Source organism: Oryzias latipes, chromosome 17 (genome assembly GCF_002234675.1).
Source record: "Oryzias latipes chromosome 17, ASM223467v1".
Classification (NCBI taxonomy): domain Eukaryota; kingdom Metazoa; phylum Chordata; class Actinopteri; order Beloniformes; family Adrianichthyidae; genus Oryzias; species Oryzias latipes.
The window spans coordinates 30,483,275-30,620,913 of NC_019875.2; the positions used below are offsets into that span (position 1 = coordinate 30,483,275).

General features: G+C 47.9%; 13 protein-coding genes and 1 long non-coding RNA gene across 47 annotated transcripts in view; 6 read left to right on the forward strand and 8 right to left on the reverse strand.

Annotated features, from left to right (window-relative positions):
• Positions 1-1,113: 1,113 nt before the first annotated feature.
• On the reverse strand, positions 1,114-11,813 carry ap1m1 (adaptor related protein complex 1 mu 1 subunit). The gene is made up of 12 exons (XM_023965471.1): positions 11,458-11,813; positions 10,323-10,479; positions 10,178-10,245; positions 9,971-10,101; positions 8,306-8,453; positions 8,072-8,198; positions 7,794-7,936; positions 6,500-6,571; positions 6,230-6,388; positions 6,038-6,163; positions 1,993-2,068; positions 1,114-1,680 (listed from the first exon to the last, which is right to left on the reverse strand). Exons 1-12 carry the CDS (start codon positions 11,497-11,499, stop codon positions 1,658-1,660), a joined length of 1,272 nt encoding a protein of 423 aa, XP_023821239.1. The 5' UTR covers positions 11,500-11,813; the 3' UTR covers positions 1,114-1,657.
• Positions 11,814-16,366: 4,553 nt separating this feature from the next.
• LOC101167740 (tropomyosin alpha-4 chain) lies at positions 16,367-28,252 on the forward strand. 3 transcript variants are annotated; one of them, XM_023965472.1, is made up of 9 exons: positions 16,367-16,526; positions 17,644-17,769; positions 25,576-25,709; positions 26,706-26,823; positions 26,903-26,973; positions 27,045-27,120; positions 27,282-27,344; positions 27,424-27,493; positions 27,912-28,252. In XM_023965472.1, exons 1-9 carry the CDS (start codon positions 16,413-16,415, stop codon positions 27,992-27,994), a joined length of 855 nt encoding a protein of 284 aa, XP_023821240.1. In that variant the 5' UTR covers positions 16,367-16,412; the 3' UTR covers positions 27,995-28,252. The 3 variants fall into 3 exon arrangements, with proteins under 3 accessions (XP_023821240.1, XP_023821242.1, XP_023821241.1); XM_023965474.1 differs by lacking the exon at positions 27,912-28,252 and adding an exon at positions 27,651-27,872; XM_023965473.1 differs by lacking the exons at positions 16,367-16,526; positions 17,644-17,769 and adding an exon at positions 23,677-24,062.
• A 1,349-nt stretch (positions 28,253-29,601) lies between these two features.
• LOC101170877 (ras-related protein Rab-8A) lies at positions 29,602-32,953 on the forward strand. Its single transcript, XM_004079469.4, has 8 exons — positions 29,602-29,777; positions 30,262-30,322; positions 30,569-30,629; positions 30,844-30,921; positions 31,003-31,092; positions 31,205-31,270; positions 31,367-31,417; positions 31,514-32,953. Exons 1-8 carry the CDS (start codon positions 29,645-29,647, stop codon positions 31,601-31,603), a joined length of 630 nt encoding a protein of 209 aa, XP_004079517.1. The 5' UTR covers positions 29,602-29,644; the 3' UTR covers positions 31,604-32,953.
• cib3 (calcium and integrin binding family member 3) lies at positions 32,681-35,534 on the reverse strand. The gene is made up of 5 exons (XM_023965475.1): positions 35,143-35,534; positions 34,616-34,650; positions 34,327-34,438; positions 33,878-34,025; positions 32,681-33,551 (listed from the first exon to the last, which is right to left on the reverse strand). The coding sequence occupies exons 1-5, from the start codon at positions 35,191-35,193 to the stop codon at positions 33,352-33,354; spliced, it is 546 nt and encodes a 181-aa protein (XP_023821243.1). The 5' UTR covers positions 35,194-35,534; the 3' UTR covers positions 32,681-33,351.
• A 109-nt stretch (positions 35,535-35,643) lies between these two features.
• Positions 35,644-39,184, reverse strand: LOC101170375 (bone morphogenetic protein 2-like). Its single transcript, XM_004079467.4, has 5 exons — positions 37,858-39,184; positions 37,651-37,787; positions 37,444-37,566; positions 37,188-37,377; positions 35,644-36,700 (listed from the first exon to the last, which is right to left on the reverse strand). Exons 1-5 carry the CDS (start codon positions 38,150-38,152, stop codon positions 36,282-36,284), a joined length of 1,164 nt encoding a protein of 387 aa, XP_004079515.1. The 5' UTR covers positions 38,153-39,184; the 3' UTR covers positions 35,644-36,281.
• A 1,813-nt stretch (positions 39,185-40,997) lies between these two features.
• Positions 40,998-45,103, reverse strand: LOC105356300. Of its 2 annotated transcripts, XM_023965493.1 has the most exons (7): positions 44,373-45,103; positions 44,096-44,191; positions 43,756-43,889; positions 43,359-43,635; positions 43,103-43,284; positions 42,130-42,188; positions 40,998-41,304 (listed from the first exon to the last, which is right to left on the reverse strand). In XM_023965493.1, exons 1-7 carry the CDS (start codon positions 44,407-44,409, stop codon positions 41,154-41,156), a joined length of 936 nt encoding a protein of 311 aa, XP_023821261.1. In that variant the 5' UTR covers positions 44,410-45,103; the 3' UTR covers positions 40,998-41,153. The 2 variants fall into 2 exon arrangements, with proteins under 2 accessions (XP_023821261.1, XP_023821260.1); XM_023965492.1 differs by lacking the exons at positions 40,998-41,304; positions 42,130-42,188 and having other exon boundaries at positions 42,647-43,284.
• Positions 45,102-50,451, forward strand: LOC101168244 (serine/threonine-protein kinase NIM1-like). Its single transcript, XM_004079536.4, has 4 exons — positions 45,102-46,550; positions 46,626-46,889; positions 47,905-48,173; positions 49,084-50,451. The coding sequence occupies exons 1-4, from the start codon at positions 46,487-46,489 to the stop codon at positions 49,834-49,836; spliced, it is 1,350 nt and encodes a 449-aa protein (XP_004079584.1). The 5' UTR covers positions 45,102-46,486; the 3' UTR covers positions 49,837-50,451.
• A 1,033-nt stretch (positions 50,452-51,484) lies between these two features.
• LOC101171112 (C-C motif chemokine 20) lies at positions 51,485-53,601 on the reverse strand. Of its 2 annotated transcripts, none has more exons than XM_020711263.1 (5): positions 53,504-53,601; positions 52,693-52,764; positions 52,370-52,487; positions 52,034-52,151; positions 51,485-51,954 (listed from the first exon to the last, which is right to left on the reverse strand). In XM_020711263.1, exons 2-5 carry the CDS (start codon positions 52,754-52,756, stop codon positions 51,928-51,930), a joined length of 327 nt encoding a protein of 108 aa, XP_020566922.1. In that variant the 5' UTR covers positions 52,757-52,764; positions 53,504-53,601; the 3' UTR covers positions 51,485-51,927. The 2 variants fall into 2 exon arrangements, with proteins under 2 accessions (XP_020566922.1, XP_004079518.1); XM_004079470.4 differs by lacking the exon at positions 53,504-53,601 and adding an exon at positions 53,388-53,496.
• Positions 53,602-59,851: 6,250 nt separating this feature from the next.
• Positions 59,852-73,944, forward strand: ranbp3 (RAN binding protein 3). 11 transcript variants are annotated; one of them, XM_011487108.3, is made up of 17 exons: positions 59,855-60,023; positions 61,593-61,648; positions 61,919-61,955; positions 62,043-62,120; positions 62,218-62,289; positions 64,550-64,615; positions 64,766-64,858; positions 65,578-65,687; positions 67,421-67,537; positions 67,705-67,805; positions 67,879-67,954; positions 68,030-68,126; positions 68,949-69,103; positions 69,182-69,302; positions 70,102-70,244; positions 70,494-70,683; positions 72,971-73,944. In XM_011487108.3, the coding sequence occupies exons 1-17, from the start codon at positions 60,002-60,004 to the stop codon at positions 73,012-73,014; spliced, it is 1,578 nt and encodes a 525-aa protein (XP_011485410.1). In that variant the 5' UTR covers positions 59,855-60,001; the 3' UTR covers positions 73,015-73,944. The 11 variants fall into 11 exon arrangements, with proteins under 11 accessions (XP_011485414.1, XP_011485416.1, XP_011485410.1 ...); XM_011487110.3 differs by having other exon boundaries at positions 61,635-61,648; XM_004079472.4 differs by having other exon boundaries at positions 59,858-60,023; positions 68,979-69,103.
• Positions 73,945-85,880: 11,936 nt separating this feature from the next.
• On the forward strand, positions 85,881-103,654 carry LOC110016937. The gene is made up of 4 exons (XR_002292260.2): positions 85,881-86,224; positions 89,147-89,251; positions 90,301-90,470; positions 103,567-103,654. It is a non-coding gene; the product is annotated as an uncharacterized LOC110016937 (long non-coding RNA).
• On the reverse strand, positions 90,827-97,187 carry LOC105356296 (neurturin). The gene is made up of 4 exons (XM_011487115.3): positions 97,075-97,187; positions 96,622-96,952; positions 92,268-92,502; positions 90,827-92,097 (listed from the first exon to the last, which is right to left on the reverse strand). The coding sequence occupies exons 3-4, from the start codon at positions 92,473-92,475 to the stop codon at positions 91,661-91,663; spliced, it is 645 nt and encodes a 214-aa protein (XP_011485417.1). The 5' UTR covers positions 92,476-92,502; positions 96,622-96,952; positions 97,075-97,187; the 3' UTR covers positions 90,827-91,660.
• Positions 98,821-100,989, reverse strand: LOC101168493 (la-related protein 6). Its single transcript, XM_020711267.2, has 4 exons — positions 100,313-100,989; positions 100,100-100,221; positions 99,841-100,024; positions 98,821-99,759 (listed from the first exon to the last, which is right to left on the reverse strand). Exons 1-4 carry the CDS (start codon positions 100,514-100,516, stop codon positions 98,872-98,874), a joined length of 1,398 nt encoding a protein of 465 aa, XP_020566926.1. The 5' UTR covers positions 100,517-100,989; the 3' UTR covers positions 98,821-98,871.
• The window catches only part of LOC101168742 (receptor-type tyrosine-protein phosphatase F), a 145,491-nt gene continuing 109,314 nt past the window's right edge, over positions 101,463-137,639 (reverse strand). For 11 of the 20 annotated variants that reach the window (XM_023965255.1, XM_023965268.1, XM_023965267.1 and 8 more), the window contains 21 exons: positions 136,199-136,771; positions 135,430-135,530; positions 135,007-135,254; positions 134,339-134,417; positions 133,712-133,936; positions 128,498-128,652; positions 127,479-127,490; positions 123,275-123,387; positions 120,614-120,646; positions 118,646-118,743; positions 114,556-114,679; positions 114,306-114,481; positions 111,466-111,585; positions 111,210-111,364; positions 110,261-110,546; positions 109,757-109,935; positions 106,855-106,981; positions 105,424-105,549; positions 103,602-103,756; positions 103,202-103,337; positions 101,463-103,051 (listed from right to left, as the gene is read on the reverse strand). In XM_023965255.1, the coding sequence (XP_023821023.1) occupies positions 102,983-103,051; positions 103,202-103,337; positions 103,602-103,756; positions 105,424-105,549; positions 106,855-106,981; positions 109,757-109,935; positions 110,261-110,546; positions 111,210-111,364; positions 111,466-111,585; positions 114,306-114,481; positions 114,556-114,679; positions 118,646-118,743; positions 120,614-120,646; positions 123,275-123,387; positions 127,479-127,490; positions 128,498-128,652; positions 133,712-133,936; positions 134,339-134,417; positions 135,007-135,254; positions 135,430-135,530; positions 136,199-136,771 (3,290 nt within the window). In that variant the 3' untranslated portion in view covers positions 101,463-102,982. The remainder of the gene's footprint in view (positions 103,052-103,201; positions 103,338-103,601; positions 103,757-105,423; positions 105,550-106,854; positions 106,982-109,756; positions 109,936-110,260; positions 110,547-111,209; positions 111,365-111,465; positions 111,586-114,305; positions 114,482-114,555; positions 114,680-118,645; positions 118,744-120,613; positions 120,647-123,274; positions 123,388-127,478; positions 127,491-128,497; positions 128,653-133,711; positions 133,937-134,338; positions 134,418-135,006; positions 135,255-135,429; positions 135,531-136,198; positions 136,772-137,639) is intronic. The other 9 variants (XM_023965273.1, XM_023965269.1, XM_023965270.1 and 6 more) reach the window with 3 other exon arrangements.
• LOC110016990 (cell wall protein RTB1-like) lies at positions 129,991-130,677 on the forward strand. The gene has a single exon (XM_020711380.2). The coding sequence runs from the start codon at positions 130,043-130,045 to the stop codon at positions 130,574-130,576; it is 534 nt and encodes a 177-aa protein (XP_020567039.1). The 5' UTR covers positions 129,991-130,042; the 3' UTR covers positions 130,577-130,677.

Genomic DNA, 137,639 nt, shown 5'->3' on the forward strand with positions numbered 1-137,639 from the left:
GAGAAATGAACAGCAGTTATTCAGTCATTGTATTGGTCAGAAGAACCGTTCTGGATCTGATACCTTTTTATTTTTAATCTTAATTTTTTTAGGACATTTTTTTCTGTAGTTCAAGTTACTGAAGTTAAATGGCGTATACTTATATGCGCTCTACAGTCACACACACATTCACACACTGATGGCGGCTCCGCTGCTGAACACTGGCACCAACCTCCCACCAGAGGCAAGGTGGGGTTCAGTGTCCCGCCCAAGAAAACTTTGACACATGGTTGTGCAAGGCGGGAATTGAACCTGCAATCTTACGATCACGGGTCGACCGCTTTACCGCTGCACCACGGCTGCCCAAGTTATAGACTGATCAGTAGGTGGAGCCTGCTGGCCCCCCATGCCTGACATTCAAAACGTCTGTCAGATTTGGTGTAGCCCGCTTTCAAGGGGTGTGGCCTTCCACAGGCTTCTGATGGTTGCCATAGAAACTCAGAGCAACTCGGAACCATCACTGCTTACTGACGACGTCTGCCTCCATGGCGGCGGACGTATCGTGAAAAAGTGGCGACTTGACTTCATTTGGTTGGAGCTGGAATAAACCATTTTGTGTGGAAACTCGGTTCTGTGATGCAGACGGTGGTCCAGGCAGAACATCAGACCTGAAGTCTGCATCGTAGAGTAAAAAGTTCAGTTAAATGCAGACGTTAATCCGGGTAAACGTCACCCCAAAGTCTATAGATTCCTTTAACCAGACAGAGTCATTGGCTGTAAGGTTCCAGGTTCCACTGAGGTTCACCTTCAGCAATGAGATGAGCAGGACGTCCCTTCATCTGAAGAACACCTTCATTCTGAGGAAACTCGACACAAATCCAGACCGGGATCTGATCGAGATCAATCAGATCATTGGACGTTTGTGTGACACACTCCCCTGCCCCCCCTGACTGGGTCCTTGGGAGGACAAACCTCAGCAGTGACCTGATGAACGGTTCCTGCTCTGTCCCGCCGTCCACCAGGACCCCGTCAGACCCCGCCGACCGCGGCGGGACTCATTTCCCTCTTTGGGTGAGAGAGTGACGACCGAGCACAGCTCCTTCTGGTGACACGACGACCACGCAGACAACGCCAGTGTTTTCACTGATTTAATGATTGGAAAGTTTGGGATTACAATGGGAGAAGGGCAATGCGGGGGCCGGGGGGGTTCCTTTGATCATCCGGGAATCAAACAGAATAAAATGCAGGAAAAACGACGACAAAAATCATACAAAAGAGTTTCTGCTCATTTACAGTTTTGTAAGCAATAACACTGAGCTTTGTACAGGTCCAACGGTGGCAGAACCAGAACACTGAGGAGCTGTGAGCACAGCGAAGGGTAACATGGACCTCCCAAACGACCTGCTGTGAGATTGTGTAACGACTGCTTCCTGTAACCTAAACATCACTCCTGCTCTCCTCCAGACCGGGAGGAGCTGAAGCCTCCTCCTCCTCCTCCTCCTCCTCCTCTTCCTCCTCTTCCTCCTCCTCCTGTTAGCACGAATCCAGAATGAAGAACAAACAGAACTAAACGACAAAAGTTGATACAGTCTTCTGCTGTTAGGGGCCGCCACCAGCCACGACGGCGCATTAGCTGTTAGCTCCGCCCCGTCATGATTTCCACCTGCCGAGGAGCCGCCTACTGCGTCCGGAGCTGGTAATCTGTGGAGGAAATGAACAAACCTAATCAGAGGGACGAAGAAAAGAGCAAAACGAAGAGAAATCAGCCAGCATGAATGGAAGTGACAGGAAATGAGGGGAGGATGTTTGGTCATTAGCGGTGGCATTAGCAGAACACCAACATGTGCAACCTCCTCACCAGAAAGTTCACTTTCTCACATGGGGCAGGACGTTGCCTCACCCTCTGCTGTGCATCCCCATCACCCCCCCCCCCTCCCCCCAGGCCCGGCCTTACCCAACTGTTACCCAACACCTGTACATATGGACTCAACCAGCGGCGAACTCTTGACCTACCGCCATTCTGGGTGATGTAGCGCACCCACGGCAGAGCCTGGTATCCACTCTTCTCAATGATCTTCAGGTAACGCACCTGTCGGGGGAAGGGGGGGGGGACATCTTTGATATAACTGGTGCTTCAAACATAACAGGCTGACATTTTGAGACTGTTTCCTTCCTTTGGTTAACAAAAATGGGTCCTTGTCATTTATTCACTGCTTCCTTTTAGCCAGGACTCCTTTCAAAAAGAGCTTCTTAATCTCAATGGGACATTTCCTGAGTAAATAAAGGTTAAATAAAAACATTTAATAATTCAGGGATTGCTTGAAATGCGGTGAATAAAGTCTAATGAACACAACGCACATCCCTGCCGCGCTTCACCTGCAGTCTGTTGTAATCCACTGATTAGAAGCGAGCTTGTGATTGGACGCCCATCATCTGTATCAAAGAACTGGACTGAGTGACGTCATCCACAGAAAATGGTTCATTCCAACTCCGACCAAATCAAATCACTTCAGACAATTTTTTCGTGAAACGGACGCCGCCATGTTGGAGCCAGACGTTGTCAGAGAGCAGTGATTGGTCTGAGTTGGTCTGAACCATCTTTTCTATGGCAACCACTCTCACCAATCAGGAGTGAGCTTGTAGAAGGCCACACCCCTCCCGCTTGAAAGCGGGCTAAACAAAATCTGTAACGTTTTGAACGTTGGACCTGGAGCCAGCAGGCTCCACCTACTTTTACTGAGGCATCTGATTGGTCTGTTTATAACTTGAATGACTTGAACTACAGAAAAAAAAACAGGATTATCCAGAAGATGTTAAAAGAGGTATCAGATCCAGAAAGGTTCTTCTGACCAATAGAATGACTGACAAAGACGTCTACAGGATTTTAACGTCTTGGAGCCACTTCCTGTTTGGAACGCCAGGGGGGAGGAGTCACTCAGTCCAGTTCTCAGATACAGTTAAAGTTTGCATCACATGTACACAAAAAGGTTAAAACAGTAGAGACAACAGGAAGCCAACAAACCGATTATTTCCTTCCTGAATAATTTGCTACCTTTATACCAACATCATCTTCACTTCTGTGGTTCTGACCGGATTCTGTCAGTTCTAGACCCGTTTTTTAGATGCATCTGTTATTCTCTACATCCGTAGTGTTTTAAACCCACATGATTGAAGAAAATGTTGGTGAGAAGTCGGTTTTCAGAGAGTAAGTCGGTAGGAAAACAACCAAACGGTGGTGGCGTGGTGGGGAGGGTTATGAGTCACTCTGAGAAAAAGGAAGAAACCAAAGAGCCGCTTTCAAGGGACGCGCTTTCACATAACCGCGTTCTTCAAGGTCACGGCGGAAAAACGAAGCGCATCAGCACAATCAGTCACTTTCACAACATTCCAGCTGCTTACCGTCAGCCGCGGCTCAGTGTCGAGAACCGCCTCTAAAAATACCCGTCCTGCTCTACACTTTCAACATGTTCTTCAGGCAGGTGGGGGGCTCCACGAAATGTTACTGAGAACGCCGTTTTGTCTGTGAGAACTCGCACTGATCCCACAGAGAAACATTTTCCCACTAAAGTCAGACTGGCAGCGTGAGAAGCGGCGGGCGGCCTGCGAGGAGGCAGCAGCCTGCACGGGTCAGGGTTCTGCCGAGGCCTGAGCGCCGACCGCCTTGTCATTACCCCCCCATTGCCCGGTGAGGTCAGAGCGCCGTGGTCGCCACAGACGTGACGACAGACAAGCAGACGCGGGATCGCCGATGTCTGCAGGCGCAGCACTTCTCCAACCCTGCAGCAAAAAACACGCAGTCTGCGCGGCTGCGGCTACGCAGTCAGCAAAACGGCATCAAAGGCCGCCAAATATCATTATGGGCTGTAAGATGAGAAGGGAAGCGGAGGATGTTTGTAGTATCTCCATGGCTAAGTACAGACTGCATGTGTGGTCTGGATCCTCAGGCTCCTGGGAGACCCCGTCTGTTACCTGCAGAGGCGGGGTTTGGATCCAGCTGGGGGGGTGGGGGGGCTCGTGCCACATTCTACTTAACTTTACAAGGTGGACTTCCGTGCATCACGCACGCTTCACACATGCGCTGCCCTGCACTTAGTGGTGGAGTTAGGAGGAACTTTCTCATGCTTTGATATTTACATGTGTCTAATTAAGCTTCACAGGCTCTTCTCGTGCGTAGAGCGCGGCGCTGCTGGTCGCTGTAGTCCGACACCCAGCCGCTGGGGCCCGTAAAAAGGGAGGGGGGGTTTGATGGGAACGGCGGTCTGGATCTGAGATGCAGAAATGTGTCCAGAAAAAGAAGGGGACTAAATTATCCAACTGTTAATTGACTTTGGAACACGGCAGGAGTGTCGTCCATCTGAGTGAACTCCGGGTTGAGGCGTTTCTGGGCTGCATTATGTCCTTCAACTTCATAAGGTTTTATTGCCTCACTGGGAAAATGTGACCTATTTTAATGAGTCTGGCAAAAAACAGCATTAAAAGTTCAGCTTTAAGCTTTACGAAGGCGTGGGGGGGGGGGCGTCAGGACAACGCCACACTTCCTTTATGATGAAGCATCACTTTATCCAGAGAAAACTTTATGATGTTTTTATGATTACAGAAATGAAATGTTCTGCTTTCAAGGCTGAAATGTCCTTTCAGAACCCAGACTGGACTCTTCTGTCCCAGATGAAAACTGGACTGACTAGTCCGTTTATTCCCATCCCCACTAAAAGACAGATTGTGAGGATTTATGAACAGTTTGTGTTCTTCCAGACCTGCGCATGATAGACTTTGACCCTGAGTAGCATGTATACAGATCAGATAGGATTGTGCATGCACGGGGTCAGAGGTCAAGGCCTCATGGAACGCCAAACATGGCGGCCGCTGAGCCAAAACGTAGCCGTTCTGATACAAATTCACAGGCTAAATGACGGGACCCCCTGTGGGTCAGTTAAGGGCTTATGGGAGCAGATGTGATCCGGTACTCTGATCCCGACCTCAGAGAACAGAACCGGAGGTTTGGATGTGACGGATCTAGGACTGAACTGCAGAATTCATGCTGATGAGTCGGGATTTAACTCAGTGATGTTTGTCTTTTTCAGCATTAGGCCTACATAGGATCTGTTACTTTATTAGATTACAGATTTATAGTACTAGTAGAACACGGCTACAATACGCCACATGGACTATCTTTGATTTATATATTAAATACAAACAATATTCTTCTAGTTTTTACCAGCTATAGGAAACTTCTCTGCATTGATGGAAACAATTGCCGGATCCTCTCAGATGTAGAAGACGGTCGGGTTAGTGAGGCTGACGGCCCCCCACCATGATGACGGACGTATGGCTCTGATACGGAGTAGAGTACTGTCGTATACAGCCTCAGAATTCACCCAGACTGATACAAACATGTACAAATGTTTGCAGTCCTTCCTCATTGGTTGTACAAGTCGGCGGCCGTTGTGGCGTCTAAAAACAGCCGTCTGTGTGAACAGCTCTCTTCTGTCCGGCAGGAAAGAGCGTCAGATGTTTCTGAGACCCAATGATCTTCAGCCTCGTGGAGATGTGGGAAAACCGGAATGTGTGTTACGCTGCCAAAAACACAATCACTACACCACTGTAATTATGCACACTTATGTATGTGTGTGTGTGTGTGTGTGTGTGTATGTGTGTGTGAGTGAGTGAGTGAGTGAGTGAGTGAGTGAGTGAGTGAGTGAGTGAGTGAGTGAGTGAGTGAGTGAGTGAGTGAGTGAGTGAGTGAGTGAGTGAGTGAGTGAGTGAGTGAGTGAGTCTGGGGGGGAACTTTTCTGTCTCTGGAGAACAAACTGATATCAGAAGTGAGAGAGCAGGAGGGGCGTACGAACAGGTGAGACTTTATAGCAGCATGGGGGGGGGTTAGCCCCTCTCTAGGTGATCAGCCCCCACTACTGTCCCCACTGGTTAAAAACAGCCCCTCTTTAAAAAGAGGACAGATGTGGACCACAAAGCTTTATCTGGATTGGGGGGGGTCTCCCGGTTGATGTTCAGACTCTGCAGCACAGGTAATGAGTGTGGGCGGGGCTCCAGCAGGACCTACCTGGATCCCTGAGGTGGTGAAGTACGGGATCTCAAACTTGACACTGATGGGCGGCTTCCCCTCCTTGTCTTCTGCCTCCACGCTCGGCAGACCGAAGTGCGCTCGCATCAAGTACTCCTTCCCCCCCTGAGACACAAACGGCGGTCAGATCACAGCTGAAGCTCAGCTTCCTCATCCTCACTTTGTGCTCACAGGGAAGGACTTGATGGACCAGACGATCTCGCTGTTCTCTGGGACCCACTTCACGCTGCCCACCGTGGTCTTGAACTTGGGGGAGTCGGCGTCCGTCGGCACTGGAATGTGGATCTCCACGTTGTTGGCTGTGGAGCGCCTCTTGAACTGACTCTTCGCCTACGGAACGAGAAAAACGAGTTTAGCTGAATCCTGGGCTTTAAGGAGGTCTTTGTTGTCATGGAGACTCTGCCTGACAGCAGGTGACGGACAGGCGTCAGAGCCACCTGCCTTGATCATGTACTCGATCCGGCTGTGCGAGTGCTTCTCGATGACGGACTCGATCCAGATCAGAGGCTTCACCTGCAACACAAAACACACCGAGTCAGCGCTCAGGCCAGCCGCTCCACCTCAGGTCCGCTCAAATGCTGTGAGTCGCTGACGCCACGTAGTGGGGAAATGAAAACCCCTCCAACAGTTCATCAAAACGAAACATTTAACAAAGATGATTCTGTTCAACTGAACACAAAGAAAATGAGTCCAGCATAAGATCCAACACAGACAATGAGGACGCCACACGTCATGAAGGAGTTACGCCCACAAAGGTCATCATCCGGGACAGGCAGCGTTTATGGAATGGTCCAAAAATCTCAAGATTCTGATTTGGTGTCACAACAGAAATGAGATCTATACGGAAATGTCGATCGTGTACAGATCTGGGTCGGTTCCTACAGAGAAAACGTTTCCATTACAGTGTGAGATGCTGTCATTAGCAGGAACGGGATGATGGAGAAACCTCTGCATGTAAGCCTTTCTACCAATAGAAAGCTTTGGTACTATGTAATCGTGGATTGTGGCGCCCTCTAGTGGAACCTTGGCTCTATGATGTAGCTGATGTTCTTCAAACGGGTTCTGTGGAATAGCAGAACCCAGACGGACCCCCACTCCCCCATCCTTAAACGCAGCACTCGGACGTTTGCTCAAATGTTCGCCTGTAGATTCTTTTCCATCATTTGATTGATCTTAGCTCAAACCGCTTCATGTCTTCTCTGATCTACAAAAGTTGGTTTGGTAAAAATAAATAAAAAATGTCAATAAAATATGAATCCCCACCATTTTAAACTGCAGCTGTTATTAGAAAACTCAAATGATGATAGAAAAACAAAAATAACAAAATCATGCCATATTCCCCTCTAGCAGGATTTTTCTATGTCCATTTGTTTTTTACAACATTCTTCAGATGTTCTATGAGGAACGACTGAACACTGAAAGAATCAGCAAAGGGCAGAAACACTGACTGCTGTGAACACGGTAGTCATGGTAACACACCCACTTTTCATGTGGGATTTCCAAAATGTAGATAGGAATGTCGTTCTGGGATGATGGACATGAGGGTTTGGACAGAGACGGACCGTCACCGATAAATGTTCAGGTTAGGATTTTCATTCAGAGAGAAACATCTTAAAGTAGGTGTGAACTTTAAGCTCTTTGTCTAACTGCAGAATTTTCCCATGATCCTCTCTGTCATGCAGGAGCACAGACGACCACAGTCTGAACCAGAACCGGAGGAAAGCAGACGACTCACGTGCGTGTTGAGGCGGTACGACATGAGCTCGAACTCGCCGTCGGGGGGAATGAAGGAGATGGTGCGGTCGTTCTCAAAGCGGGACAAACGGACGCACTGGTGAAACTTCACGTCCTCCAGCTCCACTGATTTACTCTTTCCTCCTGTTGGAGACAAAAGTCAGCATCTAAACGTCCCGCTGATCTCCCAGAATCTGCCCTCAAACGAGGGGAATCGGAACCAAAGACGAGCCGACATGACCACACACGTCAACCCCTCGGATCCCAGGGGGAACTCACGTCCGGTGTTCTCAAACAGAACCTTGTCGTTGAGCCCCAGCCGTAACTCGGGCATCCCAGACAGGAAAACGCGCATCTTTATGGAGCCGACGATCTCACTGCGCAGGACGTTCCCGTTGGCACTGACCTGGAAGACAAGCAGACAGCCATGAAAGGAGCTCGGCTGACGGCGTCCGACACACGGCGGGAGGTTAGAGCGAGCCGCCGCTGGTCATTGGAACCAGAAGCTCCTACCAGGAGGTTGACTGACTCAATGACGTCCAGGAAGACCTCATTCTTCCTGTACTTGATGCCTTCTGACCTCCAGGAGACGGCGTTGGTGACGGTGGCGGGGGGCCGCGGGGCACCGGTGTCCAGCTTGTGCCCCTCCTGGGTGATGTACCTGCGAGACGACACGGGAGAAGCTGAGAGGAAGCAGCGTTTTAGTGAAAACCCTCTGAAACACCAAAACCACCAAACCCTGACGATCACGTGTAACAGCAGCTCATTCCAGGGAATTCTGGGAAATAAGTTTGCTGGAATGCACTTTGCTTTCTGAACTAGAAAACCGTTGTGTCTGAATTCCTTCCCTACTCACTATCTAGAGCGTTCTCCATGTTCTAGTTCTGTCTGAATCCACAGTTCCAAAATCCAGAGCTCTAGAAATTTCCCAGAAGTCTCTGTGAAAAACCAGTGTGCATCCATGCTCACTACATCAGTGAATACAGACCACAATGCATTGTGTCGGAACAATTTTTGCCAAAAAAATGTATCTAAATGTATTTTTTAACAAACCATCAACGTTTTTATCTTTAGCAGACAGTGGATCATAAATAATCGTCCCAAAAAGCTCATATCACTGTTACGCCGACGACACACAGTTATATGTAAAAATGGATTCCACTCCCACCCTAACTTCCTCTGCCCTCCAGGCATGTCTGGAGGAGATAGAGGCGTGGATGGATGAAAACTCTCTCCAATTCAACAGCAACAAGACTGAAGCCATATTAATCTGTACCCCTCACCAGATCAAAACATCCTCCACCCAAAGCATTCTGGTTTCTTCATCTGTGATAGATCTAACATTTGATCATCATGTACGTCACCTCTCCAAAGTCTCTTTTTTCCATCTGAAAAACATTTCAAAGCTCCGCCCCTCACTCACCCAGTCTGATGCAGAAAAACTGATCCATGCTTTTATCTCCTCCAGACTAGATTACTGCAATGCTCTCCTTGTTGGGATTCCTGGCAGGAGCCTGGAAAAGCTCCAGCACATCCAAAACTGCACTGCTAAGGTCCTGACAAGGATTTGACCACATCACTCCTGTCCTTCAGTCACTTCACTGGTTACCCATCCGTTCCAGAATTCAATACAAACTCTGTCTCCTCACCTACCAATGCGTCCATGGAACTGCCCCTGCCTACCTCAGTGAGCTCCTTTCCCCGCACGCCACTTCACGACTCCTCCTCTCAAATTTCACACATTACCTTCATCAGCCAAGGACCAGGCTAACCGCTATGGGAGACAGAGCCTTTCAGGCTGCTGCCCCTCCATTCTGGAACAATCTTCCACAATCCCTCAGAGCCCCACAAAGCCTTGGCACATTTAAAAAAGGCCTAAAAACTTTCCTTTTTAATAATGCTTTTTAGTACTTTTATTGTTGTTGTTTTTTTGTCTTACTTTGTTCTTATCTTAAACCATTGTAATTCCTGCCTTCATTGAAGCGCTTTGAGAATTTTACCTAAAATATAAAGCGCGTTCTAAATAAAATTTATAATTATTATATCAATCAGATTTTAACTTCCTGAAATTGATGACGTCATATCCGCCATAAAAAAACTTTTTTAAATAGTTAGCGTGGTGTCCTATAGCTTTATAGCTGCTATAGCTCTGGTGTCCTCAGAGGAGGAGGTACTCACTCCTGCAGGATCTTGCTGTCAGTGGTCTGAGGGTAACCGAAGTCCATCAGCTCGTCCATCAGCTCGTAGATGATAACAAAGTTATCTCTGATGCTCTCCTCCTCCAACTCTTTGAAATACTCAGAGAAGACCTGAACACATCAATGACAGATGTCAATCATGTATCTGCAGTGACAACTCCGAGGTTTGCCTTGAACTTTTCTTCACCTGGACAATTTTGTACAGGAAAGAGAAAACCAGAGAGACGCTGGCGTTCTTCTTGGACGTGGCGACCACTGTTGAGGCTCAGTTAAGGTTTTCTGCTGGGGATGGAGAGGAGAACCGACCATGCTGGCAGTGAGAAAGAGGATACGGTAGAGGTTGTTGTGTTTGATCCACATGAAGCGCACTCCTCCGTGAGCGAGGATCGGCGACAGAGTGCCCTCCTCCTCTTTGTCCATCAGAAGGGTCATGAAGTGCTCGATCTCCGACATGTCCACATCACCGCGGTAATTCCGACACACCAGGACCTGAAGGAGAAGACGTACGGACGCAGCTGTCAGCGCTAAGGACGGATGTACAGCAGGTGTGGAGAACGGTGATGCAAACACTCAAGACTAAAGGTAACAGACGGGAACCACAACTAGTGATGGGCCGATATCATTTTTACCCATAACCAATATTTGCCGATACTTGCGTGTCTATAGTAACAAAAAGTTTAGATTTCCTTTTTGTTTCTTTGTTAGAAATGCACAACTATTCTTTAACTGGACAATCACATCGGACTTAAGCAGCTTTCTAACAGACTTTTCTTTTAGGACGCATCACATTCAGATGGTGGAACAACCCTCAGCCTTAGGGCACAGAAATGACCATCTGGAAAAAAAATCTTCATTTAAAAGTGAGAAAGCATAAAGATTTTACGCCTATACTAGCATCAATCAATCAATCAATCAATCAGGCTGTAACAGAGAACAGGATTTCACACTGAGCGGAAGAGTTTGAATTCACTATCAGGTTAGACGGTAAACAGCTAAAAGACTGAAAACAGCTGTTCAGTGATTGAGCATGCGCAGACCACGGAGCCGTTTGATCCATAAATGTCTCGCGGTCTCTCAGCTGTAAACCGATTTTATTGGTGGTAAATGAGCGGTAACACACGCGTTACTAAAGCGTTACTTGTGTAGCGCGTTACTCCCTCGTGCAGAAGCATTAGGGAGGCAGACCGTCGCGGTGAGACGTGGAACCGCTGCGGGTCACCTGATGATGATGATGATGGTTGTTTAGTCAGATTAAAATTCATATCCTTGTCGGACATTAAATCATTAATGGCAGTACGTGGCTGTCACGTGACTCCACGACAATTGGGAAAATATCGACTTAAAGTCAAATTAAACCACAAAAACATCATTTCAACGCTTCGTTTCAGACTGAGCGACATAATCCGTCAACGGAAACCGTACAGCTAGCCCGGTTAGCTTAGCACAGACAGAGGCGCTTAATCTCACTTTTCCTTTCAGGTCCAGGACGTAGACGGCGCTCGCAGACATCTTTAACGGTAACACCGAGCTTCGCACAGCTCGCTATAACAATTTACGGATTATATTTAACAATCATGCGATCAGGAAAACATCAAACCACAGACTTTTTTCATTCATAATACTGAAAGGGCTCGACCCTTCCGTTTCACATGCAAAGAGCGCCACCTGTGGACGGGGAGGAATAACGACAGGAGAAAGTTATTAATCCATTTAAATCCACCAACAAAACGTTTAAATTCTGTTAACACGAAACGACTCAACGTAAATTGGTTTTGTCATGTCCACTAAAAATTGTTGTCTTTATGTATTCCTGAAATCAGGTTATGCTAGTTACCACGGTAAGTTTGAGGCTAAGGAAGCGGATAACTTCAGCTTTCGGTTCCAAAAATGGAGGTATGTTTCAGGGTAAGATAAGATAAGATATTCCTTTATTAGTCCCACCATGGGGAAATTTCCTTGTTGCGGCAGTAGTACAGGTACAATATACACACATACATTAAAAAAAAAGGCAAGTTGCCATAGCAACTGATGCTCTGAACATAACCTGGTCAGGAGCAGGTTTAGTTGAAGGTTAGTTTGTTTTCAGAGAGGTGAAGCAGCATGGCGTGTCCATTTGAAGATGATTTAGTGGATGAAGAAGCTCAGATAATACTTTTTCATCCATGAGAGGGTGATAAGACCACATTTGGATGTTGGAAAGATAAACCTTTTACTTTGATCTAACTTCATTATTTGCTTCAGTTAAGATAAATCATTTTTTTAGTTAAGTCAGCTTAAAAATAACACATAGTTTTCAGATAGTTATTTTACTTTCATTCAAATTAATTCAATTAAGTAGGTATAACTTTGGTGCTGCTGTTAGGTTGGCACCGCAAGGGATTGTGGGATACCATTCCCTTTGCCTGTCTGGACGGATTTGGGTTTAAGTGTGGGTTTGTGACCAAATGTGTTTAGTTGTTCAGCTGTTTTACTGTGTTCTGTCTAGTTATTTGTCCTACTGTGCTTAAGTCTCTGCACCATGAGTGAGAGGGAGGGAGAGGATCGTTAGTTTATTTAGCATCACAATTGCCTCACAGTGTAATGTTATAGTCGGAGACATGGTACATGACTTATTACTGCAAATCCATATTGTTTCAATCATATTGTTGTTACAAAAATGAGAATATCTGCAGGCTCAAATTTAGACATGAGAGTTCAAGAAGTACAATAAATTAAGATGGAAAAACATTTAATTGAATTGGAGTAAAATGACATTTTGTTAGATAAATATGTAAATTTGAGTTGTATTAAAATATTGAGTTGGATAGACGTAAGAAATTACGTTGAATAAATTCAACTCAATTACTTGTTACCAGCTGGAGTAATTAATTTAAGTTGGATAATTTATATAAACATGCATCACAATGAAAATAGAAATGAGATCAGAAACTCGTGCGTTTACTTTGTCTGTTCTTTTTCTCCAAGCAGAAACTCTTTCTTTTGCCGATGATGCAGCCGTGTTATTTTTTTGATGGACGTATAATCTTCATTAGCCGACATTAAAATCTCAGACTCCGTCTCACTGAAGTATAGCGCTCTCTTTTTTTCTCCACGCGTTTCCATGGTGACTCCAGAAATCGTTGATCCATTGAGAATGTCTTTATGTACCTGCTGTGCACGTGCATTAACCCAGGGTTACCAAGTCTAGCGTAATTACGCTAACTCATATCCGGTCTTTTGGAACCGACATACCCAAAGTAAGCAAGTTCAGGCAGATTTTGAGCCAGAGTTCAGGCTTAAAGTCAGGCTAGTTTAAACATGCTTCCTGAAATGGCCCCCAGCCTCGTTCAAGGACATGGAAAGTATATATATATATCAGAATCAGAATCAGAGATACTTTATTGATCCCACATGTGGGAAATGTGTTTGTCACCATAGCAACTGACAGCAGAGGGGAAAAAAGACTTAGAATTAAGTAAAAAAAAAACAACAAGAAAATGTAGCATAAATACAGACATCAAGGTATAATTTAAAAAAAGCTATTTACAGAACAGTGCAAGTAGAAAGATGTGCAAAAGAAATGTGCAAAATAGAAAACAACTAAATAAATAGGTAATAAAAGATGTGCAAAGGTTATCTTTTGCATTGTGTGTTGTTGTACAGGGTTATTGCATTGGGTATGAATGACTTTTGGTACCGGGCAGTTTTGGAGCGGAGCTGTCTGAGCCTCCTGGAGAAGGAGCTCCGCTGTTTGTTCATAAGAGGGTGGAGAGGATGCTCTGGGTTGTCCATGATTGAAAGGAGTCTGTTCAGGGACCTCCTCTCCATCACTGCTTCAAATGTGTTGAAGCCTGTTTGCAGCCAATGACAGAACCCACCTTCCTGATCAGCTTGTTCAGTCTGTTGGTGTCACTGACTGCAATGCTGCTTCCCCAGCAGACCACGGAGGAGAACAGGGTGCTGGCTACCACAGACTGGTAGAAGATCCCCAGCATCTTGCTGCACACATTAAAGGACCTCAGCTTCCTAAGGAAGTAGAGTCCGCTGCAGGCCCTCTTGTACACAGCGGTGCTGTGGCTCCTCCAGCTCAGTCTGCTGTCAATAGTCACACCCAGATATTTATACTCCTCGACCGCTTCTACATCCTTGCCCAGGATGCAGAGGGGTTGTAAGACAGTCCTTTTCCTCCGGAAGTCGATCACCATCTCCCTGGTCTTGTCCACATTGAGCAGCAGGTGATTCTCTCCAGCCCACTCCACAAATCCGTCCACCAGCCTCCTGTACTACTGTGTATATATATATATATATATATATATGTATGTATGTACACAAAAAATTAATGCAGAAACAAATAAATGCCTTACTATGACAAAAAACATGTGAAATAACAATACAAATTTAAATGTATCTTGACGTGTAATTATTAGATATGTGAAAGTCATAATCTTTTAATAATTTTAGATGTGCCTAACATCAAAATGTCTTTTCGCCATGTTACTGCAATAGCGCCCCCTGCTGGATTAACGTACATTCATTAATTCTGTCAGTGCGAACCACACTTGTTGTGTAATAAATAAAACTACCACCAGATGGCACTGTTACATCGGTGAAAATATGTGTTAACGTCTACGTTAGGAAAAATTGTGTAATTTAATAAATTAGGAAAAGGCACAAAAAACAACAACTTTATTTTATTTTAAGTGATCTTATCAAAAAAACATTCATATTATTTTAAATGATCTTATCAGAAAAACCTTCAGAAGATGTTTTTCCCCCCGCAGAAGCTGTTAAAACTGTTTGCCTCAGGGAGAGGATCTGAAAATGCTTCACACGCATCGCACATGTCTGACGCATGATCAGCACATGCAGGTATTTCTGCAGTGAACAGGTTGGCCCTGTGTCGTTCATGCGTGTGAAGCGAATCCTCAGGGTGGTGCAAACGTTGAAGACGGATCTGAGCTAGTCTGCATTCTTAAAGCTTGCACTCATATTAAGTCTGCGCAGTTCTTCCCTTCACATAGCTTAGTGATTTATCCTCAGCAAGACTGAACTCCCAAGGCGATCCTGTGGCGTTTGAGGCAGTTTTTACCATACAAGGAGAAGAGGAGTCCGGCTTGGTTTCCTGTGGGAGGGTTCTGATTTCACTCTCTTTTTCTGATTCACACTGTTTCTATTTCTCTGCCCTCCAGCTTCCATGTCCCAAACACTTCACCCGAGCCGGTTTCACAAACCAAATCACTGTTTTGACTCGTCTGTAACCTCAACTGTAATCCTCACAGCCATTCTTTTGACAGACGCAGGAATGCATCCTTATCTTTGAACAGCATTTAGTTCATTTTGGTTAACAGCAGGATTTCAGAGCCTTCAAAGAGCCGCCGCCCTGTGAACGTCTGCCAAAAACAGGTTCCTTTTTTTGTGACAGGGATTCCCATAAACATCCACAGTTTCAGCTGGTCTGGATGAAAAACAAAGTTACCGACGTTCCTGAAGATCATAAAAAGCAACAACAAAGACAAACTCTCAAACGCTCCTGTTCTCAGCCTTTGTGTCTCATTTTTTAAACGTTACCCGTCCTGTACGGACGCAAAACGGAGTGAGGATGGTTCCAAGAACCGCAGGGACTGTGGGACACATTCAAACAGGGAAATCCATCTTCAGACGGGACCTGATGGCGTCAGGGCGGCTTGACCTGGGATCTGTGTTTTTAGCTTGGGCAGCTGGTAAGGATGAACTGAAGACGAGACAAGTCCATCCCCGAATCCACCTTCTGCTCTTAGTCACATCGGTTCTTCCATCCCAGGTTCTGGTTTCACGAGAACCACAGCTCGAGCGGCGGAATCACACATGCCGACGCCGTCGTTTCCTTTAGATGTTTGTGCGACTTTAGAAATGTTTTTCCTGGAAATTGGTGGCGTTTGCTCCTTGAAGGTGTGTCAGCCCAGCAGCAGAACCTGAGATGGACCTGAGGGTTTCTGCAGCTCCCCCAGGATCAGTGTAGACCACATGGAGGCCAAACCGTCTTTGGTGGGATCATTTCCATGCAGCCCTTTTGTCCTTGCTGACGTTAGCATCAATTTGAACAATCCTCAGTTCCAGCCTGTGTCCACAGAGAGGAAAACAGCAGATGAGTTCTGGAGGGTCTCCCGCTTTCATCTGTAAATCCATCAAAACAGAAAACTCAAAGAGGCGACGGCGTCCTGAAACCACAGAGATCCTAGGAGACGAGTTTTACTGGGAAAAGGGGGGGCCCTAAGGCCTTGAGGAGGTGAACGGGTGGAAAACTCCAGTTTAGACGACGCTCCCACTCTGCATCCTCCTGCCCTCTCCTGTGCTTCCCCCTCGTCCTCACCCCGCCCCCCAGTCCCCCCCCCCCCCCCCCCTCAGCCTAGTGAGGGCTCCTGCAAGCCAGAAGAACCTGCAGACGCGAAGAGCCGACCGGCACCATGGAGGCCCTCAAGAAGAAGATGCAGATGCTGAAACTGGACAAGGAGAGCGCCTGCGACCGGGCCCAGCAGGCGGAGACCGACAAGAAGACGGCGGAAGATGAATGCAAGCAGGTGAGATGGAGCCGCTGAGGCCGACCGGGGGGGGTCTTCAACCGGCAGGGCAACGTGCTCGGGGGGGAGGCACCAGAAGAATAAGAGAGACGGATTCTAGAGGAAAAATATATGCAAACACTAAAGTGACAAAAAAGGCAAAAGATGTAAATAAAGCAGCTCAGCAGCAGATTTTATAGATTGTTTTGATGAAATGAACCTTCAGGCATTTGAGGAAACTGAACGTTTGGTGAGACAGACGGCAGAGTTGTTCTGGATCGATTCTGTCAGAACAACTGAGACCCAGAGAAAGCAGAGGATTCAGAGAAAAACATCTCCTGCTTGTTTTATTTGCCAAACATGAGTTCAAACTCAAATGGAAATGAATTCATAATGATTTGGAGCAGAGAGGAAGATGCTCATCAAAGTGGTGGACAGAACAAGCAGGATCTACGGGGGATGAAGCTGAGCTGAGAGGCTCCAACACGCCCTCCCCAGCAGTCGGTGCCTTTTCCAGGCACGGTGGTGGGTCCTCCTCGTCTGGACTCTGTTCGGCGCTGCGTCGCTCCAGCCGGACTTAATGACGGCAAACTTCTCCCTGCTAATGAAGCTGAATCCAGAGATGTGATGAGGGTTTGGGGATGCCTGCAGCACCAGAGGGGGGGGGGGCGTCCCTGGGGTTGGATTGTAGGAATGCTACAGATGAACCAAACAGAATCCTGACGCCGCGGTCAGACTGTGACGGTTGTCTTCACGCCGCACACATCAGCAGGTTGTGAGCAGTCAGCATGAAATCCTAGAAGATCATTCAAAGCTCCTCCGTTTGTTGGGAGAGTGGGGGTGCACGCAGCAGAGGGGGGGGGTTTCTTGGGGAGCAGAACAGCCGAGTGCAGCCGGGCCGACACAAGGTCCAAACGATGTCAGCATCTCTGAGACAGAAGATCAGAAACAGACTCCTGCAGCCATGAGAAAAACCCCAAATATTCTCCCTGAGCGAGGAACCCGGTTCTGATGACCCACCTGGCTCTTTGGTTCCACCAGAGAACATTCCTGCCTTTACAGAACGAGTCCTGCCCATGTCTCAACTACAGCAACGGGTTTCAAATCCTCACCTTTCATGTTTCTGTTGGCCTCACAGCTGGAAGAGGAACTTCTCGCTCTGCAGCGGAAGCTGAAGGGAACAGAAGACGAGTTGGACCAGAACTCTGAGGCGCTGAAGGACGCTCAGGACAAACTGGACCGGTCCGAGAAGAAGGCCGCAGATGTGAGTTCAGTGCAGCTTTCCTCCTGTTCGCTGATGCATGATCCGAGCACGAAGGTGAAATGAGGGTGACACCGTCAGATGGTTGAGTGACCTTCACAGGTCAAAGCGCTCTTAGTACCGCCTTTTCAGCCCGTTTTTCATTCAAAACAGAGAAAACAGAGGATGTGTTTTCATTTCCAGACAGCCATGTCTGAAGAACTCCTTCAGCTGAGGGACAGACTGCCCCAAAAAAGGCTAAAACTGTCTTTTCTGAAGCTTTGGATCCTTTCTGGGTTCAGTCTGCGGCTCACAGGAGCCAGAAGAGCCACGTCTGACGCTGCCTCAGAGTCTGACTGTGTGCAAACAACCGGAAACCGTTCAGTCAACACACGTTTACTGCCGTGACTGACTGCTGAGGAAAAGAGCCTTTCCTGCATCTCATCTGGATCTGACCAAATCCGCTCATGAACCACGGAGGGTCTGCTGCCTCCAGAGCCGTTTCTGCCGCTCACACGGCTTCCCCTCAAGCAGAGACAAAACCCGGGAGCCTGCAGCCGCGCAGGAATGCCAGGAATGCAGCTTAGGCAAACACTGAAGCCCCCAGCGCGGGGTTCCATGAGATCAGCGCGCTGGCCTTTTTAGGAGAGGACGGCCTCACGGCACACATCCCACAGGCAGCACCACGCCACTCTGAGACGGCCATGCAGAGCGCCGGCAACAAGAGGGACGTCACACAGTATCGGTCTGAAGGAGCGTTCATCTTCATCACCAACAAACTCCAACAGTTAGATCTGGATTATGCTCAAAGTGGAACAATAGAAATTCATTTCTAATTCTATTTGACAGTCATTTCATGGACTAAATTGGGCGGCTGTGGTGCAGCGGCAGGGCGGTCAACCCATGATCGTAACATTGCAGGTTCAATTCCTGCCTTGCACGCCCATGAGTCGAAGTGTCCTTGGGCCAGACACTGAACCCCACCTTGCCTCTGGTGGGAGGTTGGTGCCAGTGTTCGGCAGCGGAGCCGCCATCAGTGTGTGAATGTGTGTGTGAACGTAAAGCGCTTTGTAGGTAGAAAAGCGCCATACAAGTATATTAATATACACCATTTACACCACTTGAATGTATAAATGCAAATATATACATTTATGATTAGGAGCAAATAGAATGTTAGGACGATAGCATCATCTATTTTTATTTTATAAATTGATATCTTAAATAGATTCGGTATGCAGTTTCTATGTATTTTTATTGTTGTTTTCTTTGTTTTTTATTGCTGCAAATGTTTTAAAATAAATCAAGTTAATCGGTGGATTTAATGCATCAAATCACAACATTTCTCTAAACATTTTACTGGGATATTTGGAAGAAACTTCTGGAAAAATGTTGCTGCTGTTTTGTTGTAACGATGTTGCTGACTCAGCTTTTTCTATAAACAAAGAACAAAAATAAAGACGGTCTTTCAACATAACTTTATTGTTCTGAAAGGAAGAAACAGACGAGGGGAAAGTTTCACAAAATAACTTTTAAAAATACACAAGTCTGAGAAGTTTAAAACAGAAATCAAATGTCTGCCTCAATTTTACAGATGATACACATGTATGACATGACGTTATACACATGTATGACATGATGTTATACACATGTATGACATGATGTTATACACATGTATGACATGACGTTATTCATGTGTATGACATGACGTTATACACATGTATGACATGACGTTATACACATGTATGACATGACGTTATTCATGTGTATGACATGATGTTATACACATGTATGACATGACGTTATTCATGTGTATGACATGACGTTATACACATGTATGACATGACGTTATACACATGTATGACATGACGTTATACACATGTATGACATGACGTTATTCATGTGTATGACATGACGTTATATACATGTATGACATGACGTTATTCATGTGTATGACATGACATTATACACATGTATGACATGACGTTATACACATGTGTGACATGACATTATACACATGTATGACATGACGTTAAAAACATGTATGACATGACGTTATACACATGTATGACATGACGTTATACACATGTATGACATGACGTTATACACATGTATGACATGACGTTATTCATGTGTATGACATGACGTTATACACATGTATGACATGACGTTATACACATGTATGACATGACGTTATTCAAGGGTATGACATGACGTTATACACATGTATGACATGACGTTATACACATGTATGACATGACGTTATACACATGTATGACATGATGTTATACACGTGTATGACATGACGTTATTCATGTGTATGACATGACGTTATACACAGGTATGACATGACGTTATACACATGTATGACATGACGTTATACACATGTATGACATGACGTTATACACATGTATGACATGACGTTATTCATGTGTATGACATGACGTTATATACATGTATGACATGACGTTATTCATGTGTATGACATGACGTTATACACATGTATGACATGACGTTATACACATGTATGACATGATGTTATACACGTGTATGACATGACGTTATTCATGTGTATGACATGACGTTATACACATGTATGACATGACGTTATACACATGTATGACATGACGTTATACACATGTATGACATGATTTTATACACATGTATGACATGACGTTATTCATGTGTATGACATGACCTTATACACATGTATGACATGACGTTATACACATGTATGACATGACGTTAAACACATGTATGACATGACGTTATACACATGTATGACATGACGTTATACACATGTATGACATGACGTTATACACATGTATGACATGACATTATACACATGTATGACATGACGTTATTCATGTGTATGACATGACGTTATACACATGTATGACATGACGTTAAACACATGTATGACATGACGTTATACACATGTATGACATGACGTTATACACATGTATGACATGACGTTAAACACATGTATGACATGACGTTATACACATGTATGACATGACGTTATACACATGTATGACATGACATTATACACATGTATGACATTACGTTATTCATGTGTATGACATGACGTTATACACATGTATGACATGACGTTAAACACATGTATGACATGACGTTATACACATGTATGACATGACGTTATACACATGTATGACATGACGTTAAACACATGTATGACATGACGTTATACACATGTATGACATGACGTTATACACATGTATGACATGACGTTATTCATGTGTATGACATGACGTTATACACATGTATGACATGACGTTATTCATGTGTATGACATGACGTTATACACATGTATGACATGACGTTATACACATGTATGACATGACGTTATACACATGTATGACATGACGTTATACACATGTATGACATGACGTTATACACATGTATGACATGACGTTATACACATGTATGACATGAAATTATACACATGTATGACATGACGTTATTCATGTGTATGACATGACGTTATACACATGTATGACATGACGTTAAACACATGTATGACATGACGTTATACACATATATGACATGATGTTATACACATGTATGACATGATGTTATACACATGTATGACATGACGTTATACACATGTATGACATGATGTTATACACATGTATGACATGACGTTATACACATGTATGACATGACATTATACACATGTATGACATGACGTTATTCATGTGTATGACATGACGTTATACACATGTATGACATGACGTTATACACATGTATGACATGACGTTATACACATATATGACATGACCTTATACACATGTATGACATGATGTTATACACATGTATGACATGGCATTATACACATGTATGACATGACGTTATACACATGTATGACATGACGTTATACACATGTATGACATGACATTATACACATATATGACATGACGTTATACACATGTATGACATGACGTTAAACACATGTATGACATGACGTTATACACATATATGACATGACGTTATACACATGTATGACATGATGTTATACACATGTATGACATGTCGTTAAACACATGTATGACATGACGTTATACACATGTATGACATGACGTTATACACATGTATGACATGACGTTATACACATGTATGACATGACCTTATACACATGTATGACATGACGTTATACACATGTATGACATGACGTTATACACATGTATGACATGACGTTATACACATGTATGACATGATGTTATACACATGTATGACATGACGTTATACACATGTATGACATGACGTTATACACATGTATGACATGACCTTATACACATGTATGACATGACGTTATACACATGTATGACATGACGTTATACACATGTATGACATGATGTTATACACATGTATGACATGACGTTATACACATGTATGACATGATGTTATACACATGTATGACATGACGTTATACACATGTATGACATGACGTTATACACATGTATGACATGATGTTATACACATGTATGACATGACGTTATTCATGTGTATGACATGACGTTATACACATGTATGACATGACATTATACACATATATGACATGATGTTATACACATGTATGACATGATGTTATACACATGTATGACATGACGTTATACACATGTATGACATGACGTTATACACATGTATGACATGACGTTATACACATGTATGACATGACGTTATACACATGTATGACATGACGTTATACACATGTATGACATGATGTTATACACATGTATGACATGACGTTATACACATGTATGACATGACGTTATACACATGTATGACATGACCTTATACACATGTATGACATGACGTTATACACATGTATGACATGACGTTATACACATGTATGACATGATGTTATACACATGTATGACATGACGTTATACACATGTATGACATGATGTTATACACATGTATGACATGACGTTATACACATGTATGACATGACGTTATACACATGTATGACATGACGTTATACACATGTATGACATGACGTTAAACACATGTATGACATGACGTTATACACATATATGACATGACGTTATACACATGTATGACATGATGTTATACACATGTATGACATGTCGTTAAACACATGTATGACATGACGTTATACACATGTATGACATGACGTTATACACATGTATGACATGACGTTATACACATGTATGACATGACGTTATACACATGTATGACATGACATTATACACATGTATGACATGACGTTATTCATGTGTATGACATGACGTTATACACATGTATGACATGACGTTATACACATATATGACATGATGTTATACACATGTATGACATGATGTTATACACATGTATGACATGATGTTATTCATGTGTATGACATGACGTTATACACATGTATGACATGATGTTATACACATGTATGACATGATGTTATACACATGTATGACATGATGTTATTCATGTGTATGACATGACGTGTAAGATGTGATACACATGTATGATGTGTATCACATGTGTTACTGCAAGTCTCAGAAACAGATATTAGTTTGTTTTTTAACTTTGTTTTTTCTGGTTAAATCAAAAGAAACCATGAAGACGGATGGTTGCCAGGTTGTGAGTCCAGGTGAGGCCTGAAAGTTCAGAGGGGGCAGACAGGTGACGTCAGTGAGGAGGACTCGTGCGTGAGTGTGTGCGTGCGTGCGTGAGTGTGCGGATCAGAGAGAATAGAACAGCTGGGGCAGAAATGAATGAATCGTGTAACTGCATTTCTGTCTGCACATGAACTCACATGTGCAGCCGGGTCAGAACCCCCGAACCGGTTCAACCCCTCCTTCAGAAACTACACGTTTATTTTTATTTTCGTCCCGCTGACGGTCTCCCGCCGGTAACCAGCCGGTCTCCCTCCATCAAAGTGGGACACGGCCGAACCGAACCGGGTCAGAGAGACGACAGGCGGCGTCCGTCCGCCCCGATGATGACAGCTCAGACTCGTCGGGATTGGATGACCTCCCCGTAAATTTCCTGAGTCCTCCCAGCCCTTTTTTTTCCTTCATTCCGCCCCGCACGTCCCTGATTTCCTGCCGAAGGGAGACGGACTGGGAAGAAGTTTCCTGGGAATCTGCGGCACAGCTCGGCTCGGCACAGCACGGCTCCCGGCCATTGTTCGTGTTTGCTCTGAGGAGAACAAAGATCCGGGAATCATGGAGATGGTGAAGAAGAAGATCCAGAGCCTGCAGCTGCAAGTGGATGAGGCGGAAGACCGGGCGCTGGCGGTGCAGCGGGAGCTGGACTTCGAGAAGGAACTTCGGGAGAAAGTGAGAAACTTTTACGGTGACCGTTCGAGCGCCTGGTTCACGACCGGACCTTTCCTGTTCATCACCTTAATGTGACGTCATCTAGCTGTTTTTTTTCCTTTACTTTTTGCTGGATTTTTTTGTTTTATTGAACTGTAACTGAGATTGATTGTTACGTTAGTGGAGTCTGTGTTTTCCCACACTTTTCAACCATCCGTGAAGTGTTTTTTGCAGAACTCTTTGTTCCACCGAGAAGCCTTTTCAATGCGGGTGTGTTCAGGCCCGTCGGGAAAACGAAGTAGCGGTTCCCTTTCTGTTTCTGTGGGGACAAAAGAAACGGCGCCGTTATCTGATTTCTGCCCCACCGGAAACAGCGGGGGGTTGGAGTGGGGGGTGGAAGGTTTTCAGGGTTGAGCGTGACTCCTGTCCGGTGTTAGCGTGTTTTCAAACCCGCTCCGACCGCAGAGTCCAGAAGTCAATAAAGGAGGAGAAAGTCCGAACAGGTTAACGGAGATCAGCAGGAAACTCGTTTCTGTGACGTTAAACCCGTTCCACGCGGAAATGCAGCTCAGATCTGAAGTTACGGCGGCGTCTCATCTGTAAATGAGAAACAGGGAGGAACCTTTACTACAGACAGCCACCAGGGGGCGCTCGATTGTAGGCGTTCTTGGCCCCTGTGTGTGGGATGGGTCAATCCCTGCCCCGGAGGACTGAGAAGAAGAAGAAATTCAAAAATCAGGACAGTTATGACTGTTTACTGGATGATGTAAAAGTCTGATAATTAATAACAATATCACTTTGAAAGTTTCTTAGTGTCTGTAAAGACATGTAAGTCGTGGAATTAAACTCCAACTTGAACTTAGAGAGTTTAAGTCCCCCTCCTTTCACCTGCTGGTCTTTTTTCAAAGCAGCCAGTGGTCTTTAATTATGAATTATGTCCTCTTTAGACATGATTAAAAAAGAAACAGAATTATGGTTACTAAAGAAAATGGCATCACTTTCTGGGGCAGTTTCTGCAGAGCAGCAGGAGTTCATTAGGAATTAACCTCTGAGTTGGGGGGGGGGCTGTCAACGTGCAGTAACTAGTGCCGTACTTTATGACACAGGTGTAGAGTATCCATCACCTCTCTACACACCTGAGCCGAGGCAAAGGGGGGGGGCTTGTGGCCCCGCCCAGTGTGTTCTCTACGTCACAAATACGATTGTTTTCAGCTGGAATTTTTTCATCTGCTCCTGATTTACAACCATTTGAATCAAGAAATGCTCAGAAACGCAATTTTGAGCTGAATTGTGTTTTTATGTCCATCATCAGAAACGATCGTGTTAGTGAACCCAACAGTCTTTTACTGTCAACTCGTTGATTCTGCTCCGCCGTTCCTCAAAAGAGCTGCAGATGTGTGCAGTGTGACTCAGTCGCCATGGAAACACGACTCAAAGAGAATCCCGTGATTCCAGCAGGTCTCCTTTGGCGGTCCTCTGGAGGAAATTAATGTTTCTAAAGTTTGTTTCCGTCACCTAACCTCTGTTTTTCAAGGCGGAGGGGGAGGTGGCGTCTCTGAACCGCCGCATCCAGCTGGTGGAGGAAGAGTTGGACCGCGCTCAGGAGAGACTGGCCACGGCCCTGCAGAAGCTGGAGGAGGCTGAGAAGGCTGCTGACGAGAGCGAAAGGTCAAACAACCGCACTACAATACCCACAGTGCATTGCTATCACATCCTAGATCAGGGGTGGCAAACTACGGCCCGGCGGCCATATGCGGCCCGTTAAATGATTTAATCTGGCCCGCCAAACTGGAATAAATTATATTGATATTTCCCCTGTAATTCTGGAGTCCACTCTGCCAATACAGTGACCTTTGACCTTTGGTTAGATGTAGAGAGTTATTCAGCAACCATGTGGTGCTGGAAGATGAGTTGTTTCTCCGATGTTTCTGATAATTCCAACCTCTCATGAACGCAGCATTTCACCAATTGTTCGTCCTCCCCCAGGGGCATCGATCCATCGGTCCAATTGGCTCCAAAATGAGAACAAAATCCAAAAAGTTCCGTTTTAAAATATATACAACAATTTTTAATCAGTTCAAGAATGCTTTCAGCAAGATTCCATGTTATTTCTTTCTCTGATGAGGCGGGCGACCAGAACGCTCCACAGATCTGCCCGTCTGTCGGATTTGAGAACCGTCTGTGGCCCACGAGTCCAAGCGTTTGCCCAGCCCTGTCCTAGATGCTCACATGTTAGCAGTTAGTTTCTGAGTGGTTACAGTCAAACCGAGGGGGGGGCAGTTGCAGGACTAAACAGCAAAAATAATCAAATGAAAAGAGATCTGAGCAAAGTGAGGGAAGTAATGTTTTCACATCACTACAAATGCAAAAGGTTTCAGTCAAAAGTTAGCAGATATTTGTTTAGCTTAAGGTAGAAAATACATTTAAAAAATCCAGGTTTTTTTGGAAAAAAACCAAAAACATTTATGCCTGGAGACTTACGTGACTCTGAGCTGCTTTTAGTATCGTTTCAAATTTCTGACATCAGTTTAAGATCCTCCCCATCAACATACATAACTAAAATATTGAACAGGAAGTCATTTCCACCAATTTTGTGACAAATAAAGAAACGTATGTTTGTCCTTTCCATTTTGATCTCACGCTGACGGCTCATCGTGTCCTCAGGGGCATGAAGGTGATCGAGAACAGAGCCATGAAAGACGAGGAGAAGATGGAGATCCAGGAAATGCAGCTCAAAGAGGCCAAACACATCGCTGAGGAGGCCGACCGTAAATACGAGGAGGTGCAGACGCGGCGCTCTCTTCCACCAGGTCCCAGCCTTTCAGTTCTGTTCTTAAGACGGTCCTTCCGCTTGGTGACAGGTGGCGCGTAAGCTGGTGATCCTGGAGACGGAGCTGGAGCGGGCCGAAGAACGGGCAGAAATATCAGAGCTGTACGTACAAAGACCGTGAGAAGCTGCATTCGGGCGCCGCTGGTTTGTGACTGCGTTTGTGTGTCTGTCAGGAAGTGCAGCGAACTGGAGGACGAGCTGAAGAACGTGACCAACAACCTGAAGTCTCTGGAGGCTCAGTCGGACAAAGTAAGTGTCTGTGGTCGGTCGGCATGGTCTGGGCTTCAGCGCTTGTCTAAACCACATCAGAAAGGTTCTTTCTGTTTCACTATAATGTCCCCATCAGTTCTACGAGCTCCTTTTCAGAATTCAGATCAACATCATGAAGCAAATTTTCTTTTTCTGTGCAGTACTCTGACAAAGAAGACAAATACGAGGAGGAGATCAAAGTCCTGAATGACAGACTGAAGGAGGTAATTTCGCGTCCGTCTGAGTGTTTTGTGATCTGAGCTGAACCGTGAACGGAGGTCTGATGTTTGTTGTTGTGCCAAGGCGGAAACCCGAGCGGAATTTGCAGAAAGAACCGTGGCGAAGCTGGAAAAGGCCGTAGATGACTTGGAAGGTGCGCCTCATTTCTGTCCTTCCACAGCAAACTCCAGCTGACCGTGTCTAACTCAAAAACCTCAGACTGGACTAACCGCTGTCACCAAAGCCTCCAACTCCTGCTCCACCCTTTCTTTTTCCTCCCTCCTTGGGCTCTCTCTGCCTTTCCCCTGCAGACGAGCTCTTCACCCAGAAGCTGAAATGCAAGGCCACCAGCGAGGAGCTGGAGCAAGCCCTCAATGACACGAGCATCCTGTGACCCCTGACCTGTGACCCCTGACCTGTCTTTGGATCTGTTCTCACACTGAACTGAAGATCGATGAATCCTTTTCCTCTTTTCCTCCTTTCTCTGCTTCAGCTTCACTTTGCTCTAAAGTCATCATCATTTCTGATCATTCTTGACATGTATTTGTTTTTCCCACCACTCTGCGTTGCAGAATGCCTATCACACGCAAAGGACGAGAACATGGAAATGCAACAAGTCCTGGACCAAACGCTGCAGGAACTCAACTGCTTGTGAAGCACCGAGAGAAGCGATTGACAGCAAAGAAAAACAAAAAAAAAACGGCTCTCTTTTTGTAAAAGACTTTTTTACTTCTTGATCATTTCTCCTTTACCTGGTAAACACAAATAGCCCCTTTTATACCCATTTGTTTCCTTTTGTTTCTCTTCTTTTTGATGAAAATGGTTTGGGGTCCGTGCCGTTTCCATTTCTGTGTTGGAAACGGTTGTAGACCAAACTGAGCACAAATAAAGCTGCTGATGATGTCGGCCTTAACTCTGCTGCTGCTAGTGGGGACGATGAGGAGCGAGGTGTGCTCTTCATCTTCTGTGCACCATGGGTGCAGCGTTGAGCCTCCATGAAAGAGCTCTGCATGCAGGAACCCGCGGCTTCCTCCAACACACACCACAGTTTCTCCAGATTCAGGCTTTGAGGGGACTTATTGATGAGTTAAGGCCTAAAACTGATCATGTTAGAGGTCCCAAAAGAAAAGGAACCCATACCAATGCTTAAAGATTAACCTACATTTCCTTTTGTTTTGATTAAAGATAAGCAGTCTGCCCATCAAAATGACCAAGTTAGAAGCTCCCATCATGCTAAAGACCTGCAGTGTTGAAGCATTCAGACAGTCTGCTCACATGACTGACATCTGGGTTTACTCTGCTGTCTACGTTCTTCATCATAGTCAGTCATTGTTTCAGACACGGATCCGCATCAAATATAGAAAAGTCAACAACATGGCAAGAATTAAAAACAAAAAAACCTCTTGGATTGAAGTAAAAAACGCCGGTAGCTGTCATCTGAACCCATCCTGCTTGTTCGGCTGTTTCAACCTGAATCATTGCATTTTTATACTGTATCATCAACATAACGCCTTCTATGGGACCACTGCATCTCCCAACATTAAAGTTATGCCTTTCCAAGTTACAGAGCTTCTATTTCAATAATTAAGTTTGTATATATCATAAATTGTATAAAATGCAATGGACAGACCATTTGGAATGATTGTATTCATGGTCCAAATATAATTAACAAATGATCCAGAAATATTGTTAGGCCTTTAGAGAAGACCTGACGGCCCACTACTGGATAAATGACTGTGTGGCCTTTTACAAGAGTAACTCACAGGTATTATTACTGTTGTCTGTAGAGGTAATCCTTTAATAGAAAAGGGATTAATGAACTAAAATAAATGTACTTTTTTAGGACATAACTACAGTTTGATGAAATAATTTATATTTGGACCTATTTATTTCTAAAAATGTGTGCATCAGGACTCCCTCTGCTTCATAGACAAAGTTTATTATATTTAGATAACAAATTTCAATTAAAGTGTTTTTCTCACATTATCTTGCAATGAAGAATATAAAAAAATATAGATTGAAAATAACTTATTTTATTTAGAAGTGACCAAATGAAAAGAGCAAGATAATGGTTTTCAGAGCTGCTAATTAGTCTTCTGAATATGAATTTCAATTTTTTACCGTATTTACTGGAAACGTGTTTCATTTTATGAGATGTAATGGTTTAAATGTATAGTAATGCATCGTTTGGGCACCGGCGCCTGTAGAAGCGGCTGGCGGCGCTGCAGGTGAATTCCGGGCCAGCAGGGGGCGCTGTCTCCGCGTTTAACACCTTCCGTCATTACCGGGCGGGATTTCCGCATCTATGTCAAGTATGGCGAAAACATACGACTATTTGTTTAAATTACTGCTAATCGGAGACTCTGGAGTTGGAAAGACCTGTATCCTGTTCAGGTTTTCAGAGGATGCGTTTAATTCTACGTTTATATCAACAATAGGTATGTTTTGTCCCCGGAATCATACATTATTTTCGGTTTGTATATTTTCACGGGCATCCTATCCGGTTGCGACTACTTGCTGGAATTTGAGTCAGACTATATTGAAGAGAGTGTTAAAAAATCTCAGTAAAAGTGCGTTCAAATTTTACATGTATAGTTACGTATTTTCCTTATAATGGTATTTGGAAGCCATGCGTTTATATCTTCTGAGATGTCAATGCGCTGAAAGCGATAAGATCGTTTTAGACTCATGCCGGGTGGAAACTCTGAGAGGTTAGCTAGTATTAGCCGGGGGACCCGTCTACTCTCTGGAAACTGACCGGAAAAGCCGCTTTGTGGCCCATTAAAAAGACACAAACCAGTCTGAAACTCTGGCCGTTTAGGGTTTTTCTATAAAGGTCTCGTGTCTTGTGCTAATGTATGAGTTTTTTTCCGTCAGTTAGTCAGCTTTTGTTTAACAGTTCCGGTCCTTCTGTCCCTGCAGGTATTGATTTCAAGATTAGGACGATAGAGCTCGACGGCAAAAAGATAAAGTTACAAATATGGTGAGAGCACTTTTGATTGTTTGACATCCTAAAACAAAGGAAGAGTTTGTGCCTGAATTGTTGAGATCTAAACAGATGCCACAGATTTTGACCCTCAGCTGATTTAGTGAAAGTGTTTGTGTGTAAACTCTGCTGGACATCATGGCTACATCCAGATGTTTTGGCTCCTTTTACTCTGAAGACAGTTATTTCTCTGGAATCAAACTGGATGCAGACGTTTGTGAATCTGTGCTTGTTCTCCATCAGGGACACGGCCGGTCAGGAGCGTTTCCGGACCATCACCACTGCTTACTACAGAGGAGCCATGGTGGGTTTCCCGCTGTCCTGCGCTTTCTTTGACCGCTGTGCTCAAACCTGCGGCTGCATCCAAGCGTTTGACCTCATGGCCTTCAGAAATGATGGCGATGCGCTCTAAACGTGACGGGCTTCCTCCATCAGCCCCAGAGTTTGAGCACAGCAGAATTGGATTTCCTTTTTATCTGTCATGTGAACTTTATCATGTTTTGTGTTTTCCCCCACAGGGCATCATGCTTGTCTACGACATCACAAACGAGAAGTCTTTTGATAACATTAAGAACTGGATAAGGAACATTGAAGAAGTTAGTACCAGCAGGTTACGTCTTTAGCACCTGGGAAGGTCAGCGTAGCGTTTTAACGTCCGTTTAACGTGTTCACCGCAGCACGCCTCATCCGACGTGGAGAAGATGGTTCTGGGCAACAAATGTGACATCAACGACAAGAGGCAGGTGACCAAAATGGGAGGAGAAAAGGTGAGGAGAATCAAGACTATGCAGATATGTTTTTAGTTATGGGATGTAATGGATGCTGAAGCTTTCAGGTGGCAGATAAAGGGTTAACTTTGTGTTTTCTCTCGTCTCATAGCTTGCATTGGAGTATGGGATCAAGTTTATGGAAACGAGTGCAAAATCCAACATTAATGTTGAAAACGTAAGCAGGCCCACCTCCCAAGAGGACCAGAAATCAAGTATTCAATGAAATCCAAAGAATTGACGTGTATTTTTGTATGTTTGTGTGGAACTGCAGGCGTTTTTGACGCTAGCCAGAGACATCAAAACAAAAATGGACTCTAAACTGGTAAGAAAATGAACTTTATTGTCAAATCTTCTCTTCTTCAGTCATTTTAGTGGGTTGAAAGCCATGAAAACAGAAGATTGTGTTGTTTTGTTGCAGGAGGGCAACGCGCCACAGGGAAGCAGTCACGGTGTGAAAATATCGGAGCCTCAGAAGAAGACCAGCTTCTTCCGCTGCAGTCTGCTCTGAGGAGCAGAGCTCTGGTTCTGGGCGTCTACAGACTCTTCCTTCCTCTTTCCTCCTCTTCCATGGCCTTTTCCTCAGACAGCACGGACCACTATGGTCAGGCGGGGAGGACACCTGGTCTCCAGAGCTTCCACGAGTCTTTCTTCCACTCAGGAGTTTGGATGTCTTCATGGATCAGAGCTGGTGAAACTGGGACCTTTGACTTCACGCAGAGTTAAGTTTGCACAACTGAGGATGAGGATCTGTAAATTATTGTAACTGTTTTCAATACAAATGAACATTTACTTACATTTCAAGAGTTTTTTCTTCCTCTTTCATACGAGCACTGTAGCCACATTTCATTTTCACTTCTCAGAGTCATATCAGCCGTCAGCGACCGTAGAAAAGCTTGGTGTTTGCTCGTCCCCGGCCCGCCGCTGGACTACCTTTCAGATCCAGAGAGCAGTTCTGCTACAGGACGGTGACCGTCCTGTAGCAGAACTCTAGCTAACGTCGTTTAACCTGTGCTCTTATTGTGCGGCTGTTCTGGAAAATCGCTGATGGCGGTTTTTCAAGCCTCGTCATGAAAACCGTTTCCCGTGTTTGTGGGAAAGTTCAGGTCCGAGGAGCGCCTCGCGTCTGCGCCGTCTGACGGGACGACGTCCGGCCTGACCTCCACGTCTGTGGTGTGACAGGCTCCTCCCTCCACGCAGCTTCCTGTGCACTTTAGCAGTAAAAGCCTTTGACGTGTGTGTAGTTTGGTCCTTTAATAGACGTTTGTCTGACTCTAAATGACCTGCTCTGTTCCACCATCAGTTCCTGTGATGACTCACATGTTCAAACATGTTTCCCTGTAATCACGTATGTTGATGCAGTATGTAAGCATGAAGGACATCTCTCAAAGTGACGGTTGACCGACGTTCAGCTTCATGTCTGTGAAATGTCATGTTTTCCCTCCTCTTTCAGAACAAAAAGTCACCTTTCATTTAAATTGTGTGTCTTAACTTTCACGTGTTGCTGGTTTGTGTTGTGTGATTGCTGAGGAGTGTGTATGTTAATGTTCCTCCAGATGAATGTCTGTCTGTTTTTGGGGTCATCCTGAGGGCGTCGTGTTCTCCGGTCAGAGTCGAGCCGCAGCTTTAGGACGCGGCACGTTTCCAACATCCATGCGTCCCCATTGTGAACATATCTCCACACGCGTGTCATTGCTTCATAGACTGAACATGATCATCTGCTTTGCTTCTGTGTAACACGAGGAGAGTTTGGGTCAGAGACTGTAAATATGTCCCAACACACCATGTTCTGTCTCAACCCGTCTAGAATGGATCTACGCTCTGTACAGACGTGTACTTTTGCTTTATTAAAAGAAGAAGATGAAAGCTGTGAGCGTTGTTTTCATTGAATGGACGTCGGCCCTCGTTTGCCCCCCAGGAGCTGCTCCGATGACCAGCGGCCCTCCCCTCGGCGCTGCATTGTGCGCTGCTGCTTCTTTATATTTGTGTAACCAAACCCCTTCAGATATGAAAGGAATCTGCTGCCGATCGTCATAATTAATGAGCCGGGTCCTGGTGGGACGGCCGATGGACCGCGGCTCCGTCCGGCGGCGGGTCAGGGTTTGGGACGACTACTTTCTACAGACCAGATGGTGAAAAACAGTTTTCAGACAAACGTTCTGGCTCCTCAGATCCGAATGTGGAAGGTGCTGTGGAGAGACCAGAACCGGATCAGAACAGGCTTTAATGGAGCAGCGTCGATCCACACGACGCCTGAGCTCACCTGAGGAAGTCTGGAGCCCTGACGATCATGTGCTGGAAGTCCTCCAACGAGAGGCGGCCGTCGTTGTCCAGGTCCGCCTCGTCCATCACCTTCTCGCACACCATCTTCACCTCGTCCTCGCCCAGCTCGCCGCGGGTCAGCTTGGTCAGCGTCTTCTCCAGGTCCGACTTGCAGAGGAAGTCGTCGTTGTTGAAGTCTTTGGGGAAGAATCAAACGTTTGTTTCATAGCTTTGGGGTCAGAAACGAGCCGCTAAAACATTCAGATATGTTCTGGACATACCTGATCCAGGTGATCAGCTGCCAGTGGGGCATTAATGCAGACCCCCGAGGCCTCGGGGGTCTGCATTAATGCCCCACTGGCAGCTGATCACCTGGACACACCTGATCCGGCTTTAGGGGCCGTACTTGGTGGTTTTCAGGTCTGAATCCGTTAAATTTGCCCCTAATGTTCAACTGAAAACCAAAAGAATCTGGAAGAGGTTTGAAGGGACGTCTCCAGACGAGCGTCAGAAAAGTCTTTACCGTAGATCTTGAAAGCGTAGTAGGCCTTCAGGTCCCGAGGCGCCATCTCGCTGAGAACGGAGAACATGTCCAGGAAGTCGTCCAGCGACATGTTTCCTTCTCCATCCTCAGAGAAAACCTCCGCAATCCTCTGACGAAACGGGTTGTCCTGGACCGAACCGACACCAGAGACGGTCTGGTTAACAAAGCGTTTCACAGGTCGAAGGACGGAAAGGCTCGGATGGAGGTTGGGTCTCTGGACTCTGAGCGGCCACACCTGTTCACCTGACTTTACCTGAGAGCTGCACAACTGACCTGCCCTCTGGAACCCACCGGCATTCTTCAAGTTTAAGGGAGTCATGTAACGGATAACCTTTCAAAGAATTCTGTCGATTAGCTGCTCGTGCATTATGGATGGGGATGGGGACGGGGGCGGGCGGGGGGTGGCAGAGCGGCGGCGGCGGCTCTACCTTCAGCTCGGGCATGCTGCCAATCAGCTCATATGGTAGCTTCACATCTGGCTCCTTGGTGTAGTCGAGAGGAACGAGCTGTGGGGCCAGATCCCGGTACCGGTAGAACAATCTAGAGAGAACATAGAAAGAATTTCAAAATAAATGTTTCCAGACTTGTATTTTGAAAGGACAGCCAGTGAAGCTGATTTGAAGACAAAAAACAGTCTCAATAGCAGGATGGTGTTTAAAAGTTACAGCATTCAAGACAAAACCAACAGAAATAAGATGCAGACATGTGAAGGCTCACCTGAGAATCTCTTTCCTGGTGAAATATGTGCAGTCCTGCTGAGAGACCAGGACAGGTTAGCAGACCCCACAGACCCTGCAGCCCTGAACGTCTTCATCAAACATTTATTTCTCATCATCTTCAACCTTCCTGCTGCTAAAGTTAGGTTGGAGTCATCAGCAGCACAGTTCAGATTTGTTTTTGTGGTGGTTTACCTTCCTAAGGTGTTCAGCGTTTGAGACGCCGGGACACGCCCACATGTACGCATATGTATACTGGCTTTAATCTGCTTCTATTGTTGTTTTTATTCTGATGATGCTAACGCACCATTGAATGTACTCTATTCTATTCTGTCGGGTCCTGTTGTCAAACAGTCTGGAATGAAACAGGAGCAGAATAATTCCTGATGAGTCAAATCTGATGTTCAGAGAACCTGCAGGATCCAGAATCCAGAACTTCTATGTCCTGAATGTCCTGAAGTTGTTTAATGACAACGCTGAGGAGGTCTTCAAAGACACGAGGAAGTCTTCAGGAGGTGTTCCACCCACCTGGTAGGCATCCAGCTGCTGTGCCGTGAAGATGCTCTGCTTACTTCCCATCCTGGAGCAGCAGGTCCATGGCTGCAGCCTGGAGGGCTTTTTATGGAGGGCAGTTCAGATATGAAATCCTGGCACAAAAGGAGGCCGGAGCCAAAGAGGAGATCGGGTGTCGGGTCGCAGCCGGGCCCTTTGGTTGCCACTATAATGGCAGCAGTTTATGGTTCTGTGTGCTGAATAGGAGCCCGTGTGGCAGTGAATGAGGGCTGTCGTCGAGCACCGTGCCAAGTGGTTTCAACCCTTTAGTGCCACGGCACGGCCAACGCCTCGCTCCCCGATCAGGTTACCATCCTCTCTGACGGCCTGCTGGGACGACTTTTTGCAGAGAAACGGTTTATTGCATCTGATCAATGCAAACGGCGAATGTTTGAGGGACGCGGAGACCTGACCTGAACCCCCCCACACACACACACAGAGGGAAACTCAATGAGCGTCCTAAGTGTGTTTGTCTGATGGGTGTGCTTGTGAATCAAGAACGCGGTTCTGCTGAAGTTCGGCTGACAAGAGGTCAAAAGTCACCGAGACGACGGTTCAGATTCACTTTCTATTCAACTTTATTGCAAAGAAAAACTTTTAGTCAAAGTAAATTTAAAAAATGTCTTTAAACTTTTTATTCAGACAGCTTCACCTGCCCCTCTGAAGGTAACTTTGACCTCCTCACCTGCACCAGGTGACTGACTGGCTCTGTCCTCTCAGAGCACAGCGGCGCCCTCTGCTGGGGGAACCTGGCAACAGCAGGCTCCCAACAATTATTCACCTGAATGAATAATACTTTTGTACATGGTATGAATCATAATTCAGTTTACTAATGCATTTTTTAAATTGTTTAAAGTTTATCATGTTTATCATTTGAGCGGATTTTTTAAAATAACAAAAAAAACATTCTGTCATTTGACCTTTATTCAAACTACAATCCCACTCAGCAGAAAACACAATATACACATTTACATTTGTGTAAATAACACATCTGTCATAAACATATATTAATATTTATGAATATTTACATATTTTACAATCTTTGCTCAGGTTTGCCTGTTAGTGCGGCCTCAGAGTGATGCTGGCTGTGTGCGTGTGCACGTGCGCGCTCATGGTCAGTGGCAGCCGCAGCTCCCAGCCACCATGTCGTTGTACTGCTTCAGCACCACGTTCTCGTCATCATCAAAGTACAGCAGGTTGATGGAGTGCAGTTTGTCCGGCACACAGCACGGCGTCTCGATGCCTCGGACCAGCTTCAGGGCGTTGATGATGGACTGGACGGTGGCGTGGTTGGTGGGCCTCATGTTCTGACCCAGAGGGAACGGGCAGGAGCCTTTGCAGTGGTAGGCGTTGTAGCCCCTCGGCGACACAATCCAGCCCGACCAGCCGATCTCCTCGAAGTCCACGTAGAGGGGCAAGCGCTGGCAGGGCTTGGGCACGCCGTGGTCCTCGCTGTAGTCCACCGAGCGGGCGGAGCGAGAAGACGGAGAGGACATGGGGAACTGGGGGAGGGTGGAGGTGGACTCCCCAGAGTCTGAGGGAGGAACCGAGACGTCAAACGTGTTAATCTCTACAGGAGGACGGTGTGAGCAGGCATCATGACCGTAAATCAGAACTTATTGGTTTTAGGTTCCGTTGGAATCACTGCACCCTTAACCCATGGGCCATCTTGTGGGGTCCAGATGACCCCACTCCCAACGTTAACGTGCCTTGGATAGCACAAGGGTTAAAACACTCGGGTTATTCCTTCACCCCAGTCTTTGGGTTAACCTTTATATTGTGTTCGGGTCAAAATTGGTCCATTTTCACACCATCAACACAATATAAGGTGTCGGGATATATTGTTGGGTTATAGTAGTTTCATTTTAACCAAGTTTATGGCTTTTCTGAGTTAAAATAAGCCAGGAAGAAATGTGATCCTTTTTGACCTCAGAGTTGGGGTAAAAACAGCCCACCTGGGGTTGTTTGGGGAGTTTTTAGTGAGAGGGAAAGCCCTGGATGAATGTGGAGCTGAAACTCACCTGAGCTCTCCAGGGTGGCGGACTGACGGCCATCATCAGTGAAGAGGACCAACATGGGCTGCTTGCTCGGGTGGTGGTGGCGTCCTGAAGCGAAGCGGATCAGCTTCAGGTCCACCTGACTTCCCCCCAGAGTCTGAACCACCACATGGAGCCTCAGGTTACTGCCCTCCTCTGTCATCCAGGACCGGACCTTCAGCAGAGCCGCTGTTAACACATGTTCACAGGCTCCAACGAGTAAAGATGAGGAGATGCTTACAGCTGGAGTGATGGTGAAGACCTCCCAGCCAGAGGAGTGAACTGGGAGGAGTCTGGCGGACAGCAGCTTCTTCTCCTGCGTGCTGTTGCTCCTGCTGCTCTCCATCAGCTGGTAGATGCTGACCTGAAGGACACAAACACGCAGCATGAGCAGAAACAGTGACGCAGCCCTGCAGCTCTGACCCGGCCTGAACTTAGCTGTCCGGACCTGGCAGAAGTGGTGCCGGTTGAACGTCTGCGTGGCCTGAGGTCTGAGCTTGAACAGATGAAGCTCCGCCGTGAGGATCTTCTCGGTTTTTGCGACACTCGACAGGTTGAAGCGGAACTCCACCTGCTCACTGCGCACTGCAAAGACAAAGGTGTCGTTAGAACCCGCAGGAGCACCGGGACGCAGCGTTTGGCTCTCCGAGCTTACGTCTGTCATAGAAGCTGCGCACAGTGTTCCCCTCCAGGAGGGAGGGGTCTCTGGTCACGCCGTCCACATCCGCCACAGTGTTGTACAGATCCAGCATGTACTGGGGCGGCTGCTTGTGTCCGTGGACGGCGGGGGGGTCCTCCATGCCAAAAACCTCCAAAAGTCTCTTGATGGCTGCAGAGCGAACTTCCTCTGACTCGGCATCGGCGGGAAAATCGTTGAAAGGATGCCGAGGAGAAGGGCGCGCGGCGGCGACGCACAGGAGCGCGCACAGGCTGATCAGGAAGGGCCGCATCTGTGCGCTTGGAGGAGCAGATTCCCGGACGGCTGGAGGACGCAGCTCAGAGTCGGAGAGTTTGACCAGTCCTGAAGGCTACAGACTTTATATGAGAGCCCCCCTCAGTCCCCTCCAGTGCCCCCATACCCTCAGTAAACAGCAGTAAAGATGCTATTTGGCCGCTAATGTAAATCAGCAATCAGCCAATGTAAAGGAACACTAATGGCGACGTTAACAAGTCCATTGTCTCCGCGTCTGGCAATAAAAGCTCAAATCCAGGAGAATCAACGTTTCTGCAGATGCTTTTCTGTGGAGCAGCTGTGGTGTAACGTGCTTCCAGCACCTTGAGAAATCCTTTAAACAAGGGAAATGTCGATTTGAAGACAGAAATTGAGCTGGGGTTGACTTCCCGGAGGCCGAAGCTCTTGGTGGGAGGTGGCTTACTCTCAAAGGAATCCATTAATCTACAATAATGGATTCATTGTTTAAGGTGGAAACCAATTACGCACTGATGCCAGCTGCACTTAGAGATATTTACATAACCGCTTCACGCCTCGCGGCTTTTCAAGTCATGGAGCTTTGGCACAAAGATGCGGATCTTTTTCTCGGTTCCGGCGCGTATTTACGCATCAGATGTGTCCAGGAGGCCTGAACTTAATTGAAATATAGCCTCCAGAAACTTTATTTCCTGTTTTCATTTCAAATTTCTTTTTACTTTTCTTTCTTTCTTTGTAAGGAACCTGCGTTTTCTCATCTCTGCGCACTGTTACGCATGCGCCAAAGACCTGCTACCTGAGGCAGTTTCCTCTCTTTAACATACTTTTTGGAGATCAAAGCTTTATTTCGCCGCGATACTTCGCGGGAAATCAAAACAAAAAACAAACAAACTCGGGATTAAACAGAAAACTGACATGAAATTGTTGCTTCACACATCTGCCCCAACACGAGGAGCTGAGCACCTGCGCGCGCGCTCTGCACGTGCTTCCCCTGCTTGTTTTCCCCTGTTCTTTTAAACATTCTCTCTAAGCTGAGCATGTGCAGATTAACCTTTGAGGGCTTGTTATCCATCAGACATTTTGGATAAAAACACAACGGTTTATACAAAAACAACAACCTAATTGTATTTCTGACGTCAAAAGAGTAAAGGTAAAGAATCACATTTACTTAATTATCTTCAGATATTCTACTTCAGAGTACTGGGGTGTGCCACAACATCGATATGGTGATATATCTCGATATTTAGTCCCATGATTGATTCTCGATGCGTCTTCATCAAGTATCAACCTTTTATTTATGAGATTGGCTGTCGCGGGCGGACGAAGAAGAATACACATTTAAACAAAAATGGCGGAGGGGAAAAACAAGGAAAATAGTGAGAGCAGAGGCAACAACAAACGGGATTACTGTTTAAATGTACAAGGGGCTCCGTCCCTGCAGCGAGGTGGAGAACGAGGGGTTTGGGTTTTTATTGAATGCATTAGAGCCACGCTTTGACATTCCCTCCCAGAAATAAGATGAAGAAATGATCCCTGCGCTGGACGCCCAGACCAGAGCTATGGTTGAGACGGAAACAGCAGAAAGAGGGGGGCTCATGTGTGACATGGAGTCCTACGTGACATTCACGGTGCATTTTATTAATAAAGGCTGGGAAATGTTGTATGTCCTACAAACCTGAGCAATGCAGGATCCCAATTCAATTCAATTTTATTATATAGCCCAAAATCACAACAATAGTCGTCTCAATGGGCTTTTCAATAAACATGAAATCATGAAGAGCATGAAGTCATATAATTCAATAGGTTAATAACTAAACTAAACGGAACGAAACAGACTAAACTACCGGTAAGCATCCCTGACCTTAGACCCCCCCCCCTCCTCCTGTCTTAACGCTAAAAAGCCTGTGGTTCTCCAGAAAAACATGAACATTTAAACATCACATGCAGATTTTCCCCCAAACGTTTTGTTCACAAAGATGTTTACTTTTAGATGCTCTTTAAGTTCTTCATAGATTTTATTCCTGGTCATTTATTTTGAGAACAGTTTAAGTCTTAAATAACTTAAAGGAAAGTTTCTAGCTACTTAATTTTTGTTTTCTGAGAGAATTATATTTTTGTTTCCACCACATTTGCACTAAATGGTGTCATTTATTTTTAACAAAGACACTAGAATTTGTTCACAGAATTAATATCTGATTTACAGCTATTATTTTAAATAATGCTTTAGCTATGGTTTTGTTTTTCAAAAGTTAATACCAATGTGCCTGGCAGCTACTTGACTTATTCATTTTTGATCCTGTTTACAGCAATTCTGTACTAAATAATGGCTGCTGTTCATGTTCACTATTGTTTAAACCGACTTTTGCAGATATTTCCAAATGAAAATTGTCATTGTTTGTCAAAGACAGAGTATTACTGATTACAGAAATGTTACACAAAAGTCTGTTATTATTACACAAAATAGGACACAAGTTGTTTATTATTATATTGTGTTTAAAAACGAAAAAAATAAATGGGGAAATATTTTCCAAAAAGTAGTTTTTAAGTTCTTCTTTCTTAAAGTTTGATAAATGGTGAGTTGTTAGAGACAACATATCGATTATCACAATATCGTCATATCGTGATATCGTGAGCAACGTATCCCAAATCGCATCGTATCGTGAGGTACCCTGTGATTCCCAGCCATACTAAGCAGTACTTTTTACTTCCATGTTGGTAGAATTTAAGTTGTTGTGTGTAGTCTAATAATAAAATAGTACTTTTTGAATTTTGTGTGTGTGATTTGAGGAAATGATGTGGATTATGTTTACACGTTCTCAGCTGCTGTGACGACCACTACGATCCAGCACAGATCATAAAACAAACAATAGTTTTCTTATGTTTATATACAAAAGTATGATTTCTACATATATTACAAATAATACAATAATATTTTAAGGTAGAACGTTGTTGACATGCTATGGGGGGGGGGTCTGTTTGCCAGTCTTTGGAGCAGTTGAGGGTGTCCAGCAGAGGGCGCTGTCCTAGGACTGGCAGAGGCAGGAGGTGATGGACAGGACGGTGCGCGGCTGCACGTGATGGTCGACTAAGCTGTGGATCTCGTAACCTTCAGGGACGCAGGAGGTGGACTGACGTTCCGACCACAGATAGCAGCTTTCAGGATCCGATGAGCCTCTGCAGCACAGAAATGAACCAAAGTCATTCGAAGAACAACCCGTCCCTCAGCAAACAACTAGTCTATTTCAGTTAACTATGGCTGTGTCTGAATTCCTTCCCTTCACTACATAGGGCGTTTACCATTTTCAAGTGTCTGAATCCACAATTCCAAAATCCAGAGCCCTAGAAATTTCCCAGAAGTCTCTGTGAAACACCAGTGTGCTTCCATGCTCACTAGATCAGTGAATATAGACCACAATGCATTTTTTTTACCAAAGCAAAATGTATTTAAATGTATTTTTTTAATAAACCATCAAAAACAGTGGACTCATAAATAATCGTCCCAAAACGCTCATATCAATGAGATTTTAACTTCCTGAAATCAATGATGTCATATCCGCCGTTTAAAAAAGTAGTGAGCGTGGCGTCTGAATTGCTTTTCACATCCAGGGTTCTAGATAGTACAGCACTGTATAGTTTTTTAGGGGTTAGGGCCTACAAGTATTCTTAGTCTTTACTAAAGGTGTTACTTTTTATATACTACCAAACCACGTAAACTTGGAATGTTCCAATTCTGTTCATGTACTCCCTATACACTCACATGGTCTCTGTAGTACTCAAGTAAACTTCATAAAAAGTGTAGTACTTTCAGCTACAGGCGTTTGTGTTGCTGCAGAGATCTTTTATTCTGAGTTTCACAGGTTTAGTGCAGTGAAGTCAGAGCACAGCGATCTCTGAAGCTCTGAGAGGAGCATTTGGTCAGGAACATCAGACGAGGACGAGGGTGAAGGTGTCAGAGCTCACAGGCTGTTGTCATGGGGGGGTGGGGGGGTTCGTACTTACCTGAGAAGGCATCGGTTTCCTGTGGAGCAGCCTCCCAAACATCTGCCCACGTCTATTTCCTGACAAGAATTAGCAGAACAGAGAGGAGGATCAGCCTCAGCTGCTAACAAATATTGACCCAGTTGAGTCTGAGAGCAGCTTCACGTGTTGGGGGCTTTGGTTCAGCGGCTGACACCATTTGTGTTTACCGCTGTTCCTCTCTGACTTGTGCTCCACAAACATGGAAGACGAGCAGCAGAAGGAACCGTTCGCAGCTCTGAATGGATGGAAACGGTGAAGTTACAACCCAAATCTGTCTTTGGTTCACAGCTAGACGTAGCTACAAGTAACTAAAGAAACAAAAACGATAAAAGAACAAAAACCATCAACAACAAATAGATCAAAGACAAAAAGCATATAGATGCACAAACAGTCTCCTGCATGCGCCCGTCCAAAGCCCGGTAAATGCAGAGACACTATGGGACAGATGAACTAATAATGGCTGTCTATACAGTTTAGGGGCTCGGGGGGGGGGGGGGGGGGGGGGGGGGACACCCCAAACTCTCAGCATACCCAGACTTGAACCCCCCAAATAGTCTCCCTGCACCCTCTAGTGGCGCTGGCTCAGTCCAGGCCTGCTTTGCTCCTTCAGTCTAATGAAAACTGACGGATTTGTGTCTGAAAGCAGAAAAACAAAAATCTGTTTTTTTTCCACTAAACGGCCTGAAGGTTCGGTTCAGGAGCGATCAGATCCGGCTTTTCACAGCCAGGATGTCATCAGGAGGAAGACGACGTGCTGTCTGATGAATAACCCCCCCATTGCAGTCTGACACCCGGCTGAAAAGCCCCTTCCTGTCTGCTGGATCACAAAGGGGTGTGAAGTGGGTGCCGTTCCTCTGGGGTCAGATCTTCTGATCCAGCAGGAATAATTCATGAAGCTCCGTTTGGAGGCGGATGAGGCGGAGCGGCTGTGTTTGGGAACGTTTTCACTCACTCTCAGCTTCTCCTCTTTGACTCCGTTCTCATGGTGGACTATTTCGTAATAATATTCCACATGGGGGACCCTGTAGCAGGTCTCCTTCAGCTCACAGTCCACCACAGTCTGGACCTGCTCCACCCTGTTGGGGGTTTCCACCAAAACCGAGTCAAACCTGGTGGGGAGGCAGGAGAAGCCCTCTGTGGATGGAGACGGAAACAGCCTGAGATGAAGCAGCCTTCATGAACACCTGCTGGCTCTCCTGATAACACACCTGGGGAGCCCTTGGAGCGAGAGCACCCCCCCACGTCCAGAACAGCCTCGTGGGGGGTCTCAGAGTAGTAGGTCTTGAGCGCGGGCACGCGCATGCACTGGCTGAGCCGGACCTCGCAGTGGCACTCCTGGATGACCTCCACCTCCCGCGGCCCCTCGAACAGGAGCACGCGCTCCACGCGCACGCCTGCCGGCGCGCACACCTGGCTCATCCCGCAGGAGGGCAGCTGGTTGTGCGGCGGCGTGCTCTCCGGGGGAGGGGGGCCACGCGCCCTCCTCTGCATTCAGACAGCAGAAAGAGTTTTAGTCCAAAAAGGTGTGGATGAAAGGCAGGAGACGCTGAAGTCACAGCGCCCCCTGCGGGGGGCTGCGGGGGGAGCAGTCAGAGGTTAACCCACCTTCTTGCTCCTCAGGAAGTCCAGGATGGACCAGGACTGCTCCTGCAGGCCTCGTGCTTGTGAAGATCCTCCCGCTGCTCCGCAGTGAGACCTGCACAGGCCGACATCCACGCTGACAGGACCCCCGGAGATGTCTGAGGGGGAGACGAGAGGTGAAGAACCTGGAGAACCCAGACCGGCTCCACCCGACAGCAGAACCAGCTGGGTGCAGAAAATGAAGCCCCCCTCCATGATGAGGATTCTCTACATGCTGTCTCCAAATCAAAATATCCATTTCAAGATCAAGATCCCAGAGATGTGGACTGAAGGTTCTGGACTGGAGCGGTCCGGTCCGTCTCACCTTGTCCGATGAACACAACATGGCTCTGCCTCCTGCAGCACGCTCGCTGCGTGAAGAGGTTTCTGTGGTCGCTGGGTCTGCTCAGCACGCCGCTCACTGACAAACACACAAAAAGAAGTTCACTTCAGACGAGCTTCAGTCGGTTTTTCTGAGCAACTTCACTTCATTTATGTGCAAAATAATTCCTTTTGTGTTAAGAAAGTGGCCTCATTTGGCATCACTGCAGGATGACCTGAAGCAGACGGATGGAGTCCACAGCAGGAAAGAACAGACTTACAGGTCAGGAGGAGGAGGAGATGTTGAGGTGCATCCATGACTTTTGGCTGAAGGCTTCTCCTGCTGCCTGCTCCGGACTACGCCTCTGCTGACTGATGCCCCAAAGCTTATATAGCACGCAGCTTTTGCCCCAAACGTCACCCAAAGCCAAGCTAATCACATTTCCATGCTGAAAGCCTCAGAGGCCGCCAGCACTTCAAAGGATGCGTCCCAGCGTCTCCCTTTCTGCTCCAGAAGAACCCCGGCCGGCGTCTCCAGAGGACCTGAGCTCCCACTAATGAGGAGCTTAAGTATCCTGGAGCCACGAGGACTCGCTCGTTCAAAGGCTTTCGTCATCTTTATCTCAGGGGGAAGGCGTTTAGCACCTCGGACTTAAAACAAAACCGACCCAAACACACAAACAGGATCAGCATGGGGGGGCCTCACCTTCACAGAGCTGCAGCACCTCCGTGTTTATTCAGCCTCACACCAAATGGCCGGGCCTCCTCCCTCAAATCCCACCTCCTCTTTCTCCTCGCAAAAGGAGGAGCAACAGAGCAACAAATGATCCAGAAACTTCAAAAACAAGTTTGTCTTCAGTCTTAAAGTTATTTTCAGTAAATATTTGCTTTATGATCTTAGTATTTATGGTGTAGCAGTCACGCCTGAATCAAGGCCTTTCCTTTGATGTGCTGATTTTATCTCCTCATTTCACTCAGATTAATGGATCAGAGACCCCCCCCCCCCCCCCCCCCATCCTGCAGCACTTTCTGGTAGAGATCATTATCAGAAGATCCAACAAATGTCACAGAGATTTATGGAGATCCTGCAGAAATGTTGGTTTCCTTTCCACAGACATGAGGTTTCCTTCTGCCAGTGTTTGGTTGTGATTCCTGAGAGGCGTCTTTGTTTCTGTGACCGGACCGTCCTGAGACGTGTCACAGTGTCACCAGTCCAGTTCGCAGAAAAAGACAAGAAGTAGGAAAAAAGACGCCACATATCAGTTCTTTAATGACTTTTAGACCTGATTTTTACATCTAAAACAGAAGCAACAAATAATTATTTGTTTGGTCATAATTCTCAAATATTCACAGAAAACTTATTTCTGTTTTTAGGTCACCTTTTCTGAGGTCCACTGACTTTTTAAAATGTCATTAGTATTTTGTCCATACGTTTTCATTCATGAAACCTCATTCTTTCCCTTTTTCCTTGCTGCATGTCGCTGGACGCAGCCTTCCTCATCACATGAACGCCATCTTTACCTTTCCTCCTCCATCCGTCCTGGCTGAAGACTGTCCCGGGACTCCGCACATGCTCAGATGTTGGCTCTCAATCGGATTATATCGTGCCTCTCATAACACGAGAAGCTGATTATGACTGTCAGACGGACTCATGTCCAGTCTGGAGATGGTTGTTGAGCCTGACAGGAGCTCATCCTTGTGTTATTGCGGGCCGTCTGTGGCGAGGCTCGCCGTCTGGGTCAGCCAATCCTGGCGGGTCCCGGGACACCCGGTCACACCGGGGGCCAGCACGTAACCATATCTGGAACTGAAGCACATCTGCTAAAATATACCTTCCTATTAGCAGCACAGCCAACAACTTTGATTGAAATCTTCATCCTTGAAGCCAAAGTGCTGCTGATGTTTGTCAAAACCTTCATCGTGGATGTTTTTGAGGACGAGTTTGCATTTCCGGGCCCAGATGCAGGTATTTTCTTGTGACCTTCTTGACCTCTACAGTGGTTCTGCTGTCTGCGAAGGTAATCCCCTCAATGCTCCGTCGCAGGAGCTGCATTTGTGTCTAGAGGGGCTAAAGTCACGTCCAGAGACGTTCTGTCTGCATGGGAGGAGTCCAGCAGCCAGGGATTACAGGGCGTTGTGCAGAGGTTGTGGATTACATTCCAGGAGAGACAGAGCCGGTGAGAAGGAGCAGCTGCACGACGCCAACATCGACCGGACATTTCTTCACTGAAAACTTTGAACACTTTCTTTCTGATGCTCACAGATGGTTTGAGCTGAAATTATGTTCAGACGTTCTGAAGGATCTACTTTTACTGAGATTTCTGGTTCGCCTTTTTTTCCTGTGATTTTGTCGCATTTGTGAGAAAATTTACGTCTGGCGCGTCGGACGGGAAGGATGTACTGCAGCAACAGAAACATCAACGCAGAGAAGAGCAAGAGGAACATCACCAAGAAATCATGTGAGTGGAAATGCATCTCTGCAGGTTCTAGCTTCAGTCTGAACGTGTCTTCATCCTCAACCTTCTGCGTCTCAGGGGCTCGTCTCAAGACGTCCCCATGGCCTGAAAAGAGCGTCGCTTTGGAAAACCAAAACGAAAACAGAAAGATGGAGACAAAGCTGTCGGAGGATGAGGTGCAGGGCACAGTCTTTGGGAAGGCCTTGTACAATCTGACCCACTCGGACAGGGTGATGGACGACCTGATATTTGGACGGCGGGTGGGCTTTTACGAGCTGAGGGGGGAGATCGGCTCCGGCAACTTTTCCCAGGTTAGATTGGGAATTCATGACCTGACGAAAGGTGAGACTTTCCTTCCCGCTTTTTCCTTCTTTTTTAATCTTCTGGAGTCGCAGCTTCACGGATCGGGTGGAACACGCGGACGGTCCGTGTTCACGGGGTCAAAGGGTCACGGGGTCAAAGACGGACGGGTAGTGTTCGAATTCCCTCATTACTCTCTAACCGCCAATAGACTGCAGGACAATCCAGTGACACGGATTTTAATCTGTCCCATGATCACTACTTTTTTTTAATCGGCAAATCGATTTGCTGCAGTAAAAACCTGATAAATATGAACATTTTGCAAAGACTTTTTCACGAATCCACCGTGTTCTGACGAGGAAAACTTGGAGGATTCATGAAATATACATTTAAATACCTTTTTTCCAACAACGCTATGCATTGTAGTCTATAATCACCAATGAAGTGAGCATCGATGCACGCTGGTTTTCTACAGAGACTCCCCCAAAAACATAGCGAACGCCCTAAAAAGGGCACTAATGATTGAATTTGGACACAGCCCGTCTGTCAGTTAAAGCCTGTTGCTTTAATATGAGGTCGGCAGTTCTTGTGAGGAGAAAAGTCTTTCAAACTGCCCTGTAGCCACACAAACAACGCCTGTGTGTTATTGGAATATGGCAGTTCTGCAGTTAAGGAACGTCCACAGAAACATGTTTTGAAGCCGCTGGGCTCGCAGAAGGATGCTTTTATTTGTGTCTCCTGACGGTCAGAGTCACATGTCTGATGTCAAATCCAGGCTTGAGATGAATGCGCAGAGATGCTGACATAAACCCTTGTCAGTCTGGGTCGTTCCATATGTCAGAAGACGTGGTTAATCTCATCAACCAGCAACCCAGTAATCCATAACATTTCCCGCCATCTCAGCTTGTGTGTAGCGCCTGAGCCACGCCGGTAAGCCGCTCTGCTGCTGTAATTCAGAGGCTTACATCTGCATGGACAGGAAGTCGATGCCGACCATGTCTGATCAGAGGTAGAAGAAGAAATGACCTGACGGCTTGTCTGTGTCTGCACCCAATAGAGAGAGTGGCGGTGAAGGTCCTGGATAAGGAGCGCCTGGGCAAACCGCTGCACGCCTTCTGTGCGTCGGAAATCACCTGCATGGTGAGGCTTTCCCACCCCAACATAGTCCGCCTGTATGAGGTGGTGGAAACCTTCAAGAGGCTCTACCTGGTGATGGAGTACGCCAGCGGGGGGGAGCTGTTCACCCGCGTCAGCACCAAGGGACGCCTGTCAAACCTGGAGAGCAAGCTGGTGTTTTCTCAGGTCCTGTCTGCGGTGAAGCACATGGTGAGCCCACAGCACACATTACTTCACTGACCGATAACCGTGCACACGCATGTCTGTACATGGACGTCCCTCCACCCAAGCTGCTTCCACAGCAGGTTGTCGGTTTGTCCGCCTGCCGGACAGAGAAACCAAAGCCTGGAGGGGGCGGAGCTGCTCTGAGCTGCAGAAGCTCAGAAGATGCGGTTCTCATCTGTGAGTAAAGACACGAAGGCTCGGTTCTGCAGTTGAAGTTCTGGTCTGCAGCAGCAGCCTGAACACTCGGACTGTAGCTCAGATCTTTCTGTTGTCTGCTGCTCCAGTCCAGCTGTTGAGCTACGTTCACACTGGACAAGTAGGGAGGGGCTTCCTTTTCTTTTTCCACTGTTTACTCTCCGTCTCCTGCAGCTGTTGTGAAATGTCAAAGAGGTGTAGATCTGGACTTTTTCTGTCACAGATCTATTTCGATAAAAGAAAGACTTGGTGTCCCAGAATTCCACAAGCCGTTATTATTCATTTCTCCTCCATGATCACTTTTCAAAGGGTTAATGCTTCCATCAGTGGTAAAAGACGCCCTCCATGCGTCAAAATCCAAGTCCTGGATTAGTCAAAGTTGAACTGGTTGAACTTTCTTTGCTGCACGTTTTGTACGAAGAGCCCAAAATTGGACATAAAAACTGGCATATTGAGAGTTTTGAATGCGGAAGCCCAAAATGCATGTGAACACGACTTTTCATTGAATGTGTGAACGTAGCATGAAGCTGATCTTTGTGCAAAGACACTAAGGAACGGTTCTGCTGCTGACATTCTGGTCTGCAGTGAGCTCTGCAGCAGCAGCCTGAACACTCAGAATCCAGCTCAGATCTGTTTTATTCTGACTTCTCATAAAAGTTCCAGCTGTTTTCTAAACTCTCTTTCTTTTCTCTGCTTCCAGCATGATAACAACATCGTCCACAGGGACCTGAAGGCGGAGAACGTCTTCTACACCAGCACCTTCTGCATAAAAGTCGGGGACTTTGGTTTTAGCGCATCCTGCTACTCCACCGACGTCCTCCACACCTTCTGCGGCTCTCCGCCTTACGCCGCTCCGGAGCTCTTCAAAGACAGAGGTTACATCGGGCAGTATGCGGACATGTGGGCTCTGGGGGTTCTGCTGTACTTCATGGTGACGGCCGCCACGCCCTTCAAAGGTTCCAACACCAACAGGCTGAAGTGCTGCATCCTGCAGGGCTCCTACTCCATCCCAGAGTACGTTCCTCAGCCCTGCCAGGAGATCATTAAGGGCCTCCTGAGGCCGGTTCCCATCGACCGCTACACCACAGCACAGCTCATGAAAAGCGAATGGTTGAAAGGCATCGAGTATCCCCAGGCCTACCCTCCCCACAGGCCCACGCCCTCTGACCTGGTTGACCCCAACCGCATCCTCACCTCAGAGGAGTTGAGTGTGAAGGCAGTCCTGGAGGACATTGGAATCACGGATGCCCATCTTCTCAACAACCTGGATGTGAGGAGCCCCATCACGGGGACCTACAGGATTTTACTCCACCGCATCCAGAGGAGGAGCTCGGTGGAGGCTGCTGGCTACAGCCAGGCCTTCCTCAGGGGGTCCCAGACCAGATTCAGGCGGAGAGCGGGCTCGGACGGTCTGCTGATGAAGCGCCACTCTGTGGTCTGTGTCCTCATGTAGTTCCTGTTCAGGAAGCTTCTGTGAGCGCCGGAAACAAGCCCAACTTCAGTGGAAACGTCACGTGAAGGGCGTTTGCTGCTCTGGCGCTGAACGTGGAGGGAGTCTGTCTGCGTGGTCACCTGAGCTGAAGACGAAGAGATGAAGGTTTCACACACCGTGCGGATTCCTGTGGGTCCATGACGACGCTTGGCGTGACGCTCCAACACAACGTTGGCGTGTGAGCCGCTCACAAACCCACTGAGCGTGGCAGAAGTTTCCAGCTTTTATCTGTTCATCACAAGATGGAAAAATCTAGGTCACATGAATGTTTTGATTATCAATCAGTGAATTGTTAGCAGGAATGGAAAAAAGGGGGGGGGGGTTGTCCAAAAATGTGAAGTAAATAAAAAAATCAGACGTGTTAGAAATCTGAAGACATTTAAATGAAGGAGCGTAGTCAGTGAAACTGTAGAGCTGCGTCATCATGATGGAGAATGTAAATGTGTCACTTCTCAGCTCAACGTGTTTGATTAACAACATTTGATGTTCAGGGCGACAGACCATGCGCTGCCAGCTGTAAAAACATGTTATCCATCCAATAAAGCGTTTTTCTGAGCAGCTTTATGGCGGGAAATATTCTGATGTTCCAATTTCATGACTTCCTTAAAGGTTATTGATTGATATCAGCTGTGGAGACAATATATTCATTATTATAAGTCCTGCTGCCACACAAACACATGTGACTTCCTTCAGAGCCCCAAAAAAGCCCCTTTAGGTTTAACTTTGCCTCAAAGCTGCTGTTGCCCCCGGTTGAGCCCACTCCTCACCTGCAGAACGCCCATCCGCCCCAACCAGACGCAGTGGGAAAGGGACAGTATTCATGGATGTTAAGGTATTGATATTAAGCATTACTAAAGCTCAGTTCTGCCTTTGTAAAAAATAGATCCAAACGTTTCATTAGTGATGTTTGGATTGAAAACAACAGGAGAGTAATCGTTGGCACAAGAATCTATTTAAATGCATTTATCAGTCATTTTAGGTGTCAATCAATTTCCTTTGCAGGTGATGTCTTGGTTATTATCTTGTATTTGTCGAGCCATCTATCACTGTTGCCCTTGAGCAAGTTGGCCGCGTGTTGAAACACTTCACGGGTGGATAAAAGATTCTTTGCTTGGTTCACGTGTTCACATCTGCAGAGAGAGGATGGCAGATCTTCCAGAAGAAGGTGCCAAAACTTTTCCTTTAATCAACAAACAGAGGAGTCATCCATCTCTCCACTGAGACACTCTCCTCGCTCTGCCTCGCTGCAAAAAGAAGCGTTTGCACAGATTTGGTCTCCTGCACGCCCGAAAAGCCTTCCCTTCCCCGAGAAGAACATGCAAACGAATGAGCAGAGATGAAGGTTTCCTGAAAGTCTCTGATCAACATCCAAACCAATCTGTGGGAGCTGCAGAAACATTTCTGCATCAAAAGCAGTGAGTCAGCAAAACCACACAGCCCTCCTTTCGTTACTGCCGGGTCTCTTAAGGTGGAACTAATTACACACCAGCCACGCTTTATCATTGTGCTTTTATTTATTGTTTGGATTGATGTTCAAAAGCTAAAAACTTGTCCTTGAAACATTTATTAGTTTTCACAAAGTTAGAACAAACACCAAAAGAAACACAGATAATGTAAAAAGACACTTTATTGATCTTGTTACATTTTCATACCGTAATAACAAAAATATGGGATAAGCTGGACAAAAAAAGACAAATGAAGAGAAAACATCTTCATTTCTGTGGCACACATGTCAGAAGGAACAGCTGAAGAGGTCAGATCACCAAGAGTTCAACAAACAGATGATCATCAGAAAGCTCTGTCCTCATCGGATCCTGGTTGTGACACACGGAAGCAGCCATGTGGTTATGAGAGCTTCAAAAGTCCGGAACAAAGTTCTGCTGGACTCTGGACCCGCTTCTGACCTCTTTTATTACAGAGTGAAAGCAAAAGCGGCCTCCCCACCCGCCTTCCAGAAAGACGCCATAAAACAAGAACAAACGGCCTGTTGCTCAATCATCAGATAGTGAGGGTTGATGGATGAACAGCGGCGGCTGCAGTAAACCTTCACCCTCAGCCTTTTCTTGAAAGTGGGCGGAGCTGTAAAAACAAAGAACATCAGCCCACGTTTTTGTAGTTGTTTGTCCAGTCATCTGACCAAAGAACGCGTGGCGGTTACCTTCCTGGAGTCTCTGGGGATCTGTTTGGCGCTCTTGGCATCAAGGTTCTCCTTCAGCGTCACGGCCCACGTCTCATTGGGGTTGGCACAGATCATCCGACCCCTCTTCATGATGAAGCTATGCAACCAAACGTTCTACTTTAGCAACAATGTCCTGCTGTCTAATTTTCCAAAGTTTAATACGTCTTTGCATGAACGTATGGCTGCTGATTGTATTGTTTCTTGCATCATTCTTGCTTTGATTGCTTAAAACAAAACGTTTCAAATCAAATCAAATCAAATAAGGGAAGAGTTGGGAGTCTGAGGAAACGGACATGGTGGTGTTTGAGCACTCACACGAGGGCAGAGATGTTGCAGCCTCCATCTGCCTTCTGGATCTTGTAAGCTATGGCGTGTTTTTGAGTGCCGCGGCTCAGTTTTCTGACATACTTCAGACAGCAGTCATCGTAGGACACTGCAAGAGCAGGCGGTCAACCAAACCGCATCAACAAACTCAAAACAATCAAAGCCGTTAGTGACGGAGACGAGAACAGAGCATGAAGTCCCAAGCATCCAAACAACCATAAACCCCCCCACCAGCCCTGGTTTTATCGTTTTCTCTTTATTGCATTGAGATATGCCAGACGCTGCGCTGCTCTGCAGTTGTTTTCACGCCTTACCTTGTGTCGCTGCGAGACAGACACAGCAGAGGATGAGCAGAAGGGACAGGGCGTGGAACCTCATGGTTAAATCTGCAGGAAGACATGACGACTTTCAAAACATGAGAGTGGTTCCCCTCTCCTGCCCCCCACCTGCAGGTCCCACCTGAGACGCCGCAGTCGTGGTGATTCCACACAAAGGAAAACCTCACTGGAAGATTTTCTTTAAAGAACCAAAAAAAAAAAGCTCTTTCCAAGAACTTAGGAAAACAATTCCTGTCAGTAAAACATGTTTTCTCAAACTAAGATTATTTTGCTGTTGAAAACTTTCTTGATAAGATTTTTGTTGCATTTTTTCTCTGTAAGTTTTTGTAAATATTGCAATATATTCACTCTTTATTTTATCTGTACTTCATTATTTCTGTCTGTAATGCTGCAACACTGAAATGTCCTCTTTGTGGGACGAATAAAGAACGATCTTTTCTTAAGTCAGAAAAGCAAAAACTTTTTCTGGAAACATTCGGTTGTTGCAGATCCAATTAAAATCATTTCCGTGTTGTGGAACAGAAAAATCTCAGCTCCTAAACTCACGAACATGCAAACTAAGTTATGTTTTATCATTTTCAACCAAACCCAACCTTCCTTATAATGCTGTAAGCATGCATTCAAAAAAACCATTTCTATGGTTCCAAGCTGTGAGGGAGTGAGCAGCATACCTCCAGTTGGTGCTGCAGACGGCTGTGTCTCAGTCCATGTGTCTGCAGCTTTCAGGCAGCTCGCTCTTATATAGGGCAGCACCTCAGCAGGCTCATATTTCCATAAACGGGCTCACCTTTGCACCTGGGCTCATCTTTCCTTTCCGTTTCAACGTTTGGATTGAGCTCAGAACGGATCTACAGCGTCTGCAGCCGACTCCACGGAGATCTTGGTGTTCTGAAAGTTTCTCGCTGTGAACAGAATGAAAACAGCTGCATCTGCATGTTCACACACAAAAGCTGCAGCAGAGCTTGCAGATAAAGGAAAGCCTCTTTTCATTTTTTAATTGCGCAATCATCATTTGAAGAGACCATAAAGTCAGATCTTTGGGCTTTATGGAGCTTCGTTTAGAGGCTGTAACTGGAAATCATCCACACAGAAGCCGTGACTTTTCATTTGCTTTGCACCCTCAATCGTCATTTATGTCACCAGATAGAAAACTAAAAGCTGTGCAGATTGAGCTGCTGCTCCTTGGAAAAAATAACTAACAATCAAGCTTTTGTTCTAAATGATGACAAACGTTTCAGGAGCCGAGCCAAACTGCTTCAGGCATCGGCTCGACGGGAAAAAGGTGACAGAATTTGGATTTATTATTCAGAAATGACTTCTTCTGGAATGTTCTGAGGGAGGCCTATTGAAATGTGCTACTTTTAACACAGAAAAGTGTTTCTGAGGCTTCGGCTGCACAAACACTGTGAAGGGGTTTCTTCACCGGGTAGACGGGTCACCAAACAGAAAAGGAGGAGCTGCAGGTCATGGAAGGATGGTGTGTTTGTGCAGAAGATGGAAGACGGGATTGAAGGACTTGGAAGAAGAGCTTTGAAAGAAAAAAGAGGAGTGAGGAGAAGATGAGATCGTTCCATGTTTGCAGACATTTCAGAATGTCAACTAGACCCCAACTCCATCTGGATGAAGATCCTCTGCTGGACTATTTAAACATGTAGTTGTAGAGTTAGATAAGCCAATTCTCTCTATGAGTTCTGGTACATGGCCTGTCCGTCCTGGGGGAGGATCCCTCCTTCATGTGGATACCCCTGAGGTTTTTTCTGTTCTTTTAGGAGTTTTTCCATATCTAGAAGGAGGGTCTAAGATCAGGGACGCCAGTTTAGTTTAACAATCAGCTGTGGTATTTCAGAACTGATATTAGGTTTTGTACATTTTGTGAAGCCTGTTGAGACCACTGTGATGTGAAAGTGGGTCATATGCAGTACAGACCAAAAGTTTGGGAAGGCGTGTCCAAACTTTTGGTCTGTACAGTAAATAAAACTGAATTGAAATCAGTTGTAAAGATGAGGATGGATAGGGTCAGACAGCAGAGGGTGGAGGTGTGAGGATGACTCTGATGGTGAGGAAGATGAAGGGAGCAGAGCAGAGGACCAAAAGGTGGAGTCCTATGAGAGTTTTAGGGTGGAGGTGAAACTGACTTTGGGAGATTCTTTCAGATGACTGAACATTTGTGAGCAACATGGTTACATTCAGAGGACGAGAACCACAGATTAGTTTTGAAGATCTTTCTTGAGATGATCAGAGAAGGTCAGAAGGAGTTTATTGGGTCTTTGTAGATCTGGAGAACAGCTACAACGGGATCCAGGGACAAGCTGTGGTTTGGATGGGGAAGTCTGGAGAAGCAGAAGAGAACGTTAAAGTTGTTCAGCACATTAATGAGAGCTGGAAGACAGCGGTGAGATGTTGTGACAGTTGAAGGTGGAGGTGGGACCACACCAACAACCAGCTTTGAGCTCCTTCTTGTTTGCTGTGGCGATGGAAAGACCGACAGATAAGCCTAGACAGGAATCTCTGTGGATCATTAAGTTTGCAGATGACACCGTGATCTGTAGTGAGAGCAGTGGAGGAACATCCAGTGGCTCGGATGTAAAAACGGGAGGCTGAGCAGGAGGTAGCAGTGATGAAGAGGCTGAGGTTCTCTCAGGATGGATCATTGAATCCATCAGAGGATCATGGTAGATGTTCTGGAGATCCATGCAGGGAAGCAGGTGGAGATGTTTGGACACGATAAGAGGATGATGTTGGTAAAAAGATGTTGAGGTTGAAGCTACCAGGAAAGAGGAGGTTCATGGATGTAGAGGAGGATGTGTGAGGAGCATGCAGAGGAGGATGGAGGTGGACGGTGCCTCCTAAAGGGAGCAGCTAAAGACAAACCCCCAACACAGGCTGCATTTCCAGATTCAGGAGATGCAGTTCTTCCTGTTTGGTCCTGACATCAGCGTGATGTGTTGTTTTTAGAGGAGTTCCAGCTCCCTGGGATCTCACCTTCTTCGAGGACATTTGATAGTGCGGCTCACATTTGTGTTTTTGTTAACACAATCTGCCAGGTTGCAGTGAAGCAGCACGTTAAAGTTTTTTCGCTTTCAGTGCCGTCGCGGATCAGAGACAAACTGGTTGCAAATTCAAAACACTGTTCATGTTCTCTCAGAGGATTGTGGGAATGCATTACAAACGGCTGACAGACTGGGTTTGACATGATTTATTCACCTATTGCTTCAGCTTCATACAACTCTGGTCTTGTTTTGTTTGCGACTTTAACCACAGCCACAATAAATAGAAAATTTATTGGCAAGACAAACTGCATCTTCTTGTGACGAATAGAAATTAAAACTATCGGTGAAAATCCCCATTCTTGGCCTGCATTTCCAAAAAATCCCAAAGGATTAATCGCACTTTCATTTGTCAGAATAGTTGATGGTCCGCCGCCGCATGAAGATGCATTGTGTGGCCGTCAGCGCTCCTTTCAGACAGAATGAAGTGGAGTTTTATCGTTTAATGAGTGTTTGAAAGAAGGAGCCATTCATCAGACTGTTTTTGGAACAATAAGGAGTAAACTAAACAAGTAAAGAGCTGCAGACTGAATGAAGGCGCTACTTTTCATCACATTGGTGATTCATCACTGTGACCTGTACTCATGAACTGGACGGCCTTCTTTGGCCACACAGAGATGTATATATATATATATATACCAGGGACTCATTGGGGAGGCTGCATGGTGGTAGAGTGGTTATCACCCTCAGCGAGGAGGCCCTGGTTCAAATCCTGGCTGAGTCATTTCTGAGAGGAGTTTGCATTATCTTCTCTACCTGATGCTGTTCTGAAGAAGCTGAAAATGAAACCAGAACATGTTGTTATTTGGAATCTGTTTGAATTGTTTTAAAGGTTGTGTTGTAATCTGCCTCTTAGCCAGGACTCCCTTCAAAAACCGATCTGCAGATCTCAGATGCTTTCCTGGTTAAATAACGGGTAAATAAATTAGGATTTGCAGACTCCCATGCGGACACAGCAAACTTTGTTTCATCATAAAATAATGAGGAGATCCGTCCTTACAGCCCCACTCAGATGAAAATTGTGTTTTTGGTGTTTGAAAATGTTCTTGAAGCATGTTTATGGTGACGGAGGAAGAATATAGAGACTATGAATAATAAACTGCATTTCTGAGTTTTTCTTTATTCAAATCGTTGTGGATCTGGAGCAGACGAAAAAATGCAGTTTGAAAAATATCCTATTTGTCACGTAGAAAATACAGTGGGTGGAGCCACAGTCTCCCTGCCCCGCCCCTTTCTGATCCTCCACCTGCAGACCAACAGATCCATGAACGTCTTTGTTTTCCTGGTCCGAGCTGGAATCGACGGATGGATCTGATGTTGCTGCTGTTTTTGTTGCACCGCTGATGTTAGGATGGGGGTGTGGGGGGCTGTAAGCTAGCAGGAGAACATGTAAACAAAGAGATGATGGGAAGTCAGGGAAGGCTTACTCCGCTCCAACAGTCCTGCCCACAACTCAGAGGTGAATTTGAATAAACTCCTGCCGCTCTGCAGAAACTATGTCCTAGAGAACGACACAGTTTTTTTTTAATTTTTGCTAAAAACGTCAGAATCACAATTAAAAGGCCACTGGGAACAATTTTCTTTTGTTGCTTGGAAATGTCATCTAAAATATTCATGCTTCTTTGTCACAAACCCTTTTTATGACCTCCTAATCCATATTTTTACATCAATAAACACAAATCCCAGATGATTTCACCCTAATTCACCTGTTTTTAATCCCATGATTTGTCTTTGTTTTCTGCTGTCCTGCACATCCTCAGACACACAGATGGCTTTTTATTGTGTAACAGAATGAATTAGTGAGAGCACTTTAAAAAAAATGTTTTATCTCAGGAACATAATCTGTTCCTGAGCAGCTTCACCTGCATCAAGGTGAACTACCTTTCTAACACTACAGGCCTTAAGTCAAACCTGAAGTCACCCCACTAAGCCACTTATCCGGCATTGTGCAACAGATCCCTGAGGTCCAATATCCTCCAAAATTCAATTAATGCCCCTGATCCATTTGCTACATCCCCTTATTCCTGGGGGTTTGGGGGGCCAGGAGCTTATTTGAACAGATACTGAGCGAGGGCCCCTCCCCGGCCGGCTGTCCATTAATCACACAGCAACATGTCCACACAGCTGAACAAACACACGGCGAGGTTAGGAGAGGGTCCTGCCACACGGGGGTCTGGACGAAGCGTCTCCTGGAGGGATGATGGAAGACGGTTCTTCACGCGTGTTCCTGTAGGTTTTGAACTTTCTCCTTCATGTGGACTGTAGTTACCGGGGATGAGTCCGGTCTGGCAGCTGACCTCTCCATAGACCTCAGAACCAAACGGGAAGATTCTGTTGATTCCCAAGGAAAAGATGCTATCAAACACAGTGGGGGGGGGGGGGGGGGGGTGTTGTTTGTTTCCACTGAAATCCCCCCATAAGTTTCATCTTCAGGTATCTGTTTCAATACTGTGAGAAACAGAAAGAGGAGCTCAGAGTTCACCGAGCTTCTGGGAATGTCATGCTGGAATGTCTGCTTTCCGAGTGGTGGAAGGTTAGAGAGCTAATGCTCCTGGCTCGCCCCCAAAATGACTGTGTACGTTATGTAACGAGGATGTCAAAGGCCGGTGGCTCCGCTAATGGAAGGCAGAAAAAGAGAAACTGTTACGGTCTGAAGTACAAGCCAAGCTTTGCTCTGCAGCACACATCACAAACACATGCAGCAGCTTGTCTGACTGCAGCCTGGGGAACTTCATGAATTCATCTGTCAGGACATTTCTGTTAACATGCTTTGGTGCAGACAAACACAAAAAACTCTGCATCAAGCCTTTTCTTCACCAGAAGTCGGCCATCAGACTGAAGTGCTTTTCTTCTGCTTTTTACTGTTTTGTCTTAATTTATGCAGGATTTTAGAGTGTTGTTAATGTCTGATGGAGGTGTTTTGACAGAAAGAAAGATGAGAGCGTGTGAGAAGTGGAGAAAAGAGGCTCAGACATGAGCCACACCACTGTTTCAATGGAAGTATCACAAAACAACAGAGGGCTTTGAGTAAAGGTACTATGTAAACATTTATGTAAAAACAATGAATTCACGTTTTATTCTCTACTTTTATGAATGGTTTTAGGTCAGCAGTGGGGTCACGTGGACTTAACCCTCCTGGATCTACCTAAAGTGAGGTTGTCCTCTAGTGGCATAAAACAGGTATGTCATGCAGATTTGAAATACATTTGGGTGAATCTGACATCAAAACTGGGAAACATTCGTGTAAATCTACTAAACTCCATATGCTGATGAACTGAACATCATTGTAGCTCGATGACAACTTTAGGAAATCACACTGTTATTTACACAATCAGGGAAAGAGACTCTTCTGAAAGGAGACGGTATATGAAATGTGTATCAAAGCATTTTATGGGCTTTTTAAAAATGTCTTTCATAGAGTCCTCCCCCCTCAGTGAACCACAGTCAGATCCAAACTGTTTCAGTAACTTCACTGCAGAAGTGCTGCCATGTTATTTCATTTTTCTTCTGTACAGTTTTGGATTTGCTTCTTTGTACTTTTTTTCTGTAAATGTTTTTCAGATTATTATATCTTGTAATAAATCTTATTTTCCGTCATATTTTTTGCACATGTATATGCTGTGTGAATGATGAAACACAAAGAAAAAGACAGGAAACAGCACGGAGTCCCAAATGCAGCATCGTGTTCCTCATGTGGTTCAAATGAACAACTACAAATAGGAACAGACACCAAAACACCTGAACCAGGAACTCCCTCCAAAAGTCTGGATAATTTAACTCAAATTGAAAAACCAGGTTCAGAAAACTTTATTAACAGAAATGTTCAAAACAAAGTGGATTGTTGTGTTTAGTCTCTGCTGGTATTTGTAGGTCATTGATGTTTTTTGTATTTGCTGCTCTAGGATAGATAGACATAATTTATTCCAGACTCATGGTCCAATCAATAAAAAGGAGTTCACAGACCCCTACATTAAAAAGGCACCTTGTCAAGAATACACAAGTTGAGGTACAGTATATGAAAAATTACAACAGTTGATAGTCTAACTGAGCTCGCAGACATTTCTTTTCCATTTTGGCCCTGCGGTTCTTTCTGGGACATGTCTTCCTCTCGCAGGGCCCCTGCGGTGTGGCCCTCGGTCAGAGGCCCCGGAGAGCCGGCTGCAGGCTGAGGCCCTGCTCCGCCGCGCGGCTCGTCTTATCTGCGCGGTGGGTTGTGGGTGTGTGAGCGTCGAAGTAAAATGGCGGACTTGGCAAACGAAGGTGAGTAGGTAGCAGAAACGGGGAAAAAACGCGCCTCCGCTGCGGATTTTCAGTTTGCACACAGGTGCTGCGCGAGTAGGGCGAGCGGCGAGGAGGCGCTCTGTCGCCCGCAAATGTTGATCGTCGGAGAAATGTCGCCCAGGAACGTTTTGAAAAGCGAAACGATAGCAAACATGCTAACAATGCTAACGCCTGGGCTGAGGCTAATTCCTGGATTGGCTGTTTGTCACTAGCCGGCTTACCCCCCCACTGCGAGCATTTGGCTATTAATAGCCACTTTCTATTGGCATTTGTGGACCCGCGTATCTAACCTGCCGGATGCTTTGTCCCAAACGATCCTCCACATTAAGTACGTGACCGTAAGCACAGGTTCTGACATCACCGGTCTGCCCGGTACAGAGCGCGCAGAAGGACGTCGTTGTGTCTGGCTGATCGGTCAATTTGCGGAATCGAGAAGCGCTTATTTAGGCGGGTAGAGTAAGAAAGCCCCCCCACCCCCATTATGCTATGAGTTGTTAACAGTTTGCGGAAGAATGGCCGTTAATTTCACGTAAATGCATTTGTGGTTTTCGTGAGTCTACGGTGTGTCTACAGTTTTAGCGGCTCTGGTGGCGGGAGTTGTAAAGGAGAGATGACTCAAGCAGGATGAAGCGAATTAGCAAGCTAACCATAGCATGTAAGCTACTACATATGCACAGCTTTGTAGCAGTGGCGGCGTCTATGTGCTGGAAAGGGTCAGATGGTTAAAAGTACTAGTTGTTAGCATCCGCCGGCAGCGTCTTCTTCACGAATGACGGAAAATAGACGCCGCCGCCGTTCGTTATCGTATTTTCCCCGATGAGCTGTAAATGTTTAGGAAGGGGATTTACAACACTTGTGTGACCCACATTGGCAGGCTTTGGGTTTAGAACAGTTTCCTCGTTAACGTCATGAACCGCGGGGCTGTCATGAATGTGCGGGATGCCCAGTCCCGCGCAGCCCGCTGGACAGCCAGGCGGCCTGTCACGCATGCTTTCCCGGACAAAGCTCGCGGCGGGGACGCTACACCTGCTCCGAGTATAATGGGCCTGGTTCGGACGGAAACCTTTGTCTGGTGTCGCTGAACGTGAGGAAAGTGTTCCGAAAATCCCCCAAAGTTTGCGTCTGTCATACACATTTACATTAAGATGGTTGTTTTTAATTGTTTTCCCATATTTCATCCCGAGCTTCATGATCTGGACCCCCATAGGGTTGAATGTTCTTACATTTAGTCAAACTGGGAGTTTATTTCTGTATTTGTCATGAAATGTTGGTGGTTATTTTTCCAAACATCTTCACAAACCCTCCTATTTGTTGTTCTCTTGGTCCAAACTTCTGAAATTCCTGACTGACTTTATATCTGCTTATTAATATTCTGCTCATCTTGTAATGAATGTTGAGTCAACAATTGGTTGATCTTAATGTTCACTGGCTGTCGCCTGGGAACCACTTTTTAATTTATTGTAGGTAATTTAAACGTTAGATTTCAGTCACAGCGGCTGGTTCAGGTCCTTGGTGCTTGGATGACCAGCCTACCTCTCTTCTTGACAGACAAGCCTGCCATTGCACCTCCTGTGTTTGTTTTCCAAAAAGATAAAGCTCAGAAGGTACGTTTCTTTATGTTGGATGTGTTGATGTCATATTTTATTCTTTGTGATTTTGTTTTGTTTGGAACAATGCACACCGATGGACGAGCACATACAGATGGACCACATGTGATAGAGTTAAAACTATCTGAACAAAATAAAACCCAAATGATCATGAAAGTTATTTAATCCATAAAGATTCAAGAACAAACACAAAATGTGGATTTCTCTTACTGGTTTGTTTGCTATTTATTTTTACCCATTTAAATATGTTGTTGCTCTCTTTGACAGCGATCTGCAGAAGGCTCGAGTGCAGAGGATGGAGAAGGTTAAGAAGATTTCTCAAATAAACGTCTGCATTTACTGTGTGTCTCTATAACTTGATTGCTGATCCTTTTCTGGCTACAACTTTCAGATTCAGATAAAGATGAGGGAAGTTATTGTCCTCCTGTGAAAAGGGAAAGAACCTCGTCATTCCCGCCCCCACATTCTGGTAAGGACATTTTGTAAATAAGCATGGCCTTTTCTTTTTCTGGTTTTCACATTATGCATGGATTTGTATGCTGACGGCGGTGTCTGCTGCTTTGCAGTTCCCAAGAACAATGTATTCATGCCCTCAAGTTTCTGCCAGTCGCCCACTGGGAATTCAGACTCTGAGCCAGGTGAGAAACGCAGGCCTTCAGAAGGTCCACTTTTCTCTTCTCTCCTGAATAAATACTCTTTAGCATAGCCCAGCCTAAGAAAACACTTATATATCCACGTAATGGTAACACTTTCTTGGTTCAAGTGTAATATGTAACAATATCTGCTTTGAGAGTCGTGGTTATCTGCAGTGTTTGTGTTGAGTTTGGTGAAAGGCTGGCATGTCTGCTCTCTTTACCTTAAAGCTGTCAATATTTCCTTAAGTAATGGATCTGATGTCATTACTGATGGATGATTGTAACGTAATGCTGATGCGGAGTTCCCTCGTTTGTCATTACAGATGCGTTCTAAAACGAATCAATTCAATTTTATTTCTATGGCCCAAAATCACAACAATGGGCTTTGTACCGGTAATTGGAAAGTAAACATAAAACCAAAAGGATCATGAATGCATAGATTTGTATAGGAAATTTCTAAACTGAACTAACTAAACGGACTAAAATAAACTAAACTAAGCATCCCTGACCTTAGACCCTCCTTCTCTGTAAAGAAAAACTTCTAAAAATAAACGGATTCTGGAAAAAAGGAGAAACCTCAGGGGTGTCCACATGAAGGAGGGATCCTCCTTCATGTGGAATTAGCTTATCTAACTCTACAACTACATGTTTAAATTGTCCAGCAATCAGTAATGAACAAAATCCACAAAGTAGGATTATTCTATATGTTTTAAGGCAGTAAAACTCCTCACTACACACTATAGACTTTTCTCAGACAGACATTCTCACACATTTCTCTCTTGTTTAAACTCAAAGTTCAAACCTTCACAGATGAATACGAACAGTTTTAAAGAATAAAAACACAGAAGTGATCATGATTGAAGATTTATTTTTATGCAGCAAACTGCACGGATTCTGAACAGAAAACACCTCACCGAGATTGATTGACATGGTCTACAGCCAATCGTGGCGCAGAAAAAATAAATAAATAAAATTACACAGAAAAAAAATCTGTTAGGCGAGAAAATGTAATGTAATTCTTTTTGACAACTCATTCATTTGTTGATATTAGGGGTGGGTATCGACGAGTCTGGCGATGCGTATCGCGATACATGTGAGACTTGTTCTCATCTGGAGCCCTCTAAAAATCACCACAACCTGCGTTTTTATATGGCAACAACGTGGCACAGAGGTTCGGTTCGGTACCCATCCCAGACGCTTAAGGACGGTCATCAATAATTAAATAAATGTCGTCTGGACAGCATTTTAAATCGATACAAAAATCGCAATATATCGCCAAATTGATTTTCCCTACATCCCCAGTTGATATGAACAGAGAATATTTAAAAGCCAACAGGCTTGATATTTAACCTAAGGATGAGTAATTTGTAGAACAAGACTGTAGTTTAGGAGGTTTTCCATGCATGAACAGAACAGACGTCTGCCTGCAGAAGAGTCTGTGCTTTTGGTAAAATCCAACATTATTCATGTCACATTTCACTGCTTTAAAAACAAAAGTACAGAGAAAAAACACACCAACAAGATCACGTGATTGAATGATTTACATCAACAGATCAGACACACTGATCAGCACCAATTCCTCCTGTAAATCGTTTTTTTTACAGCTCTGGGGAGCTTCTTTCTAAACGTTGTTGGATTTGTGTGTTTGCACCGTCAAACTGCCCGGTAGGATGAGGAACCGGAGTAAAATCGGGTCATTTGGGAGTTGGATGTAGGCCAAATTTTTAAAGCTGAATAAACAGCAGGATGGTATTTATTGGACGGCGGCAGATCAAATGTGACCACATAAAAGGGAAACGCAGCATTTACCACATTTCTGTGTTTTGCAAAGTACATTATGTTTGTTGCTCCCACAAAAGTGTTGAGTACAAACCACTTTGGGGTCGTTATCTGCCCGTGTCCTGCCAGCTGAATGTACACTCCACGTTAACCTGATGGAGCGTTATTGACCACCGACCTGTACCAGGCCTGACTGTTTTTCCTTTGCTGTGGCGCTCTCTGCTTCGCCACAGATTAGAGCAGGTCATGCAAGCTAATAAAGCCAGAGAGTTGGCAAGACAAAAGTAGAAATAGATCCGACGCCAGAGAGGCTGCCATGCCATTGCACAAGAACTGGATTGCTACACAACTCATCGGCCTCTCTTGAGGTTGCTGTGGTAACTGGACCTGTGGTTGGGGAAGAACATGTCTATTATATGTTACTGTGCTATTCTCCACTAGTTTTTCTCCTGATTTGTTTTCTTCTCTCATGCTGTCTCACCAGAAGAGAAACCTGTGGGATTCCGCTTAAAGCCACCGACTCTAATACACGGACAAGCCCCCAGTTCAGGTAACCTCATGCTCTACATGTGTTTACTAGCATAGAAAGTACTTTGACTTCCAACTTACAAACGTCACACAGATCCTGCAAAAAGGGGGAGGGGCTAGGTTATGTATTTATTGAACTTAGACATCCCAAACATCCCAATCTCTGTTATAGGCGTCCCAAGTCAGAAACCCAAGGAACAGCAACGCAGTGTCCTCCGCCCCGCCGTTCTCCAAGCTCCACCCTCCAAATCACATATAGAGTCAAGTGAGTACATTTTACACTTTGACTGCATTAAACAGTAAAATCCCTTCTAGCCTACACTCAGTGTTCAGGTGAAGCTCTGCACTGTATTTCTGAGGGGAGTTTGAGAATGTGCAGCATATAGAGCTTGTCCGTAGTAGATAAAGAAAATCTTATTCATAAATTAATGATAACCGCTGATAGTCAGGCCTTTTGTTCAAATAAAATATACAAGGAATTTAAAAATGAGTTTATCCTCACAACCTGTGACCTGTGACACTCGCGTGTTATGACAGTGCTTTAGAAGTCAGCTTAAGAGTGAAGACTCAAGAAAAAAACATCTTCTAATTATTAATGAATGGCTTTCAGGTTACTGAACATTTCATGTAGGCTCTATTAAAAAATGTCCTGTCGTTAACTTAATCATTCAAATATTTCCCCAAATCGTCACGTTTCATTAAGTTTTTATTCAAGTGTCGGTAAAGAATAGATTGGTGCCGTGTTAAATCAAATATTTTCTAAGTATTTGGCTATCTACTACATCTGTAAAGGTCATAAGTAAAATGTCTCTTAGTGGAAAAACCAGAAACTTTTCTAAAAAGTAGTGAAAGATGGTTAAGATGTTCTCAAAGTTGCAGAAAGTCATGCTAAAGGATTTCAGTCTCTGCAGAAACTTCATTCATTGATGGTCAGACTCTGTGAAAACGACGGTGGTCATTTTAACATTCCTTCTACGGTTTTAGATTCCAGTTGTGGAACCAATGGCGTGAAAAAGACATCAGATGGAGCGTCTGTGACTCCGTCGCTCTTCTTGAATAACAAAGATCATTCACCCCCATCGGCCAAGTCACTGGTGAGACATGACTGCTGTTCAGTTTAGTCTGGGTCTCTTCCTCTGGGACAGTCTCTGTTAAAATGTGCATAAATGCTGACTAACCCCCCCCACAAATCAGGTGCTCAATGGGGGGCGCTGTTGTCCAAAGCTCGCTCTGACCACACCCAGAAAAATCGTAAAAGAGAAAAGCAGCTACGATGCATCGGAAACAGATGACACCATAACCATGAACGAAGGACGTGTTTATGTTTTTACAAAATGTCTTTAATCATGAAACAAAAAGTAACTTTTACAGATTTGGAATGACAGTATTAGATTATCGGGGGAGTTACGTTCTAAAAGAACCAGCAGTAGGAGAAATCTGTGAAGAAGAGATGTTTTAAGGCTGTAAATCTACACACTTTTCTCTCATTTAAACTCTCAAACTACAGAGTAAAAAAAGGTCCAGGATTAGAGAATGAAAACAAAGATCTGATCCCGATGGAAAATGTCTGTAAATGTAACAAAGTGGACGCATTCTGCACTGGAGACACGACCATTGACAAGGTCTAAAGCCAATCAGGATGCAGAACACAGCGCCCTGTAAAAAAACAAACGTAAAGTTTCAGTGAAAATAAAACCGCTCCACGGGGAGACGGTTTAATTTGTTTTTTTCCCCTTCCTGCTTCTCCCTTTAGGGGGCGCCCTCTCTGCATCCTCCTCTCTCTAGCCTTTGCCCTCGTTTCCTCCTTCTTGCACCTCCTGGTTGGTCCACCTGGACCTGAATTCCAGCCTCCAGGGTGGCAGCTGAGCATGAATTCAGCCTGAAGAGCGTGATTTAAAAAGTAATATAGAGTCATCCATGGAAGGCTTTAGAGCTAAAACCTGCAGAGCCGTCTTCCTTAAGGGGGTTCACTCCTCAGCTGGTGGGACTCCTCCACTTTCACTGCAGTTTTTTGCAAATGCTGTTCAGTTCTGACTTCTTTCCTCACAATAACAAACCTGGAAATACTGGAACACTGGACTCGTGTTAACGAGCTAAAACCCCTTTTCTGTCATCTAATGTTCCTAAATGTGGAGTCGAACAGAATCTGTTTTCTGCTCCGATCTTTATTAGCTTTATATTGGGCTCATTTATATGAAAACATGCTGATTTCCTCCAGTGTCCTTGAGCCAAGTCAGGCCCTGTTGGACTGATGGGGCCATCAGAAGAAGACAGTCAGGAAACCTTGGCGTCTTTGTGGAAGTAGAGCATCTAAGATGTTAGCTTCATACAGCATGACCTTCATGTGATCATGAATTTCAGTTTCAGCGCTAAATCATTCATGCATAACTTAAGAATCAACCAGGAATCCTACAGACTGAGGAAATAAATGAAGACGAATGCGTGTTTGCAGCTGTCCAAGGAGGCAGATGTTTGTTTATCTGGACTTTTTCTTGTCATCCAAATGATTGGAGCATTCAGGACTAATGTTTGCTTTCTAAACCATCAGTAGTCTTAAAAAAAAGGATAATTTCTGAAAAATGTTGGTACATTTTCTGACTGTGATGAAGATCCTGAGAGGAGGATGAGTTTGTGGAACCAGTGCTTTGTGGTTCTGGGGTGACAGCAGGATGGAGTTAATGATGGTAGATTTGAGAAGAACTGCCATTGGGTCCATTCTGGCAGAACCACACCTGCACTTGAACTGGGTTCTGAAATGAAAACTGAGACTGTTTGGTTTTAAGAGACTCTGAACAGAAATGAATCCTGATGCTTTTTCTGTTTTTAGAAACCTGAAAATCAGGAAGATGGAGAGAGTGGCAGCAAAGATGAAGACGGGAGAGAAAACGAGAAATCTGTAGCTCTATCGTTTGTGTTTGGTCAGAATATCAAAGACAGAGCAAAGGTGGGCTGTTTGTCTTTCACCTGTAAACCTATGGGACACATTGATGTTGACATACATGCGTGTGGGTTGTTTATTTTAGATTTCCCTCTGAATATTGGCATGTATGACACACATGAATGTGTCCGTTTGTGTGAATAAATCCCTAATGTTTCTTCTTCATCCAACAGTTGGACAACAGCAGCACAGAAGAAAACTCAAAGGATAGTTTGCTACCGGACTGTCAGTCAGAGAGCACAAATTATTTCTTACAGTACATCTCCACCCCAAGGTGAGGAGGTCTAACTGTTTTTATGATTCTTTTATTTGAAACTCTAACCGGCGTGTTTTCATTCCCACTTCAGTTCAAAAAATGCCTCAAACAGTGGAGAGAGTGGAGCCAAGTTTGTGTTTGGGCAGAATATGTCTGAACGGGTTCTGGTGAGTGTTGCTCCGCAGAAAAACTGCGCTTTGCCTCAGAAGAAACCCGTGTGATGATGGCTGTTGTGTTTCCAGAGTCCTCCTAAAGGAGAGGCATCCAGTGAGGAAAGTAAAGATGTTTGTGCTGCTCCTGCTTCAGAGTCTCCCTCACAGGAAACAGCCACAGACAAAGGTAGGAAAAGCCTCCGCTGTCTGAAAAGATGCTGCATGTATGACTTCATCCCCGTCACGGGCCTGACGGTTCTGAGGTCATGTGACTGACCACCACCACACGAACACATGTCAATTACAGGATCCTTACCGATCACCAGAACTGTAGGGCCAGTGTTGACGTTCTTCCAACTACCGTTAACGCCATCGTTAGCATGAATCAGCTGATTCATGCTAACGATGGCAAAGCATCTTATCTTGATGTCGCTGGCGGCGACTCCAGTGTTTAGAGGATTCACAGGATTTTAGTTTTTCCTAAGTTGGTCGTCTTCCATCATCCTTGGATCTGTTTTCAAAGTGGTCTTTTCATCGGGAACATGCAGTTTTTAGCTAAAATCTAAAAACTCAGATCGATTTTCTAGGACATCGTTTCTGCAGGGCGGAGTTGTGGGCGGGAAAGTTGGTGCGGAGCAACCCTGTACCCCCCCCTTCCCTGTGTCTGTGGCTGAGAGCTCTTTGTTTACAGCCCCTCACACCCCCAGTCTCATTAGCGGTGCAACAAAAACAGTGGCAATACTGTAAAAAGTGGATGCATCAGAAAGGGGCGGAGCTGGGAGCTTGTGGCCCCGCCCAGCGTATTTTCTGCTTCACATGCATTTTTTTTTCATATGCGCCTGTTTCACAACGATTTACAGAAATACTGAGAAATGCAGTTTTAATCTTGTCTTTATTTCTACCATCAGAAAAATGCTACGAGAACACATACATTTTTCATTGGTGTGGATCTAGAAAGATGCTTTCATGTCCGTCTTTGATCTGAAGTTAAACTCTTGTTGACCTTCAGATGAGGCTGAACGCCCTCCTGTGTGTGTAGTCAACAGTGTGTCCGAGTCCCTGGAGGAGTCTGCAGCAGCTTACACCAAAGCCACAGCCAAGAAGTGCGTCTTAGAGAAAGTCGACGTGAAAACTGGAGAGGAGTCAGAAAGCAACGTCTTGCAGGTGAGAAGCGCTCTGGGGTGGAAGCCCGACTGGACTGCAGACCCTGATGCAGGTTTTGTTTGTTTGCCTTTGCTGCAGATGCAATGCAAGTTGTACGTTTTTGAGAAGAAAGCTCAGTCGTGGATAGAGAGAGGTCGAGGGCTGCTGAGACTCAACGACATGGCCTCCACAGAAGATGGAGCCCTACAGTCCCGCCTAGGTAAACCTCTGGCAGAAGTCAAGGGAGCTACTTCCAGAGGGGGTTCGGACTTTACCAACAAATTCTGACTCTTGTTAGTAAAAATATATAAATCCAAAAAATGCAAAGACAAAATAATGTAAAAAATGTCTAACATTAGCTCCACTGAAGTAGTAGTGTTCCAAACATTCATTCCCACCAAATAACTGTCATAACATATTTCAAAGCTGAGACCCTTTTTGAGACCTTCAGCGTAAAAGTTTTGAATGAAAACCATACTAGGGGGTGGGGGGTGGGGGTCATTCCTACACCCTCATGATGTAGGATTGCTGGTGTGGTGCTGGGCGAAGCATCGGTGAATCCAGAAACCTCTGAGGGCTCAGACCCATGTGTTGTTGTAAGGCCGGCTGTGACCAGCAGGGGGCGCTGCAGCGAGACCCATCCTGCCTCAGAGATCAAACGCTCCTTTACAGCCTGATGGTTGTGGGCCAAGAGCTCAGAGCTGGTTCTCATTACAGAAAGAATGAATGTTGTAGTAAGGAATGAAAACAATTTACAAGTAAAGCTTTTTACTTTAGTGATTTAAAACCTGATTATGTCCAGTTCAAACCATATTTTAGACTTCAAGGTGATTGTAAATATTCTTTTTGTTTAACTTTCCCTGACTTATGTCTAGCTCACAGATTACATAACAGAAAAATCCTCCCGACGGTTTTGTGTTTTCATTGAGAGTCAGAGCTCTTAAACATGGACTAACCTCTCCAGCATGTGGCGGGAGGATTTCAACACTCGTGTCTGTTTTTGCATGCGCCTCTGGCAGTGATGAGGACCCAGGGCAGCCTGCGGTTGATCCTCAACACCAAACTCTGGCCGCAGATGCAGGTGGACAAAGCCAGCGAGAAGAGCGTGCGAATCACTGCCATGGACACGGAGGACCAGGGCGTCAAGGTCTTCTTAATATCGGTGTGTGGATCTGCTTTTGGTGGTTCTGGAGGATTGGATTTGGAAAAATAGATCGAATCCGCTGATGTTTGATGCCGTTTGACATGAAGCTCCTCCACCTTCAACCGCTTGGTGGTCGGAGCTTCTGTCCATGACAAACACACATGTTTGACATCACACTGGCCTCAGATGCATGCAGGGCAGTGAGGCCATGTGATTCACGTGTAAGAGGCGGTGTCATGAGAACACGCATGTGCTGCTCCCCTATAGGGTAGCTCTAAAGACATCGGGCAGCTGGCTGCTGCGTTACATCATCGGATCTTGGCTCTGAAGAGCAAAGCGGAGCAGGAAACGGAGGCCCTGACGACGACCATCCCTGACGCAGAGGTACCACAGTCCAACGAAGACGACAGCGACGAAGAGGACAAAGCGTCTGCTGCAGCCTCTGCTCCTGCTGCAGGTCAGGGATCAGTCCTTCATCACCTTCACCTGTTTGGTTTGAGTTCAGGTTCTTTTGTCTTCCTGCTGCTTTTAGGCAAACAGTGAGTGTTGATCAGCTGACGGGGGCAGACCCCAAACATGTGCGAGCTCTCTGTTTACATGCAGCTGACTGCAGTTCATCTGCCGTGAGCTGGACTTTAAAGGAAACGACAAACTGCAGACAGATGTTCTGTAGAAAATACGGTTTAAAGAGGAAAATGAGACGAGTGTCGGTGAATTACGCAGATTTTCTTGAGTTTTTCCAGCTTTTAGTTGGACTGTTTACATCAACAGTATCGTGTTTGTTTCCATCAACAGTACAGAGTTTGTCTACAAAGTCACGGTTGTTCTCACCTTAGCAGGCCACTGTTATTGTCAGTAGGGTTGGACGATGTCCCTTAAATTGTCAGTTGACGATGTTTGCAGTAAACCATCGTGATGGACAATGATATAGTCGGGGGGGGGGGGGGGGGGGTAATTTTTCTCTATTATATAATTATTATTCGTTATTTTATTTCATTACTTCATCATTTTTTTCCCCAACTAATGACTCATCTGCGATGATCCATTATGAACTGAGGGAAGTGACTTTAACAAAACAAAAATGGAAAAGAAGAAGTCCGCTCCTGCACTCGATTGGACCGAGCGACGGGTCTCTGAGCAGAACAGACGGACTTTGTGTTTGAGGGGAAGGGAGGATGCTTTGTTACGTGTGCGCTATTTGTGGGAGACTTCGGACTGCCATCCGTCCCGCAGCTCTAGGTGAACGAGCTACTGAACTCAGGAGAACCGGGTCTCCCGGTAAAAGTGTGTGTCCGGGCAGAGCTCGGACTTCCAGCACACACAGCGGCTTTGGGGCGGTGTGTGAGCTTCAAAGCAGAAATGTGGCTCAGTCCTTAGAAACCGTTCAAACAATCACGAGGATTTGTGTTTCCAGTCGTGTCCCGACTAAATAAAGGCTGATGTTATTCCCACATATTTATGTGCAGCCAAGATGGATTTATGTTCATCAAAGGCTAAATGTTGTTAATGCGTGTTAGCCTTCATCTAACCGTTCTTCCAGCTCCATTCTTCCACAGAAAAAGCACTGACCACACGGATTAGAATTAAAATGATGAGCGAACAGGCGCTCATTAATAAAAGCACGTTTAGAAGATCATCTCGTTTATTACGGAGCTGCCAGATATCTATGTATGTAGCCTCTCAGTGGAACTCATTTCCTCTTCCAATATTTCCAACACTACTGCGGATGTGCGAATGATTTCTTCTGACCAAAAGTGTGACCATGTGAACGTTTGTTATATTCTGAAAACATTTTTCTGGGCCCATCTACACGGTTGAATTCTAATCCGACCATTGATCCCATCAAGATATTTTGCTCATGTAACCGCGGCTTATGGCGTCTACTCGCAGTGTGGCGGGGGCGTGGCATTAGGATGGTATCTCTCCATCGTGACGTCAGTCAGCCATCATGATGGACGATGGTATCGTCCATCATGATGGCTGACTGACGTCACGATGGACGATGGAATCGGCACAACCCTCATTTTCAGTCACCAGACGTTTACTCAGCAGCAGTTCTCACCTGTGCGGATTCTGCCTCCACGATGGCCTTGAACGCATCGGCGTACCTGTCCATTTACAGGGGGTTGACACGCCCCCTTAAGCTCCGCCTCTTTCCGTTTGAGGAACAAACAGAACAAAGTCTTCCAATAAGTGTGAAAGTAATCTAAAAAACGTGACCTCTTCAGACCCGAGCTGCCGTTTGAGCTAACCCCCAGTCGGGCAGAAGGAACTACTGGGGTAATAGGACTGGGGTAATAAGTGGACGCCAGGTTTGAGGAGGTTCAGGAAGAAAACCGACAGCAGGAAGCTACGTAAATGTCAGCAGTGGTCGATGCAGGTGGACAGAACCGGTCTCTGCTCTGGTGTGGAGCCGGGTTCTGCAGACTCTGGTTTCTACAGCTTTAAAGTGGATCTGAGGACTTTCCATCTGCTCACACGAGTCCAGTCTTGGAGTTCATTCAGGACCTGGACAGCGTTCTGGTTCTGGTGCCGTGGATGTTGGTTTTCGTGAATGTAGAGCTTTTGGTTATCGTGTCGACTGAGCTCTGGAGAGTATCGGATCCATCCGGTGCGTCGTTTCAAACTTTGCATTGAGTCTCGTTGCTGCAGAAGACAGACAGATGCGTCACCATGGGACCCAGCAGTGCTGTGGTGGAGCGTGTGGCCGCTGCAGTCAACCCGCTGTCGCTCTGTCCCTGCAGGTAACTCAGAAGGAGGGGAGAGCCAGGCCGCAGGAAGCACATAGCGCCGCTCTTGGACCGCCTTTTCTTCAGGCATCTCCACGGACAACCCTTGATCAATGTAGGTCACCCAGACCAGTACTTTTGGATAGTCTAGCTCCAGGAAATACCCCCCATGCCGGAGTGTCTCACCCAACCCGTGCAGTCGTCTTCTCTGCATTCAACGTTAAATCTGGACTTGTTTGTTCCCCCCCCTCTCCTGTTTTGTGTTTTATTTTTGTTTTCGAGTATTTTTTTCTTATTCCGATAGCAAAAATAAAGACTTCAAAGCTTTGGTTTGGGACTTTTCTGCTCATCATATTGATGAGTGTAAGGGTGTTTTCCTCTGCGTTTGAATTAACGGCACATGTTAAGACTGCAGTTTCTACTATGGGACCTTTCTACTGGCTCTACAGCAGCGCCTCTGGCCCCCACGCGTCCCGTAGACCTTCACCTTATAGAGCAGCCATCCTTCAACCCCCCATCCCGACCAGTCCCTGCTTTAGGTTGGCAGATGTAATTTATTTGGGCGGTGACTTTGTGTTTTCATGGGGCGGTTCCCGTCTGTGCCGGGTAGCGGCGGCCGCCGGAGCGCTCCCGACTGCCACCGTGTTCCTCTGGACGCTCACAGGTTCATGTGGTCGAATCCTCTGAAATTGTAGCTTCTGATGAGATTAATCCATTCAATCGGCCATTTCTAACGGAGAAACCACCTTCTGCATGACACTTCATCATCCCAAGAGTTTTTGTTTTTGTGTTGAGACATTTTTATGTTGACATTTCTATAAACTTTTTATCCATGTACATTTGGAGAAGCTGTTGGAATGCAGACTGTGTGGGAGTGAAAACTGTAATACCCTCTGAATGTCATGTACATTTGAATATATTATTTAGTAGTGCACCATGTTTTCTCATCTCCAGCTGCCCCTTTACAAAATAAACCATTTTGGACAGAATTCTTTCCATTTTCACCTTTTGTTCCGCCTCCTCTGAAAGACGACGTCCTGAATGAGTTTCGGGTCGGGCCGCCGGCTCTGAACGTGCTCTGCCTGCACCGGCGTCCAAACCGGACCTGCTGCGGGTCCGCGGGACGCGGCTGAAGCCGAACCGCAGCTCCTTATGTGCTCACCGTAAAGATTCTCCCCCATAGACGCTCGCCTTTCATTTGCTAAATCTTCATCTCGTTTGATGAGTGGAAGCGTGTTTTTAAATGCTTCATCAGGTTAAGAAGGGATGTCTGCTGCTAACAGATTGACAGGGAACCATGTAAGGTGAAGAGCCGGCGGGCCGAGGCGGCGGCGGCGGGATTTATGCTTCTCAGAAGGTTGGGGGTGGAGAAACGCGAGCGTCAGCCGTGAAGCCTTTTAAGTCTGGATAAGTAGAGTCTCGAAAGCTGAAGAAAGTCTGGTCTTCCTCCCTAAAATGAGTACAAAGCAAAGCGGGTCAAATGTGGGTCAGATCCAGAGGGTCTGAGTTTACCGTGAAGGTTGATAAACCGCCCGAAAATAAGGATTTTAAACATGCAAAGATGAGATTCAGAGGATTTGATCCAGTCTTCAGGACTCGACCTCTAAACTCTGACAGCCGCCACTGAAACAGTTTTATGCTTACATCCCAAAAACAGAACCACCACAAAGTCCATCAGAAGCTGAAGTTAGACATCAGCCAGTCCTCGGTCTGAGTGGAGGAATCTGAACATGTGCCCCAAAATGCAAATGTCACCGAGGAAGACGTGACTTCACTGCAGCTGCAGAGCATCAGGAGGGGAAACCGTCGTCTGCCAACGCCGTGATGTCAGACTGGCGAGCAGCTGTTGGTCTCCATCCTGTCCGGCTGACGGACCGTTTAGCGGGACGCCACATTTGTGAGATGACCCGGCCGTCGTGTGTTTGTGACGCCTGAGGCTCCATCCTTTCATCTGGTCTGACATCAAAAAATCCTCCAAGTATTCAAGCAAGAAATGACGTTTTCTGTTTGACTATTTTGATTTAATCTGATGTCTGTTTGTGAGGCTTTAATGAGTAAACATCTGTCTGTCAGGTCTGGTTGGGAGGCTTTTTTTATTCTGTTCTAGTTTTTCACATGTTTTCAGTCTTCCAGCACTTTTGAAAGTTTGGCTCAAATATCTTGTTTTCTCCTCTTTTCCTCACTCCGCTTCATTTGAGCACATTTTTAAAAAACTGCTTTGAATCATAATTTAATCTCTGCCTGTGTTGCCAGATAGTGGTGGTTTTCCAGCCTTAACGTCATCTAAAGATCACCAAACCAGCCAAAAAACACCCAGAATATTAATCAGTAATTAATCACCTGTTATTTATTACTTCCTGATGTGATTAAAAGTCCAACTTTAACACATTTGAATGATTTGAATGATCCATGTTTGCAGTCAGAGAAAAACATGAAATAATGTTGAACTTTACCATCAATCACAGATGTTTTTCATAAAAAAAGGGAAAAAAGTAAAAAAAAAACACAAATATTTAAACTCTATAAGAGTTGTAGTTTAACTTGTTAGCCTATCATAGTGGGAACTGTTCTTGTATTTTTACTTTTCATTAGTTTATTTATTTTATGTAATAAAGAGGAGTTTGATTTTTAAAAACCTGTTCTTGTGAATAGAAAATTGTTCAAGTATTAAACATCAAGAAATATATCAAATGTCCCCTTAGATGAGTCCAAAAAGTACTTTTTTAAATCTAATTGTGTAGTAAACAAATATTTATATTAATATTACCATAAGTTCAGTTGTTTTTCTGTCGCAGCTTCAGATCTGCAGAGAAAAACACGACCTGTCATATAGAAAGACATGGAATAAAAATGTTTAGAATGTAAGATCATAATCTTTTCTTTATTAGCATACGCTGAGTAAACTGAAGGAACCATCAAAACGACTTCACTCAGGATTGCGTAATGTCTGGTGCAGCGGAGCTCGCGCTGAAAATAAACAGGAAATACGCAAAATAAAGTGATTTTGATGATAAGAATGATTAGAATCAAACATATAAATTCCATTTATGGAACTAAAAACTCCAGAACCGATCCCAACCCGCCCAAGGTATGTCCATCCACCGGAAGCACATTTAACCCCCAAAGCCAGAATGAAAATCGGCCTTTTGAGCGGGAAACTGCCCAGTCTGGCATCAGTGCTGCTTCTGCTCGCTAACTAATGAGTCTCTGGACGGTTGACTGGAATGTACCGTTGCTGCAGAAGGACGGTCTTCTGCCAGTTCAGTGATTTCAGTTAAAGAATGATGGACGTGCCTAATGGTAAGTCCGCCCCGGGTCCATGGATCCATGGATGGAGAGATTCTGGGTGAAAACCTTCCGTCAGTGAAGATGAAACATTTTCCAGCGCGACCAAGATCCCAAACACATCACCATGGCAACTAGGAAGCATTTCATGGTCCTGGACAGGTCTAGCCAGTGTTGGGACCTCAAGCCTTTAGAAAATCTGCAGAGGGAGTTGAAAGTCTGTGTTGCCTGGCAACAGCCCCAAAACGTCACTGCTCTAGAGATCTGCATGGAGGAATGGACCAAAACAGTGAAAACCTACTGAAGTCCAACAGAAAACCTTTGACCAACAATGGGTTTGTAACAAAGTGCTGAGTTGAACTTTTGTCATTGACCAAACACTTATTTTCCACCATAATTTACTCATAAATTCTTTAAAGATCACTGATTTCCTGGATTCTTTTCTTCATTCTGTCACTCAGAGTTTAGGAAAACCTCTGATGAAAATGACAGACTCAGCTTTTATGTGGGAGAATTTTCACAAAATACTTTTTAACCCACTGTGTGTTTGTGAATTAAAGGTTCAAGTCTTTCAAATGGGACTCCTTTTGCTTTTCTGAGCCAAGCTTGTATTATTTTCTTTTGCTAAGGTTTTACATTTTTCTTGGAGTCCGGCACAGCCTGACCTCATTAGTGTCCATGATTCCTGAACTCACAGATTTGAATTTATCAGCCCACTGGACCATCAGCTTTAATGCGTCTGAGACAAACCCAGGAGCAGAGGAGGCGACCGCCGTCTCTCTGCATTAAAGCTTCTGCTGTGGAAGCGGCGCCTGAAGCTCTGCCCATGTGGAGGCAGCGTGGGCTTCCTGAGGTGACCACAGGACCGCCATGCGGTTTCCATGGAAGCATCATTGGGGTTCTAACGCTGGGCTGCCTCTGGGTCCAAACAATAACCTAATATTTGTCTCAGCTTTGGGCTTTTGCCATTTTTTACACAAATCTTGGAATCTTTTTTTTTATATCTGACCTCTTTCTTTCTGCAATTGTTCACAAAGAGGAGAAACTTTCCTCTCTTCTGCCTCAGAAGAAGAAAACTCCTCTCAGCGTTTCTCTTGAATTCCTCATCTTTTCTGTGCTTCAGACACAAACTAAAAACAAAAAAGCTTTTTCCATCGCCTGATTTATTTCCACCTCACTGCTGTTTTAATACTCACTGGTTTTAATTCTGTGCTGAATACATGTGATTTTTGTACGGACTTCCTGCCCAAACTGCTTTCAGAGCTGAAGCCGAGAAAACAAAACGCTTCAGAGGAAACGTTGGCGTCAGAATAAATCCTCAGAAACCTGCTGTGAACGCAGAATTTTGTCCTTCTTTTCTCTTGATGACTTCAACTCAACGGCCTTCTCCCGTAAGGTTTTGTTCTTTGAACACGGTCACATCTGCTGATCAGCTGATGTCCCCCTTCACTCCACCTGACCCACCTGAGCCCCTCGGTAACCTTTGATGCATGCAGGACAAAAATGCCATTCTGCTGGGTTCCACATGGAGGCGCTATGACAATGAAAACCAAGATAACCAGACTAGGCAGCATCTTCTTTAACCATTCAGGCCACTGGTGATGTAAATGCTTAATGCTCGCGGCGTGAAGGTGATGTCTGTGAATCCAGATGTGCTTTTTCTGGCACTTTGAGTCGTGAGACTCTAACTGCAGCAGAAGCAGAACCAGAATCCTGAAGATGGATCCATAAAACAAAGATCACCTCCCACATCTGATCTGACATAATACTGTCAGCCTGTAAAAATGACACCAGGGAGTCTGCAGACCACAGTGGTGAAGAGGTTAGCACTTTTGCCTCACAGCGAGAAGGCCCTGGTTCAAATCCCAGCTCTGTGTTTGCATGCTTCTTCGTGCACGTGGGGGTTTTCCATCGTCACTCCGACTTCCTGCCTATGCAGGTTGATTAGCGGACTAAGTTGTCCTGACTGCCACAGGCTGGTGACCTGCCCAGGGTAAACCCCGCCTTCATCCAGCATGAACCAGGTTGGGCTCTGGCGTCCCTGTGACCCCAAAGGGATGCAGCGGGTTAAGACAATAGATCGATGGACCCTGCAGACGGGGACGGATGGACCCTGCAGACGGGGACGGATGAACCCACTTCATCTATGTTCTGCAGAACAGTCCGGATGCAAAAGTAAAAACCGTCTGAGATCCTGTTTCCAAAAACGATCAACTTGTTACATGCAAGCTAACTGTAAAAAAGATTTGTGGAGCAGTCTCCTCCCCCTTTTTCCACCATTCCATCAAATGATCAACCCCCTCCCAGAGCCCCCCCATTAGCACACCCACCATTACCAAAAAATCAACCCCACAGCATGCGGCACATTTTCCAATTAGCTTTCCCTTCATTTTCAGCTTTCTGGTTCATCTGTGGAGCCACAGTCTGGGGGAAGCATGGAGCTGATGGTCCAACAGCTCCAGCTACAACAAGTCAGCAGAAGCGAGAGCTCCACAAGGATTCAGACACAACATCAGTGAACACGCCGTCCCTTGTGCACAGAAACATGAAACAAGAAGAAATAGACCGAAACTCAAACCCCTGTCCCGCACGTCCCGCCTGTCCCGCCCCCAGTCTGGACCCATCAGGACCAGAGACATGTAGATGCTGGACAGGTCTCCTGTGATGTCACTCATCAAGGATGAGGCCTGGTGGGACGGCGAGATGACTGGAATTTGCTCCTGGGCGGGGCAAAATAATGTTTGTAGTTCAGTTGGATCCACTCACCTGCCAATCAACATAAAACGTACGACGAATATGCACCGATTTAAGCTCTGAGAAAAAAAAAGGAGTTTTATTAACCCCCACCCCACCCAACAGCTGTCATAAAAGAATGAAATGTAAAGCGTGTTGACATCAAACTGTACACGTATGTTGGTTTTTAGAGTAAAACTTGACTTTTTTAACGTAGAAATATAAAGGAAATTTCTCTCTCCTGAAACCAGCCTCTAGTGGCAAATGGAGGAATTACAGCAGTTCGTCCCGCTTTGATCCAACCCATCAGGAGCAGAACTGTCTCCTTCTTTGTCCCAGACATGTCTTACCGATGAGTGTGTCGCCTGAGATTGGCTGCAGAACGGCCCGGGGTGAACCCCGTCCTGAACTCCACTTTAAGCCCCGCCATGAACTCCACCTAAAGCCCCGCCCTGAACTCCACCTCAAGCCCCGCCATGAACTCCACCTAAAGCCCCGCCCTGAACTCCACCTCAAGCCCCGTCCAGAACTTCACCTTAAGCCCCGCCCTGAACTCCACCTCAAGCCCCGTCCAGAACTTCACCTTAAGCCCCGCCCTGAACTCCACCTTAAGCCCCGTCCAGAACTTCACCTTAAGCCCCGCCCTGAACTCCACCTTAAGCCCCGTCCAGAACTTCACCTTAAGCCCCGCCCTGAACTCCACCTTAAGCCCCGCCCTGAACTCCACCTAAAGCCCTGTCCTGAACTCCACCTTAATCCCCGCCATGAACTCCACCTTACCCCCTGCCCTGAACTCCACCTCAAGCCCCGTCCAGAACTTCACCTTAAGCCCCGCCCTGAACTTCACCTTAATCCCCGCCCTGAACTCCACCTAAAGCCCTGTCCTGAACTCCACCTTAATCCCCGCCCTGAACTTCACCTTAAGCCCCGCCCTGAACTCCACCTTAAGCCCCGTCCAGAACTTCACTTTAAGCCCCGCCCTGAACTCCACCTTAAGCCCCGCCCTGAACTCCACCTCAAGCCCCGTCCAGAACTTCACCTTGAGCCCCGCCCTGAACGCCACCTTATGCCCCGCCCCGAACCCCACCTTAAGCCCCGCCCTGAACTCCACCTCAAGCCCCGTCCAGAACTTCACCTTAAGCCCCGCCCTGAACGCCACCTTAAGCCCCGCCCCGAACCCCACCTTAAGCCCCGCCCCGAACCCCACCTTAAGCCCCGCCCTGAACTCCACCTCAAGCCCCGTCCAGAACTTCACCTTAAGCCCCACCCTGAACGCCACCTTAAGCCCCGCCCCGAACCCCACCTTAAGCCCCGCCCCGAACCCCACCTTAAGCCCCGCCCTGAACTCCACCTCAAGCCCTGTCCAGAACTTCACCTTAAGCCCCGCCCTGAACGCCACCTTAAGCCCCGCCCCGAACCCCACCTTAAGCCCCGCCCTGAACTCCACATTAAGCCCCGCCCTGAACTCCACCTTAAGCCCTGCCCTGAACTCCACCTCCACCCTGCTGTCACCCCACAGAGGCTGGGTGGGCTCTGGCATCCCTGTGACCCTGTGCTGGACTAAGCGGGTTCAGAAAATGTTTTAGTGACGCGTGGATGTGGACTGCTGATTTATGAACGCCATCCATAGTTTTAAGGCGTCACCAACATTTGTCTCTTTAAGAAATGATTCATCCCCACCTTAAGTCTTTACCATCAATGGAAGCATAAATCTCTTTTCATAAAATCACGAGGCCAATGATCTCCATCTAATTAGATTTTTCCGTCCACGTCCCAAATGGATGGTTTTAATAAGTGGTGGAGCGTTCTTCCTGGAAGAGGAGAAACACCTGCTGCTTCGGTTGTTTGGGTTCTTCGTCCTCCATCCAGAGACGCTGGATTTGCTGACGGGCTGCAGCTGGACGTGGGAGGGGCCTGTGAGACTGTTTACCGTGGATCCGTCGGTGCAGTTACCAACAACAGATGTCCTGTGTACGCTGACCTCCTCCAGCATGCTGATGCTGACATGAACATGGAGGGGGTTTCCCTGCAGACCCTCGCCTTCAGCTAAAGGTGTCACTGCGGGATCCGTCCGGGAAAGGCTCCGGAGCTGGAACGACCAGACAGAAATTCCTGCACAGGAAGATCTTTTGGTGTTTGGAGCCAGTTGGTTTTTCCCGTGTGACTTTCATGTCATCCAACAGACCGTCCGTGCAACTGTAGATGTTTTCTTTGGTTTGCTGAGGTCTGACTTTGCTGGATCAAGTCTGCGCCAAACAAATGATCATGATTTGATCCATGTAATCTGACTCAGGATCTTCTGGGTTCATTACAGGCGAGAACATTCCCAGTTCTGAACTGGACTTCCTTAAGTCGGCCCGCTCAGGACCCAACCTGCTATTATCACCCCATGAAAAGCATGTCAGGAGAAATAAACAGTAGTAATGATTATTTCTTTGCTAATGTCAAGGCGCAGCTCCAGTTTCTTCAGATTAATCATACTTTGTCATCAAATGGGTGCCATGTGTGACGGAGCTGTGATTACCTGACATCAACATCTCCTTCCTGCACTCCTCGCCGCTCTGCTGAGCATGTGCAGACGCTTCCAGGCTGCTGCAGAAGGGTGTGTGTTTATTTCAGAGCTGAAGTGTTTCCCTCGCTGCTGCAGTTATAAACATTTTGGAGCATATTTTGCATGCTCAGGTTATGAAAACCTGCCAGAGTTACTTAAAGACAGCGCTGTAAAACGAGGCAGTGGAGGATTTCTGCTGGTGGAACTCAGCTGTGATGCTTAGACTGATCAGAAAACTTCTCTGCTGTGGTGCAGGCAGCTGGATTTAGAGTATTAAATCATCAAGAAAGTTAGAACATTCGTGGTCAAAAGGGTTGAAATGGTTTTGGTCTGCAAACCCAGAGAGGTTTCATCTGTGAGAGCCGTCTGCTCAGCTGCGTCGCAGTCACTCTCTGCATGCAGGCTTCATGCTTGACTGAAACCCAGCAGGAAGTGAGTGCTGTTGCCTGGAATTCGCTGCGACTTGTGCTGAATCTGAATGCTTAATTAATGCGACACTCAGAGCATGAAGCAGCGATAACACGCTGAACCTGAGATCAACCGAGACAAAGTCTTTTAACAAAGTTAGCAAACCTTCACCCAACTTGTGACTCTGCTGTTGGAGCTTCAGAGCAGATCTGGCATCTTCCAGACAAACTCTCCTTCCTTCACTCACGCTCCCAAATCCTCTCCTGCCGATGACAGCAGTTGTCAGAAACTGCTGTCATCGTTGTGTACATGAAACCACACTTTCCAAGCAAAACCTCCTAAAGTTAGTGCCAGAACTTGACGGTTTTCCTGCAAGAAAGTCTCATCTTATCTGCCTCTATCAGAAACAGACAGTTGCAGCCACTGTTGACACAAGCCGCGCCTCTGCCTTACCTGCTTCGTCTTGTCAAAATGCCTCCGAGTGTATTGTTCACCCTCTCAGGTACAAACACCTGCGGGTTTCCGGAGCAAAACCTCAGATGACCACCAGGGGTTCCAGCTTCAGCAAGTCCAGGTGAGGGCGTTTCTTCACGTGTCATCTGAGTGAACTCCAGTGGAAAGTGACTCACATATGAATACTTCTGCAGAAATACAATGTTTGTGTTAAAATCATTGATCTAGTTCTGCTAAACTAGGAGAGTTTTGTCCTGGTTGATGTGGAGATGCTTGGTCGAGTTGTATCCCAAGTAAACATTACAACCTGCCTTTTAGATCCAATTCCCACTTCACTTTTTAAAACATTTTATGGATTCTTTGAGTTGTGGGGTTCCCCAAGGGTTGATTTTAGAGCCAATACTGTTTAGTTTATATATGTTGCCTTTTGGGGAGGTCATCAGGAGACACGGCGTTGACTTTCACAGCTATGCTGATGATACACAGCTTTACGTTGCCGTGTCTCCGGATGACCTTGAACCTGTTAACACTCTTTGAAACTGTATTTTAGATATAAAGTCATGGATGGCAGAAACTTCCTACAGCTCAACCAGGACAAAACTGAAGTATTAATCATCGGTTCTGAAGACAAAAGAGAGATGATTTTATCACATCTTCATAATTTTAAACCTTCTCAATGTGTGAGAAACCTGGGCGTACTTTTTGACTCTGAGCTAATTTTTTATCCCACACATTAAAAATGTCGTTAAGACAGGATTTTATCATTTCAAAAACATTGCCAGAGTCGCCCGTTCCGCTCTCTTGCCAGCACAGAGATGCTGATGCTTTTATTTTCAGTCGTTTAGATTACTGTAATGCCCTGCTCTCTGGTTTACCCAAAAAGTCTATTTCAAATCTACAGCTATTACAGAACTCTGCGGCACGAGTTCTGACGAGGACCAGAGGGCGGGAAAACATGACACCGGTTTGAAAATGGCTGCATTGTCTCCCTGTGCGTTTCAGGATTGATTTTAACGTTCTTTTAATGGTTTATAAGTGTTTTTATGGTCTTGGGCCTTCTTATTTAAATGATATTCTTTTTAAATCTGAACCCTCGCGGACCCTGAGGCCTCTTAGCTGTTCCGAAGGTGAGGATCAAAACTTCTGGTGAGGCTTCGTTCTGGCATCATGGTCCTCGTCTGTGGAACAGCCTGATGGATAACCTCAGGGCCGCAGAGACTGTAGAGGTTTTAAGAAGAGGCTCAAGACCCACCTTTTTAATCTGGCTTTTAGTTGATTTTGACTGCTAATTTAGTTTTAGTATAGGCTATTTTATGTATTTATTTTCATTTTATGCATCTTATTCTCATTTTTATGTTTTTATATACATCTTATGTTTTTAATTTTAGTACCTTATCATGATTTTAGCCCCAGTGTTTCTTGTGGGGATCTTTTCTGCCAGGGCTTGCTGGCTTGGTCAGTGGTTGTTGCCACAGTTGTCGCCCTTGCTGGGGCAGCTGGAGTCTAACTTTGCAGCTTCACGACTGTGAAGTGGACCCCAGTGTTGTCCCGGTTTGGGTGGGGACTGTGGCGATGCTCCTATGGCTGGGCTGGCTCCTTGGTATGAAGAGATTCCCAAATACTGTTTCCTCACAGCAGAGCCAAGCCATACTTGTTTGTTTATGTGTTTATTTATTTATTTTTACAGTTACATAGTCATTGTTCTTTGTACGTGGGGGTAAGGGTCATATGTTTTAACAGAGGGGAGTGGGAAAGGTTGGGTTTTTACTGTAATATTGTGTTTTCTGTTTTTAATGTTAAAGCGCTTCGAGCTGCACAAATGTATGAGAAGCGCTATTTTATGAACAAAGTTTGATTTGATTTGATTTGATTTAGATCTGTGTGTCAAAAACAGAAAGAGACGGTTTGTTTGCATGGTCTGAGCATAAGAACTGCTCATGGATCTGTGTGCATGCATTGAGACTGCTGCGCGTCATGTGTGGCTGCAGGAGCTGAACAAACCCTGAAGATTAATGATGTGTCATTTCTGCGGACAATTCCTGGACAGAATGTCAAAAAAGCCAAAGATGTCACGAGAGATGCTTGAGCTACTGTGACTGATATGATTATTTAGAATGATAAACCAACATTTTTACAACCCCTTAAATGCATAAACTGTTCTGTCCTGAAAGTTAACTTGTTGTTTGTACAGCAAGACAAAAGAAAAAGATCCGGCATGTGAGGATCAACAGAAACTAATTAGCATCATCTTTGTAATTTATGAGCTGTAGAGAAAACCGGCATGTCTCTGACGCCGACTCCTGACAAATTCCCCCACATGTCATCTCTGCACTGATTTTCCCCTAAACATTATGAGGATGTAGAAAGACGGCAGAAGAAATTATGGCATGGAGTCATTTTCCTGCCTTTCAGAGAAAATGGTTCAAAGTTTCCTTTAGTTCTAAAAAATGAACCATTAAACTAATTTTTCAAACCTGAGACTTTTAGGAGCAAAATAATGAGCAGAAAGTCAGAGAGCAGAAGATAAACAGAGAAGCTTCTTTTCTTCCATAACTCAGTTTAGATTCTGCTTTTAGGATTTGGAAAATCCAAACAACAAGAATTATTGACCATGTTCAGCAGCAGACTGTCCCTCCTGTTGGTAGAAAATCCCATATCTGCAATCATGCATTAAAAAACCCTGATTGAATTTTAATTTGTGAATTGTTTTATTGTATTTTTATTATTTTATTCAGTATGTGAGTATTGTAAAGTGCAAGAATCTTTATGACTCGTTTAACAGTAATAAATACTCCTAAAGAGAATTAGAGAAGCTGAGTTAATCTTATTAGTTCTAAAGTAATCACATTACAGTAGAGTAATCCCTATAGTAGAGGGAGTCAGAAACGTGGGGGGGAGACAGGTGAGTCAGCTGCCATCATGAGATGTACACAAATGATTGACCAAATATTTGGCATATAGCTACTTATGGCGCTTTACTACCATCTTTGAAGCCCCAGCGTGCTTTATAACCTCATTCACACACTGATGGCAGCTGTCAAGCACTGGAGCCAACTTATAACCACCAGGAGCCATATGCCTTGCCCAAGGACACTTCCACAAATGGATGGGCAAAGTGAGAATCAGATCTGTGATCTTCCCATCAGAGGACGGCTGTTCTTCCCCTGCACCATAACCGCTGATCTGGGCTACACATAAATGTTTGTATAATTTTATTCCTTTTAAAAATCAAATTCTCTGTATTTTGCGTCTTCCCTGTTCAATTACAGCGTAGGCCGTGAGGTGAGGCAGCGGGGGCAGCAACTGAGCTCTGCCTCGCGGGAGGTGACGCAATTCCATGGAAACTGAATGAGCGCGTGCCTCTAGCTAACTCTGCGTATGCTAGCACTGTGATGCTTTCTTAAAATATTGTTATTCATTTTATTTTCTATTCTACGTTCTATTGAAGGTTTTCATTTTCTAGATTTCATTGAGTGTTTGTCTATCACTTATTTAGCGTTTGGGTCTGACATACAGAAAAGACAGCGGAGTAGCTCTTACTGTAGGGGGCGCTCGTGAGCTGACTTTTGTTCCTCTGTTGGTGTTAATAAAGTTTTATGTCCGTAATGTTTTGATCTGATAAAAATGGCCAGTGTTTTTTTCCGGCTCAGAGTCTTCTTAAAACTGGACCAAAAGACCTTCCTTAGGGAGCTTTAGGATTCAACTTCAAAACAAAATAAGTTTGTAAAGGCTTTGTTAACATTAGAAGATAAAGGAGGACTTTGACGCTAAAATCACCGAGATAGACGGACGGAGAGACGTCATCAATCATCACAAGTAAAAATCATTCACCGGTGAAGGTAAGAGCAGTGCGTGTTTAATTTGGTTGTACGTGTGTGTTGTTTTTTGTTATAGTTTATCTTTAGGATCCGTTTTTTATTATTATGTTTATAACTCTGCATTGAGGTCGCGAATCCAGTCTGACTCTGGATCTCGACGTGTCGCCATCTTGGAACGATTGGAAAACTTGAAAAAAGGCGGGAATTCAGCACTGACCGTATAAGAGAACACTTTTAAAACAGGAAGTACCCGCTGGTCCCAAAACACTAAAATCCCCCAGACTTCTATATAAACAGCTGTTACGCAGTCATTCTATGGTCAGAAGAACCGTTCTGGTACTGATACTTTTTTTAAAACTTCTTAATAATCCTCTTTTTTCCCTTTGTTATTTTCTTTTCTGTAGTTCAAGTTATTCAAGTAATAAGGACCAATCAGATGGCTCAGTAAAAGTAGGCGGAGTCTGCTGGCCCCCACAGTCAAAACTTTGGACATTATTATAATTTTTTTGCACTATATTCATAATTTTACTCAATATCCTTTATCCAGTCTGATGTAGACTCTAATATCCTCAGGTTTAACATGACTCCAATGAAATGAGCCAATCAGATGTGGATGTTTTCCTTCATGTCCAAATTCCGTAGTATGCTGGTGATCCACAGGCGCCGTTTTTCTGCCCCCTAATCCCGGTTTGTCACGATTCTTAGCAAATGGAAAAACATGAGTTTCTGTCTCGCCACAGTGACAGCCGAGTCCACGACAATAAACCACTATTTTACCATCAGTGAAGTTCTGGGGCCTGTTTCAGAAAGGAGGTTAAGTGTAAACTCTGAGTGCATTAACCCTGAATCAGGGAAACCCTGGGTTTTCCGTTTCAGAATGGGAGGTTTGTTAAACCAGAGAAAGCAGAGTAAGTCAAACCCGTTTCTGAAAGAGAGGTAACTTTTACTCGGAGTCAGTATCCATGGTTACTTATGCTGTGAACCTAACCTGGTCGGGAGCAGGTTTTATTCTCCAAACTCGAAGTTTCTGCCGGTCCCCTCCCCATTTTAAAGACGAAGCGGTATTTTTACGCTTTAACCTTCATTGCCCAAATGTCCGTCACACAGAGACGGTCTAAGTGACAAGAATGGCTTTTTTGGAGGACCCAATAGACGAGGAGGCTGCATTAATTTGTAGAGAATTACATTTACGAGGATTTTGAGAAGACTCGATTTTTTTTTTCACTTTTAGCTGCTGCCATGTTCTTTTAATTCGTGCAGGATTGCATCTACATGAAAATGAAATCAGGGACATTGAATTAGATTAATGTAACAATTACTTTTTGGAAACACAATTTGCTAGCACTGCTTACTTTCTTAATCCCATATAAACCTATACCACTTGATCAATACAAGGGTAGTGTTGCAGTGTGTGTGTGCTGAGCGGGGTGCGAGTGCAGGTGCAGATGGGGGGGGGGGGGGGGGGGGGGGTTCGGAGGACGGAGCACTTAGTTAAATAAAGAGAAGGTGTCATTCCCAGAATAACTGTTTTGGAGTCATTCTTAATCCGCTCTGGAGGTTGAGGGTTTCCAACGGGAAGTGAACCCCGAAGGAGAATTCCCTTCGGCCCTGAAGGAAATCTCCCCTGCGCTTTTGACCACTGTCGGAAAGACGAGAGAAAAGAAAGGAGAAGTCTTCGCGCAGCGAAAGGTTCAACAGTAGACAAAAGTTCACTTTGAAAAACACAATTGCATGTATTAATATTAAAATGACCAACGTTTGCAAAAGGGGAATGTTAACAAGAAAGTCCTCTAAACATTACCGACGTTAAATGCATTTTTCCCCCAGATTGGTTCTGTCACTATGCAGCATTTCATGCATTTACACCAGGAATAACACTTCAAAAGTACACCTAAATATCCCCATTTTTTATTTCACACCGTACGCTTTTTAAAAAATTATTACAGTCAATATTTTATGACAATGATTTAAATGCAAACTTAGGCATTAACTTGAGCAGCTATGTTTTCCCACGCTAACTGTCTCTGTTTTGCAGATGCAGCGGTGTTGCTTTTCTTCTGGAATATGTTCTCATATTCACTGTAACTCTGCAGCAGCACGTCAAGTTCAGCTGGCGAAAAATACGCAGACCTCTTTTTTTCACGGTTGCCATGGTGACTCGTGATATCTGCGCTCCATTGATAATGGCTTCTTATAGTCGCGGTGCTCACGCTCACCTCCGAATCAGTCCACTCAGAGTTGATTGACCTAACTCGGATCAGCTTCTCTGAAACAGAAAACTCAGAGTTGTTAATCTCCCGATTGACCAACTCAGAGTTCAAGTTCAACCTCAGAGTTGGTTGAACCTCCTTTCTGAAACAGGCACCTGGAGTCGTCCTCAAGCGTTCACCAACATGGCCGCCTCGTGGAATGATGACGTCATTCCGGGTCTATAGATGTGTATATATATATACGTACCTTCTTGGTCCAGGATCTGCTGTGTGTTTGGAAAGAATGACGTGATTCAGTGGTTGGTTGGTAAACATTCATTTATGTGTGACTCTGACAGTCAGAGGGTCACAGACGTGAACCTCACTGCAGGAAGTTGGTCATTGTGTTGCAGGAAGTGACACGTTTGCCTGCTGTGCTGCTGCACACAGCTGTAATAAACGGTTAGAAACATGAGATCTTTCTATGGGATTCCATCCTGCGTCTGGTTTAAGTAAAGCAGATGAGAGCAGACGGCAGGAGAAAAGCCGGCTTTGTTGTTGTTTTGGTCTAAAGTGGTCACATATTTATGAGTTCATCTGTCAGTCATTCAGTAGTGTCGCTGCTTTCCCCGCAAACCACAGGTACCTGCTGTTCCTCGTGATTCCTCTGCTGAAATGCAGAATTATTTGTTGCTGTCAGATCTGAGCTTTCATGTCGGATTTCTATCCCACAATTACAAAATGTCCCTGACAGAGGAGCCCCCCCACCCTGTTGAGGTTTCTTTGTGGAGAGGTAGTTCCTGTTTTCCTGGACGGGCCTTCTTGGCGGCGGCAGCAGATGCTCTGCACGGCGCTGAAGGTAAACACGCTGCTTTGTGCTGAAACGCTCCGAAGGTGGAAGATGAAAATGACAGATCATGCATCAACATGAAGGCCTCTTTAAACCTCTGCATGCGGGTGAACTTGGTTTATGTTTCCCTCTGAGAGGTTCATCCTGCAAAGCAAAGTGTTTGGCTCTGAGAAAACCGCTTTGCTGACGCTTACTTCACACGACTGTCTCCTCAGAATGTCTCTGCATATATTTCTGTTAATTCCACAAAGGCAGAAGAAAAGTTTGAGTTCTTTGTAGAACTGATGGAGAAAGAATAGATATGAAGGTCCATGAAGCTACGGATCAATGTGGAGGTGACTTATAATGGCTCATATGTTGTTTATATGAACATATTCATACAGAAGCTGTCGTCTAATGATCATAAAAACTGCCTTGAAAATCTAAGCAGGAATGAGAGTGGAGAAGATGAAACTGCAGTTCTGTGATACAACATAAACAATAAAACACTGTTTACTTATTGTTTACGCCTTGTTTACAGAGCAAACTGCTCATTTCTGATTCGCAGAACTTTGTTTAGACGGTTAGAAAATCCAAAAACGGGCAAATTGAGGATTTTTTTTAACTTTTAAACTAAAGCAAACGTAGAGATTTAGGTTCAAGCCGAAGCTTCTCGCGTCCAGCAGTGAGAGCCGTAAATGTCTGCAATCACAACCGGAAAGTTCAGCTTTGTAGCTTTGGTGGAAAAGATGACGGGAGCAAAAATGAAAACAGCTTCTACTTTTGGGATGATTTTTATAAACATTTCAAACAGAAAAGTGTCCAACGATCCCTTTCATTAACCAGAAAGCTTTTGAATAGCTGCTCTTCTTAGACCGACTGTGTTTTTATCACATCTGAATTTATTTTTCAGCTGCTTTCAACTTTCCTGAAATGATTGAATCCTTCATTTTGCTCCGTAAACAATAATTATGAAATGTGAGGAAAAACTCGCTTCCATAAAATCACCCGTCCCATCGATCAATACTTGGTTCATTCTGACTTTGATTTCTCCGTTCATGCGTGATGACCTTCATCAGTGAGGAGCATCGTCATCATCACCAGCTGAGCTTTGGTTTGGGGGTTTCTAACATCAGAGGGCAGAGGTGAGGTCACCGGAGGAGTTTGTTGCACTGATGGTTTGAGCTGCCGGAAAGCCGTGACCTCCTGCAGAACCCGCGGATCCTGCAGACGCAGCCGTGAAGTGCAGGTGGGTTTTTGATCCTGCACTGCATCTTCTCTAAAGTCTGACTGTTTCAACTCTGAACAAAACTTCCCGCCATCCTGTCGAGAATTCCCAAGGGCCTCTTTGGAAGGTCATGAACGAGTGCAGAGATGACAAACGGCTGACCCTCTGAAACGATGTTTATTCAGCATCAGCATGGAGACTTACATCAGCTTTTTGGCACAGTTGCTCGATGATAATGCGCTGTCCCTTTTCTGTGTGGTCATCTAAATAAATATGCAAATTCATAATTTATTCTCAAAATAAATACAATAGAAACTAAAACAGAGAGATGCACTGCATCTGCCCCCCCCCCCCCCCCCCCCCCCCCCCCCGAGCTTGAACATCTGAAGAACTTCAGGCGGTTTCAATCAGTTCACAAAAAAGCAAAGATGAATGAGGGTCAAAGGGATCCTAATTCACCCCCCCCCCCCCTCCAGGAGGAGCAGGCTGAATGAAGGGGAGGCGTGTTGGGGGCCGGAGAAGGCCGCTTTGGGGGCCAGACTGGATTCAAATGTCGCTTCAGCTGCCCCACGACCCGCAGAAGGAAACCAGAAGGTTTGGACTGAAAGGACGAAGCGCCGATAATGAGAATCAAGCGCATAAAACCGCTGCAGACAAAGTCGCCGTTCGTTCTTTTGAGCCGCTTTTGGCAATTCTTTAAGATATCATTTCAGAGGATTATGGGTAATTCAATATTTTATGTAGGACTTTTCAGGAGAGTAGAAACAGTAGAAAATATTCTTTGGGCAGTAGATGGGGCTCCACAGAATGGGCGGGTGTGCGTTTTGAGGGGGGAGTCTACACAGCATCCATATATAAAACACAAACATTTCAAATGGGTATCAAACCTGCAGCAACTGAACATGGTTGTCCTGTAAGTCCTCTTCCTGTGCAGGAACTGAGGGTCGACTTCCAGTCCGGTAGCGTTTTCTTCCTCTTTTTCATGTGGTTTTTGTCACTGCGGGCCTGAAAACGGTCAGAGCGGCATCGTACCCACCGCCAGCTTACCCACAGACACGAACAGCGTCGCTACAAAGATGGAAAGAAGTCTCTTCGGTTCGTCAACCTCGCTGTTCCCGGTCTGGCCTACAGGGCGGCGACACTTCCTAACATTCAACACAGTCTTCAACAGTTTGCTGCTGAGAGCCCTCGGCCTCCGGCGGTGCCGCGGGTCATACGCAGCCGCAGTTCTTTGCAGACACGTTCTGAATGATGTGGTAGCGGCTCCTGTTGTCCAGGAAGGTGAGCGCCTCCTCGAAGGCCGTTGGCCGGCAGCACGGCCCGCTGCTCACCTTGTCCCGGCGCCGGTCGTGGAAGGCCGTCTGGACCATGTGCCTCATGGTGAGGTCGTAGTTCTGCCGGTGGGCCGTGCACCTCCCGCTGCAGTACTTCAGAACCATCTCCTCGTCGCTCTCGTAGCCCAGGCCCAGCTCGCTCACCTTCAGGACCAGCTTCCTCAGGTCGCAGGGCCTGGGCTTACGGGCCCTTTTAGTCCGGGAGGCCTGGTTGTGGTGGAGTGGGGGCTGGCTCCTTCGCCTCTTCCTGTCCAGCAGATTTCCGACCACGTGCTGGAGCTCGCTCTCCGTGAAGCTCTGGAGCATCATGGAAACTGGAAGAGGACAGAAACATGGGCTGTGAGGAAAACAGGTCAGGTGCAAACGAGCTGAGGAGACGGCCAGCGCCGTTTGCCTCCAGCAGATGCTTTCACAGAGAAGCGGGACCCGTGGCGCCTTCACAGACACCTGACATCTCCAAGCAGACACGAGGAGCAGGGCTTACACTCTGAGAGGAGCGAGTTCATGTTGTTGCCCGTTGAGCGGACCCTTCGGCGGAGAGCTCCCGTTGACGCTTCGGCTTCTGTCAGAGACCACTCTGAGGCCGGCGGCCTTGTCTGGAGGTTCAGCTCTGCGGTGTTTCTAATGAGGACGACGGTCAGGGCTGCGCCACAGAGCACGAAGGCAAAAGTAGCACCTTTCCATAACTTCATCTTAGAATGTGGAGGAGCATTGAAACCCTGCAGAGACAAACACAGCACACCTTCAGTCAGCGGCAGCGTTGGAGCAGAGAAACGACACGTCCACCTTTCCCTCCAGCTCTTTCACGCCTTCAGTCTGAGGGGGTTCATGCTTCCTGCTGACACCTGAGAGCGCCGCGTTTACAGCCGAGTGCAGGAAGTTTGAAGGCGCTCGCCGCTTTTCCCCGTCTGGCAGTCGTTTCAGGCTTTCATCACAGATTGTGAAATCTTCTTTGTAAAGGAGGCAGAACCTCCGGACCACACTGACCATGCAGCCCGCTGAGGTGCCACAGCCCCCCCAATTCTCCTCTCATTGCTGCTATTTGAAAGGTTTTCTTTGACTCATTGTCTCGCCGCTCAAGTGCATCCGCAGGGAGACCAGACGCCGCGGAGTCGTCTCTCTTCCATCATAAAAACAGAAAACTGATCTGAATGTCAGTGCAGCGCCACCAAAACTCTCAAATAAGACAAAGAAAGTGTAAGGAGTGACTTTAAGCCAATTATAGTTCCCCCTGACTGAATGTTTGGATGAAGCTCAGGGAAAACAAACGGCTCGCATGGGCTGCAGTGGTCTAAACATCATATAAACAGGTAGAACCCGTCCTGTCAGTCAAAGCTTGACTCATGGTTCATAATTCCATATGAGTGTCTACAGTGTGGCGTTCGTCTGAAACCCAAACATGTCACAGAAAAACCTCATTTGACGCGGAGCGGCTTCTCCGTCAGCAGCACATTTGGAGATGTTTCAGGGAACGTCCTCTCTGCTTCTCTTGGAGGAACTCAAAGCGCCTCCAGCAGATCTTCAGCTCCTCGGTGGATGAGACCACTGGAGCTACAGAGCCTGATGAGCTCTTTGCTTTCCTTTACAATTAAGCGTTACGTTAGTGAACATTACAGAGGAGAGCAGTGATCCATCAGCGCGCTTGTTCGCTCTGATAAAACAATCATCTGCTCAACCGGGAGGCTGGAGCTGAGACCCTGAAATGTCTTAATTAGTGACATCTGTGCAACAATAAAAGCGTCAGGGAGCGTTCTGCTGCTTGTTCAAATGGTCACGGAGGATTAATAAGCAGGGGGTTTAATATCTGCAGCTGCTGTGGACATAAAAACACAGAGGCTGATGGGAAAAAGCTGCTCAGATGTTTTCCTGTGGAAAGAGGAACGCTGCAGACGGAGAGGAGCATCGGGGAGCCGCCCCAGAGGACTCCAGCAGCAGGAAAATCCATCCTCAAACACAGACATGAAAGTGCAGATGAGCCGAGCCCGCTCCCACACATCCTCGACATGTCTGGCCCTCACAAAAGCATGTGAGCCGCGATGTGCCCGTGCACGCTCCTGTGTGCCGATGAGGTGGAAACGGAGAGAGACCGGACGTCTCCGCGGGTGGGTTCCTCTGAATGCCGTCGGGTCCTCCTCACCTGAGGAGGAGCAAACGGGGAGCAGCTCTTGCAGCTCATCAGGCTGCTGGAACCATGAAGGCCAACCAAGAATTCAAAGCCATTCCTGAGACATTATGTATGCGGCGACGCGCGCAGCGCGCTCTCCCTGCATCAACCGCGCTCTTGTTGCTCATCAAAGATGGCATTATCTCAAACTCACAATAAAACTGATGCTTTCAAGGAGTAATTGGGTCAGTGCTGCGGCGAAGCTGCTCCTAATGCATTTACAGCGGCGAGCCCCCCCCACTGCCAGAGGCAGACAGAGGAGGACGAGGCCGAGGAGGATAAGGGGGCGCCTGTCATTAACACTTGTCAATGGAGGCAGCAGGACGGGGGGGGCTGGGGTCAGCTTGCTTGGATCTTGCCCAGTGTGGCCCGACTGCAGCGAGATCACACGACGTGATGAAGAGCTTCTTTATGCTGCAGGAGGAAGATGTCAACTTTTACAGCCTGCCAGGGGTGGGGGGTATTTTCTCTGTCTCCCCCCTGGTCTTGATTGAGTCACACCCCCACAAAACCCCCCACTTCCAGCTCATTTGTTGCAGACGGAGCCGGTTCTGTAGAACATCACAGAGCGCAGCAGAACCGCTGATGCCCCGGCTCTGCTGCGCTCTGTGCAGATGCATTTACCTGCATGGAGCAGGACCCTGCCTTTATTCACCCCCCAATAGTGAGCATCACCTGAGGACAGCCAGAGAGCGCCTGGAGAAGGTAACAGGGACATATTCCAAAGATCAGAGCGGGATTAGCACTAAAGCTGCAGGGTTTATCTGCAGTCACGTGGGTCAACACCTGGCTGCAGAGACGTAGCCGCAGATCAGGCCTTACTGTGTGTGTGCTAATCCACTCGACACCTCAAACTCACGGGCCGGGGCGCCACACAGGGCCCCCCCAGAAGAGCGTCTGCCTCTCAGAGCGCCAGGTTTGCCGTCAGCCTGTGTTCCTGAGCCGGGATTGGCGTTTCTAAATGCGGCCTGGGTTCAAATGTAAGCGAAGAACGCTGTAATTTTGCTGGGCAGCCACATCAGTTGGTCCGAGTGGTGTTGCTGGGTAACCAGATGGTAATTAAAACGAGGCTGTTCCTCGTTAGCGACAAAGCTGGCATTGATTAGTTAAGAAAACGTCTTTGGGTGAGGCGACAGAGCAGTTTAGGACACATTCTGAACGGGATTCTGCCAGTTCTGTTTAGTGAGTAAAGAACCAGCTCCTTGTCACCTGTTTTTGCTGAAAGGTCAGGCGTGTGGCGGCGGTGCATCTGCGTCTGCTGCACCAGACGCCGACTCCACCAGAGAAACTTCGCAGGAAATGATTTGTTTTCTTATGATGTTAAATCTGGAAAAGAAAAATAAATTCTAGAGTTCCCCGATAAGAGGACTTACGACACCAAAGGGTTAAAACGTATTTTAAATTTGTTGTATAAAGGGTTAGAAAGGGGGGGGTAAGTGGCTTAAAAAGCTTTAATTTGGCCATAGAAGTCCCACTATCAGGTTTCAGGGATTAATTCAGATTAATGCAGATTAATCCAGTGACCTGACTGCCTCGCACGGAACATGGCAGCTCAAACCTGCGAGGTGAACAAACGTTTCTAGACCCGCCGTCCTGTGGCGGCTCTGCTTTCCTCTGGTTTCATACAGCGTTGGCAGGGAAACCTAATCTGGCGCGGTGGTTGTTTGTGTGAGCAACCCGCATGTCGTCCGGGCTACTTTCTAAAGAAATGAGTTGCTATTCCGGCTGCTAATCCCTGTGTGCCAGATCCTCTTTTAGCGCAGCAGCATCCCCTCTAAACCCACGTCAAACATGTCAGTGTTTCAGTTACAAAAGGTTGAAGACCATCTGGCACGCACCAGGATGAGCAAGCACAAGCAAGCTCAGACATCTGAGCTATGACATTCTCCTGCACCGTGCTTCCCTAATGGGAATCATTATTTTTGCTGAAATATTTGAGCAGAAACACAAAAGGAGAAAATGACATGGGGGGGCTCATCTCAGCCCCAAACATCCCTCAAGACAAGAGCAGAAAGTGGGATAAACTCTAGAAGTCCTACTCTGATGCAGCTTCATGTGGCCCAGAGATCCAGAAAAATCCATGCAGAGGAGACCCTTCCTCATCTCTGTGACCTTCAAGCTCTGACGAAGAGGAGACCCCTCCTCATCTCCACTCTGTGACCTTCAAGCTCTGACGAAGAGGAGACCCCTCCTCATCTCCACTCTGTGACTTTCAAGCTCAGATGGTGCAGGACAACCATCTCTGAAAGCGTCCGACGCTGGCGTCAACGTTTCACAACCTTACCAGTGAAACGGCGTCTTGTAGGAGAAACGAGTGTTTAGAGAACGAGTTCGTGAAAATGCGTTGGAGCAGTGAGGGGAAAGATCGCGTTTCCCACCAACCAAATAAACTTCTGAGTGGTGAAATCCAGAAATCACAGTGGAGGGGTTTATTTTGGTTCCAGCATGGTGGCACGGCCCTGGAGATCTGTGGAAACCACAGACATGCCGTGCCAGGCTGCAGAGCGCCGCTGTCATGCGGCTGCAGCGAGGACCGCTTGTTGATACAGATAATCCAACGTGTGTTTTCTGCCACTCAAGCACTTAGCGAGGCATCTCTGTCAGCAGCAGCGCCTAACGCCTTCCCACCTAAGCTGCCAGCTTAAACTAACAAAAGGAGATGCGGTGTCCTTACCGTTCGGCCGGCTAATCCAGACTTAGCTGCGTGGCGTCGTCTTCAGCTGACCTCCTCAGGCAAGTACTGGCCGGGCAAGTCCATCCTCATCACAGCCAACTCCTGCGTCTCCCCAAGGCACTCATAGCAGATAGTCGTCTCGCAGGTTTGGAAGGTGTCCTGGCTCGATATTGGGTCCTGAAAGTCTTATTTATGCTTCATATTTACACTTCCATAGAGGAAGTCTGGAAGATCAGCGTTCCTCTGACTGACAGCTTGGATTCTGTCAGAGGGATCCATTCAAAGTCCAGGAAACTGCTGCTCCCGCGCTGCTCCTGGTCCTCAGCTCACTCTGAAACAGAAGAATGCAGCGGAGCTGAGGTTCAGCGGCGTGCAGTCCTGCAGCAGATGCCTTCACTTCGGCCTCGTCTGCTTAGAAAGTCCCTCAGAGCCACAGAACAAACATGTCCTTACCTCCTTCTCCTTCCAGCAGCAGGTCTTCTGCTCAGCTCCAGGGAGGGAAGTCTGCGGGTGGAGAGGATGGGTGGTGGTGAGGAGGGAGAGCGTGGTTACCGTAAGTGGAGCACAGAGCTCCTCTCTGATGCCTGTCTGCCTTCCCCCCTCAAAGGTTGCTCCTCCTCCTCCATAGTTGTGCTTGTGGGCCGAGTCGGATTACTCCTGATATGTTAATCTTTCTGGCTCTAACACCAGGAGTTCTGGAGGATGCTTTGGCCCGACCAGCAGCTTACGCTCACCTTCTGCCGCGGGAGAGCCCGCCGTCTTAAGCAGCCATTTGGTAATAACCTCAGATGGGCCGGGGTCTGCTGCACACACTTTTCCAATCTTTTAGGCGGAATTAGGAAAGTTGACAATTGGCTTAAACGAGCAAAGACCAAATTAACCCCGTTCAGGTGGAATTATCGCGGCGAAGGTACTTTGTGATTAAATCTGCAGTGGGGGTGTTGTTGTTGAGGATCCCGCATTCTTCTCCAACACAAAGCAGTGTTTTACCTCTGGAGCCCCCGAGCAGCAAATGAGGAGCAGATGGTTGAGCTTTCCGACGCCGTCAGCCGCTCCAGGCCGCCTCCTAAACACACGGCCGCTCCGGCGTCAGGTGTGCGGGGGTCAGGGGAGCTCCGCCCTGCAGGTGCAGGCGAAGCACCGCATGACAACGCACTGCTGATGGCAAGAGAAGTGCTTTAGGAGGCCAAAGGTGTTTAAAGGACCCCCCCCATAGAGTGGTGTGAAGCAAGAATCCAACAGGAGACAAACCATTCAGTTCATTCCGGCAGCATGACTCACGCCCACCGTTTTCTAAACAAATGCGACTTTTTGGCGTGAAGCAGACGAACTGCAGTTCCGGCGCCACTCGATCTGTTGGCCGGTTTTCTCTGATAAGCAGACCTCCTCCAGCAGGTGGAAAGCCACCTCCCAGGAGAGGAGTTCGATTCCAGTGGAAGGCCGCTCCACTGCTGCGCACAGACGAGGCTGCGTTTTCCTGGCCCAGAAGGAGTGTACGGGCGCAGAAACATTTCCTGACAGCAGGCGGGAACATTTCATCTCTGCATATTGTCCACAGATGTGTCGCTTTCTGCTGCCTTCAAAGTCCGACAGCTGTTACCGGCAGAACCGAGTCAGCCCTCGACCCGCCGAAGGCTCGGCCCGCCAGATCCCGCTGGTCACAGAGGCACGCCGACATTTGAACACGCAAGAAAAACAAAACAATAAAGTATGTTTCTAATTTCCGAACGACGGAGCGGACTGAACCTTTCCACTGGGCGTGGGGAAGCGAGGAAACACATTTTGTTTAAGTTTGGCCAAGATTTTAAGGAAGCCCTCAATCAGTAACACTATAAACAGACCATAGCAGTGGAGGTGTCATTAGAACGGCTGGAAATAAGGCAGAAATGCTGCCGCTGCGCCGCTTGCACAATATGCGGTTTGATGATTGAGTCGCCTTTTGCCAAACGGTGTCAGTCAGTGGAAAGCTGCTTTTTCTAGTCTAAACAGGCGCTTATGAGGAGGATGCAGGATAATGAAGGCCTTCTCTGTCTGAAGAACCGAGGCGGATGCATCCGAGTGTGGAGCCAGAAACACCACCTCCACCTCCACCCAGCCTGAACGCTGCCCATGTTTACCTGCTGAACAGTCCAGGAAGAGCAGAGAGAGAACAGACAAATGCTGCCCTCATCTGTCAGGGATCTGCACTGCACTCACCAGCACTTCTTCACAAATCTCTTTATTATCATACATTTAGAACTTCAAAGAATCTCAATCCCATGAAGGTAAAACTGTTGTCTGATCCCTCCTCCCCCTGGGATGAAAGCCCCTCCCACCATCAGGACCAAAAGGCTGCCGCAGTACTCTCTTCATTTGGAGCGCCGCCGCCGTGTGTCTCGCTGCAGATTTGCGCCTCAGAACCCACGGACACTTGTTGTTGGAGTCTCCGAAGCACATGTTGGTGGGTAAGTATTTCTGACAGCAGGAGCAGACGCCGCCATCGGGGAGAAACGCCCCGAGTTCGGCGTTTCCTGCCGGTCCTGAGGGCAGATCCGGTTCTGTCTGAACCTCAGAGAGCTCCGCAGGTATAGAAGGTTCAGGTGGACTGAGCGACATTTCTGGGGGGGTAGTCTCCGGACTTCTGTCCTCGTCTCGTCGTGGGCTTTTCTCCTCCCCGGGCTGATGTTTAGTGAAGTTACACATCGACTTGCATCCCAAAGCTACGACTCTGAAGCCCTCTCCGTTACATTTGTCCTCTTCTGCTCGCAGGGCTGTGTAAGCCCTCCGGACCTCCTCCAGGTGATCAAACTTCACCACTGTGCACCCATGCCGGCCCAGCTCTTGGTGTCGTTTGGTGTAGCACTGCAGCTCCTTGGGAAGCTGCTCGCCGGGACGCAGAATCCAGAGCGAAGCAATGCCATCAGTCAGGCCCAGGTTCTGGAGCAGCATCAGAAGGAGAGCATGATGCTCCGGACCCTTCCTGCTCTGCTCCTCACACGGGTTCCAGACCAGCAGGAGTTTGCTGGTTGGAGAAGACAGCAGCCAATTGGGAAGCGGCTGTTTGCGCCTCAGCTTGGTGCATTCGGCGTTCACCTCCAGAAGGTCAGAGGACAGAGCAGCTTCCAGAGTCTCGTGCCAGTTTGTGGTCAGGGTCTTTATCTGCAGCAGACGGAGCACACTCAGATTTGTTCAACCTTCTATCTCCTTCAAACAGCTGGAAGGTCAAGCGCTGAGCGTTACCTTCTTCAGACAGGTGAGAAGCTTGAGGCTGACGAAGCCGTGCCTGCTCTGCAGGTGTTTCAGCAGGAAGCCGTCCTCTGCCAGGTGAGCGTCAGTGAACATCTCCTCCAGCTGGGCTCTGATCTTCAGGCGGAGCAGTTTGTCTCCACAGCCCGGTTCCTGTTGGGTGGCCTGCACACCGTCTCTACAACACATGACCCCGCCCCCCGTCACAACACGCTTACAGGCCAGCAACACAGAAGACACGTGGCGTTCGTACCCGCTACTCATGGTTTCTGAAAGGTGAGACCGTTTCAAGCGTTTTCTGGAAAAGACACAGCTGAACTCACTGCAGCAGGAATGCACACGGAAACCGTTGACGTGGAGCGGCGGCAGTTGATGCTGCAGAATCCAAAACAATAGTTTGTAAAATGCTTGAACCAACGTTCTGCTCCTTCCTGTGCATCTCCCACATGCTCCCAAAGATCATCACCTGAAACACTCCACATGCTGAGAAGCACTGAGCCCATTTTAGCCAAGCTTCAGAGCCGACCGGGTCCTGAAGACCCTCAGCAGCGTTGAGCTGTAAAGCTGCAAAGGGCGGCTTTGGCTCTTCACACATGATGCTGCAGCTGCATGACAAATGGAGAGAACGCCTCTTCATGACCAGGACAAGAACTTCCAAGCGGTACGGCATAAACCCGCGCTGCAGGAGAAGCTCGTGGCGTCTTCAGACTCAGGAGAACGACGGCGTCTACATCCAACAGGAAACAAGGCAAAAACTGAGTTGGGTTCACTTTGTGATAAAACAGATGTCAGAAAATACTTCTTCAAACTACAACTGCTTTCGTAGGAATCTTTGTCTCCATGGCAACAGCGGAGCAGCACGACCGTAGGGAAGGACTCCCGGAGCTTCAGGCCGCTTTCATTTGAGCGACGACACTGTGGGGAACGCTGGACGCAGAACTCAAAGCAGCAGAGATCATGAAGATCTGACGTCCTCAACACGGCAGAACATTTCGGAACAGAACCGCCCAGAACGGGTTCTGACTTTCAGAGGCAAAAAACAAGAAACAACCTGACGTTTAAGTTCAGCTTAAACATCCAGGCTTCATCCCGTCTGCTCCGTCAGCAGCAGGCTCTTATGAGCCGTAACCCTTGGTCTATCCTAGGCACCTTAACGTTGGGAGTTGGGTCATCTAGACCCACTAGACAGTGCTAGAACCTTTTTTCTTCAATGATTTGTGATCTTCACTGGTGTCCATGGATTACATGAAATCTTTCCACCTTTATCCACCTTTGTCATGGTAGGGAGAACACCTCACTGCCAGGGGGGGTCATAGGATAGCACAAGGGTTAAACACATCAGTCAGAACCGAGCATCACCGTCGCTCCTGTGGGGCCAAGGATGCCTAAAACGAATCATCAATGTCGACGTTCTTCTGTTTTTAGTTGCTATGGTTGCCATGGTTACCACGTTCTGGTTGCGGGGGAATCTTTTAAAAATTGTCAACATCTCGTACGGGTTTGTGGAGAAACCGCAGAGACCCGAAAGGAGTCGTCTGAAACGTCCAATCACAGCGCAAGTAACAGAAGGTCGGCGAGAACAAACATCCGGAAACAAAAGAGCCACAGGACCAGCCTTCGTAAAAAAAACCCAATCATTGAACTTTATTGACATCAACGTTTTTTTCATCAACATTTTCTTTTCAGGTCTTTATTAACAAATAGAAAACAGACTGTGTACAACAGGTTTAGTTCCTACAGCACGAAGCATTCACAAGGTAAAAATGAAGCCTTCCAAGTCCCGCCCCCCTCTCCCCTCCCACCTCTGCTCAGGGGGCGACGCCCCTCTGGTTGGGGGAGACGGCGTGTGCTTGTACGGTGAGGAGTAATCCGTTTCAGATGGGCGAGGGGGGGTTGTGCTGTTTTCCTGGCAGAACATGGTAGTACAGTAGATACGACGCGTTTCCATGGAGACACTCTAGAACCGGGTCTCCCGTGGATCCGCAGAACTCTTCCTGGTCTCGATAGATTCTGAAGCTGTGCATAAATCTATGTGTCATTGTACATATATATATAATCAGTCATAATTATATATCTATATAGAGTTTGTTCTTTATAAAATATTAGCAGATTTCAGTCCAGAAGGCTGAGGCGAGGCGCTCTTGCAGGAATGGTTGGTTCTGTACAGGTTCTGACTCTCCTGGACCCGCATGGACCACACCCCCTCCTCACAGTCCACTCCGGAAAACAGACAGAACAAATGCAGGCAATTAGATGGATGGGGGGGCTTGAAGAGCGTCTTTACTCTGGACTCAGCTGATTGTTCTGTCCGCTGTGGATCCAGGAGTTCTTCAGGTGGGTTCTGGAGCACGAAGGCCTCGATGCCGCAGGCGTCCGACATTAAACGGGACCATTCCAAACAAAGACGACAGAATAAATGAACGTGCTTCCATGTCTGCGCTGCTGCTTCGTTTGGATTTGTTACCGGGTTATCCGTTCCTGCAGAACCTCAACGGTTCTGTGGAGAACGTTTGAAAGGCAATCGGAGCGTTGGAGCCGTGAGCAGAAAAACATTAACGACACATAAAGGAATTAAAAAAATATATACTGAGCAGCCGTGAAGAGAACGGAGGTTCTCCGGTTTACTGTGGAGGAACGCGGGTTCTTCCTGCGTTCCTCCTGCTAAAAACACCCCCCTAACAATGATTATGAGAATAATGCCTGCCCGGGGCGGGGCAGTTAAGACAAACACAACTCTGATAATAAAATGGTTACGATGAAGAACAGAACACGAGTACGAAACAGAAGATCCAACATCAAGTATGAGAAGACGCAGCCGGAGCTTCCTCCCACAGCTGGAGGCTCCTCCCACAGCTGGAGGCTCCTCCCACCGCATGAGGCTCCTCCCACAGCCGGAGGCTCCTCCCACATCTGCGCTCGTCACGTCTGTACAAGAACCATCGTCAGTGCAGCGTCTTTAAAGCAAGAATCACAGGTGGTTGTGAAAGCGGGGGCATCTCTGTGATTGGTTGAAACCCTTGTCTGTTCCTGCACCCCTGCGGGGGGGGGGTGTTCAGAGCATCCGGTGAGAAAATGGTGGCTGGGATGGGACACTTGGCACTCTCCTGAAGCCTGTGAAGCTGCACGATGGGAGTGGTTATGTTGCATAGTGGTCAAAGCTCCCCAGGTACTCCAGAGCGGCCCTGTAGCACAGCTGGTACTGGTCCTGGGGGGGCAGAGGACAGCAGTCAGGACATCTGAGCAAAACTCTCTTTCAGCAGCAGCCAATTTCTTCACCAACGCAGGAGAAGCTGGAGCTCCAGCTCCCATATGAGGGAGATGAAGTCCAGACCCCCTCCTCATCAGCACGCCATACCTCAGTCTGCACCATGGCCGGCCTCTGGGTGCGAAGCGTCTTCACCGTCTGGAAAAGGTCGACCACGCCTTCGTACCTCATCCGCTCCAGCACAATGCTGAGGGTGATGAAGACTCCGGTCCGGCCCACTCCAGCACTGCCAGACACACAGAGTTCTTCATACTCACAGAAACTGACCCGTCTTTCTCTGATTGGTTAGTTTTTGTTTTCCTATAGATGACTCCTGTGTGACATGAATGTATAAAAATGCACACAGCTGCACTCCGTTCTGATTCTCATCCGTATTTCTGAGGCTCATCCAGACAAAACTTCATCTTTTCTCCTCCTTTGATGAACATGTTTTCATGCTGCGTTTTCCTCCACAGGAGAATAAACTTTCTTTGACCCCCCCCTCCCTCACCTGCAGTGAACCGTGATGGGGCCGTCCTGTCCAAACTGCTCCTTGGTTTTGTGCACCTGTCCAATGAAATCAATGAAGCCCTCTCCGGTTTTTGGCACTCCCTGCTCAGGCCAGTCTGTGAACTGGAACTGGCGGATTGTTCTGGATTGTCCATCCTGTCGGGAACAATAAGAACCTTCAGAACATGGAAACGCTGGAAACTGCTCCCATTTCCAGTATGTGCTCCGCAGCAGAACCGGACTAAACCACAACCAGAATTTGTGGATCTGTTGTTCTTATTTGCCGTCAGGTTGTGCAGAAAAGTTCTGATTGGTTCTACCCTGAAAAGACGCAGCATCATGTCTGCAAACTGAACTGATGATACAAACACTTCCTGTTTCTGCTGCATGTCTTTGAGAGAACAAAAAGACACGAAGGACAGACGCAGCAGGCAGGACAGAGCAGACAGGACAAAGCAGACAGGACAGAGCAGACAGGACAAAGCAGACAGGACAGAGCAGGCGGGACAAAGCAGACGGGACGGAGCAGACAGGACAAAGCAGACAGGACAGAGCAGACGGGACGGAGCAGACAGGACAAAGCAGACAGGACAGAGCAGACATGACGGAGCAGACAGGACAAAGCAGACAGGACAGAGCAGACATGACGGAGCAGACAGGACAAAGCAGACAGGACAGAGCAGACGGGACGGAGCAGACAGGACAAAGCAGACAGGGCAGAGCAGACAGGACAAAGCAGACAGGACAGAGCAGACATGACGGAGCAGACAGGACAAAGCAGACAGGACAGAGCAGGCGGGACAAAGCAGACGGGACGGAGCAGACAGGACAAAGCAGACAGGACAGAGCAGACAGGACAAAGCAGACAGGACAGAGCAGACATGACGGAGCAGACAGGACAAAGCAGACAGGACAGAGCAGACATGACGGAGCAGACAGGACAAAGCAGACAGGACAGAGCAGACGGGACGGAGCAGACAGGACAAAGCAGACAGGACAGAGCAGGCGGGACAAAGCAGACGGGACGGAGCAGACAGGACAAAGCAGACAGGACAGAGCAGACGGGACGGAGCAGACAGGACAAAGCAGACAGGACAGAGCAGACATGACGGAGCAGACAGGACAAAGCAGACAGGACAGAGCAGACGGGACGGAGCAGACAGGACAAAGCAGACAGGACAGAGCAGACGGGACGGAGCAGACAGGACAAAGCAGACAGGGCAGAGCAGACAGGACAAAGCAGACAGGACAGAGCAGACATGACGGAGCAGACAGGACAAAGCAGACAGGACAGAGCAGGCGGGACAAAGCAGACGGGACGGAGCAGACAGGACAAAGCAGACAGGACAGAGCAGACAGGACAAAGCAGACAGGACAGAGCAGACATGACGGAGCAGACAGGACAAAGCAGACAGGACAGAGCAGACATGACGGAGCAGACAGGACAAAGCAGACAGGACAGAGCAGGCGGGACAAAGCAGGCGGGACAAAGCAGACGGGACGGAGCAGACAGGACAAAGCAGACAGGACAGAGCAGACGGGACGGAGCAGACAGGACAAAGCAGACAGGACAGAGCAGACATGACGGAGCAGACAGGACAAAGCAGACAGGACAGAGCAGGCGGGACAAAGCAGACGGGACGGAGCAGACAGGACAGAGCAGACGGGACGGAGCAGACGGGACAGAGCAGGCGGGACAAAGCAGACGGGACGGAGCAGACAGGACAATGCAGACATGACGGAGCAGACAGGACAAAGCAGACAGGACGGAGCAGACAGGACAAAGCAGACAGGACGGAGCAGACATGACGGAGCAGACATACCCGGGCGTCTGTGACCTTGAACTCTCGAAGAATGTACTGGGGCATGTTGTATTCAGCCATGGGGTCCACCACAAAGTACTGGTACCGGGCCGAGCGCTCTGCAGGCCAGTACTGATGGCACTTTTCCTGCAGAGACACAGACAGAAGGTTTTTTCCTGCTTCCTAAAGCATTCTGGGTATCTTGTGAACAAACACAGAATGTTTCTGCTCCCCCCGTTTCTCTCAGGAAGTTTGGATGGAAAACCCACAGAGCTTCAGTTTAGTGCAGCGTTTTTCAACCTTTTCTGAGCCACGGCACACTTTAACCTTAAAAAAAATCCCGCCGCACACCAGCATCCAAAAATTTAAAAAAAGAAGGATAAACTCATAGTCTGTATTGATCTACAGCCCCTCCACAATCTCACATGCATTTTTGAGATAATTGTTGCAGAAAAAGCTGGAAACTGCAGCTGTTTTTTTCTAAAAGATTCAATAAAAGTTAAGTTAGAAGATTTAAAAATAGTTTGATGTGTGTTCGTTGGTTTCAAGACGTCTAACGACAGATCTCCTTGTGCCCTGTCACTCTCACAACCCAATGCATCATGGGAGATGTAGTGCATAAAACGGCCGGAGATCGGTTTTCGGAGCTTCATTGTTTTGTTCACTTGTTCCACGGTCTGATACCGGATTCTGTGGAAAGCTACAGCGCAAAAGACGAGCTTTAGCTGGTATTTTTGTTAGAACTGAGCGACTTTATGAGCTAAATCGGGACAAGGAAGTGAAGACTTTAACCACTTCTGATTGGTTAGACTGATGACATGTGATTAAGCCCCTCAAGAATGATTGGTGGAGACAGTTAAAGGGGCGGGACTTTTCCCAAATACAGCCGGAGCTGCAGCTGAATCGCGGTACGTCATTCTTATCAAAATGTCTTTAATAAAATAAAATAAACGCAAAGAAAAGGTATTTTACGATCTTTTATATTCCTAACTCCTCAGTGTTTTATCAAGGCCTGTTTGGATGAACAGAGAGCTGAAATCCTGGAGATGGGAAATGTTTTTAGATCAGTGAATGAGGGCAATTTTCCACGGCACACTTGACCATCTCCCACGGCACACTAGTGTGCCGCGGCACACTGGTTGAAAAAGACTGGTTTAGTGCGACTGAGCTCCAGCTTCACTTCCTGCCGACGTTTAGAGATGGTTAAAGCTCAGCATCATGACCAGCAGCATTAATGTATCGTCGTTTTCCTCCAAGGCGTCACAGCACAGCTGGAAACATGCAGCGGGTCTGTGCGCTGCAGGGTTATGCCTGGAATGCAGCCAATTCCTGACGTTCTTCAAAGCGTCCTGGTTTGAATCCAGGATGAGCGCAGTGAGGAGAACGTTACGGTTCAGCGCCGTGCTCCAGCAGCAGACCCTGTGTGTGGGGGGGTTCAGGAAATGCTTTTACCCGGCCCATCTCTCGCAGCTTGGTGAGCATGACCACGATGGTGGAGTTGTGCTCCCACAGCATCCTCCAGAAGTCCTCGGTGGTCTCAGCCAGGGGTCCCTGCGTGGCCAAGTACGCCTTCTGCTGTCTGCACCGAGAAACGGAGGAATAAAGGTCAAAGTTCAGGAGACAAAAGCCAAGGATTGTGCATTAACGACACGTGGAGCCAGCTGCATAGCATCACTGCAGAAGCACAGCTGGAAAAACCCCAATATGACGGACAGATTTCCAGAGGTTCTGTTCTGATCCAAACAGAGGCGGTTCGTCAAACCCAGATTCTGCCTGTTCACCACCCAGAAGAATGAAAATAATCCAGCTCAGATTTTCCTAAATCTTTAGTTTGTCTCATCTGTTTAATCGTTTCTCACTTTATTTATGACTTCCTGATGATTCTGTTTCCACCTTGGACTAAAAAATGATCAACTGTAAATGAATGTTAAGAACCGGATTATGGTAATTATGTAATAAAAAGGTGAAGTAACCCTTGTGCTATCCTTTGGGGTCCAGATGACCCGGCCCTTCCATTGACGTGTTCTCCCCACCATGATAAAGGTGGAGAGGATTTCATGCCATCCATGGACACCAGTGAAGATCACAAATCAAGGGTTAAATCCTCAAAGATTATAGAAATTCACTTCTTCTCTGTTCCTTTCAAGCAATTAAACTATCTGACAATCATTACATCAAATTAGATCAGATTAGATGGATTTTTTAATCCCACAATGGGGAAATTCTTTTTGTCTGCTGTGGTAAAGACATCCAATGTGTTGTGTGTGCTGGATGTATAAATGTGTATTTATGGAGCAAATGTTAAGACAACAGCATCATTAACATGTCTTCTAATCAGTTTATGAATAAACATCTTAAATAGATTTGATATATCTGTTTATTTTTATTCTCTTGTCTTTCCTTGTCTGTTTTAAATTGCTTGAAATCCATCAATCTTTGCTAAACGAAGCCTCTAGGGCTCCTGCAAAGATCTGTCAGTCATACCAGATCATAAAATCAAACTTTCATTTCAGTTTTGTGCATCCGTCTGTCTGATGAAATTATTTATCCCATGTTCTATCCTAGGCCCTTTAATGTTGGGTCATCTAGACCCACTAGACAGTGCTCTGAACCTTTTTTCTTCAATGATTTGTGATCTTCAGTGGTGTCCATGGATTACATGAAATCTGTCCACCTTTATCCACCTTTGTCATGGTAGGGAGAACAATTCAATGGAAGGGGGGGGTCATTTAAGATAACACAAGGGTTACGGCATTAATTAAAGCGTCTAAAAACGAACTATTGTTCATTTAAGTACTGTTTCAGTGATTATCAATAATAGTCCCCCCCCCTTTGTCCTGTCCCACAGCGCAGATGGGGGGGGGGGGGGGGTGATGAGGCTCCAGCGATGAGCTCATCCTGCTGCTGTCCTACGTGACTTCATCCCGGCGCAGTTCCCTCACTCGCCACTGGGTGGCAGCGCCGCGCCGCTCAGCAGGAAGGCTTTATCTCCGCCACACAAGAGCAAACAAACACGCTCAGGTGTTTGTTGCACATGTCAACCTGCATGCAGGTGTGGGTGTTTATGCGGGCAGCAGCTCTGCACGTTTACCGTCTGAGGCGCCGCTGAACGCCTGATGGCGGCGTTGCGGGCTGGCCGCCAATGTGGAACCGGGAGAGTACAAAATACGCTCAGGGGCTCATGGGCGCCAACAGAGACAGATCGGGGGGGGGGGCACAAAAAAGATAAAGCAGAAATCTGAAAACGTTCCATCATGAAGAGAGGAGCGATGGGCGGGGGGGTGGGGGGGAAAGGGTGAGTGCAGCGTTTTAAGTTAATGATCCTCTCACGCCTACATGACCCCCCCCAACCAAAATACAGACCAGGCCTGTCCCCCCTCCCCCCATCATCGCTGGAATCATGACACAGCGATGATGGCTCTGGGGTGCAGGGTACTGGGGGCCCCCATTTAGCTTTATTTATGCAAGCAGCTTAATTACACAGCGGCGCTGCTACAGACAGCAGCCCCCCCACCCGCATGCCTGCCACCATGTTCGGGGGAGGGGGGTGAGCATAAGACACAATTGCTGCAATTAAGCTATTTACACAGCAACATGGAACACCCCCCCCCCCCTTACCAGCAGGCCAGAGGAGGAAAAGGTGGTGGTGTGTTTGTGTGTGTGTTTGTGTGTGTGTGTGTGGGGGGGGGGGTCATCTCTGCCACGGCCCAAAACTAGGCGGCACCGGTTTCACGCTCACTAAATCCTGGCTTTAATGCATCGGGTCGTCAGTCTGTCACTTCCTGTTCTCATACAGATATCAAACGCAGCGCCGCCGCCGCCAGCACAACAAGCCGGAGGAGCTGAGCTGAGACGCCACAGCGATCTGATCATTAAGCCCCTCCCATTGTCCATTCTGCCATGGGGACCTGAGCCTTTCTACTGCAGGGAATCTGACTTCAGCTGCAGATGAAGCACAGAGCCGACGCCTTCGCCGGATGGTAACGGATGAAGAGTTACGGTGGTGGAAGAGCGTCGGCTCTGCAGGGGTTAAAGAAGTGCTTCTCAATTATTTTTTGCCAGGCCCCCCCCCAGAAAAAAGAAAATGTTATGCCCCCCCCCGTAACGGGGGCTGTTACAAACTGTGATAGAACAGACAATAGGAACCGAATAGTGGACCAGATTTTCTTTCCAAGCACTGAGCTGCTGTCACCATCGCCCCCACGTTAAATTTGCGCACCGGACAATTGCCCGTAGTACCTGTGCCTAAAACCGCCAACACCGCGCGCCCCCCCCGGCATCGCTTCGCGCCCCCCACTATTTGAGAAGCACTGGGTTAAAGGGAAACACCCCACGGTCTTCAGGTGAGGCTGACCTGTATCCGTCGATGCAGCTGGCGTTGATGTAGTCGGAGCCCTCCACGCCGCGGATGGGCTGCAGGCAGACGCGGGTGGACTCGAACGGCATGATGTTGACCAGCCGGTTCTTGAACTTGTTGCAGGGCAGGTTGGCGCTGATGAAGCGGGACGTGTGGGCCTTGGAGTTGGCCAGCCGCTGTTGGAACAGACCAGAACGCGTCAGAGCCACAGCTGGATCTGACAGAGAGCATCATGGTCTTTGTAGGCTGCTGTGCACCGTCAGTGGGCATTGACCGATTGACCCTGACGGGTCACTTACACACTCGTGTAAGTGGGGGGGGTCTCAGCACCAATGTCACAGGGATAAATTCCTGCACATCGGCTGATTCAGCAGACTGAAGCCCCCCCCCCACACACACACCTTTGACTCAGTTCAACAATAAAACATCCCCCCCCCCCCACTGACAAGGCGGAGATCCTTCAAGCATTAGGTGACATTTGACCCCCCCTGCTCCACACACCTTGAACTCCAGCTCCATGGCAGTGACGGTCTCGCCGGGCGGGGGCTGGGTGAGCTTCTGGATGTGGGCGTACAGGTTGCGCGCCGGGACCTCGGTGTTGCCGCAGGTGGCGGCCTCCAGCAGGGCCTCGTGGATGAAGATGTACTGGTCCTCTGTCTGGACCATGTAGTTCCTCTGCGCACGCATGCACGTCACGTGTCCGTAGATGTCCACCGTCTTCTCGTGCTTCATGCGCTCCAGCATGGCGTCGATCACGATGAAGCAGCCGGTCCTGCCCACGCCGGCGCTGACAGACGGACGCACACATCAAAACCCGAAATGATGCACGGATGTACTGAGGCTCAGAGAAGATCGTTGATGTCATGTTTGATCCACACGTCTGAGACCCGTCTCATTAGCGTGATCAAAACTCCAGTGTTTACCGCCATTCCAGTGTTTACGCGGAGAAAAGTGGGTGATATGCAACGCAGGGGGCGTGTTTACGCCATCAACGTCACGTCAATCACGTCTGTCAAAGACTGCGTGTTCTCTAGGTGTCATCTTCCGTGTTAATGAGGTGCAGTCTTCCCTCACTATAGTGACCATTCACACTTTCCATATTTTCTGGTGGGATTTTCTGTTCTGCAACCTGATTGGCTGCAGACTACTGTCAATCAATCTGCTCAGTGCAGTGTCTCCTGTATAAAACATGTTCAGTTTTCCAAATGTACATCAATCTTTGATCGCGATCAGATAAAATCCTGGATGTATTTTTCTATAAAACTGGAGCTCAAATGTTCGCCCCCCCCTGAAAACTGCACAGTCGTGATCTTTATTTTTTACCAAAACTAAATGTTTTAAGGCGGTAAAACACTTTTCTTAGACGGACGTTTTCACGAGCTTCTAAATCTTAGCTAAAGTGAGACGGATCTTCATCAGAGGTTCCCCTCCGGTACGGCGGCGTCCTCACCTGCAGTGGACCACCATGGGGCCTGCGTCCAGGGGGTTGCAGGCCTTGACCCGCCGCAGGAAGGCCAGGATGGGTGTGGGGTACTCGGGGACCCCGTGGTCTGGCCAGGCCATGAACTGGAACTGCCTCACCTCTCTCTTCTCACTGGAGCCATTCTGGGGGGGGGGCAGGTGAGTTGGATTTTAGAAGAAGACCTGGACAGCTGTTAAACACAGACGCCTCATGCTGGGGCAATACGGGGGGGGGGTTCCTTTACCTTGTAGAGAGCGAAGGTTCGGACGCTGTAGGTGGCCAACTCCACGGTGTCCAGCATGGTGACCTGGATCATCCCGTAGGTCTCGGTTCCTCGCGACGGCCAGTACTGGTCACACTTCACCTGGCAGAGGGAGAGAAAGGGCGGGCTGTCAGGACAGAGCTGGCGTCCAGCGTGGAGCGTCCAGACCGCTGAGGAGGTCACACCACAGGTCCATTCTAAAACCCGAGGACGGCTCCTGCTTCACAGGGCCCTGCTGCAGCACGCGCCCACCGGTGATCATCGTCAATCAGGCATCGGTGCGTCTGTGACGGCGCCGCCTGCATTGTGGAGGGAGGTGTGTTTAAGTACCCGGGGCGGCCTCCTGCGAGGGGGGACAGCAGGTCGCACCACCTGGCTCCATATGTGCAGCGTCTGTGAGAAGGCTCCAATTCAGCAGGTTTCTGAAACATGTCAGGGTTCAGAGCCGCTCTGGCTTTGGCACAGAAGCTTCATCAGAGTGGAAAACACGATCCGTCAGGATTCAGGCGCTTTTTAAAACACGCAATCAGAGAGCTGCTACAACAAGCCAGAGTTCATGGCTGGTTCTGTCTGCAGCTCCTCATGTCTGTGTTCATCCAACCCACCCAAAACCTTCAGCAGAACCGGGTTCTGGTCATTCAAACATGCAAAAGAACCAGAGGCTGCTCCTGTTCAGGCAGAAACTGCACTAATGGATGGAACGCACAACTCTGAACCTTGAGTTGTGCGCACACACACACAGAGTGTGTAGTATCTCAGCTTTCTGACCTCCATAGTTTGTGTTTTTGCAGGAGAAGTGAGCAGAGGAAGCAGAGATCTGCTGCTGTGGGATCTCCTCATGTTTGTCCAGCTGCTGCTCTCTGGCAGAAGAAACCAGCTGCTCGAGTGGTTGGAGGTTGGAGGCTGACTCACCGCCATATGTGCTGAGAACTTATTTTGGAACGGAGAAAAGAAAAAGTTGACCGAGGAAGGTGGGAAACAGAGATCTCTCACAGCTCCAGTGAGCGGCTTAGCAGGAAGCTCTTGGATTATGTGGAGGCGTTTCCAGGAGAAGCCGGAGCGAGCATCTGTCCACCTTTCATGAGGCTCCTCTCTAATTGGCCATCTATGAATGCCTGGACAGACTCCGCCCACCTCCCTCCATCTGCAGTCAGTGTGCAGAAACAAAGCCGTTCACCACAGCAGCAGTTCTCCCTGCTGACCTTAATGTTCAGCTTCTGACAGACTTTCTGATGCGGCGTCTTTTAAAGACGCGTCGCGGCCGCTCCCCAAACGCCACGCACGCTCCACGGTTTCAGGCGGAGCTGGGAAAACAAACTTTGCTACAGAAGCGTGTTTGCAGCTCCCCTATGAGAGCCGCACAAAGACAACACGCCGCAGAACACGCCAGCCTTCTACTCCGCTGTAAAACACACATCCCAGAATCCCTTTGGCTTCTGCTCACAACACTCTGGATCGCTCCGTAGCAGCAGATTCACTTCAATGGCAGGACATCAATTAGTAATATTTGAAATGGGACACACCCCTGAAGGGACAGTTTACTACCAAAACCTCTAAAGAACTTCCTGTTCCATCCATGAAGCTCTCACTGATCAGTGCAGAACGTTCCAGCATCTTCTGGTCGGACGTCCAGCTCGCGTTTTACTGACGTAGGCAGTAAGAAACGCGGCGTGGAGCTGAACTCTGCTGTTTCTGGAAACGTGTGCAGACGTCAAAGCAAACTCGGAGGAGGCCTCATTTCTTTTTAAATTGCTGGTGTTGCAGCGTTTGTCTTTATTTCATCCCCGCGTGTGAATGTGCAGCTGCGTCTGCAGCAGCGCAGCCTCTGAAAGTGACACTCTGACACATTAAATGTATAGAACGGCGTTTGAGAGGAAACGCGCATCCTCAGCATCGATCGTCTGCGTAATAAAAGTCATGTGATGAAAAGCATCCTGGTTCTCAGAGTAAATATCCTCAGATCCAGGAAGACGCCTCATCGTTTCTCCTAATGAATGATGGAATATGGGGGGGGGATAAAAAACAGAAGATCTTTTTTTTTTTTTCCATTTTTAAGGCTTTAGTCTGGATGATCTGAACTCCAGGTAACGTAAAAAAACATTAAGATTCAGCTAAAGGAGCGCCTTCATTGGTGCTTCTGTTTAATTCCTGGTCTTTCTTTACCGCATCGTCTCACAGACGTGGGGGGGGGGGGGGGGGGGGGGGGGCTGCCTTTTTCTCTGAGGAGTTTGTGAGGCTGATTATATGATGGTAATTATTTAAAGCAATTCCAGCTTTGAAGCTGAAGTTCTGTCTTCCCCTTCCTTTTATTAGCTCGGTGTTTTTAAGAAGCACACAGATGACGACGGCCGACAATCCTCTTTAGCTCCAGCTGCAGGAATCTGATTATAGCGCCGTGGCTTTGGAGGGCCAGACAGAGAACGCCGCCTGCAAATGAGAGTCTGACTGTGACCTTAAAAATAAACACCAAAGAAATGAGAGCTGAGCTCTTCCTCAGGATGAGCAGAAAGTCTCCAAATAGTGGAAATGTTGCTGCACATGCAGCAGGTAACGACGCGTCCACGGCTGTGGCAGGGCGGCCTGCGTCCGGCTGCGGGACGGCCTCAGCCGGCTGCACTGCAGACATCCTAACTGTTGCATTGTTGAGCATCAGAAACATCAACTCTATTCTCCTGTTCTCCAGCAGTTCCTGTGAGTCCTTCAAAGCACGACAACCAGGAAGCTGCACCTTTAAACTCACACAATGAATCAAATGCTGTCAGTCATTTCAACGTGCACGTCTGTGAGCGTGCACGCCCGTGCGTGTGTGTGTCAGCACTCACCCGGGACTTCTCCTCCAGTCGGGTCATCATGATGACGGTGCTGGACCTCTGCTCCCACACCATCCTCCAGAAGTCGCTGAGCGTCTCCGGCAGCGGCCCCTGAGTGGCGATGTAGGCGTTCTGCTTCCTGTAGCCGTCGATGTAGTTGGCGTTGATGTAGTCGCTGCCGGGCACGGCTGTGAGCGAGACAAACGGCGATCGTCACCTCGGGACTGTGTCCAAACAAACTAGAAGGAGGTGAAGCTCCTACCGTCGATGGAGGTCAGCACCACCCTGGAGTGGTCGTAGGCGATGACGTTTGCATAGCGGTTCTTCGGTTTGTTCACCTCCATGTTGGAGTGTTCCCAGGTGAACTGCTGGCCCGGATCAATGGACTGGGGGGGGACAGACGGAGAAGAGGATGAGACTGCAGAGGAGGGACTTCAGGAATGTGGGAGGAGCCTAGGAACGCGCCGCCACGTGGAGTCTGACGGGTTTAACCAGGTAACCGCCGAGAGTTTGAACCCTCCTCCGAAATGTCATCTTCAGTTTCTCTGTTCTTTTTCTCAACACCCCCCCACAAACACTCTAACGAGAACATGAATATGAATGTAAAACTAAATCCTGACCGGACGGACTCAAACCTGCAGACCCCTGCAGGACGCTCCTGTTCTTCGGGAGCAGAGACCTCCAGGAACGTTTCCCCTCCTGGAGCAGCAGCAGCTCTGAAGGCGGTTTAAACCGCAGGAAACGCTGCTGCTGAACTCCACGTGACAAACGGAGAAGTTCCTCAACCACCAGAGTCAGAGCGGACGAGCTCGGCCAGACCCTCTGCCGCTGTTACCATCCAGTGAACCTGCCGGGGGGGGGTATCCCCCAAACAGGTGAGATGGAGAGGTGAGGCTCCTGCTCTGAATGGATGTTCAGGAGGGAAACAGGCCGCCTGCAGCTGAAGCTGCTGTTTGATTCAGTTACACTAATGCAGAAGGGGGGGGGGTTCCTGCTATATGTGCTGAATTTGGCACAGACGTACAGTCAGGACCATAAATATTTGGACAGAGACACATTCTTTCTAACTTAGTTTCTGTACATTACCACAGTGAATTTCAAAAGAAACAACTCAGATGCCATTGAAGTGCAGACTTTCAGCTCTTATTCCATGGGTTGAACAAAAAGATTGCATAAAAATGTGAAAAATTAAAGCATTTTTGAAACACAATCCCTTCATTTCATGGTAAGTAATTGGACAATTGACTTCCATGCTATTGCATGGGCAGGTGTGGGCAATTCCCTTGTTATGTCATCATGAGTGAAGCAGATAAAAGGCCTGGAGTTGATTAGAGGACTCGTGCTGCATTTTGAAGATTTTGCTGTGAACAGACAACATGCGGTCAAAGGAGCTCTGCATGCAGGTGAAAGGAGCCATCATTAAGCTGAGAAAACAGAAAAAAACCATGAAACCAGAAACTGCTACAGTATTAGGAGTGGCAACATCAACACTGTGGTTCATCCTGAGAAAGAAAGAAAGCACTGGCGAACTCAGCAACACAAAAAGACCTGGACGTCCACGGAAGACAACAGTGGTGGATGATGGCAGAATCATTTCATGGTGAAGAGGAACCCGTTCACAACAGCCAACCAAGTGAACAACACTCTCCAGGAGGTAGGCGGATCAATATCCAAGTCTACCAACCAAAAGAAGACTGCATGAAAGTAGATCCAGAGGGAACACTGCAAGATGGAAGCCACTCATGAGCCTCAAGAATAGGAAGGCTAGATTGGACTTTGATAAAAAGCATCTAAAAAAGTTCTGGAAAAACATTCTTTGGACAGAAGAAACCAAAATCAACCTCTACCAGAATGATGGCTAGAGAAAAGTATGGAGAAGGCGTGGAGAAGCTCCTGATCCAAAGCACACTACATCATCAGTAAAACGCGGTGGAGGCAGTGTGATGGTCTGGGCCTGCATGGCTGCTAGTGGCACTGGGACACTAGTGTTTATTGATGACGTGACACAGGACAGAAGCAGCCCAATGAATTCTGAGGTGTTCAGAGACAGACTGTCTGCGCAGATCCAGGTGAATGCAGCCCTGTCTGTGCAGATCCAGGTGAATGCAGCCAAACTGATTGGACGGCGTTTCATAATCCAGATGGACAACGACCCAAAACATACAGGCAAAGCAACTCAGGAGTTTATTAAAGCAAAGAAGTGGAATATTCTTAAATGTCCAAGTCAGTCACCTGATCTGAACCCCATTGAGCAGCATTTCACTTGTTGAAGACTAAACTTCAGACAGAAAGGCCCACAAACAAACAGCAACTGTTTGCTGCTGCAGTAAAGGCCTGGAAGAGCATTCAGAAGGAGAAAACCAGCATCTGGTGATGTCCATGAGTTCAAGACTTCAGGCTGTCATTGCCAACAACCACATATTAGGAATGACCATTTGGTTTCAGTTATTTCATTTGTCCAATTACTGACAAGCCCATGAAATGAAGGGATTGAGTTTAAGAAATGCTTTAGTTTTTCACATTTTTATGGAATCTTTTTGTTCAACCAATGAAATAAAAGCTGAAAGTCTGCACTTCAATGGCATCTGAGTTGTTTTATTTCAAATTCACTGTGGTAATGTACAGACACTAAATTAGAAAGAATGTGTCTCTGTCCAAATATTTATGGTCCTGACTGTACGTGTTTTCATGATACTATGCAGGTATGTTCAGAACACAAAAATGACATAATCTATAAATTGTTTTTATCTGCGTTAAACTGACTGAATTTGAGCTTTAGTTTGTTTTCATGAAGCTTTACTCTCATGTTTAACATCGTTTGCAGTTTCAGACTCAGAGTCAGATCTGCCACAAAGAAATGATTGTAAACAAAGAAGAGACGTCGACTCTCAAGAAAACAAACGGTTTTGTAAAAAAACGACACATATTTATGACATCATTCAGGCTCCAGCATCACGCTTCTAAAAACTGGATTCAGAAATGAAATATTCAGCGTTAACAAAAACAGAAGTCTGTCTCAGTGATGGACGTTTGGCTAATTTGGGATAAAAATGCAAAATAAATCTGAAACAGAAATGAATGTGGAAACAAATATTATCTATGATTGAGCGTTTGACCGTGTTTGTGCTGCAGAACAGTCGTGGTTTCCATTCTCTCAAACCTATAGATTATAGTTTAATGGATGACGTGTTTCCGTTCCATTCATCCACAAACACACTTATTCACACACCGACGGTTCCAACCTCAACCACAATGGGGGCTTTGCCCAAGGACACTTCAACACAGGGCAGGAACCCAACCTGTGAACTTCCAATCAAAGGTCGACCGCTGTACCATTACACCATGGCTGCCCTGTGGTAATACATGTTTCACTTTTATTTTGAAGAATCAAAAGAGGACTCGTATTCTGAAATCCATTATCAACGTTTAAATTTTGTAAAACCTGAACAGAATAAAAAATAATCAGGTTCTGCTGTGAAACAAACGACATTAATTATTAAATCTAAACGTCTTGTTGTTCAGTTAAGTCTTGTTTACAGGAACAAACATTAATCTCTTTTTTTAAGCAAACATCTTTTCACATTTAAATAATCCAATCTTTTTGAATCAGTTATTAAATGTTGCAGTCTGCAACGCGATTGGACACAGAAAGTCATGTGATCAGAGAGGAGGAAACGTGTTCCGGGATGTCCAGAGTTAACTTGATCAGGAATAAAAAACGTGAACAGACGTGTGATAAAGACGTCGTTATTCATAAATGGCGTCTCTGGGGGAACGGAGCGCGCTCAGCAAACGCCTGCTGTTCACGCCGACGCCCCAGCAAGAACGCCACCTTCCCAGTAAAAGCTGCAGCCGCCCGATCTAATCCGTCAGAGGAGCACAGCTGATTAGAGCGGACAGCTCCGACAATCAGAGCAAATAAATAAAAGACAAATTGTGTTTTTCTGTTTGCAGGAATACCTTTTCCCTCCAGCCGGCCTTGCTTAAACCCCAAACCAACTATGTTCCACTTTAAATGCAAATTTGTGGCCCTTATCTTCTTTTCTTTTTTGGCTGTGAAGAAGAACACTGACAAGAGATAATCCCTCACTGAGTTGCATTGGAGAGACCGCCCGCAAAATCCCATTCCTCCGGGAAACGGCGAGCAGATTGCTGAGGCGGCTCGCCACCTGCCAGCTCGGAGAAAAAGCATCTCCCAGCGTTTAATGGAAGTGTCGCTTTCCTGGTGGGATTTGTAATAGAGTTGTAAAAATGACTGAAAATGTCGGAAAAGGACGTCTCCCATAATGCATTAGTGCACCACGAGGTCCCCCCCCCCCCCCGACACCGGAACCGCGGCGTCTCGGACTCACCTCGTACTCCTGGGAGAAGCGCAGGCTGTCGTTGGCCTTCAGCCGCTCGATGTGGTCGGCCAGCGCCGCCACCGAAATGGGGGGGTGCTCTCTCATCCCTGAAAGAGAGGGGAGGGGCACGGTGAGAGCCGGTGGGTCCGACAGGGACTCGAACACACGACGGCCGGACCGTGAGGCTGCCGGTGGGACCATGAGGTGACTGTGAGACAGTGAGGGGGGGGTCTGCAACCACGTATGAGGAGGAGATTCAAGCTGGAACAGACCGGTGACATCGCCATGCTACGTGAGGGGGACAGAGGTGGGGGGCCACACGGAGATGTGCATGAGCGGCTGGGTGAGCATGCTCGGGGGGGGCAGACTTTGCCCACCCCCGCTCCACAAAGCTCTGCGGGGGTGGAGGTGGAGCAGGAAGCCTCCACAGATCCGTCACGCCTTCCTGACGGGTCACCGGTCTGAACCCGTTACCCTGACCCCCCCCATCCGGACCAAAGACCGCCGCCCGGCCTGGAGCTTTTTGGCTGGATTTGTTTAAAAAAAAAAACCACCCCACTCCTACTGAGCTTCTGTTCAACAAAAACACGCCACCGGGCGCCGCACAGGTTCAACGCTCTAAAGAGATCCTGACCGTTAATGAGAATTAACGTTTAACCATGACGGGGGAGGGGGGCAGGAGGGGCTTTACAAGCTGAGGGTTCAACTTCCTGTTTATTTCATGAAGTATTTTTACATTTCTAACAATATTTTATCAACAAAAGGTTCAGTTTGGAAATAAAACTGTTTTCACTAAATTAGTGTTTTGAAGGAAAGTTGGAACAAAAAAACTTTAAAATAAACTTTTTCTGAGAGTCAGAAGATCAACCAACAACGTCCAACACCAGTCCATCCCTGCAGAGACGCTACAAAGAACAACTGTGATGGGTGGTGAGTCAAGTTGTCAAAACCACACCGCTCTACCGCCCGCGCCGCCTTACCGCCAGGGCCACCTTACTGCCCGCGCCGCTCTACCGCCCGCGCCGCTCTGACACCAGCGCCGCACTACCGCCCGCGCCGCCTTACCGCCAGGGCCACCTTACTGCCCGCGCCGCTCTACCGCCCGCGCCGCTTTAGCACCCGCGCCGCCTTACCGCCAGGGCCACTCTACCGCCAGGGCCACTCTACCGCCCGCGCCGCTTTAGCACCCGCGCCGCCTTACCGCCAGGGCCACTCTACCGCCGCTTTGGCACCAGCGCCGCACTACCGCCCGCGCCGCCTTACTGCCAGGGCCACCTTACTGCCCGCGCCGCTCTACCGCCCGCACCGCTTTACCACCCGCGCCGCTCTGCCGCCCGCGCCGCTCTACCGCCCGCACCGCTTTACCACCCACGCCGCTCTACCGCCCGCGCCGCTCTACCGCCCGCGCCGCTTTACCACCCGCGCCGCTTTATCACCCGCGCCGCTTTAGCACCCGCGCCGCTTTAGCACCCACGCCGCTCTGCCGCCCGCGCCGCTCTACCGCCCGCGCCGCTTTACCACCCGCGCCGCTTTATCACCCGCGCCGCTTTAGCACCCGCGCCGCTTTACCACCCACGCCGCTCTGCCGCCCGCGCCGCTCTACCGCCCGCACCGCTTTACCACCCACGCCGCTCTGCCGCCCGCGCCGCTCTACCGCCCGCGCCGCTCTACCGCCCGCGCCGCTTTACCACCCGCGCCGCTTTACCACCCGCGCCGCTTTATCACCCGCGCCGCTTTAGCACCCACGCCGCTCTGCCGCCCGCGCCGCCTTACCGCCAGGGCCGCTCTGTTGTAAGTGAACCTGCACTTGTTCTGGGAAGTTTGCAGCCATGAGGATGCTATCGCCACATGGTTGTAGTGCCAGAGGCTATGATCTGGTAAGCATGTGATGTCTGTCAGGTTGGCGATGGGGGAGGATGGGTTTGGGGGGGTGAGAGAAGAGCGCGTGTGGGGAAGGATGTGAGAAAGAAGACTAACTTGGAGTGTTGGGGCAGCGATGAGAGCTGGGACCTGTGGAGAGAAGACAGTAAAGGAGGAAGGAAGAACAACCGTCAATGGAGGAGGCTGGACCACCAGGACCTCGCCCCCCCCAGGAGGACAGCAGCTCTTGCCAGGAGGTGAACTGGAGCGGATCAGAAACCAGCTGGTATGACTTCAGTAATCAGATTACAGATGTTTCCAAATATCCCCCACTTTCCCTCAAACATTTGTCATTAAACGCTCAGCGGTAGCGTTGTGTTTTTGTGTGTGTTTGTGTGTGTTTGCCGTAAACACAGTGTGGTTTTCTTGCTTTCTGCTGCCATGGTAACTAAATCACTTCACAAAGCTTTCACTTCAGGAGGGCTGAAGCTCAGTAAAGGATGTGAAGTCTCCAGTCCATAAAGTGCACTTTGCAGACTTTTGGTACTTGAAGTGACCACTTTGACTGAGAAATAATGGAAGAAACGACGGGCAGAGGAACTCTGCCTGCAGGAAAACAGCAGCTTGGTGGATCTGGAGGAATTCCTAAAGGAACCTTTTCTCAGCTCAAACATAGAAAAATCATAAACAATGAATAAAAAACAACATCACAAACTAGAAATCAAAATCCTCAAACTAAAATGTAAAACAGACTTTTCAGAAAATCAAACTGAAATGCTACAAAAAGGAAACGAAGAGGCAGGTATTATGGGATGTCCCTGATCGAACAGTGACGGATGTTTTGGCCAAACTGGTAAAGAGTTGATTGAACAATCACTGAACCTTTGTAGTGGGCGTGGCCAGAAATATCTTCTGCTTGAAGACATCACTGTGCCAAATAACGTCCAACCAGGGACATCCCATAATACCTACCATTTCTGGTTTCTAATCTGGTTTACATTTTTAATGTTTCAGTTTGATTTCTGGAAATGACTTTTCTTTTCCAAAACTTGCCTTTTTATTTAGTTTCATATTTTGGAACGACGTTCCTGGACTAAAGGACCGAATCGGATTTTTACAGCGCCTTCCAGCAAACGAGTGAACCCCGCCACAAACTCAACAACTCACCAAAAGGTTGACTGGAATATTCCTGAACGAAACATTAGAACGGGAAATGAGCGGAAAACCAAAAGTTTACTTTCCAAAATGGCAAAGACCTGTTAGTTAACCCCACATGACCAAAGAATCTAACGGTTGCTATGGAGATAACAGCAACAGAAAATTTGTCGGTATTGTTTTGTTGATGTGATTTGGCCTTTAGGGCCACCGTACTTTCTCCATCAAAAACAACACCGCATGTCCCAAAGCAAAGAGGAGCCAGAAACCCTCAAATCAAATGAGAAGACAAAATTTCACGGTTTATCCGAATCCTCAGACTTCTCTTCACGCCGCGATAAACGAGTCGCAGCGATAAACGTTTCAAAGGAGAAGCCGTGAAGCGGCTCTGACAGAGAAAGCAGGTCACTGCAAACAGCTGCTGCCGAAGTGCCCAGGGGCACAGAGGAGGTGAGGGAGACAGGATGTGAAGCTCTCAACAACCATCAGAATCCGGGCAGGAATGTTCACCTGCTGGGGGAATCAAAGGGCGAGCGGCCCGCTCGACATTCACGCCGCTCAGGCTGCCGTCTCAGTCGCCCTCTTGACCGAGCCGTGGTGATTTTTGTGATAATCAGCGCGCTTGAAGCATCACAGAAAAGTGGCGAGCGGGAAGGAGAAGGAAATAAGTGTTGACGTACAGAGAGAGGAGGAATGCGAGGAAAGAAAGGAGATTACCCCACGGGGGAAGTGGAAGACAAAAGATGAGAGAGGTGGAGTGGGAGGACGGCAGAGCAGCAGCACTGCTTAATTCCTCTGCAGGGGTTCAAAGGGGCTGCGTGCACGTGTGCGTGCACGTGTATGGCAAATGGGGGCTTTAATAAGCTGTGAGAAAGAGCCGCGCTCACGGACGCTGGCAGATTCGGAGGCTGACATTTTCTCTGGGCTGCATTGTTCCCTCGGCTTCGCTCACCTTGACATCAGAGGCAGCAGGACTCATTACCAGCTGGAGGGAATGAAAGGAGCTCATGGAGGCGCCGTGGCCCCCCCAGATCAACGTGCCGCATTTGGACAGTTTCCTCCCGCCTGACTCTGTTCACGCTGCCACCCGGCCACGCTGGCAAAAATAATTAGCCTTTCAAACTTCTCCTGGATGTTCTCACTTCCAGACAGAGGGCGGACCCAGAGCGTCATCACGCCATCAGAGACGACCTGCAGCTACTCCCCCCTCAGTGCAAAGACGCTGTCATTAAATTAGCCATCATTAGCACCGACAACCACACGGTTTGAAACAAGCAGATGTTCCTGAGAGGAGCATCCAGTAGCTTTCCAGAGCAAATGGAGCTCAGTGATGATCAGCCTCTGACGGGAACATCACAGAGGAAAACTAAAGAGTTGCGGCTAAACCATGACGCCTCTGCAGGCTGTGGAGGCCAGAGCCGGTACTATTATGGTATGGGTCGTTTCTCTGGGTAACATGCTGGCCTGCTGGTGGGCGGGACTGGACATCTGGGGATGAAGCTGAGCTCAGTGCTGCGACACACTGAGCTGAAACGAGGCGTCCCTGACGTCTGTCCGTCCGTCTTCACAAATGTGAGATCAGAGAGACCTGGACTGTAGACACCTGTGATTGTTCGCTCCTACCTGGGGTCTGATAGTTGAGTCTTCTCATCTCCACGGGGTCGGAGGAGTTGCCCAGCAGCGAGTCTTTGACTCCGCCCGAGTGCTCGTCCTTTGGTAGAGGCGACGCCCGCTTCCTGAGGAGGCAGGAGAAGACGATGAGGAGCTGAACAGACTCTGACAAACAAAGTGAAACTGACAGAATGATTTAATATGACATCAATTACGCCTCCATATCACACACTTTCACTCATTTGCACACTCAATGAGGTTAATGGTCCATTTAATGGCAGTGGAAACAGGTTCTGAGGCCCGGTTCCTGTGACAGCAGCTACCAGAACCTTCCTCCTATTATGGTTAAAAACAGCAGCGCCTCAGGAATGTTGCAGGAGTCTGCAAGTTTGGGTCAGTGTCTAGATAGGCTGACAGCTGCATTGTGAGAATGTGTGTCTGTAAAGACACAGGTGTGTTCTGTGTGTGTGCACATGCATGCGTGTGTGTGTGTGTGCACATGCATGCATGTGTGTGTGTGTGTGTGCACGCATTAAAAGCACATTCTGCTCACTGTCCTTCCAGTGAGCAGAATGTGAGAGAAAGCAGGCGGCTGCTGTAATTGGCTCATCAGCGGCGTGGCACCACACCAGATAATAGGAGCAGTTCTGCAGCACCTGCAATGCTTAGCACAGAACGGCACAGAACAGCTTGGACTGGCTCGGGTCAGTCGAGCATAGGCCGCCCATCAGGTGGAGAAAGAGGCAAACTCAGCCTGTTTCTGTTCAGACAGCTGTTGACACACAAGCTGACAAACGCACACAACCTCACAGACGCACACAACCTCACAGACGCACACACAACCTCACAGACACACACATTCTCACAGACGCACACACATCCTCACAGACGCACACACATCCTCACAGACGCACACAACCTCACATACGCACACACATTCTCACAGACACACACACAAATCCTCACAGACACACACACATCCTCACAGACGCACACACATCCTCACAGACACACACATTCTCACAGACGCACACACATTCTCACAGACGCACACACAACCTCACAGACGCACACATTCTCACAGACACACACACATTCTCACAGACGCACACACATTCTCACAGACGCACACACATCCTCACAGACGCACATACATCCTCACAGATGCACACACAACCTCACACATCCTCACAGACGCACACACCTCACAGACACACACATCCTCACAGACGCACACACATCCTCACAGACGCACACACATCCTCACAGACACGCACAACCTCACATACGCACACACATCCTCACAGACGCACACACCTCACAGACACACACATCCTCACAGACGCACACACATCCTCACAGACGCACACACATCCTCACAGACGCACACACATCCTCACAGACACACACAACCTCACATACGCACACACATTCTCACAGACACACACACATCCTCACAGACACACATACATTCTCACAGACGCACACACATTCTCACAGACGCACACACAACCTCACAGACGCACACATTCTCACAGACACACACACATTCTCACAGACGCACACACATTCTCACAGACACACACACAAATCCTCACAGACACACACACATTCTCACAGACGCACACACATTCTCACAGACGCACACACAACCTCACAGACGCACACATTCTCACAGACACACACACATTCTCACAGACGCACACACATTCTCACAGACGCACACACATCCTCACAGACGCACATACATCCTCACAGATGCACACACAACCTCACACATCCTCACAGACGCACACACCTCACAGACACACACATCCTCACAGACGCACACACATCCTCACAGACGCACACACATCCTCACAGACACGCACAACCTCACATACGCACACACATCCTCACAGACGCACACACCTCACAGACACACACATCCTCACAGACGCACACACATCCTCACAGACGCACACACATCCTCACAGACGCACACACATCCTCACAGACACACACAACCTCACATACGCACACACATTCTCACAGACACACACACATCCTCACAGACACACATACATCCTCACAGACGCACATACATCCTCACAGATGCACACACAACCTCACACATCCTCACAGACGCACACACCTCACAGACACACACATCCTCACAGACGCACACACATCCTCACAGACGCACACACATCCTCACAGAAACGCACAACCTCACAGACACACACATCCTCACAGACGCACACACATCCTCACAGACGCACACACATCCTCACAGACACACACAACCTCACATACGCACACACATTCTCACAGACACACACACATCCTCACAGACACACACACATCCTCACAGACGCACACACATACTCACAGACACACACACATCCTCACACAACCTCACAGACAAACACACATCCTCACAGACACACAAACATCCTCACAGACGCACACACATCCTCACAGTGACACACACATCCTCAGACACACACACAACCTCATAGACGTACACACATCCTCAGAGACACACACATCCTCACAGACGCACACACATCCTCAGACACACACACAACCTCACAGACGCACACACACACATCCTCACAGACACACACACAACTTCACAGACGCACACACATCCTCACACAACCTCACAGACAAACACACATCCTCACAGACACACAAACATCCTCACAGACACACACACACATCCTCACAGACACACACACATCCTCACAGACACACACACAACTTCACAGACGCACACACATCCTCAGAGACTCACACATCCTCACAGACGCACACACATCCTCAGACACACACACAACCTCACAGACGCACACACATCCTCACAGACACACACACATCCTCACAGATGCAGACTCACAAGCCTCCTGACAGCAAATGGAAATGGGTGGAAGGACGCATCAGGGCGCCCTGTGGAAATTTCACATCTCATTGCACTCCATTTGCAAGTGGCAGGCAAAGGTTTGAAGGAAGAGCAAGCCCTTCTGTGGAGAGAGTTTACAAAGCTGGTGGAGCGCACGCAGCCTCCACCTCCGTCTCCGGCCTCGCAGGTTTAAGCTAATGCTAGCAGCGTGACGGCTGATCTCGGACCAGCATCTTCTGCTCTCCAGCTGCGAGCTGAGCCGTCCAGCCGTCCTCAGATCAGTGCTGCTGCTGCTCGCCGCTGAAGGTGGGATGAGGATCGAGCATGTGTGACCTGTTCCTCCGGTTCTAATTCATCCCTAAGACCCAATCAGATGTCAGGCTACACCGCCTTCCAGCGCCGGCCGAAGGTAAACGTGGCAGCAGCCCCTGTGGGGCCACGCATCCCACACGTGTGAAAGAAGAGTATTTACACCAGGAATGTATGGAGTGATATTTATGCCACCACGTTGCAAACAAAACGTTCTAAGTTGCAAACAAAAAATTAAACCTTTTTTTTTCACTTTCAATTTTTTCTTTCTGCTTTCAAAAATGTTTTTTTGTGTTTGCAACACTAATTTCTTTGCAGGCGTTGTTTCATCTCGCTTTTTTATTATCTTTGATTTTGCTCTCATAAGTTTCAGTTTAGTGTAACAAAGCAGCCAACAAACAGCTGCTGATTGGTCCAGATTCTAACCAATCCTGGACGGACACACATCACAACATGGTGTCGGCTACCGAGGCTCAGAAACCGAAGCAGCTCCTTTTACCCCCAATTTTGTTCTTTTTGGCTGAAGAAAACAACTGAAAGCAAAAAAAAAACAATTTGGAGAGAAAAATTGAAAGCAAATATTTAATATTTTAATTTGCAACTTAGAAAATTTTGTGTGCAACGTGGTGGCAGACATATCACTATTTGTGTGCGTGTGTGTGTGCACGTGCATCTCTCATCAGGTGACTGTGATTCAGGAGGTCAGAGTTCTAGAGCTAAACTGCGACGCTCTTGGTGGCAAACACACAGAAACAAAGATGGCGGACGGCGTCAGACTGGACGAGGAACATGCAGAGGAACGTAAAGGTCATCGGGGCTGCAGAGGTGGACATTTCTGAGCCAACCGGGTCCAGACGAGGATTCAGAAAATCTGTTTTCTAATCTTTGGGTTGTTGTTTTTTTAGGGTCAAATGAAGCTGAGAGATGTCAGCTCTGCACCCCCCCTTCCTCCCCAGGCATCACTCAACACCAACAGCACAAATGAAAAAGGGGAGGAGCCCCAGCTGATGTGAATGCACCTACCTTTCCTGTTTGCTGCGTTTGCCAGGGCGGGAAAGAAGGAAGGGGGAGGAGTTAAAGTGTCACTGCCGTCTATAAACTTTCATTTTATTTCATGTTTCTGAACAGTTTGTGAAAGAACAGAAGCGGGGGAGCTGCAGCTTTCGTTGGATCATCTCTATGCACTTTAGCTGCAGGTGGAGCGACAAGGCCAAGCCCCCCCCCACCCACGCCCCCCCATGTCAGTCTGTGTCTGCACCGAGGAAGAGGATGTGCTGCTTCATCCCGGAGCTGTCTGAAGCCCTTTTTTAAAGGTCTGCTGGGGTGGGGGTGGGGTGGGGGGTGCGGCTGCAGAACAGGTACCATGACAACAGAGCCAGCAGGGCGGGAGAAGAGGCGGGGCTTCTTCAGCGAGAAGCGTCTGATGTAAATAATGGCTCCCATCACAGACAGGTGAGCGTTCAGGAGTAAGACTGAAGGAAGGAGGCCACGCTCCTGAACGCTCACCTGCTGACAGACAGGTGAGGACACGCCTCCTGCATTTAATCTGCACCAATTATTTAGCTTTGATTGAAAATAGATGCATCATTTAGTGACCAACAAAAATAACCACCCGGAGCAGATTTTTCATCGTCTTCCAGAGTCATAACAGGTCGATGATGTCATGGCTTTGAACCAACAACCTCCGTGGATGGCGAGGTGCCGCTCGGCGCCCTGCCAGCCGCAGCTCTGTTTATGTGAAGTGACCAGTGGTGTTGCCCAAACGCATTTCTGACTTCTGCCTAAGAGGCTTTGACAGACTGGCTGTGCTTTTATTAGAGCGGCGCCGTCAGCTGCCAATTCAACCGCCGCTCGCTCCTCGCAGTAACGCCGAGCGGGCCGAAGCTTTTTCCGTCTGAAACGCAAATCAATTCTTCTCTGGTTCTTCTCCCGTCAGAGCCGAGCTGCAGGTGTGCGAGCGGCGCATGCAGGAGCCTCATTACTGCACCTGATGCAACCCCAGGAAACATCCAAAAGCAGCCGAGCCGCCGGTAAACTCTCACTTTTTGAAGAGGATGATGCCGATGACGAAGACGATGATGAGCACCACGGCCAGGACCGGCCCCATCACCCACAGCATCTCGGCTTGCTCCAGACCCTCGGCCCTTTCCGTTTTCACCAGGATGGGGTCCGAGTACGGACTGGCGGAGAAGGTCATCTGCAAGCAAATTACCCAGAAGGCTTTGAGACAGGAGCACAACAACCCCCCACCCCAAAGGTCAGTCATCAGTAAATGGGCCAACGCCGTTGACCATTTTACCACCACGGTAGAGCCGCCGATCACAGAATGACTGGATTGGATTCCAAGTCACTAATTCAAATGTTTGCAGATTTATGGATTTTCAAAGTCAAGATTTGATTTGATCTCAATCCTTAGTTTTTTTACGTTAATTTTTATACCCAAGATGGTTAAAGAATTCTTTCTCTTTAATGTTTAAGATCTGAATAAATGAGTAAAATGAGGGCGGGGTCATCTGATGTCATGAGTGGGTTAGTTTCCACAGATACGTGTGGACCAGACCGGTCATCTCTGACATCACCCAGAAAATTCTGTTCCGTAAGTGAAGCGTGACACGGGGCGGCCATGTTGATTGAAGATGACTGAGTGGAACAAACAGAAGAAAGTTTTGTTGGCTCCGCCCACCAGCCAAACAAAAAACACCCCTAAGAATTCACACCTTTGAGCTCTAACAAAATCTAAGCAGCTTAAATAATCCAACCCCCCCAGAAGTTTTTATCAACAGAAAATATACGCAACAAGACCAGCTCAGTGGCCTTGTGGTTAGAGTGTCTGCCCTGTAACTGGAAGGTTGTGGGTTCAAACCCGAGTCCTACCAAAGACTTTAAAAATGGGATTTTTCCTGAATGCGGAGAACAAATTTCACACACCTAGGTGTGTGACAGAAAGTGGGACTTTAACTGCAAACGCAACTGGACACTAGTGCAGAGCCACTAGTATTTTGGGTTTTTCAGGTGGTCAGTAATCTTTGAGCTTTAGGACCACGCAGACGGGAAGCGAGGAGCGACAGCTGGCATGAGGCGGCGTGTCCCCGGCTCCTCTGACATTAATAGGGGCGCAGACGAAGAGCCATCTCTTCTTCATTAGTGTTGGTGCTGTGACAGAGGAGGTGGGGGTGACAGTGAGAAGGCTCCTCCACCTCGGTTATAAATGAGACATCTTTCCACTCTGCCTCCCAATGATGGAGATGGAGGAAGGGGAGAGGGGTTGGGGGGCATCAGAGGAGGCAGACGTGGTGATTCAGTACAGGGTTTGAAACAGAGGAAGAGGAGGACAGAGGAAGAGGAAAGACGGCGGCATCTGTCATTAGAGCTCAGCACGCCACCTATTCAGTGTTGATAGGATATACAGGTGGGGAGGGGGGCGTGGAGAGGTGCGCCCATGACAGATTGCAGACTTCGAAAAGAATTGCGCTCGCAGCGTGAAGCGGGAGAGGCTGGGCAGCAGGCAGCAGTAATCCGCATCATTAGCTGCACAGCAGCCTGCTCTTTGGCACGCAGGCAGATATTAATTGGAAAGATAAGCTGAGATGAGCTCACAGAGTCCTGGGCTCCGTCATAACTTGTGTTATCGCTCATTCTCGTGGGCAGCGCCCGGAAAAACCGACACTGCGAGTTCACGTGCAAACGAGCGCGCTCGGATAGTAAAGACGGACAGAAGATCAATCAAGCAGAGAAGTTTTGACATTTCTGTCAATAAAGATGTTAGTTTACCAAAGTGCTTCTCCTCTGTTTCTGTCTGCAAACACAAAGATGCAGAGGAGGAGACCCCCACCTCCTCCGCAGAGGAGGAGACCCCCACCTCCTCCGCAGAGGAGGAGACCCCCACCTCCTCCGCAGAGGAGGAGTCCCCCACCTCCTCTGCAGAGGAGGAGACCCCCACCTCCTCCGCAGAGGAGGAGACCCCCACCTCCTCCGCAGAGGAGGAGTCCCCCACCTCCTCCGCAGAGGAGGAGACCCCCACCTCCTCCGCAGAGGAGGAGTCCCCCACCTCCTCCGCAGAGGAGGAGACCCCCACCTCCTCTGCAGAGGAGGAACCCGTGGTCTCACAGAGAAGCTTCTGATGACACCTCCAGACACACTTTAGGGCGGGGCCCTGCAATGAATCCTGGCAAAATTACGTCCCTTGAGGTGGTCTTAAGAGAACTGCAGACACACCTCCCCTTAAGATGCAGCCCACCCACTGCCTTTTTCAAAGAGGGAGGGGGCAACAATACGACACAAACATGTAAGAATATGTGGAGAAATGCAGCTGCAGCTCACCCTGCATGACCCCCCCCCCCCCATCCTGCAGTTTTGTCCTGACACTTCTATCTCCCCTTTTCCCCCCCACCCATCCACAGACACACTTATACCTATTTATCCAAACAACAACCCCCCCATCTGTGTCTGGGAATAGCATCTGAAGTCAGGAGGTCTCCACAGGTTGTTAAACCACATCTTCCTCTTGCAAAGCTTCTCCATGTGTGAGAAACCTGGGCGTACGAGCTGGGCGTGCACCCTGGGCGTGCACCCTGGGCGTGCACCCTGGGCGTGCGACATGGGCGTGCGACATGGGCGTGCAACATGGGCGTGCGACCTGGGCGTGCGACCTGGGCGTACGACCTGGGCGTGCGACATGGGCGTGCGACCTGGGCGTGCGCCCTGGGCGTGCACCCTGGGCTTGCACCCTGGGCGTGCGACATGGGCGTGCGACATGGGCGTGCGACATGGGCGTGCGACCTGGGCGTACGACCTGGGCGTACGACCTGGGCGTGCGACATGGGCGTGCGACCTGGGCGTGCGACATGGGCGTGCGACCTGGGCGTGCGACATGGGCGTACGACATGGGCGTACGACCTGGGCGTGCGACCTGGGCGTGCGACCTGGGCGTACGACCTGGGCGTACGACCTGGGCGTGCGACCTGGGCGTGCGACCTGGGCGTGCGACATGGGCGTGCGACCTGGGCGTGCGACATGGGCGTGCGACCTGGGCGTGCGACATGGGCGTACGACATGGGCGTACGACCTGGGCGTGCGACCTGGGCGTGCGACCTGGGCGTGCGACCTGGGCGTACGACCTGGGCGTGCGACATGGGCGTGCGACCTGGGCGTGCGACATGGGCGTGCGACCTGGGCGTGCGACATGGGCGTACGACATGGGCGTACGACCTGGGCGTGCGACCTGGGCGTGCGACCTGGGCGTGCGACATGGGCGTGCGACATGGGCGTACGACCTGGGCGTGCGACCTGGGCGTGCGACATGGGCGTGCGACATGGGCGTACGACCTGGGCGTGCGACCTGGGCGTGCGACCTGGGCGTGCGACATGGGCGTGCGACATGGGCGTGCGACATGGGCGTGCGACCTGGGCGTGCGACCTGGGCGTGCGACATGGGCGTGCGACATGGGCGTGCGACATGGGCGTACGACCTGGGCGTGCGACCTGGGCGTGCGACCTGGGCGTGCGACATGGGCGTGCGACATGGGCGTGCGACATGGGCGTGCGACCTGGGCGTGCGACCTGGGCGTACGACATGGGCGTGCGACATGGGCGTGCGACATGGGCGTGCGACATGGGCGTACGACCTGGGCGTGCGACCTGGGCGTGCGACCTGGGCGTGCGACATGGGCGTACGACCTGGGCGTGCGACCTGGGCGTGCGACCTGGGCGTGCGACATGGGCGTACGACCTGGCCGTGCGACCTGGGCGTGCGACCTGGGCGTGCGACATGGGCGTACGACCTGGGCGTGCGCCCTGGGCGTGCACCCTGGGCGTGCGACCTGGGCGTACGACCTGGGCGTGCACCCTGGGCGTGCACCCTGGGCGTGCGACTTGGGCGTACGACCTGGGCGTGCGACCTGGGCGTGCGACCTGGGCGTGCGACATGGGCGTACGACATGGGCTTGCCGGCGGTTGTTGCCACGGTTGTCGCCCTTGCTGGGGCAGCTGGAGTCTAACTTTGCAGCTTCACAGCTGTGAAGTGGACCCCAGTCTGGGGGGGGGGCGCCGTGGCGATGCTCCAATGGCCAGGTCCAAGGACTGTTTCCTCACAGCAGAGCAGAGCCTTACTTGTTTTTATTTTATTTATTTGCATAGTCATTATTATTGTACGTGGGGGGCCATGGGTCATATGTTTTAACGGAGGGGACTGGGGAGGGTGGGTTTTTACTGTAATATTGTGTGTTTTCTGTTTTTAAATGTTAAAGCGCTTTGAGCTGCGCAAAATGCATGAGAAGCGCTATTTTATAAATAAAGTTTGATTTTTGATTTAAACCTATGATCTACATGGGGGGGGACTTTGGGGGGGCAGTCTTTATTGATTCCAGTCCTGTTCTCCTCATGGTATATCTGGCTGTCGTTAAATTATTTGAACTTATTGGGTCATTTTTAGTCGTAGCCCGTTCATTTTACCCCCCCCCCCCCATGAGAGCCGTCAGTCGAGTCTGTTCTGAAATCCAGAGCGATCCCGAGATGATTGACAGCTGCGGCCAACCCGGTAAAACCCGACTGGGTTAAGGATCCGCTGTGCAGGTACACCAGGAGCGCGGGGATTTCAGCGACTCCTTTGAAGTACATCGCGGCTGCACCTCCTCCACTCGTTCCCCCCGCCTCAGAGTGGGGGATTAGTGGGGGAGGGAGGGCTTCTGGGACATGGAAAGCGGCGTTTCAGGGGAATCGGGCTTTACCGACTCTCCTGCCCCGTGACCAGCCCCTCGTCTCCCACTGTACTGCAGCCGCACTAATCAATCTGCCGCCACGCTGCAGGAGGACAGGGTGGGGGGGGTGGCGGAGGTGCTCAGAGGGGAGTGGAGGGGAGGTAAGACTCTGGGATCTGGATTCAGGCGCAGCTCAGCTGCTGAATATGCATGTCCCGTGCAGCCGAGCGGCCCAGAGCAATCCTCTCACTCCTCCTGCGGGGTGAGCGGTGTCGCCCCCCTCATCCCGCGAGAGCCCGCCTCCTCGCCGCTGTCTGACGAGGGCACAGCGCCCCCGCTTAGAGACGCTTGTATGAGCCTTGTTGCTACATCTGCTGTGAACCCCCAGCTGCTATGGAGGCGGGATCTCTGGGGGTTTAGTGGAGGAGGCGGAGTCTGGATGCAAGCGGTCAGCGGCAGAGGAGATGCTGCTGTTCCTCCCCAGCTTCAGAACCCAGAGCAGCAGCTGAGGAGGTTCTGCAGCTGAGGAGGAACCTCCTGGGGAGACAGAAACCTCCTTACGTAGTTGGCCGTGTTGTTGGTCTCCTCGTATCGGAGGACCGCCAGGACGAAGCACAGGTACTCCTGCTGGCTGCTCAGGGGTTTGTTGTAGAAGCCGTTGTACATCTTCTCATCGCCCAGCGTGAAGGTGGCCGGCAGGGAGGTCAGCTTGGCGGCGATGTACGGTTTGGCGGGATCCAGGTGACGCCTGCGCCGGAGGACCGGACCCTCGCTGGACCTGAGGAGCTGAGGAGATCCGAGGAGAGGAACATGGTCAGCACCGATCTTCACGACAGTCCAGAATGATCTTTGAACTAGCAGAACCTGGAATCAAGTCATGAGTGGAGGTTGCCCCCCCCCGGCCTAAATGGCCTTTGTGCGCTCATGCAGCAGAGCAGCACGGCGAGCAATCTGAACGTGACTGCCAGCCCGGCTAATAAACCAGCAGCGGCGCAGGAGCAGCTTTCTGAAATCCGCATGTTGGAGGGAGGAGACGCCACTTAATGACTCTGGGACTTCCACACCGCCTCCGTCCCGTGTTTCTACTGGGATCCTAAACTACAAGCTCAGAACCAACCCGTTCAGATTCACACTCTTAAGGTAAAACCCGGTTTGGGCCTGAGGGGTGACCCCCGACCCGCCACTCACCTCCTCCAGGTCCATGTCGTCGGGGTTCTTCCAGCGCCGCGCCGACTGGGACGAAGGAACCAACACGATGTAGTACCAGCTGCAGAGCAACACACAGGCGTGAGCACAGGGGGGGCTGAAGGTCAAACAGCAGCAAACCAGATCTGCGTCTCGATTAAAGGCTAATGACAGAGAACGCCGCGGCGAGGAGACAGGAGGATCCTGCAGGTTAATGCGGGCGGCTGCACGCATCGCCTTTTGTCAGGGAGACTAGACCGACGGGAATGAGAAACAGCAGAAAGACGTCCCACTGGCTCGGGTGTGCACGTGTCTGCGCGTGCACGTGTCTGCGCTCCTCGGCGGGCTTCTCCCTGAATGTTTGGGCGCAGCTGAAAGTTTCTGCTGGTTGCAGCGTCTGTAAAACGAGCTGCTGCTGACAGAGAGGCAGCTGCTGCTGCCAACCGTCAGTCTGAGAGGAAGAAAACATGTAGAACAAGCCCCCCCCAGCCCCCCACCCTCCTACACAATCCCCAACTCTTTCTGTCAGTCTGCGCTGGAGCGTGACCGGCCCTGACAGCCCTTTAAGCCAATCACGGGCGAGCGCCGCGGTGTGCGCGTGCGGCGGTGGAGACTGGCTCCTGCAGTGGCGGCGTTCTGCTACTGCGATGTTTGGACGCAGCGCCACTGACCTGACGCGAGCGCTGGTCTGCACCGCCGGCAGACTGATGGTTATCCTGCTACCGAGCGCCAGGTGTTTGCTGGGCTTGGCTTGGAGGAGGTCCGGGGCGGTCCTGATGGACACCTGCTGCTGCAGGCCTCCGGCGATGTTGCCGCGGCTCGTCAGCACGAAGGAGTAGTCGGTGTCGGGCTGCAGCTGACTGATGAGCTTCCTCTTCAGGTTTCCCTGCACCTCCACGCTCTGCTGGTTGTAGAGGATCTGAAACCACAGCGGCACATTAACAGAGGAACGCGAGCCCTGAGGGGCCCCGGCCCCTGCTCCTAGCTGGAGGGGGGCATCAACAGAAAACTGCCACATTTACTCTACAGCATGACTGGGGCAGGAGCAGCTGCTTCCCTTCCTGTGACCAGAGTTCTCCTGACGCGGGACTCACCTTGAAAGGAGCCTGGGACTTGTAGTTGGGAGGTAAATCCCAGGTGAGGAGGACAGACGTTTCGGTCACGGCTTTGACGCCAAAGTTGAGAGTCGGGAAATCTAAGATAAAAAAACAACAACCTGATTATTACTGTGATCAAAAACGGACCTTCAGAAAAGTCAGGACACGTGTTCAGGCTGTCGTCATACATGACGAGCTGCATTCAGACACATTCATAAACCACAGGTGCTACATCTATAGCCCTCTATAACCAGATGGTGCCGGCCCACCTCGGCGTGGCGTGTAACGGTATGGAAGATGAGGACACGTGCTCACGTGACGCTGGCATGGAATGAGATTAGAAAGGAATAATCAGGACTACAGAGGGAGGGGGGCCTGATGGGGTCTGAGGCAGCAGGAGGAGGTCAGGAGGTCATTCCTGTGCTGGTGGAGCTGCAGGAGAACCACAAACCCGTCATGGACTCGCCTGACCTCTGAACTACGAGTCTGTAGTTTCTAACAGAGGATCATGGGGGGGTTAGGCTGGAGGGGCACAGGTCCCTTCTCTGTTAAGTTTGTTCTGCTGGATCCTTTGGATCAGAACCTAAACAGCCGTTCTAACAGAGAACGTTGCATGTTCTGGATTGAAGGAAACGCCAGCAGAGACCCGGACCCGACTTGATGATGGTTCTGAACCCCTTTGGATCACCGGCGTTCTCATGAGCAGCTGATGTGTGCTCTGACAGCGTTTGAAATGGAACCGGCTGTGGATTCTGCGTTAGCGTACCGTTGGACATGGTTCTGCTCTGGATGCTGGGGCTCAGGGGGCCCCCGCCCTTGCTGGTGAAGGCCTGCACACGGATGTCGTAGGTGGTGTCGGGGTTGAGGCCCTGGATGTTCATCTGCGTGTCGGTGGTGCGGTTGGTGCTGTTCTGCTGGCTGTTGATGTCCCGGTACACCACCACGTAGGACACGATCCTGCCGTTCCGCTCAGGCAGCAGGGGGGGCTCCCAGGTCAGGCGGGTGCTGGACTGGGTCAGTCCGGTGACCTGCAGGTTGGTGGGGTAGCCGGAGGGCGTGTCCTCGGGGGTGCTGATCTCCTTCACGTAGGCCTCCCCGATGCCGGCCCGGTTGCGGGCGCTGAGGCGGAAGACGTAGGTGGCGCCCTTGTGCAGGCCGGTGACGGTGTAGTGGTCGTCCGTCTTCCTCAGGTCGCGTGAGCTGAACCCCTCCTCGTCCGTGCGCTTGTACTGCAGCTGGTAGCCCATCAGCTCCCCCACCATCTCCTTGGGCGGCTGCCACTGGATCAGAGCCGTGTTGCCGGAGGTGGCGCTGATCATCATGCTGGGCTTCCCCGGGACTGAAAGACGGGAAGAAAACAGCCGAGTGAAAACCCGGAACCCTCGCGGGTCCAGAAGACCCACTTCAGGTTTGTTTTTTTATTTCTTCTTTCTAAAGCCCTGGTCCCACCTGTCCTTACAGGTGGCTAAAGCTGAAAATGGTTAAACGTGCACGGGACACACAGGTGACCCACACCAAACATGGGGGTCTTAGTGAACACGTATGCAACACGTGCTACCTCCCCATTACACGTGAGTAAGGGGGAGGTAGAAAAGATGCAGGCGTGGCGTACAGATTCTCTGTTTTAACCCCCAAAGCCTTCAGACTGTGGAGGATAGTTAGTGCTGTTCACGTGAAACGTGCACGCTCCTCATTGCAGCCTGACTGCTAGAAATGAGCAAATCAGGCAATCGGAGTGTAGTTTGTGTGGACGTCCTACGTGCACTTAGGGATCACGTGCACACACCAGTGTGTGCAGTATTCAGTAAGGAGTCAGTCCTCTCACCTTAACGACTAGAGCGTGGCGTAAGGACGCCGTACGACATCATCACCAGTACGCCATAAGTGCGTCCAACGTCCACCAGCCTAAAGATACACTAACCACACCCACAACATGGTTCGTTCCATTTTCATGGCGTCCCTTAAGGTGGGTGTACGAGCCTCAAGTGAACTGGAAGACACGCCTACGCTCCCCTTAAGGTGCAGTAGCTCCTCTACGACCCCCACGGGCCAAAACCCCACAGAACCCGTCCGGGTAACCCCTCCCTGTACAGGTGCATGTGACTGAACCTAACCGAGGATGGACCCCCCCCAAAAAGCCTGCAGTTTCAGCTGTCGTGTTTCTGTGGGTTGGACTGAAGGTTACCCCCCCAGAGAGGAAAGTGCTG

Excerpts from the sequence above, each read along its gene's own strand:
- LOC101168244 (XM_004079536.4), top strand. The coding sequence starts at position 46,487 with ATGTACTGCAGCAACAGAAACATCAACGCAGAGAAGAGCAAGAGGAAC. Across the intron at positions 46,551-46,625 it reads GAACATCACCAAGAAATCAT|GGGCTCGTCTCAAGACGTCC; the intron begins GTGAGTGGAAAT and ends TCTGCGTCTCAG. Across the intron at positions 48,174-49,083 it reads TGTCTGCGGTGAAGCACATG|CATGATAACAACATCGTCCA; the intron begins GTGAGCCCACAG and ends CTCTGCTTCCAG.
- LOC101171112 (XM_020711263.1), bottom strand. The coding sequence starts at position 52,756 with ATGAGGTTCCACGCCCTGTCCCTTCTGCTCATCCTCTGCTGTGTCTGT. Across the intron at positions 52,488-52,692 it reads CTGTCTCGCAGCGACACAAG|TGTCCTACGATGACTGCTGT; the intron begins GTAAGGCGTGAA and ends CTGCTCTTGCAG. Across the intron at positions 52,152-52,369 it reads TGCAACATCTCTGCCCTCGT|CTTCATCATGAAGAGGGGTC; the intron begins GTGAGTGCTCAA and ends TTGGTTGCATAG.
- LOC105356300 (XM_023965492.1), bottom strand. The coding sequence starts at position 44,409 with ATGGATGCACCTCAACATCTCCTCCTCCTCCTGACCT. Across the intron at positions 43,890-44,095 it reads TGTTGTGTTCATCGGACAAG|ACATCTCCGGGGGTCCTGTC; the intron begins GTGAGACGGACC and ends TCTCCCCCTCAG. Across the intron at positions 43,285-43,358 it reads TCGCTCCAAGGGCTCCCCAG|AGGGCTTCTCCTGCCTCCCC; the intron begins GTGTGTTATCAG and ends CTCCATCCACAG.
- LOC101167740 (XM_023965472.1), top strand. The coding sequence starts at position 16,413 with ATGGAGGCCCTCAAGAAGAAGATGCAGATGCTGAAACTGGACAAGGAG. Across the intron at positions 17,770-25,575 it reads CCGAGAAGAAGGCCGCAGAT|GCGGAGGGGGAGGTGGCGTC; the intron begins GTGAGTTCAGTG and ends CTGTTTTTCAAG. Across the intron at positions 26,824-26,902 it reads CCGACCGTAAATACGAGGAG|GTGGCGCGTAAGCTGGTGAT; the intron begins GTGCAGACGCGG and ends GCTTGGTGACAG.
- LOC105356296 (XM_011487115.3), bottom strand. The coding sequence starts at position 92,475 with ATGAAGTTATGGAAAGGTGCTACTTTTGCCTTCGTGCTCTGTGGCGCA. Across the intron at positions 92,098-92,267 it reads GAACTCGCTCCTCTCAGAGT|TTTCCATGATGCTCCAGAGC; the intron begins GTAAGCCCTGCT and ends GTCCTCTTCCAG.
- LOC101170877 (XM_004079469.4), top strand. The coding sequence starts at position 29,645 with ATGTCAAGTATGGCGAAAACATACGACTATTTGTTTAAATTACTGCTA. Across the intron at positions 30,630-30,843 it reads CTTACTACAGAGGAGCCATG|GGCATCATGCTTGTCTACGA; the intron begins GTGGGTTTCCCG and ends TTTCCCCCACAG. Across the intron at positions 30,922-31,002 it reads GGATAAGGAACATTGAAGAA|CACGCCTCATCCGACGTGGA; the intron begins GTTAGTACCAGC and ends TGTTCACCGCAG.
- LOC110016990 (XM_020711380.2), top strand. The coding sequence starts at position 130,043 with ATGAGCTCACAGAGTCCTGGGCTCCGTCATAACTTGTGTTATCGCTCA.
- LOC101168493 (XM_020711267.2), bottom strand. The coding sequence starts at position 100,516 with ATGCCGTACCGCTTGGAAGTTCTTGTCCTGGTCATGAAGAGGCGTTCT. Across the intron at positions 100,222-100,312 it reads CAGCATGTGGAGTGTTTCAG|CATCAACTGCCGCCGCTCCA; the intron begins GTGATGATCTTT and ends TGGATTCTGCAG. Across the intron at positions 100,025-100,099 it reads TCAGAAACCATGAGTAGCGG|AGACGGTGTGCAGGCCACCC; the intron begins GTACGAACGCCA and ends CATGTGTTGTAG.
- cib3 (XM_023965475.1), bottom strand. The coding sequence starts at position 35,193 with ATGGGAAGTAAGCAGAGCATCTTCACGGCACAGCAGCTGGATGCCTAC. Across the intron at positions 34,439-34,615 it reads ACCAGGAAAGAGATTCTCAG|ATTGTTCTACCGGTACCGGG; the intron begins GTGAGCCTTCAC and ends TGTTCTCTCTAG. Across the intron at positions 33,552-33,877 it reads CTACGCTTTCAAGATCTACG|ACTTCAACAACGACGACTTC; the intron begins GTAAAGACTTTT and ends TCTTCCCCAAAG.
- LOC101170375 (XM_004079467.4), bottom strand. The coding sequence starts at position 38,152 with ATGCGGCCCTTCCTGATCAGCCTGTGCGCGCTCCTGTGCGTCGCCGCC. Across the intron at positions 37,788-37,857 it reads GCGCAGCTTCTATGACAGAC|TGCGCAGTGAGCAGGTGGAG; the intron begins GTAAGCTCGGAG and ends TTGTCTTTGCAG. Across the intron at positions 37,567-37,650 it reads ACCGGCACCACTTCTGCCAG|GTCAGCATCTACCAGCTGAT; the intron begins GTCCGGACAGCT and ends TGTGTCCTTCAG.
- ranbp3 (XM_020711264.2), top strand. The coding sequence starts at position 60,342 with ATGCTTTGTCCCAAACGATCCTCCACATTAA. Across the intron at positions 62,121-62,217 it reads ATTCCCGCCCCCACATTCTG|TTCCCAAGAACAATGTATTC; the intron begins GTAAGGACATTT and ends GCTGCTTTGCAG. Across the intron at positions 62,290-64,549 it reads GAATTCAGACTCTGAGCCAG|AAGAGAAACCTGTGGGATTC; the intron begins GTGAGAAACGCA and ends CTGTCTCACCAG.
- ap1m1 (XM_023965471.1), bottom strand. The coding sequence starts at position 11,499 with ATGTCTGCGAGCGCCGTCTACGTCCTGGACCTGAAAGGAAAA. Across the intron at positions 2,069-6,037 it reads TCACCACCTCAGGGATCCAG|GTGCGTTACCTGAAGATCAT; the intron begins GTAGGTCCTGCT and ends TTCCCCCGACAG. Across the intron at positions 1,681-1,992 it reads CTACATCACCCAGAATGGCG|ATTACCAGCTCCGGACGCAG; the intron begins GTAGGTCAAGAG and ends TTTCCTCCACAG.